The sequence below is a fragment of the Tiliqua scincoides genome, chromosome 6 (assembly GCF_035046505.1).
Source record: "Tiliqua scincoides isolate rTilSci1 chromosome 6, rTilSci1.hap2, whole genome shotgun sequence".
In the NCBI taxonomy this organism is placed as follows: domain Eukaryota; kingdom Metazoa; phylum Chordata; class Lepidosauria; order Squamata; family Scincidae; genus Tiliqua; species Tiliqua scincoides.
This window is the reverse complement of record NC_089826.1, coordinates 41133336-41263608: the sequence shown is the minus strand read 5'-3', so window position 1 is coordinate 41263608 and position 130273 is coordinate 41133336. Positions and strand designations below refer to the sequence as shown.

The following is a 130273-nucleotide window of genomic DNA, read 5'->3' as shown; positions in this document are numbered from 1 at the left end:
GGCTGGGGGGGGGGGATGCAGCAGAGCAAGTGGGTAGTGAGCTTCAGGGGGGAGGAGGCAGGTTTTTCCCCAGTTTGCACTTTTTAAAAAGCCTGGGTATGACAACACTTCTGGTTGCGACATCACTTCTGGGGCATCATTTTGAGCCTGCACTGGGCTACACGATCATTAGCTATGCCACTGATTACACATATAAGACAGCTGCTCTGTCTACTAGGTCTTCATTTCAGTGGCAGCACTAGATCCATATGGAGCATTCCCTTGGACATGTAGATTGGCTTCCTCCACTGAAATTATTCATTTTAATGCATTTATAACTTACCTTAATTCTCATAAGGCAGGTACTAATATTATGCTAAAAATAACAATTTTATTAAAGAACAGAAAACATTTATTAAAGGGTAAACGGTGGGTAATAAAATTCAATGTGATAGTGAGGGAGATTAGAGGTCTTCATCAAATGCTCACCAAAAGAATAGTGTCTTCGGTAGTCAACTAAAGGCCCAATCCTATCCAGTTTTCCAGTGCTGGTGTAGCCGTGCCAATGGGGCATGTGCTGCATCCTGTGGTGGGGAGGCAGAGTCAGAGGCCTCCTCAAGGTATGGAAACATGTGTTCCCTTACCTCAAGGCTTCATTGCAGCTGCGCCAGTGCTGGAAAGTTGGATAGGATTGTGCCTAAAGGTACCGAAGATAAGGAAAAGGTCTGCTGGGCATCTTCAGGGAGAGAGCTCTACAACAGTGGTACCATCAGTAAGGACATTAGCAGAAGACCCTTCTCTGCCCATCAGAACTCACATGAATCTCTAGATCAAGGTGAAAAGATTTTATTTTACTATCTCTAGAAACCTGTTGACAGTGTTAGAGTTTTTCTACCTAAACAACTTACATGACTCCTTGGGAGACACTTTCACACAAACTAATTAGAACATTTTATAGGAATCTGTTACACTGAATCTTTTTAATGAGTCAGAAACAAGCTCTGAGAAATTAAACAAGCGCCCCCTCCATTACTGGCACAGTCTTGACTGCACAGCCACTTATGGTTCAGATGTTTCACTGTCCCACATTTGCTGTTTCTGCAACAGAAGAGAAGGAAAATTCTTGCTTGGTGTATGACTTCATTTGTGTATATCTACAGATGCACAACAGAACAAAAAATGGAACCCAACAAATTCAGATAGACTTCTTACAGCAATCTGAAACACACTTCAGGAACCAACTCAAATCCTGATTCGTCTTATTAGTGTATTTTTCCTGCCAATTATGCCTTGAAAGTAAGAAATTAGAATGACCAGGCCAGAAAAGTATTAACAGGCCACCTTCTCTTCAAAGTACTTGCCTCCATAAAAGGAATGGAGCTGGTGTTGACTGAACTTTTGGACAATGTAAATTTCCAGAAGGCTATACAAAATTGTCTCTAACTGCTGTTCTCTAAGAGCTATAGGCATTCCATAGTAAGATAAGTGCATATTGTATGTTCCTTTTTAAAATAATAATAATAATAATAATAATAATAATAATAATAATAATAATAAATCATGTGCTTGTGGGTTGAGTCTTGATATTTAAAACAAATCCCATGGCAGAGTCCTAGTTCATACTGATGATGCTCCAAGACCCTTCTTACATTCTGGAGCCTTTAATCCCCAACTTAAAGTGAGACTGAACCAGACTACTCTGCCTCCTCATGGACAAGGGCCTGTATCCTCTCCTTCCTCTAATTTAGGATTTTGAGACGTGTGACATGAGGAGGGCAGGAGAAGGGGAGAAGGGCTTGGAGCACATGACACCCACATTCATTTGTTGAGAGGCAGTATAGACCAAACTGATTTGTTGGATCATGAGAACTCAGTCACAGACTAGACAATAAGTGGTTCATATGCAGCTTGCTTTGCAGATGTGGGAATGGCAGGTGGTCTGAATGTAACCAAGAAGAGATTTGTTAGATGGCATCATAGAGGTTGTTTTACTGCAACAGCTGGGCTTTGCTAAGAACCATAACCCAGAAAGACTTCTACTTACGTCAGAATCACTACTTATGATCCCTGTGGGGATGACGACAATATCCCTAGATAGTGATGAAGTTGATGGAACTTCTATTTCCTGTCCAAATCGGTTCCCTATAATGACGGCTTCAACAACAACAAAAAGAAATATTGAAATTTTTGTCCCAGGAGAGTTAAAAAAGAAACCTTGGTGAAAAACTTAGATGTAAGCCTACCATTTAAATTGTCTTGTTTTGCCCATTCCTGAATTGCATCCAGTGGTGTTACTGGTGATGGAACAATAACTGCAGTGTGATTGATCTATTTTTAAAAAGAAAAAAAAGATGATGAGATTGTAAAATTAAATGTGGCACAGTGCATCATACTTCCAAGTCACATATCAGGATATGGCATTAATTGGATGTGTCATTTCCCCCCCCCCCTTTTAGCCATGACTAGTATTACAAGCATTACGAAGCTAGATAAACAGCCACAAATTCAATAATGGCTTAACCACCTGTTTTTTAAGTTTCTAGCAAGATAAGCAGGGAGTTCAAGCCTGGTTGGAAGCCACAGCTACCAACTTAAAAATTCTACCACTGAATTCCTAAGGTAAGGTGAAAGGCTGTGTTCATGATGGACATGTCCTCTGTACATGCTTTGTTACTCTTGGTTACTCCCCACTCTCCAGGGCTGAGACTGCAATCCTATGCACACTTACCAGGGAGTAAGGCCCATTGAACTGAATGGGACGTAACTGTTGAACAGCCACGCATAGGATTGTGCTGTGAGCCCTGGCTCAATAAAAGCCCTGAAAACCTCCCTTTCTAAAATGAACCACAAACTCAAAGGGCTGAGTTTGAGATGCTGCAAATACTGATAACATGCCATTGTATCCGTGCTTGGCTTCCTCCTCACGTGTGGAAAACAGTAATTATTCTCCTGGCAGAAACACCCTCTCTGTTATCAGAGCTTAATTTGAGACATGGCTCACTGGAACTCAGTCCCAGAGTCTGATTGTTACATCAGGAGTCCCACACCTTCAAATACATCAAGGAGACTATTATTGCATTTGCACTGATCTGTCCTGCTAAAGCACCATGTTTCAGAGTCAGGTACTGCTTCATATTAGGATATTAGAATCTGTCTTTTTGTTCCCCTTTGGCACAGTGGGGCATACTTTCCCTTCACACTGCTGAGGTGCTAGCCCCAATCTTGCAACGGCAGCAGCATCACTACATAACGTCACTGGGGCACTAAGGATAGCCTTAAAGCAGTGATTCCCAAACTTTTTTGACAGGCAGTTCCCTTGATCTACTGGGCCATTGGCTGCGGCTCCTTGTTAGAGCTACAATCCTATACACATCGTATAGGATGGTGGGTTTTTCACAGGAATTCCACAGCTCCCCTGGCTGGTTTCCACAGCTCTGCAGGGAGCCATGGCTCACTGTTTGGGAACCACTGCCTTAAAGCATTAGCAAGAATCAATTTACTTCTTTGAGCTGGGTGGTGGGGGCAAGGAGAGATGTATGTTCAAAGTGCTGGAAATGGGGAGCGTACAGGTCTACAAGAATTCTTTTTTTAAGTAAGAGATGCTTGAAATTGCAGATCACTGATGTAGGGGTAAACCTTGCATATTTTTTTTTAAGTTATGCATGATTTTTATTTTAACAACAGCTTAATGAAAATATAATAAAACATAAACAACAAAATCAAAAGAACTGCAAAAGAATTCATGGGATAAGGTAGTTAAGCATCACTGTTATCAAACTAATAGAGAAGGAGGAGACAGAATGGCACACTGTCACCCATGCAGACACAGGTACTATCCAAACAGTCCTGTGACAGAACCTACTCCAACACATGCGCAGAATAGTGCACATCTGTCAAAATAGTGCTGGTGGCATTTCTGGCAGGGAGGTTTCAGAAATTCTTGAGGCACTACAAAAACTTAGAAACTGAGCCAGTAATGGAGAAATGGGGGGTGGGGAATATCATCAAGCCCTTAAATAACACATTGCAATCCAAGTTCTTTAAGGTTGAAACCACCCCAGATAAACTTAATATATAAGCTTTCAATATGCTGTGGTGACATGGCCAGGTCACTTTCAGGGCTATAACTATAGAAGCATGTGTGTGCCATCAACAATTAGACTTGCACAGACATCCCATGTTATTCTGGTACTCACAAGATCCATAACTATAACTGCACATGCAGACATACAGTCCAATCCTATCCACCCTTTCCTGGGAGTAAGCCCCATTGACTCAAATGGGACTTTCTTCTGAGTAGACATGCATAGGATTGGGCTCATAGTCACTGCCACAAAATCAATGTCAAAATCACTTTATTCAATGGAATGTTTTACTGTATGTGTTTCATTGGGGACAAACTATCCCCAATCTTTGAAGACAGTGTATTGACCTTACCTGTGCTACAGCCCGCTTTAATGCTCTTATCTAAAATGACCACGTTTGCAGAAGTAAGAAAAAAAACACACCTGGTCCTTTCCTCCTTTGCTAAATACACCAAGTTCTTCTACCTCTTTACTTTGATTTTTACTGTCTAGAGGCCACAATCATCCAAACACTTATCTTTAGGTAATCCTGCTGGAGTCAATAGGATTATTCTAGAATACGTGGCTGGAAGCTTGCACGCTAAATCTTTGTCTTGTTGCTCTTCTCCTCAATGTAGTTTTAACTAGTTTACCTGCTTCAGAATTACTGGCCCTCAAGTGAGAACATTTTCCTATTTGAAGCCAACCGGTGTTGAATGACTGGTTTTTTCTTTGTGTATTACGTCTTCCATTGTTAAAAGTCTTCAATCAACAAGGGATTAAAATGCTTTTCTTTCAGTCTAATTTAGAAAGAATCTATATATAGAACTATAGCATACAGAACTACAAAATAACGTACAAAAGTGTGTAACTAGAGGTGGGTGAAAACAGCGATACTGAAATAAAGAAACGTAACACCGCTTTCTGCACTTCTCATTTTTGTAATAAAACAAAAAACCCTGAAATATGTGAAAAATGTGACCATTTTATTTGGTTTTTATTATTATGTAATGGGGGATTACATGGGTAATGACTGGCTGTATCAGCTGACACTATACCACCCATATAGCTTGTCTTGTACACATTTAAAGTGATTATAAGTGAGTGCCTCTTAGCGGGACAGAAAGGCGGGATATAAATTCTATAAATAAATAAGGGCGCAATCCAAACCTGCGCTGAACCAGGCAAGCCAGGAAGCTTACTCTGCATCCAACGCAGGTGCGTCAGCTGCAGCGGTTCAGCCATTGGCAAGGGGCAGCTCTTCCCCTTACCCCTGGGTAAGGGCTGCTCGCCCCAATGGGTCTCCTCGGACCTGCGCCACCTCTGGAGTCTGGTGGCACAAGTCTGAGGAGAGCAGAGCGGCTTGAAGCCACTCCATTCTCCACAGGGACGGGGGTTGAGATCTGGCCTAGCTGCTGGGTTCCAGCCCTGCCCCAGGCTCTCTGTGAGCCCGTCCCCGGGGCTACCCATCACCTGCCCTCCCCTGTCCAGAAACACCCCCCTCCCGCCTCCTCCCCACCCCCCACGCCTACTGTTACCACTTGTGTCAGCGCAGGTGTGCCGATACAAGTGGTGGGGAGGAAGCTGCCATGGAGACTTCTCCCAGCCGACGCAGCTTCCTCCCACGGAGCTGCAAACGTGCAAAAGGGGACTTGGGCCAGCATAAGGCATGTTTAGGATTGTGCCCTTAATTAATTAATTGTGAATAAAAACACATAACACTGCTTTCTGGACTTCTAACTTTGGAAAACATCAAAATCCATGAAAAAATACAACCGTTTTCACTCACCTCTATGTATTCAAAAACCTGGCCATTTTCCTCTGATAAGGAAAACAGCTTCAAGAGGATGCTATTTGGCATGGTAAAGCAGTGGGGAGAGACGGTACTTAATCCATCCTATTCACTGCAACCCTTTCCTTACTCCAAAATCCCCATCACATTCATCTGCACAAATGTGCCTTGGCAAATGGGAGTTTTCAAGGGAAAAAGTGGCCAGTGGAAGGATTAAGTACCCCTCACCTCTTTTTTGTTTCAAATCATTCCCTATTCTGCCTGCTTTTTCTGAGAACTGTCACTTGGTGGGTGGGGGGGAGGTTAACTACATGTTTGCATGGAATGTGTAGGTCTGCCTTCGGTTACACACATAAAAACTCAAGACACTATACTTGCTTTGGGTGGATGAGCTTGACAGTCCCTCAAATCACCTGCAGTCTTTGTTTTATTTGGAAATGTAGAATGAAAGCCTAAAGGGAAAAACAAGATCAGGAAGCTTTTCCCTAAAAAGTCATTTAATCCAAATCTTTGCAAATGAGCACAAGACATGACAAAACTGATTATGTTTCATAAATGAAATGTGCATTCAATTTGATGAGAAGCAAACATGCCTGAGAACAAAACTCATCTCAATTAACTGTCTTAATGCTTTTAACATATTCTCAGTGGTTAAGAGTATGGTGTTCAGAAAAGGTATCATACCCTGATCCAGCAAGGCAGAGGCAATCCTGGAGAAGTGATGGTGGAAGGAGGGCTCCATGTTGAACTATCTCTATTCAATCAAAAGATATAGCCCCCAAACCAGCAGGGGTAGGGCAATGGTGCATCACCACACCCCTGCCCAGGGCATTGCCCCACCTACTACATGGGAGGAGTTCCGTTATGGGGGTGATGCACTGGCCTCCCTTCCCAGGTGACACAAACCCTAACAACACTATTGCCACTGACAGCAATTTCCCCAAGCTTCATGGCTTCATAGGGTTTTGAGAGCCAGGGTGGTGTAGTGGTTTGGGAGGTGGACTTAGACCTGGAAGAACCAGGTTCAAATCCCCCTCAGCCATGATGCTTCCTGGGTGACCTTGGGCCAGTCACTTTCTTTCAGCCTCACCTACCTCACAGGGTTGTTGTGAGGACAAAAGGAGGGGAGTAGCTGTGTACACCACCCTGAGCTCTTTGGAGGAAAGGTGGTGAATAATAATAATAATAATAATAATAATAATAATAATAATAATAATAATAATCAATTGCCCATACATTGGGACCAGTTAATGAGCTTTACAAAGTAACAAAACATTAATGATTAATCAGTGACACTTTCAGTTCTAAAAGTTGCTTCAGCAGCACTTGGAAAACACTATTAAATATAGTTGTGTGCTAGTGTGATGTAGTGGGAAGAGAATTTGGTGTGGATCATAGAAGAATGGGTACAAATCTCTGTTCAGAGATGACTCTTATTGGATGACCATTGCAGGGAGGATGTAACAGAACCACATCCTGAATGCCATCCAGAACTCCGTGGAGGAAGGGTAGGCTACAAATATGATAGGCACAGTTCACTATACAGCTCTCAAAGCTTTCCGTGCAATCAGATTCTGCTTGTTTGGGAATAAGTGTTACTCCATGGCACCATCTAGAGTTTGCTGATGTGCATTGCACATCAGACCAAAGCAGTCTGACAGCCAATACCAGCCGTGTATATTGTTACCCGCTGTCAATTTGCCTTCCTTTGTGCTTCTGTTACATTTCCAGCTGTTTACAAGGCCTGCTCACCCTAAACTTCTTCTTGCCTTTCATTGTTTCATCATCATCAATGGATGCTTTAAAGTCATCACTGGGACAAAAAACACACTGTTTGTTATGCAACGTGAGTTGTGTGTGCTTCTTTTTACCTTTATCTGTTGCCGCTCTTTGCTTAGCGTTGCCATAATGTCCAGGCAGATGGTGAAGCTGGTTTACCAAAAACACTCTAGGAAAAAAAAACACGAAGGAGAGAAATATATCATTTAGCTGTAACTAGAAAGAAGCGGGGGAAGTTAATTCTGTACGCAAATGATACATTATAGTAAATTAGAGCTGGTTTATAAATTGAAGACAAATTACTGGAAGCAGAGATTTTTTTTAAAAGGAAGAAAGTACAGTAAGTGATGTATATACTATACTGCTGAACTAGCGTAGAGGAGTTGAGGAACTATTCCAGTGAAAAGTACAATATCTGCATCCATGTAACAAAATCATGTCAAGAGAGTAAACAAGAAATAAGAATCCATAACTATTATCTGGTGTCTGAAGGGCTATATAATATAGCAAAGTGTTATAGCAAAAAACTGAACATGTTTTGAACACAATGTGCGCTAGAAGGATGGCAGATCAACATTTCAAAAGTAAGGAATGTCCAGCTCAAATTACAGCTCTGGAAAAAAGCAGGACCCACAGAGGAGGCATCACCTCTGATTTCACAAGTTATCCTCGCCTCACACATTACACCCACTGAACAAAGTTCTTGCTGCTTGGAGAGCTACAGACCAGTAAGAGATCACTTTGTCAGTAACATTAATGCAGGATAATAATGTTCCCAAACAAGCCAAATCTGATTCCAATGGAAGCTTTGAGAGCCGTGGTCATATAGCTAACTGTATCTATCACATAAATAGCAGGATGAAAAAGAGGAGAGCCCAAAGAGAGTAGAATATACTGTACAGTTCAATGCTTCTGGTCATTCTGTTAATAAGCTTTAATTAATGCAACAAGCTACAAGATGATGAGAGACACTACAGCTGCAAAGCTGTAATAGCTCCTTCTATTTCTTTTAATCCTGAAAGCCTGGGGAGCCAGTTTCTAGAGAGGCAATAATTTCTGTGCACTCTCCTCCTTCCCCTCTAGCAGGGAATTCCCAAGTTAGCATATGCAGGAGATCAGTCAGATTGTTGTCAGTGTCATTTTCCCTGGAAAGGCCTAAGGAGCTATAAATTGCAGAAAGAAGAAAACAAGCATATTCTAATCTAGAGGAATATTATGTACTGAGTTAAGGGACATTTGGCAATCCTGTGGCCCAGTCCATGTCTTTCTAGCCCAGCATGGGGGCAGCTTCTATTTGGTTACATCCCATGCTTCTGGAATAGCAGCTGATCAATGAAATTGTGAGATGGATGAATAGCCAGGAGAATTGTAATGTCAACGTGACCAGTCCACAAGGAGGACAGTGCCACTATAAAAACTTTCCATGTGATCTGCCTATCCTGCATGATTCAATGATTCCAGAGTAGCATGGGATCAAGGCACAGGGAAAGACTTCCAATGTCCCACATAACTAAGGCCTCAGTGTGTTGGCATCGGTGGCGTGTGTCGTCCCGTCCCCCCCGCAGAACAATTTTAGGACCTGCTTTAAGACCTGTAAAGTTACAATTCTTGAGGAAGACCCAAAGTTGTCACAAATCACCAAGTGTGATTTGGCACCAGTGGCGTAGCAAGCAGGGGATGGAAGGGCAGTCTTCCCTGGGTACCAGTCTGAAAGGGGTGCCATTTAAGGCCCAGCCAAGATGGCAGTGGGAAAAGCAGCAGCAACAGTGATCTCAGGTATGTAGAGGTTGCCATCTCCTCCTCATGCTTCTCTGGCTTGGCGATCTGGTTGCTGCTCCCTTTCTTCCTCCTTTGAAGGCTCAATGAGTGCCTCCAAAGGAGGGCATGGGGGCTGCAGACAGATCGCACTGCTGCTACCACCGCCTCCTCTGGGAGAACCTGGAAATGAAATCACGGCATCATGTGATACCACAATGTCACTGCCCTGGGCGCTGCAGCCTCTAGCGATGCCTCTTATGGACACCGGTCTGTTTTCCGAAGCGTTACATACCAAAGAGTGACAGATGTTTTTCATCATAGGCGCAATTTGGGATAAACAATGAGATCATTTTCTCCCCACTGACAGCATACAAAAAAAAACACATGGGGAAACTAACTACATTCTTTCTAACACAAAGGAATATCAAGGCACAGGAGGCCTAAGCTCTGACCACCCAGAATCTTCCAAAATTTTGGGAGGATTGCATAAGAGCCTGTTAGAATTTAATAGCAATTTCATCATTGCCAGATTTTTGTTATTGTTAAACCTAATAAGATGCAGTGCAGGGTGTTTCTACCATCTAACAACAGCTAGAAACATTTGCACTATTTTCTCAAGGCCTTCTGCTGTGCAGTCAATGCCATTCCACTAGTATATCTTCCCATATTACTACTTGCACACAATCACATCACACACACACAAAACTGGAAGCACCATGTACTTACTGGTTTTTGCAACCTAAATGTACACATACTTTCAGGTTTGCACTAAAAGCAGGTGGACCACAGTTCTTTCTTCACGGGAGTAGGTGGACTGCATAGGGCGGACTGCTAGTTTATTATATTTTCACCTCCACGGGAAGGCACCATTTGAATTGTCTGAGACCCAGCTCATGGCCCCGCTTATCCAAGGTGCCCAGCACAGGCAAACTCCTCATAGTGACGGTAACAGCAACATGGGGCCTTCCTGCCTTTCCAACAGGGCTGGCCTCAAGAAGGGTACACCGGGCCCATAGGCGGCTTGCCACCACAGTCCACTGGCCAGAGGAACGCAGGTGGCTGTGGCGACAGCAAGTCAGGTGGCAGGACAACCAGCTCCGCCGCTAGGGCATGGGTGGCTCACCCCACTGTCCTCAATCACCGGTAGGCTGGTCCCCCTGCAATTGAAGGAAGAGCCCAATTGGGCAACTGACATCCAGGGCAAGGGGAGTAGAGCCAACAGCACCAGGGAGGCAGAAGTGGCAGGTGTTCGCAGGACCAGGGAGCTGAGAGGCTGTCAGTCTGGCTGTTGCAGCCCAGCTGGGAGGAAAGAGCGGAGCAAAGGCAGGGATGCTCCATACAACCCCAGGCTAGCTGGCGAAGAGGGCAGCTTGCAGGAAGTTGGCTAGCAGGCAGGAAGATGGCCAGCCAGTGAACCTGAACAAGGCTGCTGGCAGGGAGGTAGACCAGTGGGTGATGGAACCGCCTCCTCCTACAAATCTTTGAGGCTACTGGACCCCTGACAGGTGGGGAGACCAGCTACAAAATTTCCAGATTTAGAAATGGGCTATGTCAGAAGGCCAGATGCAAGGGAGGGCACCAGGATGAGGTCTCTTGTTATCTGGTGTGCTCCCTGGGGCATTTGGTGGGCCGCTGTGAGATACAGGAAGCTGGACTAGATGGGCCTATGGCCTGATCCAGTGGGGATGTTCTTATGTTCTTATGTAACCTTCTTTGGCTCCAGCAGCAACCTCTTGCAATATTGGTTGCCTTGGGGGTAGCTCTCCCTCCCCCAGCGGCGCCAACATGAATGTTCAGCATGATGCACCCAAACATCTGGGACTGTTTTTGTCAGAGCAGCATAGTCCAGCAGCAAGCATTAAACTCAGACCTGAACATAAAGGAGGACTAGCTGGCTGAACTTGGCAGATAGCAAGTCATTCTCAAGCAACCTCAGTGCACACCCATAAAACAGAAACAGTAGATTGTGCACCTACTGCACAGACCTGATTGAAACATGAGGCTGGGCAGCAGTACACACACAAAAATGTCTTTGTGCACTTGGTCTTTCTCACTTGCCTACACAGTGTTAAAATAGCATTGCCTAGGTGAGCAACCCACGCATGCCAACATGGCTCATGCACAGTGGCTGACGGTCTCATTTGACTGTAAAGGCAGATGCACAGAATGTCGCAGGGTTTTGTACATACCTGACGTCACGTTAAAATTAGGTCACATATTTTGCACAAGGATGAAGAAGATAAGGAAATGTCATTACCAGCCTTGGACAAGGTAGGCAACAAACCAACATTTTAAAAATGAACAAACCAAAGACATCTATGCCCATGTGCAGAAGCTTCATTCCAGCCCCATCAGAATTTACCAACCCTCTGTCAGTCACAGTATGAGACAAAAGACACAAATTTACTCATCAGCAAGGCTGCTGGAGACACTCTTCCTTGTCCAAATGGGACGAAAATCCTGGCCAGCAAATGGGGAATAATCCTATGCTTAGTAGTGGAAACAGGAAGGGAAGGCACTGCTCTAGGTTTTCCTGCTTAGTTTAGCATATAACATGGGAAGAACAAAAGCATCCTAAGTAGAGGTGACTCTCCTTCATCAGAAAAGTTAAACTGGGCCCATCTAGTCCAATATTCTGTTTTCCACAGTGGCCCACAGCTGCCTCCGTGAAGCCCAAGAGCAGGAGAGAAAGCATAGTTAACTCCTGCCATTGCTAACCTTCTAATGGTATTATACTGCTGCTGAACCTGAAGATAGGCTATAGCCATCATGACTAGCACCCACTGATAGATCTGTTTTCCCTATATTTGTCCAATCCTCCTCTAAAGTCATTCAAGCCGGTGACCCCTTTAAGCTATTCAAGACAGGGCTTCTATCCCTTTAAGAGCTTTAGTGCAGCTATCCTTCAGCCAAATTAGACTTGATGTTACAGGCGCGTGGACAACATGGCTCAAGGCTGCAGTGTTGGGAGCGGGATTAATTCTTTCCTTTCACATCAACTCCCCAATACAAATAGCTCCCCATCTGGAGCTCCTAAAAACTCCTACAAAAGGCAATATACCACCCATTCAGTCCTGTTCACCTCCACTGTGGCTCCAATTCCACACGGCTGCTTTTTAAACAGGTCTGGAAATGCCTTGATACATCTCCTATGTCACATGAAGTGAGGGGATATAACTCAGCACAAGAGGGACTGCTTTGCATTGCAGAAAGTCTCAGGTTCAGTCCCCAACATCTCCAGAGGGAGATGGAAAGTTCCCCAGGGGGCAAGTTAGCTGGACCAGGGGTCTGACTTGGTAAACGGTAGCTACACATGCTCATCCATCCGGTTCAGCCCTTAAGGTGTCTTTGTGCTTCCTGTGTTGTGTGATGACCAGGGAAACATACAATTATGTGATTATTATGCCCAGCAATTGGCACAAGAAGGGATCATTCCCATGTAGTGGCCAGAATTCTCTTCCCATTTAGGCAAGGACTTCCCGTACAAAATTGGCAACTGAGAAGTAATAGAAAGAACAGTACCTGCTAAATTTTACCCTACTTCAACAGTTCTTAAAGGAAGAGCTTTAAGAATATAATTACCTCCTATCTGATCTTTCTGGACTTCAGGGTATAGAAACAAAAAAATAAAGTGGCAAGGAAAAATACCACTCCAGCTTGATATACAAAACTGATGCTTTAACTGAGATCTACTTTAAACAGTCAGATATCATTTTCTTATTGGTTTTCAGATACCAGGAGGATAAATCACGAAACAAAGGCTAAAAGATTCTAAAGACATCACAAAGCAAAAGGACTTTAGGAGATCTAGCATTCTTACTGAAGTCTTGCCTCACTATTGCAAACAAGCCCTCATTTGTTCTATAACTTTAATCTATAGTTGAGTAATACCAAATAATTTTGAGGAACATAGAACCTTGAAAAACCAAGCATTTTCAGCTGGTTGTATCTAAAGGTTTCCTTCTCCAAAAGGAAGGGAACCTTTACTACCCTGAGTAGTCAACCATTAAGTATGAACCAAAATTCTTGTTCGCTTTCACAGCCCAAACTGGATGCAGACCAGCACCATAAAGAGCCTAAATTTAGGAGAAATGAGCAAAAAAAAAAGTCAAAGGGAACAAAGGGGAGGGACTGGGTATCCCCATAGTGGCATCAGGGGTTTCCAGTGGGACACTAACCAAGGGCCCATACCCATTGGGGGCAACCAATTGATCTCCAAAGCCCCAGAACCCAGTGGTAGTGGTGGCCATGAGAATCAAGGACTGGCATTTGTCCCAGGACCCACCTCAACCTGACATTAGGATATCTAACCTCATTGCTTCATTGGATTTTGCTATCTGCCTGATGCCTTTTGCTGTGTCAACACAAAAGGGTGTTTCAGTACCAGTTGCATGACACTGACTCAACCATGAGGGTCTTTAGTAAAACTTCTTGACTTCCAGAAGATCTAGTCTCTCGATGACAATGCTTACTCTGGTGGATGAGGTCTGTGAATCCTGGTTGGAGAGGAGGGGTGGGCTCTGACATGACACTGCACAGCTGTGTCCACTTCCATATTTCCATATGCACCTGAGTAGGTTGTGGAACCATCCTCATTTTGGAGAGCCTGCTGTTTCCAAGCTTTGCCAGACACACGTTTGATCTCTTCAAAATCTTCTGGAGGAAGTGGGCTGAAGGGCAAAGGAGATGCAGGAGCCAAGAACATATACTTGGCCATGAGGGCTGCCAATTCCAATCCCAACAGTCACTTCACATCACTTTTGGAACTTCTTTCCTTTTCCTTGTTCTCCACAACTCACCTGGCTGTAACCCAACCTCACTTCTGCAAGGAGGAAGGAAAGGGGAAAGGCCTTGCTCTTGTTCACAAAGGTTGCTAAGCAACTACTCATGAGCTCAGCAGCATTACAAACAGCAGAAAAAGTAAGTGGGCAACACAGAAAGAGATTTAAAGAGATCACCTGTTTTGCATGGCCAAAGTAAAACTAACAAGGGAGCATCAACTCTAGTCTATGCACCTGCATAAAGCACTCTTAAGATTGCTTCCATAGGTATACTTAACGATGTAGTATGCATTAGACTAGCTCGTACTCTCAAGCAAATTAATTTGGGAGCACCACCAATTCCCACTGGCATACTCCGAATCACTAATGTGGGTTGGGAGCCTCATTTCGAACTCCATGTATTGGCCTGTTGCAGGAAGGGGGGAGAAAGGAGCTACTAGCCTGAAGGTTACTAGACACATTGAGCCTGCCAGTGCCAGTCTTAATTCCAAACCTCAGCCTGTATCAACTGCTGGATTTCAAAGGCTGCTCCAATTCATTCTCTCCAATTGACTTTAATCCCTAGGAGCTCTTTTGGTCTTGGGCATGGCTGGTCCCAGGAAAAAAACACCAAAGCCCTGTTCACCAACAGAGCGTTGCAACAGTGGGTGGGTGGGGAAAAAGCCTTGCCCCTGTTTGCTTGATCCACATTGGTGGCCCTCTGCCCTGCTGCCATGTATTTTTTTAAAAACCCAAACACACAGGGTCAAATGAAGCTTAAAATCATGTATAGTTTGAAATCGAGAACTGAGCATCCAAAATCTCTTAAGGGCACAATCCTAACCAGGTCTACTCAGAAGTAAGTCATATTTTTTCAGTGGGAGTTACTCTCAGGAAAGTGTGGTTAGGATTGCAGCCTTAGACTCACACACAGCAGAGTCATGACAACTTTGATTTTACTGCTTCCTCCCCAAGTATTTTTTTACACTGTTTTCTAGTGGCCAACCATATCATCTTGTACAAAATATTCTGCAACAGTAAGAATTTTCCATTATTTTTGAAAATAAGGACAAAAAACTAAAAACCAGACCTTTTTCAGAGTGGCCTTGTTTGCTTTAGCATAGTGCTGAAAAACAGCAGTACAAATGAAGATAAGTGTGCAAAAGACTAACCAGAGAGGAGACATTTATTACATGAGCAAAGAGAAAGGAAAGGGAGTGCACATGGTAACTCTGCAGAAATAAGGAAGCAATACACAGGAGGGCTAGGCATATTAAAGGCTCCCTGAGCTTGTATTACAGGAAGTAATGGTCTTACAAAGGACCAGTGTAGATTAGATATACAGGGGGGAAAACTTTCTAGTAAAAGAAACACTGACAATATAACAGCCAGACAATAGCTGATCACTGAGGACTGCCTCATGTGCTGGATGTGGTGTTCCTTTGGAAGTCCACAGCTACTCTGCATCATGTAATGTTTTCCCATGTTTGCACCCCAGGTTCTCATTTTCTATTAAAAAGTACTGAGTTTTTAAGATTGTCCCCTGAAGTTTCTCAACTGATACTGGGCATTAAAAGATGCAGCAGCATGCATAATTTTAGAATCACATCGCAAAAAATTAAGCATGCATAGGACTTTTCGGTCTACTCATACATGTTTACTCAAAAGTAAAATTCACTGTGTTGAGCAGCTTATTCCCCAAGCATGCATGCATAAGATTGTAGCCTTTATGTGAACCAAGGGTCTACACACTCACTTTCAGGTGCATACAGCCTCTTGACACTCATTTTCTGGCAGGAAGTACTAAAAAAGACCCATTCACATACAAGTGTGAACTAAACACATGGGTGCAAGAGTACCAACACATCATCCTAAATACCACATCTTGAGATTCAGCTCTAATGGTTTGAGTCAGTCGTACAATATTGTGGTAACAATAAAACAAGTTTTCCCCTATTGCTGTAGACAAAGAATTGAACCATCATCTTTTCATCCAAATGGCTGTAGCAGAGCTGTGTAAGCAAAACTGAAGTCTTCTAAATTAAGTTAAAAGACAAACAAATGTCTAAGGGTTCGATACCATCCAATTTTCCAGTGCTGCTGCAACCATGCCACTGATGCATACACTACATCCTGTGGTGGGGAGGCAGTCACAGAGGCCTCCTCAAGGTAAGGGAACATTTGTTCCTTTACCTCAGGGCTGCATTGTGGCTGCTCCAGTGCTGGAAATTTGGATAGGACTGGGCCCTAATTCAGTCTACCTTTTTAACAGCAACCTGTCATCCAGAAGGGTATAGGATGCAGGAGGGTTAATGAAAATGACCAAGTGAGCACTAAGCTACACAACTTAATATTCTCTTCCCATGAGTGAATCAAGCATCTTCCTTCCATTTTCAAAAGATAGTTGAAGACCTATTTTTTCTATACGGCTTTTCAAAAATAATATTTTAAGAACAGTATGGTAACTTGTTATGCCAATTGCTTTTGTACTGATTTCTCATGTTTATTTTGTTGGATCCTAAGGTTTTCTTCCACCAGAACCAAGAAATTTTAGGATCCAACCCATTGTGACTTAGGGCACAAGCCTAGCCAGGTCTACTCAGAAGGAAGTCCTATTTTGTTCAATGGGGCTTACTCTCAGGAAAGTGTGGTTAGGATTGCAGCCTTACTGTTTTATATAAGGCAGTGTAAACCACCTTGTGCCTGTTTTTAAATACAAAAAGGGAAATCAAATAAATTTTAAAAATCATGCCAATTGCTAAATGAAGGGAAAAGACTACGGGCATTGTAATTACTGCTATTATTCCCTGCAATTAACTATGAGCTGCAACCAACTGTGCTATACCTGTACAAGACCCTATACAGCATGAGATATCAGAGTTTCATTTCTGTACCTATGGGACAGATAGCTCCAGATAACTTACAGAGCATGGTTTCTATCAGGTACAGTATACAAGTTAACTGAAGAAAAATAAATGGACAGGTTTGGAAATTGTTTTTAATGTTCATATATTTGATAAAAACACATTCACAAATACAGAAGCACATTAGGATCTCTCTTTAAAAGCTTTGAGCAATAGGTCTGCAGCCAGTCCTGGAGACAAGATTCCACTTACAACCTTTTCTTCCAGAAGTGGAATTTGATCTCTCACTGCCAAGTGACTCCGGAAATGGTCCAGCATGCTTTCTTGGATTACATTCCACATCCACACTTTTTGCTGTCTCCGGCGTTTGGTGATCAACTCACTACTTGTAAGCATGAGATCTCGAAATTCCGTCATCTTATCCCACATGTCAGAGATACCTTCTCCAGTTTTGGCAGAGATCCGCATTACCTATTGGATTGAAACACATCTTTTTAAAGATACAGGACAAAATATGTGTTGGAATACACATGGGGCACACACTGTACATCCACTGTTTAACTACTGCAGTCATTTTTTTTTAAAAAACTACACGGGGTCCACTTTTGTTATTTAGAATATTTATATACCACTTTCAATAGAAAAGTTCTTGAAATGGTTGCAAAAAAAGTGAAAGAAAGGTTATCTGTCTTGAAAGGACTCACAACTTTTTTTTTTAAATAAAAAAGATGCATAGGGAGATACCATACAATACAGCCATAGGAGAGGATGCTGTGTTGGAATGAATACAGGTTGAGCCTCATTGGAGTGGGTTCTGTTCCAAGCATTCACTTCTGCTTCCAAGTGGAAGCAAATCAATTTAAAAAACAAAGTTTCTTTGCTCTGGTGATTTAAAAACAGCCTTGCTGACCTTTGTGATGTAAGATAAGAGTCATTAAGAAGACAATCGATCAATCAGTCCTCTTCCAAGCCTTTACAAAGGGGCTTCACTCAGCCCCTCCCTTCACCAATGCAAAGTGATCACCTTTCTTTCAGTGCTCAGGGGGAAGGGAGGGGTCTGCCGGGGAGAGAAGGATTGATGGATTGTCAGCCAGCTGCCCTCTCTCCTCTCTCTCTCATTAAGGAGGCTATTGTTAAAGGACTGTTCAGTTTTTTAAACTGATTTTAAAGGGGTGCATTTTTCCCCTTCTTCAGGGATCAGCACATTCCTTCTCATTTGCAGTGGCCATTCCTATTGAGTCAAATCACGTGTATAAAATCCAAAAAAAATTCGTGTATAAATAGGCTGGACCTGTAGTGACAAGTGCCATCTCCCTGATAAATAAAACAGGGCAGAGAGTGATATGTAAGTGATAAAATATGATCACCAAGAGAAAGTCTCTTTGCTCAGTTAGCAAGAAACATCAACCAATCCAGAATATGGCTGCCCGTATCTTAGTGGCTATATAGACCATTATGTACACACGACATCTGCTACAAGATAGCTGCCACTGGCTTTCCATTTACTTGGGGGTACAATTTTAAGGCACCAATTATACTCTAAAAAGTCCTACCTGACCCAGGGCCCACAAAGGACCACCTCTCCACATATAATCTGCCTTCCCTTGATTTTCAAGTGAGGCCCTCTTGCATGTTTTGTTATCATCATAGTGCCCTGTCTGGCACCAACATGCAAGACAGGGCCTTGTCGTCGCAGCAGGAACTCTGTGGCACTCTCTGCTATGCAGAAGCCCATCGGTTCCCTATCCACCAGGGTTCCCTCCCCAAAAGTGTAAAATTGTTTCTGGTTCCAGTGAGATGCATGCATGGGTGTGTGCACGTTGTTGCTGTTTTTGCTTTGCTTTATGTTATTTTTATTAATGTTTTAAAAACCAATTGCAAGTCACTTTTGGGCAGCTCTGCAAGAAAAGATGGGAGGTGAATTTTCATATGAATAAATAGTCTGGGCTTATTCCAGAGTATCTCTCAGGGAGTAGATTTTCCCCATGAGCCCTTGTCAGGCTTTAGAATTAGTCAATGTGGACCCAATCCAGGATCCATAATTTTCAGATCATCCTTGACTATGAACAGGGCCTTTCCTATAGTGGCCTCTAGTTACAGAACTTCCACAAGAGCAGTGAGTGGCATCACCTCATCTCTTTTTGAAGTATCATTTCCATTGACTTTGTTTTGGAATATCTGCTGCTGTTCTTTTTAATTGTCAGTTTTTACTCTTTTATTATTTTAGATAAATAAACTTAGGGTTTTAAGTTTTACATTGTATACCGTGGTATACAAATAATTTAATCAAAATACAGCAACTCTGACTGATGAGCTGCAAGACAGAAGCAAAATCTAAATCAATGCACTTTCGAGGGTGGGTGACCAGTGTTCAACTTTTAACATTAAGAGCAACCATTTTCAACCACTGTGCCATGGATGGTGTGCTGCAGGAGTCTGGGGGAGGATCATTTGCTGGTACAGCTTCTGGGGGATGTGAGCACCTGCTGTCAGTGTCTTGTCAATTGTCAAAAAACTGATGGTGTGCCTTGCCAATTTTAGTGCCTTGTCGGTGTGTCAAGAGATGAAAAAGGTTGAAAATCACTGATTTAGAGATTGAGGGTACATGTTTAAGACTCTTGTAAGTACAATTTCCCACATAGGCCCACTATGGAATTATGCTTGCTATATCACCATCACTGGAAAACTTGGCAAAAGATTCAAAGATACCAAGCGAACCAGATAGTTAAAAGCTAACTATGACTGTGTGATTTCTATAGTGTAAACACTCATTCTCTCTTGTGCAAATTTCATATTTTCCCATATCAAAAAGTTATTTTGTAGCACCAACCTTTGGCCTCCAAACCTTTGAGCGCTTCCGAAGTAGTTTCAAAGCACTGATGTATTCTGCTTGAATTCTCCGTGCTGGCACAACTAAGTCACCATCAGCTTTGGTTACAGCAACAAGATCGGCCATCTCAATTATACCTCGTTTGATACCCTAAACAACACAAGAGAAAAGAATACTGAAGTCTTCAGAGACACTTTTATAATCAATAAATGTGTACCTAGACCACTGCATACCATAAAGCAATAAGCCCTAGCTGCCCTTCTTCTTCACCCTTAAAGCTCCCAGTACCAAACAATTGCAGAGGTGTAGTACATAGCAGAAGCCTTCAGTAGTCTTTAAAAGATTATCCTGGTTCTAACTGCATTCAGTGAATATGAAAGTACATATAAGAAGAGTTAACATTTATTTAGCATATTTATTTAGGCATCTCTTGTTTTACACATGGGTTACATCAGTGGTTCCCAAACTGTGAGCCGCTGTAGCAGCGCAAGATGCTGCTTTGGGGAGCACCCAAGGCTTTTGGGGGCCTTGGTGCTTGGTGGGAGACACACAAGACTGTATCTAGCCGGCTCTCTAGCTTAACCGCAAACATATTCCATAGATATGATTTTCTATAACATCTTCTTGTTGACAGGCTACAGAGCTTCAGACTCAGCATGTCACCAAGGCTGCGCAAGTTTGCTCTGCGCAAGTGCAAAGTGTGCTTTGCTTTATTGCCAACATACTAAGGCTAAGGCTAGTGCCTCTACATAAACACTACAAGCTGTGACTCCCCAGGGGTACATGGAAACAAGCCAGGGGAGCCACAGAATCCTCACAAAAAACCTGCCACCCAATACATGAGATTGTAGCCCTAATGGGGAGCTGCGGACAATGGCCCAGTAGGTCTAGGGAGCAGCCAGCTGAAAAAGTTTGGGAACCACTCAGTTACATATTTGAAAAGCAGCATGTATCTCAAAAAACACATAAAGTATTTTTACCATAAGAATGTTTGTAAATGGTACAGGTTAGGGGAATTTGCTCCATGCATTCCATTATAGAACTCCACGCATAAGAGGCTTTCTTTGCATTAGCAGAAGAGATGTGTGCTCTTTTCTTTATCTTCTCAGCACTGTACCTTGAACATTATGTACAGTGCTCCCACTTAAACCCACTTAAACACATGGCCAACATCTGGTACACACTCTCCCCTCTGAATGAGGTCATCACATCTACTTTCACATCAATTGTGATTGTTTTGTGCGCTTTTAGCTTTAGGCTCCCCAGATAAGGTAGATGGACACTTTCCAGACATGGCTGATGGGGGAAACAGAAATTCACAGCTGAGCATACAGGAGTGAGTATGCTATGTGGTGAGACTTACCACATTATTTTTAAAATTTGTGAGCAAAAATTAGGTTTAGGTATTAATTATGCAAGTGCGTTCTTCCAAAAACGTCTAAATCAAACACATGTAAAACTAAAGGTCCAGGCATGTCACTTTTCAACAAGTTCACAAAATCATTTTACAGAACCAAAGATTTCCTGTCCTAAAGAAGCTCACAATCTAAAAAGACACACCAGTCACAAGACACTGGGAGAGAGGCTGCGCTGACAGTTGCTGCTCTCCCCCTGCTAAATATAAGACAGTCACCACTTTACAAGTTCTCTCTTTACCCAGTTAGCAGGGATCATCTTATGTGAAGGAAAAACAGTGAATGCTAATGCACCTTAGTAAAGGGTTTAAAAAGAGAAAGCTAATACCATCTTTTTAAAGTTGGACTTGTTTTCTACCTGACCAAAGCTAGACTCAGTTGTAGACAAAAATAACTACACTAACTCAGCCTCATTTTACTCTCTATGAAGCAAGAATAAGAGCTGACCATCTTCCTAGGACTGTCCTGTGGACAAAGGTAAATAATGGAAGAGTCTCTGCACACTAAGATATACACAAAGTCATGAATAAAACTGGAACTGGGCAACTCTTTTTATTGTTTATTTCAAGGTGGCTTTTGAGGGACATAAGACAGCTAGCAATGTAACCTACTCATTTAAAACTAACAAATATTGCTAACATTCATCACTGTATTTTATTGATCAGTCCTAAAAGGATCACAATTACACACAATTGTGCATATTACATTTGTATGTACATTGCATACAAATGTACATTGCAAATGTACATTTGTATGCAATGTACATAGTATGCAATTGTGCATATTACAATTATGGTACATCAAATTCTGACTTTAGCAAATAAAGGCATCAGGTAGAAATCAATTCATACCTGCAACTCATCACCTCCTGCTGGTGGCAACAGCAATACAAACATGTCGACCATATCAGCAACAGCAAATTCTGACTGCCCCACACCTGGAATCAAGAGCAGAAGCCAATTATTCACTCTAGGTTCACAACAAAGCATAAAACACACTCACACCACACGTGTGTCAGTCATATTTATCAGAATGGCAACTAATGCTTTAGCAAAGCAGATCAAAAGAAACAAGCAAAATAAATCTTCAGAATTCAAGCAGAATAAGGAATGAGGATCAGTGCATACTTGAGCTTCATAAATTGTCACAGGCGTGAGCCAAGTAATTATTGTCTCCAGTAAAACACCCAAGTGGCAAACTGCATCTGTCAAACACAAGATGCTCTCTCCTCACCATGTCTCTGGAGACATGAGCATGAAAACTCAATTGAATTGCAGGGTGTAAATGAAGTATGATGGTGGTCCATGTGGGTTGCACACTTTTTCCTCTGGCAGGGTTTTAACTATACAGATTCAGTTGTACATGATGCTCTTGCCTTCTTCTAACTTTAACAGGCTAGAGAGCAAAGGAGAGCAAGCCACTGAGCTTTGTCATCATGGAGGCCATGATCTGGACCCACACAGAACTGATGAAAAGTTTTACTGACCTACTGTTTCTACAAGAACAATGTCATATCCTCCTCCTTCACACAACAGAATGACTTCATTTGTGGTCCGTGTCACTCCACCTAGTGTTCCTCTGGTTGGAGATGGCCTGATGTAAGCATTCATATCTCTTGACAACTCGGTCATTCGTGTTTTATCACCCAGAAGTGAGCCTTAGACAATGAATAAAACAGTTCAGCCATTTAAATACAGACAGACTTTGCCCAAGATACAAGCCAATGCAGGCATATTTTTCTAAAAAGGAGAACTAGGTTGCTTCAACAAAAATTATGGCATTCACCTCCAGGGCACATTTCCAGCTTTTCTTAGCAACAAGCCTCACTGCAAAAAACAAATATGAGGGCTTCCTCTTTGCCACAACATACTAAAGTAGTTCACACAGCAAAAGAACATAAATAACTAGAGTCAAGAGAACCCTCTAGAACAGCAGGTGCCAAACCCCGGCCCATGGGCAGGATCCAGTCCCTGGAAAAAGCCTTCCCCTTCATGCAGTGCTTTCCATTCCACACCGCTGCCTCTTATCATTCCAGTTGATCTTGTCTGAAAGTCACACTGGGCATCTGCTTCCGCTGCCCATTGCCTCAGGAGGCTCTGTACCCCAATTTCGGGGCAGAAACAGCTGTCCAGAACAAGAAGATAACCTGGGAAGAGGCAGCAACATGGAGTGATAAGCACCATGCATAACAGGGAAGGCTTTTTCACAACACAGCTGTCCTGCAGTTTGGAGACCACTGCTTTAGAAAAAAATGAGCGATGTAACTATCACATATTTACTGAGATTTATTCAGACACACAAAAGGCATGCATAAAAACACAATTATGGAAATACACTAAATCCCAAGGTCAAGTGCCATTCAGGAATCTTTTTCACACAGGTTAATTTGGGGCGTGCATACAGGTCTGAAGCTGCTTGGTAGATGTATTATCTATGGATGTATTTTACACCTATTGTACAATTTTGTCACCACTAAACATAAGGCCTGCTTTTACCTGGAGTAACTAAATCTGTGTTCCTAGAACTGGCAAGGGAAGGAGGATGAGAGATGTTTTCACACAGAGACATACTCACCACCGCTAGTACTAGAGGAAGGATCCACTGCTAGGACAGACACTTTGTGCCCTCTTTCCGTGAGCATTTTCCCAAAGCATTCAATAAACGTAGATTTTCCAGCACCAGGAGGGCCTGACAACCCTAAATATAAAAAGCTTTGAGTCTAGGAAAATATGCAGCCACATCAATAATTGCAGTATAATGCTGTCTGCATATTATGCAAAATCAGCACAGGAGGCACTTCTCATATTTACAGTCCCAGCTGAGGAGAAAACAGAATCTGTTCTAAACCCACTTTATTTATTTGCTACCAATATTCAAACTGTGTTCTTAATTATTGACCACTATTCTTTCTCCCAGGTTAGATACCACCATAATCTGGTATCCTTTTTTTAATTAAAAAAAAACAACCCAAAAGTATACCTCTCTCTCCCTCCATATATGCAGCTACTGAAAGCACATGCATTAAATTATATAGCCCAATAAAAATTTGCACTCCAAATGGCATTTCTCTCTTAAGGGAGCACTTAGCCTATGGTAGCTCAGGTATGACTTGTTCAACTCTTTTCCTCCTCCACTAGTAAGTAATGTTTTATATGAGCAAATGTTATACAAATGATATTTAATAATACTTAACATTTATATAGCACTGACCGAGTGTGCAGAGCACTTCAAATGTATGTTCTGGAAGTTGTCCTTAAAATAAAACCTGTAAGGCGAGTAACTATTATTATTTCCACATAATGGGGGGCTGAGGCTGAGTGGAAATGGCTTGCTTAAGACCACTGACTGAGTTCAGGGCAGAGGTGAGATTTCATTTGAAGAAGTTCCAACAAGTCTCTTAGCCACAACATTACACCAGCTCTAGTTGGGGGGGGGGGGAGAGAAGGGACCACTACCATCACAGGCAACATAGTAAAGCATACCACCAGAACACATGAAAAAAATCCATAGGAAGTTCACTGGAAGTAATTTGGATGGCACTAGGAATTAACAGGCATTAGGGAAGGTGTTCTCTTAATTGAAGATATCCCACTTTACGGGATAGAAGTTTCATCACAGGAGAAATGGAAATGGAAAAGGTGCAAAAGAGAGCGACTAAGATGATTACGGGGCTGGGGCACCTTCCTTATGAGGAAAGGCTACGGCGTTTGGGCCTCTTCAGCCTAGAAAAGAGACGCTTGAGGGGGGACATGATTGAGACATACAAAATTATGCAGGGGATGGACAGAGTGGATAGGGAGATGCTCTTTACACTCTCACATAATACCAGAACCAGGGGACATCCACTAAAATTGAGTGTTGGGCGGGTTAGGACAGACAAAAGAAAATATTTCTTTACTCAGCGCGTGGTCGGTCTGTGGAACTCCTTGCCACAGGATGTGGTGCTGGCGTCTAGCCTAGACGCCTTTAAAAGGGGATTGGACGAGTTTCTGGAGGGAAAATCCATTATGGGGTACAAGCCATGATGTGTATGCGCAACCTCCTGATTTTAGGAATGGGTTAAGTCAGAATGCCAGATGTAGGGGAGAGCACCAGGATGAGGTCTCTTGTTATCTGGTGTGCTCCCTGGGGCATTTGGTGGGCCGCTGTGAGATACAGGAAGCTGGACTAGATGGGCCTATGGCCTGATCCAATGGGGCTGTTCTTATGTTCTTATGTTCTTATGAGAAATATCAAAACCCATTATAATCGAATGGGTTACAACTTCTTTGTAACTTGCAAGTAAAAAAAAAACCTGGAAGTCAAGACAAGTTAAATCATAATTACTACACAACAGATTACTGCACAAATGAAAGAAGACTGACCCACTCTAAAGGCTAGTGGTTTTCCTTTATTTAACTGTTCTTGTTCTCTGTGGTAGGATAGTACCTTCTGAAGGAGTGCCTGTGCAACCTCCTTTTTCCTGCTGTGTGTGGATTCCATGAGAGTAATGGCTTCTGCCAAGCAGGCCCTGTGTCCTTGGATTAGTCCATTGTACAGTCGGTCTAGAAGCCTTCGCTCCTTATCCGACAGCTCCTGGCTACGCTGCTTGACTGTGGCCGGACAACACAAACTCATCTTCAAGTTCACTGAAGATAATCTCCTTCTTGAATTACATACTTGTAGCAGATTAACCGGATGGCCATGTGAAAAAGTAGATTCAGGCTTGGACCTTAAACAGAAGCTCTGCAAAGTGGTTTTCTGAATACTCCTAAGAAAACAATAGCGAGGAAATTGTAGCAGCAGCAATGATGCATTCATTGTGTCTTGAATCAGAGAGATCTGTTTTTATTTTGCCTGACAAGAAGAAAAAAAATGACCAGGACTTAATTTTCTTCATATGGCTTTTTCATTTATAAACAGTAGTACAAGAATACACTTTCCTGTCAGCCTGCTGGATGTTCACTTTGCCATATTCTCAACTTCTCATTCTTGCTGACTCAACATGTGATGGAGAAAATCAGGCTTACACTGCAGGCTTGCAGGGCCCAACCTCAATTCCCCTGTGTGAAAGGCGCAAACAGGGTTCTATGAACATAAATAGCTGTATAATCACAGTCTTTATACAGTTGTACACTCAGAGCCCTGTTCACACTTTCCACTGATTAGAGGACCAAGGCAATGGGGGTGTAATCCTGTTCCCCCTTTACATGTTCAGTCAACAGAGGAACAAAGGTGAGAATTAGGCACAGCCTATTTATACACAGATTTTTTTATACACGGATTTGACTCAACACGAATGGCCACTGCAAATGAGAAGGAATAGGCTGATCCCTGGAGACGGGGAAAAATACACCCCTTTAAAATCAGTTTAAAAAACTGAACAGCCCTTTAACAATAGCCTCCTTAATGAGAGAGAGAGGGGGGGGGCAGCTGGCTGACAATCCATCAATCCTTCTCTCTCCAGGCAACCCCTCCCTTCCCCCTGAGCACTGAAAGAAAGGTGATCACTTTGCATTGGTGAAGGGAGGGGCCGAGTGAAGCGCCTTTCTTTCTAAGCCCTTGGAGGTGGACTGATTGATGGATTGTCTTCTTAATGACTCTTAACTTACATCACAAAGATCAGCAAGGCTGTTTTTAAATCACTGGAGCAAAGAAACTTTGTATTTTAAATTGATTTGCTATAGTGCGTTTTTTGCCATCCATGTTAGTGCTTGGAACGGAACCCATGTGAATAATGAGGCTCAACCTGTACAGTTTTTGAGTGGACCCACACATAGCAGGAGTATGCATGCAAGACAAACACAATTGTGCTGCTTACCATTGTTGCTAACCTAACTTCCAATTTGTGCTAATTGGCACCCCATGTCCAGAACTTATATTCTACCTGCAGCTGTTTCAAAACATATAGATCAGTTCTCTCTCAATTATTGAGCAGCCAGTAACTCTAACAAAACTAGATGAGAGTCAATTTGATCGCTAATTGAACATAAGCAAAAGCCAGCATGGCAGAAAACGGTAAACATTTTTCCACAGGGATGTGGATCACACATCCCAATATAGGAAACATATGCTATTACCATCAGGCACATGAACTTTAAAACTGAACTGTTACTGTACTTCCCATGGGCACAGTCCTAGCACTCAGAATGAACAGTTCCCCAAAATGAATGAACACAATGAACAGTTTCCCACTAGATTCCCATATTTGGGGGTTTCTCACATTGCAACATGATATTTTATATTTCTTTCTGCAACAAATGAGTAGCTCCATTCGGTACACAAGGGGCTCTTCCTCATATTTATATATAGGACTCTTCTGCAGATATTCATATTCCCATATTTCAGTTCGGCTAGAATTCCAAAACAGTATTGTACAAGGAGAGAAATGCTTCTCCCAAGTCCTGTTTCTGGGTATTTTAAGGACCTGTTTAGCAAATGCTTATTTGGAAACTCCATTAAAATCAGTGGAACTTATTTCTGATTACTCAGGAACAGAGTGGAAAGATTCTACAATAATTTTGTAGAACATTCCAAAGGTGATTTTTATAAACATATGCAGAGATCTATCTGCTCATAGCATAACAAGGCCATTGATGGTGCTAAATAACAGAAAACTGTAAATCAAAGCAGATCACATCAGGTAGTCATAGATCTAGTGGGGGACCTAGAAAACAGATTTTATGCACAGCATAGTTTGAGATACAGTTCTAGGCATGGGCTAAAACTTACATTTAGGTATGTTAGTGAAATTGACTTTTTTATTCCCAGAATATTAAAAGAGTAAACAAAACCACTACAGTTTAAGCCATTTCTGCCCAATGTTGCACATATGCAACAGGGATCAAATGTGTACAACTGTGGGCTGGGCAGAAATGAGTTAAACATTTTATTCCTACTCCTAACAGGGACTTTTGAGCAAGTAGATATTTATACCAGAATCTTAACAGATGCTGTTGAAAGTTCTAAATACAAGAGTTAGAAAATAGTATCTTGGTCATGGTTCACTGTTTATTGTTTAATTCTATTTATAATTACCACACAGGTCTATATTAAGAATGGTGATGCAAAAGAAACTCAACAAGCATATACTTAGTATATATATCTGCCCCATCCTGCCAGAATACAGAAATCTGAGTTAGATCTGATTGCTGTAGTTGCCTGTGCTGAGTGGGGGTTGGACTAGATTAGGGTTTCTCAACCTTTGTCTCATGGCGTACCACTTCTTATGTTCAAATTACCTTAAGTACAGCCAGTTCTCTTTATAAACAAATTTGCTTATCTGCAAGGACAGAGAATTGCTACCTTTTCTCATTATCCACACCTCTGTTCTCCTTATCCGCTATGCAGAGTCCTTCCGAAGGCTGCAGGGACCTTCATAATGGTACCTGTGACTAGTGCAGACACCTTTAAAATGTCAGGTGGAAGCTTCCATCAGTCATTTTAAAGAGGTCTGCACTGGTTGTGTCCCTGCAGCCTCCGGAAGTTCTCTGCAGCATTCAGAGATATTTTGGCCCTTCTGCTGCACTCTGCTGACTTCAGGATGGTCTCTGCTGGATTCCTCCCTTTCCACCCCCCCCCCCCAAACAGGGAACCCCCTTTACCTATCCCCATAGGATCAGTTGTTCATTATCTGTGACTTCTCTATCCACTAGGGCAGGGATGTCAAACTCTTCTCATACAGCGGTCCTAATAGCATTCATGATGCCTGCCGAAAGTCAGAAGTTATGTCATTAAGCAGGTCATGGTCAGAAATAAACACTTTTTTCTCACTCAGGAACTCAGCTGCAAATGACAGAAGAGGAAATATGCAAATCATGACTATATTTTCAAGAAGAGGAAATATGCAAATCTTGATATTTTCAAGAAAAGGAAATATGCAAATCTTGACTATACTTTGCCTATATCTAGGACAGCCCAATTATCATGAGAGCTGCCCTTTCAGCAGTGACACCAGAACAGCTAGGCAACTGAAAGCAGCTGATTGTGGTGATGGGAGACGCCGAGGGCCAGATAAAGAGCTTCCACAGACAGCATCTGTCCCCCTGGGCCTTATGTTTGACACCCCTGCACTAGGGTTTTCAGGAACCTAACCCTAGTGGGTAAAGAGAACTGACTACACAACCAATAGCCTTTGGAATTTGAGGTATCAGGGGTAAATAATTTTTAAAAAAAAACAACTGAATTGTATTGTAAAAAATTGCATAATCATGCATATTGTGTTTTTAAATTGAGAATAAGAGCAGAGATAACATAAGAAGGGCCCCACTGGATCAGGCCACAGGCCCATCTAGTCCAGCTTCCTGTATCTCACAGTGGCCCACCACATGTCTCAGGGAGCACACAAGACAAGACACCTGCATCCTGGTGCCCTCCCTCACATCTGGCATTCTGAGGTAACCCACTTCTAAAATCAAGAGGTTGCACATAACCCATCACGGCTTGTAACACATGATGAACTTTTCCTCCAGAAATTTGTCCAATCCCCTTTTAAAGGCATCCAGGCCAGATGCCATCACTACATCCTGTGGCAAGGAGTTCCACAGACTAACTACAAGTTGAGTAAAGAAATATTTTCTTTTGTCTGTCCTAACTCTCCCAACACTCAATTTTAGCCAACAGCCCCTATTGTCCATATAACAATATAACTAATGAGATACTTGAGCTTGCATCATTGAAACCAGTCTCTTGGTCCAGTGTCGTAGCTAGAGGGGGTGCAACGCACTAAGTTTTGCAGGCACCTGAGTGCACCATGCAAGAGGCGCCACCCTCTCCCCTTCTGAGCCATTCCTGGTAGTGAGAGCAAAACAGAGACAGGGCTCCTTGCACGACGCACTCAGGCACCTGCAAAACGTAATGCTTTGCACCCCCTCCAGCTATGCCACTGCCTTGAGTTTGGCTCAGTGTCAGCCCCAGGTCAGAGTCCACATGCAGCCTGTGCCAGTGTTTGTCCCGGATAAAATCAAGTGCAGAAAGGCCTTGCTCACACAGGAGGACTGCTTACTTCAGCCAAGCAGCAAAGACACTCACAGCCCAATCCTAGCTACACTTTCCTGGCAGTAAGCCCCATTGACTCTAATGGTACTTACTTCTGAGTAGACATGCATAGGCTTGGGCTCTCAGACTGCACTCCGATCCACACTTTCCCAGGAATAAGCCCCATTGACTCCAATGGTACTTACTTCTGAGTAGACATGCATGGGATTGGGTTGCCAGGGTGCCATGACAAGTGCCACTAAAGCAGAGTGGAAAGACCTGCATGCAGTGCGGTAGTCACTGGGGTGGGAAACCAAGCCAGACTCAGTGGCCTGGCCAGAAAACAGCTGCCCCAATGCAACCTGCCTCCCCTAAACAGAACTGAGCCTCTGGAATGAACATGCCCTCCCCACCAGCGAAGCAGAGGAAGCACTCAGGGGCCACCTCACAGAAAGATGACACAAGAACCCACCTGCTTCTCAGTCTTGCCCCTTGCCAGTGCTGGCTTCTAGCAAGGATTCGGCATGAACCAATCCAAATGCTCGTTTGGTGGAGAAAACTCAGTCAATCTCTAACAGACAAGGATTTCTATTGGCTAGACGCTGCAACTGCATAAGCCAATCCAAATGTGTGTTTAATGGAGAAAACTCCGCCAAATGCCTAACGAACTACGATGACTATTGGCTGGACGCTGTTACTACATGAGCCAATCTAAATGCCTGTTTGATGCAGAAAACTCAGTTAAATTCGTAACGAACGAGGGTTGCTAATGGCTAGATGTTGTTACTGCATCAGCCAATCCAAATGTCCGTTTGATGCAGAAAACTCGGCTAAAATTCCTAACGAACGAGAATTGCTATTGTCTGAACGTGATCCTGGAATTCCATCCGTGGTGGGCTGTAGGGGAAAGCAAAGTCAGGTGCTCTGTTCTTGTCAGCAAGTGTGCAAACGTCAGAGCAGTGCCACCAGTCCAAGTCAGGGACCTGCGGTGGGTGGGGAGGCAGGTGAGGCAGAGCCTCCCCACTGGAGTCCTTTGAAAAGCGCTGCTGTGGTGCGAGGCGGCCAAGCACCCACAACCCACTCGCAGAGCATGTTCACTCCATGGAGGAGGGGTGTGTGTGTGTGCGAGCGCGTCAGGGACACACTGCACATAGGTTGTGGGTGCTTGGGCTCCTCACACAGCGGTGGTGCTTTTTGAAGGACTCCAGAGGGGAGGCTGTGCCTCACCTGCCTCACCTCACATAGTGGTGGTGCTTTTTGAAGGACTCCAGAGGGGAGGCTCTGCCTCACCTGCCTCACCTCACATAGTGGTGGTGCTTTTTGAAGGACTCCAGTGGGGAGGCTCTGCCTCACCTGCTTCCCCACCCTCTGCGTGTCCCTGGTCCAATGGTAGTACACATACCACCAGTTGAGAAACTATGGACAAGATCAGCCATTTTCAACCACTGTGCCATGACACACTGGTGTGCCGTGCATGGCCTGCAGGTATACCCCGAGGGAAGGTCATTTATTAGTAGGACCTCTGGTGGATGTGAGCCCCCCACCAACAGCATGGTGTGCATTGTCAACTGTCAAAAAACCAATGGTGTACCTTGACCATTTTAGGGCCTTGTCAGTGCGCCATGAGATGAAAAAGTTTGTAGACTACTAGACTAGATGGCCAAGCTTCTATCCAACTCTGGCATTCTATGATTCTGTAAGGAAAGTTCTACAATAAGGTTTCCAACAAGAAAAATCTGATCGTGTTTCCCCAGAATTAAATACCACTGAGTTCTATGTGGTTACTAATAGGTGTGCACAAGGCTGCAGCCCTAGTCACGGTAAACTAGATATATTTCAGCATAAGAACATAAGAGGAGCCTCATTGGATCAGGCCACAGGCCCATCTAGCCCAGCTTCCTACATCTCACTGTGGTCCACCAGATGCCTCAGGGATCACACAAGACAACAAGAGACCTGCATCCTGTGCTCTCTCTTGCATCTGGCATTCTGAGGTGGCCTACTTCTAAAACCAGGAGGTTGCACATACCCATCACAGCTTGTAACCTGTGATGGACTTTTCCTCCAGAAATCTGTCCAATCCCCTTGTAAAGGCATCTAGGCCAGACACCATCACATCCTGTGGCAAAGAGTTCCACAGACTAATTACATGCTGGATAAAGAAATATTTTCTTTTTCTGTCCTAACTCTCCCGACACTCAATTTTAGTGGATGTCTGCTGGATCTGGTGTTGTGTGAGAGGGCAAAGAGCATCTCTCTATCCACTCAACCCATCCCCTGCATAATTTTGTACGTCTCAATCATGTCCCCTCTAAGGCGCCTTTTTTCTAAAGAGCACCAAACACTGCCTTTCCCCACAAAGGAAACGCTATAGCTTTCCTCATAAGAGAGGTGCCCCAGCCCAGTAATCATTTTGGTCACTCTCTTCGGCACCTTTCCTACTTCCACTATGTCCTTTTTGAGATGTGATGACCAGAACTGGACGCAATACTCTAGGTGTGGCCTCACCATCGATTTGTACAATGGCATTATAATATTGGCTGTTTTATTCTCAATCCCTTTTATAATGATCCCTAGTATATAATTGGCCTTCTTTGCCACCGTTGCACACTGATTCTGCATTATGCATGGTTGGCAACCTTCAGTCTCGAAAGACTATTAAGAAATATGCAATAAGAAATATGCTTCTCACACCTATAGTGCCGTTTTACCCATGCTAAAGATCGCTTTATACTACAAACACAGTGAAATGGGTGAGCAAGAGTATCTCCTCATTAGGAGCAGTGAAAAAGGTAAATGAGTGATCTCACCTTTCCTCCAGACAACCTTTCGGCCCACCCCTACCCTGCTGTGATCGAGTTAGGTGCTGCACTGACAGACAATCCAGGGTGACAGCAGTATGCAGGAACCCCAACAAGGAAATTACATACCTGGCTCCAAATCTTCCACATCCGGGACACTTCAGAGCACCACCAGCATGATTCTTGAACTACAGCTTACCCTGACCCCCACCCCACCTATTCCATGACCAGATCTTTGACTGCTCCTGCATAGTAGCCTGATGCAGAAGATGGGGAGAGGCGAAGAATGAGGGGTCATGGCTTCCATGCAGGTGCAGTCAAAGGCAACACCAGACATAGTCTTTGTAGATTGCTCACAGACATAAGAGTGTGCTAGAGGGGAGTTATTTTGTCTGCCAACCAGATTTCTTGTGTGCTGCTTATCTGGCTGTTTCTTAGTCCGACTGAGCTCAATGAGATTGCCTTTGAAACATGCATATAGGATTGGGCTGCCTGTACTGCATTCACTGGTAAATGCAGTGGTAAATGCATTCACTCTTGGAAGAGAAGTCAGTTCTCTATTGTAGGCCATGCTAGCTTTTTGATCTGAAAGTATTGTTCACTCTTACCACTTGATGGTGCTTGAAAGCAGCTGGCATTTCCACCTGCTGGAAGGCATAACCTGTTTGAGTTTCACAACATCAAATTCTACCCACTTTCTTGAGGCTTGTCTTTTGAATAAACTCCTGAACATCAAGACTAAAAATCAATGCATTACAAATCTTTTTCTAGGTTTTGTTGCAGATGGTACCTCTGGATTGCATGTAGGCTCACCTGTTGTTTTCATATCAGATATTTCTGCCTTGTGAGAAGTTATTGTTACCACTTTTGAGGGAAGGGGAGAGTCTCCTATATCTTTAACAAATGCACAACAAGTGAAGTGCTCTCCCTTTATTGCATTTTCCATGCTGGGTTCACTTGTTAAGCTTACATCTGTCATACACCTGTTAAACTTTTGATGTTATTGATATTTTAAATGGTTATAACCCACTTTGAATTCTTGTTTCACAAATGAAAAGTGGTGAATATAAAGAATAAATGAAAAGAAGAAATAAAGGCACACAAGCCCTTCAGACTACTTCAGAAGGGAAAACTATTACTGTATAGTTTACATGTCAGAAAAGTGTGCTTGGAATTTACTGGGATTTGTGTTTATATCATCACAACAGTAAATCTGCCCTCTCTGCAGAGTAATGTCCAAATCACTTCAGATTTGAAGGGACTGCATATTCCACATGCAACAAGGTCACTGAATTTCAGCAGCATCCTAAAGTTAATGCATTTTGTGGACTCTCCCAGCCAATGCTTACAGGTTGAATATAAAAGACTCCCTGAAGCACAAGGATTCCAAGTGATCATAAACCTGGTTTGCAGCCATGTGCTGGTCCAGATATTGGTGTTAGGGATATAAGAACATAAGAAGAGCCCTGCTGAAGCTCAGACCAAAGGTCCATCAATTCCAGCATCCTGCCAGTTGCGTAGCTGAGGGGGGATCACCAGGATGCTGTGACCCACGGTGGTACTTCCTTGTGCCGCCCCCATTGTGGCAATCCAGTCACCGTGGTCCTGCCCTCCCTCGCTCACAGCTGAGCCACTTGGAGCAAGGAAGAAGCAACTAGCTTCACTCTGAGTGGCACATGACTGCACCGACAAAAACTAAAGGAGCGGGCAGGAGAACCTGCCCACCTCACAGCTATTCTCAGCTCTTTGGAAGAAGTGGCTTGCCTTGCTTTGAACAGTGTGCAACTGCTCCAGAAATGGCTACAGCTACAGCCATTCTCAGTGCAGTGGCACACTGCTTGAAGCAAAGCTGGCCACTTCTTCCAAAGCAGGCAGCCTCACCCCACCCCATTACTTGTGGAAGTAATTATGGTAATTACATGATGATGTCACCGCAATGACGTCCAGGTTGGAGGGGGCAGCAGGTTGGCTAGCATGTCACAGGGAGGCACACTGGTCAGCAATGTTGCTGTATTTGCTTCCTGCAGTAGCCAACCAGATGCCTCCAAGAAGTCCAGAAACAGAGTTTTGAAGATGATTCCCAACCTCTGTTCCCCATACTTGCTCTCCAGCACATGGCACGTAGTTGCATACTGCCTCTGAACCAGGATATTCCATTTAGCCCTCATGGCTAATAGCCACTGATCGACCCATCTCCTCCATGAATCTGTCTAATCCCCTTTGGCCATCACCACATCCTGTAGCAGTGAATTCTGACGTGCACAGTGAGAATGACAGAAGGAGTATTTTACTACGAGGGTCGCCCAGAAAGTATATTGCAGTGTGTGTGTGTGTGTGTGTGTGCGCGCGCACGCACTGAATCTAGTTCCATCAATTTCATTGGCTAACCAAGTTTTATGAACTATCCACTTTCTCCAAAACATGCATGTTGCTAAAAATGTCTATAATATTTTTACCAATAATCTTGCTAAGCAATCAATCAATGTCAAACACTTTAGCCTCCATCATAGGGAAAGAACTTCAGAATGTTCTGATCATTTGGCTGCCCTTTTCAGAACTTCAAGCCTACAATTTGTTTTTAGAGGTAGGACTACCAGAACTACACCCAGTTTTCCACAAGGAACACAGTGACTCCAGACCACTGCTGGTGAAGCATGGTGCACCTCTAAGTTATCTACACATCTGAACCCCTTATATTTAGCTTATTTTGCTGTGCCTTTACAAAGCATAATCAAAAGTGCCAGCATGACACACATCCTCAGGCAAATGCTATCCTGTGTTGTCAACAACAACTTCCTGAGCCAAAGCACCCTCTTATAGGAGCAGATACCAAGCAGCAGTGGCGTCACTAGGGTTCACGTCAACCGGTGCGGGATGCCAGCGCATCACCCCCCCATGCAGTGGGCGGGGCAACACCCCAGGTGGTGGGCGTGGTGATGTATCATCACTCCGCCCCCAGATTTTTTGGTTGTACCTTTTGATAGAACAAAGCTGGTTCTACCCAGTGCCCAGTTCAATTTAAGAAATTCTGTTTAAACCAGATCACTGTCAGGATCCACCTGGCTTTGCAAGTCTCAAAAAAGTTCACCTTATCAGCTGAAGCCTCTGTTTTGATACTTTTTAGGGGAGGGGAGACGGCCTTCTGGAGCACTTGTTCAGCACCAGGTGCATAGGATCAGGACCATTCTGGTACCCTTGTACTCTCCTTCACCTGATCTTCCACACCAACCAAGGCACGTTTGCTTACTCATGAGTAAACATGACTATGATACTTAGTTTCGCTTTCCATAGAGCTCAATACTGCTTGGAGGGAGGGACTTCCTTCTCAGGTGTTTTTGGGGGCTGCATTCATTGGATCAGGACCATTGTGGTGGATTCCTCTCAGCCTGTCCTTTCCGACGGACTAAGGCACGTTTTCTTACTCGCGAGTAAATGTGCAATACGGCTCACTTTCACTTTCCATAGGAATCCATGCATTTTTTGTTCTCCAGTTTTTTGGCCATAACTTTTGATAGAAAAGAGATATTTCACTCTGATTTTTTGCATTGCATTCTGCTGGAAATTCCACATCCAACAGTATACAATATGATGGGGTTACTCCTAACCACTGCAATTTTAGCCTGTCACCCCCCAGTGCGCGTCACCCCCCTAGTGTGCGTCACCCGGTGTGGCCTGCACCCCCTAGTGACGCCACTGCCAAGTAGTCTTGGGAAGGGCAGCCATCCAGTTATGTGAATCTTGGCCAAAATTAACTTTAATAAGAAATTCAGATGTGCTTACATTAGTTTTCTGGTTAGTAAGCTGCACAGCCCTGCCATTTCAAAGTTTCTTTTTCACTGAGGAGGGCTTACAATTTTTTGCTTGACAAAATGAAAGCTGAGATTCCAAGCACTTAAAAATCCAACCAAATTCCTTTGTGGACTGCACTTTCCAGTACATGTGGGAAACCTCATCCTATTACTCATGTAAACAGAACAAAAATGCAAAGCATCATTTTAGCAATCAATTGTATTTGTGTGGAATGTTACCTCTGAAGCATGTTGAGAAGAGGCCAGAGTAGAAAAAAACAAATCTGTTAGCCTGCAGCATAATTCATTTCTCTGAATATTTATCAATTTCTTTATGATTTATTATGGAGTTGAAAAAAATTACAGCTTTTGCCTCCAATGATTCATTCAGCTGTGCATGATTAAAAAGCTATCACCCCTTGAAAGACACATTCAGCTCCACTTATTTTGATGCAGCTCAATTTTGTACCAGCAGAGACAAGCTGAGCTGTGGAGTTGTTCTTCTTGATCAAATATCCTATTTCAGCTTGTCAGCATTAAGCAGAAATGCCTGTATTTGATTAAAAATAAATCTGCTCGCTTGTTTTTTCTGCTGATACAGTGAGTTGAGTAACACTTAGGCTGCCAGATATGAAAAACAGAGTTCTGCCTTAAGTTCTTATGTTATCTCTGCATGTGTGTGAGACTTGGCAAGTTCTTGGGAAATCTGACGATTTCTCCTACATCAGCTAAGAAAAGCATCCCAAAGATTTTCACCAAGGGAGAGGTTGCTTCAACTCATTAGATCTCAGGGCCATCCAAAGAGACTGATGGGATTTGATCCAGAATGAACAGAAGCCATTTTCCTTGGTATATATAAATAACAAATGGACTTTGTCACAGGATGTTGCAAGAGCTGCTGACATAGATGACATTAATAATAATAAAAGCTACATTTTTTTAAAAAGGAAGACACATTTTTCTAGTGGATGGTTAATGAGCAAGAAGCAGAAAGGAGAAGTAAGCTAGTAGTTACTATAATGGAGAGAAGTGAGCAGTGGGATCTCCTAAAAATGTACTAGATCCAGTGCCGTTCATTATAATGAATAAGTATTTGCAAAATGCTCAAAGAGCTTCGTGTGTATTAATTTGACATAATCAAACCCTATTAAGTCTCCACATTGAAATGGGGGATAGTGAAGTCAGAGTATGCTTAAGACCACCTAGTGCAGTGTTTCTCAGCATTTGTCCCCCACTGTACCACTTCAACATGGTTTACCTATTGGAAGTTTTGGATTGGGAGGCCAGACGAAATGCAACAAACACTGGAAAGAGGCTCAGGATGGATAGAACAGCTTTCTCGAGCATGTAAAAAGCACATTCTGGAGCTCTGCCTGCCAGGCTGAACCTCCCACTGCTGCTTCTCGCGTTGCATTGCTGGTCTTGCTGCCAGGCAGTAGGGGTCTGGGGGGTCCTACCTGTACCACCAGACACCACCTCAAGTACCACTGAGGAACACTGACCTAGTGAGTTCCGCAGTTCAATTCATGCCTCTGCCAGGAAGTTCTGATTCACAGCTCAGTCTCTTACTGTGCTACACCAAGTTATCTGGGGTGAATAGCAAAATATCCAAGTTTATAACAGCAAGATTATTTAGGACAATAAAAACTGAAGTGAACTGCAAAGAGCTCCAATAGAATTTCTTCAAACCAAGTAGAATGGGCCCAGTTGCGTGTCTGCCAGTGGCCGCCCTGGGGCAAAAGCCCCAGGCGCCAGCCACTGGGACCTCTGTGGCTCCTGACAGGGGCGGAAACTGTGCTTCCGGTTTGCCGGAAGCACAGTTTATAGTGCCGGGGAACCTCACAGAGGTTTCTCCGGTGTGGGCTGCGGTCACACAAGACTTCGTGAGCCTCTGGTGAGTAGGGGGCGCGGATTTCTGCCCACGGGGGGGGCGGCAATAGCCTGCGGGGGGTGCCATTGCGGAGCTTTGCCCCAGGCAAATGGGCTACAAGATGGCAAATTTACTTCAGTGCAACTCCATTGTAAAGTGATGCATGCTTAAAAAAGGTCTTGGCTAACCAGGAAATTCAACAGGTGGCTTAGGGACATTAGTGTACAGTGCTGGCAAAAGAGGCTATAAAAGCATTTGGGACATTTCAGTTTAGAAACATACATGTGCACACAGACACACTACAGAGGATTAGTATGTATTGTTTGGAGAAAGTGGATACAGAAAAATATTCCCCCTCTCTCAAATTTTCTTTGAGGCTCATACACAAAAATCTCATGGGTCAAACCCTGAAATTGACAGTAGATGCTTCACACAATGCACAGCTTATGCAATTCACTTCCACAAGATGTGCTGATGGACTTAAAAGGACTAGGATAGCCAAGGACTTAAAATGGCATTAGACAAAGTCATGGTGGACAGATCAATTGCTGTTGACCATGACAGCTGGTTATTAACCACAGAACCAAGAAGTAAAACTTAATGTCTGGAGATGATACCTATCCCAGTTCCAGCACCAGGTTTGCTGGAGGCCATAGGACAAAGTCCTGCACTGGGCACTATCTCCATGGCATTTTGGGCTCCTGTGCACTCCAAGCTTACCAGTGGGGGTTCCAGCTGCCAGTAGCTCCTCAAGGGAAGGGGACTTTTGTCCCCCACAGTGGGGCTACTTGATTCTGCAGCAGCCTTGGGCTGCTATAGAATCAAGAGCCTCTGTGTTGGTCTATGCAGCCCAACACAGATCTCAGGATCTGGTGAAGCTGAGCTTCACAGATCCTGCCTCCCTCCCATCCTGCTCTCTTCCCCAGCATGCCTCCTCCCCGCCTCCCCCTGGAACGACTCCTCTCTGCCTTCCCCCACGCCTCCCCATCTACCTCTCCACCGCCCGGTGGTTCAGGAGACGGTGGAGGGGTGGAGCAGCTATGTTAGCTCCAGCACTCAGCTGGCGCTAAGGGCGCACTGTTTAGGATTGGGCCCTCAGTCAGTCTCTGGTGGAGAAGTCCTTAGCAGGTGCGTGAGCCCGTTAATGCCCAATGTCACTCCAGCAACTAAATGAAGAGGACAAACTGGGTAAAGCTATGCTGTATTGCCCTGTACATTACTACTGTGTTATCTTGCTGATTGGTCACTTTGAGAGATTGAATTCTGAGCTTGATGGTACCAAGGCGTGAGCCACTCTTCTTCCATCATAAAGATGAGAAGCAAAAGGATTTTCTTAGATAGGTGGTCATATATTCAAACCGGTAGACCCAGGAGAACATCCACTTATTCTATTCTCATAACACTTCACCACTAGGAGGGTTCTCTGAACACTGCACTTCAAAGCTTCATTTTATTCAGATGTGAATCTATGCAAACAGAATATACTCTTGCAGTCACACAGTATTCTTGCAGAATGCTGTCTTTAAACAGATTAGTCCTGACCAAAATAGAATAGATCCCAAAACAGAATATTGCCATTTACACTAGCTCTCATATCATGTACTCAAATGTGTCTACTTTTCCCATAATTCATGCAGGGGCAGAGGGGAGGAGAGGAATAAAACCTGGACTTTATTCTGAAGTGGCGATTCTGGGAATTGTAGAATGTTTAAGAGACAGGGAAGTCTCTTCTAAGAAACTGATCTCAGCAACTGGGAAGTATTCATTGATTGTTATCATTAACAGTATATACTACTTTTCAACAAAAAATTCATAAAGTGGTTTACAGAGAAAATCAAATAATGGCTATCTAAGCTAAGAAGCTTTTTGTCGCTTGTTACCAACCCAACCAGCAAGAAATGCACAAGAAATCATTTTAATCAAAGTAAGCAGTAAGTTTATTGGAACTCCCAGTAGAGGTGAACCACTAAGTTTTGGAATAAAAAAATACTGAAAAAGTACTACAGCTTGAATGAATATAAAACATTAGCAGAAAGAAAACATTTAAATGGTAAAAAAATTAACCTTTAAGTTTGAAAACACTTGAATAGGTTCTTTAAGTCCTCCCAACATGTGCTAACATCTGCTAAATTGGCAAAGCACAGAGCTCTTACAAAATGAAAACCGCTACTTGTTATGTGAACTGCATTCAACTGCCCAACCCGAAAAAAGGTGGTACAGTTTGTCTTGAAATATACAGACCTTGCAGTACATGACAAAAGCTTTTATTACCAATCTCTGCCCTGTGAAGCTGTAGGTGAGCAGAAATACATCCGTTAGTAAGATGACGCCACTATAAAAATGAAATGCACACAGCAAGACTTGGACTTGTTTAACAAGCTAGGTTTACAGTATTATTCTACCTGTCCTTGTCAGCTTCCCTTCCCACCCACCTCCCTCAACTATCTAATTTCTGTAAGCTAATCCATTTCTAACTTCCAAATACACTGTACATACATTTAGCAAAGAGCATACCTAAAATTTCTTGCAGCAGTATGGTCAGTACACAGTTTCAGAAGATTATACAGAAGCCTTAATTTTTCAGAGGACAGCAACCATTACCAAGGACAATACTGTGGAAAGCTGAATTTACCTTCAGCCGCCTTTGGTGCTCACTCCAGAATAAACAAAACAATGCATGTTCAACATATGGGAATCTTGGTGTGCTATGTAAGATTGCTTGAGGAATAGGGGTCCTGATTACGCTAACTTGGTCATCCCTAACTATTACACACTGCCCTGTATAAAGATTTGCAAGAGAATATTACTATGTAAACTTAAAAAAAAAATCTTGATACCAACAACTTAGCATCTTTATTTTTTTTCCTGATCTAACAGTTGGTCACAGAAGTCAAGTATAATAAAGGCTGCTGCCAGTTTTGTACATGTGTCTGACTCATACATCCTTCAAGTACATGCAAGGCTCAATAAGTTTCAAAGAGCAGCTGCTCAGAATCCTTTAAGACACAGAAGAGATTGGGTTATGGGGTGAGCCCATCTGGGTAAGAACTTTATCCAGCCACTGAAGGGGACCATGCAAGTGTATCTCAATCCAGCACGGTGTGCTCGTGACGTCTTGCCGGTGATATTCTGCTCCCCAACCCTACAAGCAGAGAAGCACAATACATTATTGATATTGGTCTTGCCACAGGCATACCTGCATCCTGAACATGCAACATGTATTAGTAACTAGGTCCAGTTCAGTGTACATTTTCTTAAGTTTAACCTCTACAAACTGAGCAAAATGGCATTTTTTTAAAAGCAGTACTCGTATTTAGAAGGGAAAGAGTACCTGTCTCTATTCATCCCAGCACAGCATCTTTGCTAGGGACTGTTTGCTGGCATATCTTCCACATCTTAGATCCTGAGCCCTCTTAGGACAGGGAATCATTTATTTACAATGCAACCTGCTTTACACATTTTGATGTGAGTGCAGTAAATTCAGTGGTGCAGTCTCAACTTGTACCAAGTGTTTCCACTCAATACACATGAACATCCACTTAGTATTCCATGTCTCTCCATCCCCAACTATGAAGGAGTGTAGAGGTGGCGCCAGAAAGTCAGCCAAACTCAAAACTGTTCTCTTTTTGAAAGAGACCTTCATTCACATGCAGTTCCCCAGTCTGGTCCTAGAGCTAGAGTTTTCACTTTATGGGATTGTGAAGTATAATCTCCCTTCACCCTTTCAAAATTTGCACTATGCCTTTCATATTGGTATTTTTAAGATCAAGCATTCCTCAGCTTCATATCTAATAGAACATATCTAAACTGTTCAAGAGCACTTGCTGATGGGCCAAACACACACAAATGACAGACATACAGGCCAAAATTCACTAACAGTTGTCTTGTTGCCAAAACTGCTGAAACAGAGATAATCCTTGAAGAGGTTCATATTCTTAATTGTAATATTGATGTTACATAATTCAAATGTATCTTGAAATAATTATACTGCATCAGCTAGAAACATTAAATTATTATACACAAGAATGGAGCTGGATAAAGAGCAATCTCACACCCTCAGCAATTCCTTGAACAGACTTTTACAGGTGGTATCTTCTCTGAAAATATGCAGTCTATCAATGGGAGGGGACCCCAACAAAATACAAAGATACAAAATCTTTGGGACAACAGGGAGCAAGTACTCCATCTATAGGTCAGCTAGTTCCTAAAACTGAAGCTCCTGACTAACGACAACCCCGGCACAGTTTCTTTATCAGAAGCTCTGGAAAGTCAGATATATCCCTAATAATGCTGGACCATAGAAAGGAAAACAAGTAGAAGTTTCTATTGTGAAATCAAAGTCTAAACCAGCATTTCTGAAAGTGTGTGCCTGGGAGCCCTGGGGTTCCCCAAGACCCCTTCAAGGGCTCTACAGGCATACCATAAGTGGCTACCGTCTGCTCAGTGCTGCACCACTCCACATACGTGCTGGTGCTCTGGGGCTCCCACAGATGACATACATGTACTGGCAGGGTTCTATGAAAATTTGTTGAGGGTGTAAAAGTCTCCAGAGACCAACATTTTGGCAGGTTTGAGAACTGCTGGTCTAAACCATGGAATTCAACATATACATTGCCTTCATCCACTGCCTGGTGCATAAGCAGACTCATCACCAGCCCTGCCCTAAAGCACTTTCTTTTCCATACTGTATTACATTCCTTCAGATCACCAAAGAACCATTATGCCACCTGCGTGCCAAGTTCAAATGGCAAGAGCAGTCTGCCATTCTTGGTGCCAGGCCCATAACTTCCATCTGGTGTAACCCACCAAACACTAAAAGACATATTTGGATAGGTTCTTAGTGGTCATGATTCAACTTCAGGAAATTAATTTGGTTTTTCTGTCAAGCAGTTCCTTCTTAGCCAGAGTTGGGCAATTTTTTAAAAAAACAGTTAACTGCTTTGAGCCCTACTGACAAAGACTAGAAATGAAATACTATCCACTTAAACCACCAATTTATTGTTTCATATAGCTCATAAGAGCTGTCTCTTGCACACTCACCAAGCCTTGCTTACCTTTACAAAGCTCATGCGAATAGTGCACATTTTAGTGAGTTCGTACACCGTTTCAAAGCCATGGTTCACTGACTGAGCCAGAAGTTGAGCAAACTCTTGATTGTTGAAGATTTTCAAACTGCAGCCACTTGGAATTTTGCAGACCGTGGTTGGGTGGAAGCCGTGATGATAATTGCAGTTCCGACTTTGCACAAAAATACTACTGTCACTAAGGCACTCAGCATACACTTCCCCACCAACATAATACAGGTGAACTCCTAAAAAAAAACCACACACACACACACACATAAAAAAATTGACTTTCTAAAGAAACAGAGCATTTAGGGCAAGTGAAAATGTGCAAAGCAGCAACATAGTATGACTTAAGAGAATTGTGCTTCTGATGTAACAAGCATGAGGAGCTGCATTTTTCTTTGCCATGATGCACAAACTCTATTCACCTGAACCATCCAAGTTACAGCAAGGAGGATTAGCAAAATTCTCCTTTTAGACACGTTGCATTGGCAATGCAAGTCAATCATACATATTCTGTTGCTTCAGACATCTGCACAAGCTCTTCGATTTGCAGGCGTTCCCTAGTTAACTCAGCAGTCACTTCTTGGGATGCAGGTGTTTCTGTACAGATATAAGCACCCAAGGGAACAGAACCACATCTTCTCAACTTTCATTAACCCAAGTATCTTTTACAGTTGGGAAAGATCAAAGAGAGCATGTACAGAGCACGCGCATTCCTTGTTTTACCTATGCTATTTTCTAGGATCTTAAAATCTTCTGAGATTTATTGTAAGTTCAGTTGAGCTTATTTGCAAAACTAACGCACCACATTCCTTCTCAGACCCAAACACAATGAAGCCATGTGCAAATGTCTTCCAGTAGCCTTACTTGAAGTATATTGTGCAAGGAAAACCATTTCTATGGGCCCTATGACATAGCAATCCGGGGCATTAGCTCCTAATTGATCTAGACTGGAAATCAGGGATTCATTTCTTTAGTAACTGCCTATTTTCTCTGTTTTGTACCACAAAGTGAAATTTAGTTTAGAGAACGTGGTTGTGACCCAGGAATCAGCACCACTAGCTCCATATGCTTGGTAAGGCTCATCCTCATTACCATAACCAGCAAGAGAAAGGAAGTGGACTGTTTGGAAAGAGAAGTCCTGCTAGGCACATCCACAAGCCTGTCTGTAAAGCAACATGCATGTGCAGGACGGTTTGGAGAACACCATCACTTTCCATATTTTAATTTAATATTTAGGAGAGGCTATAACTTGCACTATTTCCATAAGAGACCCAGCCCCTGTTAACTGAACAGAGAGGCAATTTTTAAAAATGGCATTCTTCCTGTATTTCATGGGGGAGAGCAACTGTCCCTATTCACCCCGACCTGATGACTTTCCCAGTGGCTGCTGGCAGTTCTTCTGCCTTGCTTTTAGATTGCAAATCCTCTTTCTGAGCATGCAAAGCACTTTATGAAACTTATGAGGGGATTGTCAGGACAGCGCAAGACACATATATATCATCATCCCCATATTGCATCTACGAGGGTCGCCCAGAAAGTAATGCACCACATTTTTTTTCTTCAACAATTATTTATTGAACACAATGAAACTTACACACAAGAAAGAATGATGTTTCTTCTACACTCCCTATTTTTCCACGTAATCTCCATCCAGTTCTATGGCCTTCCTCCAGCGAGACACAAGGGCATGTATGCCCTGTCGGTACTACTCCTTGTTCTGGTCACAAAGCCATTTCTGCACTGTGCGAATCACCTCTTCGTCATCCTCAAAATGTCTTCCGCGAATGGCATCCTTTAATGGCCCAAACAAGTGGAAGTCTGAGGGAGCTAGGTCAGGGCTGTAGGGTGGATGGGGTAACACAGTCCAACCCTGTTTAGTGATGTGTTCCGAAGTCCTCTAACTTGTGTGAGGCCAAGCGTTATCATGTTGAATCAAACATTCACCTGGGTTGTTATGGCGCCGAAGTCGCTGGAAGCGCTTCTTGAGTTTGGTTAATGTCTTCACAGAAGCTTCAGAATTAATGGTGCTGCCTCTTGGCATCACATCAATGAGTATGACGCCCTCACAGTCCCAAAACACAGTGATCATGACTTTACCGGCGGAAGCAGTTGCTTTGAATTTTTTCTTCTGTGGAGATTGAGGATGACGCCATTCCATCGACTGTCGTTTTGTTTTGGGCTCAAAATGGTGAACCCAGGTTTCATCATCTGTCACAATCCTGGACAAGAACGCTTCCCCCTCATCTTCAAAACATTTCAGCAACTCAGAAGAAATGTTTTTTCTGAGAGATTTGTGGTCCACCGTAAGACAGCGCGGAACCCATTGTGCACACACTTTTGAGTAATCAAGAGCATGGATGATTGCATCCACACTTTCTTTCCTGATTGACAGCTTCAGTGCCAACTGCCTAGTCGTTATGCATCGGTCCTCGCGAATGAGCACATCAGCAAGCTGCGTCTTGTCAGGTGTGACAGCCGTGGATGGCCGCCCCAAACGCTGCAAATCTTGGAGCTCTGCCAAACCGCCTTCTAATGGCCTCACCCTCTGTGCCCAGCGACGAACCGTACTTCTGCCGACTGCAGATTCTCCATAAACTGTACACAAACGTTTGTGAATGTTCCCAACAGTTTCTTTCTCCGCAGTGAGAAATTCAATGACGACACACTGCTTGTAACGTACATCACTTACAGGCGCCATTTTGAAACACTGCTGCAGCTATGCTATCTGTCTGAAGAAACCAAAAATTTGTGTGCGCACTCCTGAAAATTCAAATAATGTATATCTAAAGTTTCGCATTCGTACCATTACTGTAGGCTGAGAAAAAAAATGTGGTGCATTACTTTCTGAGCAACCCTCGTAGTAAACCTCGTAGTAAACCTGATGGGGAGTGAGTTAATAGCAGAGGTGAGATTCAAAGTTCTGGTTCATAGGTCAATTCGTGGCTGCTACACTATACCAGCTCCAAATTCAAATCATATCGAAAGCCAGATCGTAACCCTTAAGATGAAGAGGAGCTGGTACAGCATCATGTTTACATTTTTGGCAATTCAGGAGAAGCCTCCTTGTCTTTCAAGATTTAAGTACTTTTAATCTCAAAATAAATTGAACAGTATTTTCCAGTTCTGGATTGGGAAGACATAAAATCCCAAATTTTCCTCCCCAATGAAGATTTCCTTGCTATTTTGCAAGCTATATTCATACTCATGTAGTTACAACAGATATTTCAGTTGTGCAGTGACAAGTCCAGTTTCATAGCCCAACGGATTCTTTTCATGAAAACGACATTGAGCCCACGTTCAGCCCTTTTCTCATAGCTGTATATGCTTTGCTTTCAAAAGGGAAAAGTGGTATATGCACCAGCTGCTTCTCAATGAAGTCCATGCGGCAATCAACCCAGCTTGCACTCCCCCTCGCTCCCTGCCCTTCGAATCTGAAGCAAGCTAGCAGTACCTTTGCCAATATGCCGCCTGGTGTTCTCAATGGTGGAATTCCGGTTAACATTAGAGAGCAGCCCAAGGCAAAACCTGTTTTTGTTGTTTGAAGGATCAGTGAAACCATCCACCAACACACTTGTGGAAGAGGCATGAAATGCCTCTCCAACACGATTGTTGAGCTCATAGTAGACAATAGAGCACCAATGTTTTGGCTCTTCATAAGCAACTGCCTGAACATCTGCAAAGGAGGAAAAACAGAAATCAGTGACACTGGAATTAATGAGTTCCTGAGCTTTAAAGTTTTTTCAGCATGATTTTTTTTCCCTCAGCATGTAGGTTTTGGCTTAAGATCACTGAAGAAGAAAAAAAAAAAACTAGCTATGCAGCTGCTAATTAGAAGTCTTTCTCCCACAATGCCCTTTCATACAGTATGTTTGACCCACCCTGGCTCCTTGCACAAATTAAGCCTCCAAACAGATAGAGAACAGAAAAGACAAGCAATGCGCAGATCCTTCAATGGATCTGTTTCAGTGCCTTGCAAGAAGGTTCACAAAAAGGAGGGCTGCAATGTTCAGCCATCAGTTGGGTGAATCCATTTTTCCAACACCACCACACACAGAATTTAAGCAGAATCACCTCCAAGAGCAAGCGAGTTGTAACAGGCATCATCTAGAACACAGAAGTATGCAATTCCCCCTTTAGAACTACTGTTTCACTCCTATGAGGACTATAACTCAAATTCATGAGTAAACACCACACGTATGCCTGCTTATCCAACATTGTGTTCAATGGGTTTTACTCTCCAATTCATGAGAAAAAACTGTTGCCTACATTTTTTTTTAATTGGGTGACAGCCCTAGTAAAAATGTTTATGATTGCTAACTTTCAAAACTATGTTTGGGCAGATCAACCAAGTCCCTTAAAGCATATTAACCTGAAAGAAGAGGACCAAGTCTCACCTCATGTACAAAGATGACTTCCTTACCTCATCACAATTCTGCTTGTCAACAGACAAGAAGTGGCAATGCAGAGACGACCTAGGTGTGCTATCATAAACTTATTATGTGATTATTGGACAGCATAATGCATGCAATGCACTAGAATGGTTTCTTCCAAGAGTTAGGATTAAAGTGACAACAGTCCCTAGTTGTCATGGGAAATGGGATTAAACCACAGTTCCACACAAAGTCCCAGAGCCCCAGGCTTGCAAGCTCTCCCTTGTGCCAGTTCCATATGCTGGCTCATTTTCAAACTCTGGTTACAGCAGGCCAGGATTTGTTGGGTTCAGATGTTATGGTGAATCTTGGCTCATTTCAATTGGAAACAGAAACTTTTCTTCCTGTGTGAAGCAGAAGTGGGGGAATGTCAAACACCAAAAGAGGCTCTTCCCTCTGTTTTTTTCCCCCCAGAAGTCCTTAGTTTTAAAGCCTACCTTAGTTTTTGGAAATTGTGCCTAAACAGATCAAAGAAAAGTTTTGGATTTATCTGATTTCTAGCCCACTTTATCCCATGAGCTCAGAGCAGCTTAGAGTGAGAGAGTTTTCCTTTTATAAACATTAATTTTAATTAAATGAAGTCATTTAAAGCATAAAAGGCATGCAAGACCCAATTGATCTAGGATAGAGCAGTCCTAGCCACTGGTGACCAAGCCACAAATAAGAGTTTTGGCCACAGAAATCCAATTACAGAAGGTTCGATAGCAGACCATATCAAGTCAAGATAAAATGCTTCTCTAGGTCTCGTTCGCAAATTATCAGAGATGTGCCAAGAAGTGCTGATGCAAAAACAAGCGGGCGGCATTTTTTAATCCTTTCAAGTCATTGTAAGGCAGCCTTTAAATGATTAGTGAATGCTCTCTTCACACCAAGATGCCAGGAACTATTAAAGCCACACAGCTTTGCCCTAGTTCTCAAACTCAGGAAGAAACCTTGCCAGCTGGCCATTCCTGCCGAATGAAATCATATCTCTCTCACACAGATTTCATACTAACTTCCTCACATTTGCCTTAAGAGCAGGTGCGCTGTGTCTCTCCATTCCCAGCGTGAGCCAACAATAGGAGTTACCCAACTTCACTGACAGGATGCAGCTTGTTAAGTCAAATCTCTTAAGACTAACAAATCTTCACAAAGAACAGGCCTCTCCACGGCTACTGCTACAGCACAGAGCCTACAGTTACTGCAAGTGCCCTTTCTCAACAAGAACCACAGCAGACCTTTCAGAAGGGCCATTAAACAAAGGATGTGGCTGGATGCAACAGGTAGAGGTGCAGGGCAGAGAAATGAGCTCACAGAATTAAGGGAAGCAGGTGTGGGTAAACAATGTGAATGCAAGGAAATAAAGGCAGCTTTGCTCTCCATAAAAAAGGGGTGGGAGGGAAGGGAGCATTATGGCCAGAAAAAAATTAGCTACTCAAAAGAGTTACCCAATCCAGATGAAGCTTCTTTAAAAGGTCACCTTAAAAGCTGCAGCACCACCAGTATTCAGGCTGTGACAGTTTTACCCAACTGAAACTTCCTTTACCAGCTCGGCGCATTCTATTCTCTACCTCCTGTCAAAATACCTAAACCCAGGTCATATGACCATAGAAAGCTGCCGCATACAGAGTCAGACCACTTCAGCATTGTCTGCATTGACTGGCAGCATCTCTCTAGGGTGTTGTGCAAGAGTCTCTCCTTAGCCCTTCATGAAGATGTAGCCAGGGATTGATCTCAGGACCTCCGTACATGCAAATCATGTGCCCTACCACCAAACTGCAGTCCCATTCCTAGATCCAGGGAGGGGGTGGGGGCTACCATTACAGGCACAGGAATGGGTAAAGCTGCAGGTGCTGCCATTTCTGCTAGCAACACAGCTTGTAAAAATTGGCAAGCTTACATTAGGGTGCTTCCAGGAGAAACTGTTCTGATCATGATTCAGCTAACATGGGAGACCACACAGCATTGTGCTGGGTGGGGACGGAATAGGGACAATCGGAATAGGAGCCAATTCCAATCTAACCCAATGGAAAGCACCCTGTTTATAGGTAGACATTTCTTCCTCCCCACCCCACACAGTCTGTTGCTATTACAAGAAGAATCCTAAGAGAGTTATCTCCTTTTGGTCACTGGGGAACTCCTATGTAATGCAAGAATTCCAGGACAAAGAGAGACTATTTACAGAAATACTATTCGCAAAAGTCTGCAGAGAACAGCAAAAACACTGATAAATGTGCTTTCTGCTTTCGTCAACTGCAAGGACTGCATACAGTGGTCAGCAAAACCACCAGAAGATTGTGTTTATCAACTGCAAACTTGCTTTAAGGGAGAATAACAGGTTAGCATCCCTAAGAGTTGGTTCTTATTTTTCAAATACTTTAGGTTGTACATTAGGTTCAGCGGTGGCCAAGTTATCCAGGTGGCTTCATATCTCATCTTACTGGCATGACAAGCACTTTGCAGTTGTTAGAGCCATCTTCCTGGCTCTGAAACTGTGAGGAAGGAGAGGCAGGGCATTCTCTAAATCGGGGGGGGGGGTGTCTCCAAACCCCAGCCTGGGGACCAGATGCAGCCCACAGAGTGCCTCTATCCGGCCCGCGGCCTGCCTCTGATCCCCTGAGAGCCTCTGGCCTAGCTGACCAACACATCCAGAGTTGTGCTTGTAGGGTGGGGGAATGGAGGTCCATTTAAGTGTGTGTGCTTTATTTCTTGGGCTGTGTTGGTGCTTGGAGAAATCCTGGACATTTGAGCCCATTCATTCCAGTCATTCATCTAAGTTCCATCTCTAATGTATTTATTTAAATTTTATATTTAATTTCTTTTCCGGCCCTCAACACCATGCCAGATATTTGATGCAGCCCTTCAGCCAAAAAGTTTAGAGACCCCTGCATAACAGCATCTAACAGGGTGCGACTTTGGCCAGCATGCTTTCCCCCCCAGAACTCATGGCTTAATAGGTCAAAAGAACACATGCATATTATCTACTTCCCATTGCTCCAGAACAAAAGTGTAGTAGTACTAAGCCTTTCACACAACACTATTCATAATTTGGTCATTACTGTGCTTAAAAAAAAAAACCAATGAAGTGATACCATATACATATGAAAAGAGTTGCATAATCCTGAAACAAATATGAAAAATTCACCTCCTCTGTTTACTTCTGGGGGAATTGGAGGTGCCATCATGCTGGTGTCCATTGGCTGTGAGCCATCCTGTGTCATCTGATCTTCCGGAGGCAGGTAAGCAGGAGGGGGAGTATCAGCTAAAGTGTAAGACACAAAGATAATTTCATCAATTGCTTTGTCAGCTGACATCAAGTGCTAACAAGTGTGGTTACAATGTCTACCCATTCATGATACCCAAGGAAGCCATCAATTCCCCTGCTTTCAATTCTTCAGCTTGGTCATTAATGAGCCTCCCTCAGTTTTCAAACAAGGTCACAAAGAAATCGCTACTGTTTGATGGAGAGAAAAATTTTTGTGCAATTTCCTAAACTAAGCTTGCAAGATTTTGGTGCAAGTGAAAAAGTACACTCATGAAAACATCTGCTTGGGGGGGGGGGAGGAGACTTTGCCTGTATAATACATTTTTACAGCATCAAGTAAGTGCCTACATCACAGTCCTATAAGGCAAGTTTTAATATTCTTGTACTTTTAGAAATTACTCGTTCTATTCTTCATTCTATTTCTGCCTCCTCCAAAAACCACATTTCAACAGTCATGGTTCTAGGTAATGATGCAGATAGGGCACTAACATTAGCTTACAGGAATGGGAAAATCCAGCGTGGCTTAACTACAGTCACTGCGCCCCTCCCGTTCATAGTAAAAATTATGAACATCCTCATTACTCTGATGTTTCAGCTGGTTCAGGACTTGGTGGTCCATTCCCTAAAGTGGGGTTGGCCAAGGAAACACTACCCCAATATTCCAGCACATACCTTGGTTTTCTATCAGTCTTATTGTACACTGCTGATTTCAATTGAGCACTTGGCATCTTGGTCACAATTGACAAGACACCTTGGAGCAAGCTTACCTGGTATCTGAAAAGGACTTCCTGGATCAGAGCTGGCAGGCGAGTGAGGATAGGTGCCACTGCTACTTCCAGGGGAGTTTGGATAGCTGCTGTTGGGAGAATGAGGGAATGGGTGACTGTTGGATTGCTGGAAAGAGTCTGGGAAAGTCGCATTGTGTGGCATGTGGGGCTCATTTTGTCCCAAGTTGCGAAACTGAGCCAGAAGACTGTGTTGAGGGTTGTATTCACTGTGTCTTGGAACAAGCACTGGAGGAAGAACTAGAAAAAAAAACAGGAAGATTTAATTTTCAAGGCTGCATTTGAAGAACAAAAGACAAGCTGCCCTGTATTCAGAAGCAAACATTATATATGCACTGTGAGAGGAGGTATGCATTCTAGGACCAAGCAGGTCTAAGCAAGAACTCCTCCTTGTATCCAATTACTGCATAAATGCATGGTGGACACATTTGACTGCCAGGGTTCGAAACTCATGAGCTCAGTTTTCACAGCAGCTGGAGGAAAGGTGGTCAAGGAGGGAGAGAGGAGCTTTGATCTTTTTTTTCCACAAACACGGGGTCATATTTTCTAGATTCAATGCCACCATTTGCACATTTAGTGTCTTAATGGTTTGTAATTCTAAACCTTGCTAATGAGCAAAATTTTTCTGAAGACAATGATAATAGTACATTGACTGTGAACAGGGTCAGGAGACAACAGCTGAAAGTCTATTTTTAGCTTAAGCAATGTGCTAAAGGTTAATATTAAAATGTTACTCATTTAACTCTACGCCACTTTTGCTTTATTTGTGAAAGGGGTTCAAGCATTATACTTTGTAGCTGTAGTGAGAAAATGGGGGGGGGGGGAGAAACCACTACGCTTCAAGACTCTGCAGAGCACAGTTCAGAACTTGGTTTTATTCATTCGCCTGGGTCAACACACCCATGGGATGAATAGATCATCTTTAAAAACTACGTACTGAAGAACTAAGGGGTACATGAACCATGCAGCCCAGTCCTACCCGTCTCTTTGAAAGTTGTCCCACTGATTTCAATGAGATTTGCTTCCAGGCATATATAGGAACGCAGCCTTCATCTTATTTCACCATCTTGGCACAATTAAAGATCTCAGCACAATTTAAACACTCAAGTATATATTTTTTCCATTATCAAAAATACCATTTCTAGAGGAAAAAAATGAATGGATGCAGCTCAAGTTGCCTGGTTTTTGCAATACAGATGCCAGCAGCTAAGCTCTTTCTCACCCTTGAAAGGCAGCGGCAGAAGCTCCTCTGACAAAGCTGGCACAGGACAGACCATACCACAGCCTTCCTTCAATATGGCCTGGGGTTTCTGATGTTAAATTCTTGATGTGGGAACTATGTAGACCAGGCCTTTCCTGTACCAGAAACTCAAGGGAGTCAAAAGAGACTGATCTTCAGAAATATAGTTTTAAGTTTGTGAATGGTTTGAATATTTAGAGTTTTACTAGACTGACAGTATTCTACTGCCATTCTGTACCCCCAAACAGTCCTGGCCAGTACACATGGGGTTCTATTTTAAACTCCTCTCACCAACCCCATGCCACCACCTAGGGAGGTTTGATCAAGCTAAGTGGTTTGCCAAAAACACACAGTGAGCTTCATAACTGAGCAGGGATTTGAATCTAAATTCACATACACAAGTATACAAATCCAACATTTTGGCTATTTTTGCTCCCCCCTCCCTTCTAAACAAAAAAGGGGGGGTCTTCCGAGTCATTATTTGGAAATGATACTTGCCAATTGTTTAAAAACTCTTCATTGTCCTGCCTGTATACCTCTCTGCCCCCCAGGACATAAAGCATTGCACCTTCTCCTTACTTTCCAAGACAAGATCAAGTCTAGAATAGCTCAATTCTAACCCTCAACTTCTGAAACACATCAGATCTTTCCCACCTTCCCTCATGCTTAAACAATGGCACATGAAACACTGTTGCAAAACATGTAGTCTATTGCTTTTGCTATAATAGCTGGGAGAGAATCCTCAGTGTGCCATTAGCAATCTGAAAGTGGATACACTAATCAGATTTTCCAAAGACACATAGACACTGGATTTTCCACACAGAGTGAGGAGGAAAAGGAAGTGTCAGTTTCAGAACTTTTCCTTAGCTCACAGAAGTCATGTCACTAAATTTAAAATTCTCCCATACTGCCCAAGTATGAAAAAAATTCTGTACACTGTGTTCTTCCTCTGTAAAGCCACTGCAAAACAATGAGCAGACTCTCTTAATACTTCACATGTGTTTAGCATTTTCTAATGCGCAAAGCACTTAACATGCAACAAATTACAACAGCCTGCAAACAAAGTTTTATCATCTCCATTTTATGGCTGGGAAGGTGACTTACATAAGGCCATCTAAGTGTTCAAGACAGAGATGAACTCTAAACTAGCAAGGTCTGGATTCACAGTACAGTTTCTTAGCCACTATACCAGTGGCTCCTAACTTTTAGGAGACAGCGGATCACTGAATAAAAATTGGTATTGTTGTGAACCAAATGCATCCCTCCACCCCACCCATACACACAAAATACACATTTAAATTTGTAATAGAGAATAGTTATTAGAGATTTATTAGATTTATTATTTATAAAGAAGATTTGTGCATTGCTTGAGCGTTTCCTGAGTGAGAAATCCTCCACAAACTACCAGAGATGATGGAGAATAAACCACTGAAAGCTGCAGCCAACACTTCAGTGGCAGCTCTGTCCATGGGCATTCACTGCCCTCTCTAGTGGTCCACTTGGGAGAGCTCACTTGGTGAGAAGCTGGAAGTGCCAGCTGCCAGGCCTGAGGAGAGGGGGGCAGAGGGCAAAATCCCTGTGGGGTGGGCTTCCAAGGAGCTTGCGCCATGACAAAACAAACTATACACTACAAAACAAATCACAAAATAAATTTGGGCGCCTCAGTCTAAGCCTATCCAGTCATGCTGAGTTAAAACTGTTTTTTTGTTTTTTGTAATCTGGTTTGTAGGAAAATTTAGGAAGGGGGCCCCAATCAGATATCTTGCCCTGGGTCTAATGTCAGTTCTCAGTGGCCCTGCTGGCTGCGCCTGTGGGCAGTCTGTTCTCTGTCATCTCTGGTGGTCCACAGGGGAGTACTTACTGGGAGATTCGCTGGAATTGATCGAAAGCAACCCCCCCCCCCAAAAAAAATAAAAACTTCATAGGCCACTTCTCAGGGTCTCATAGGACACAGGTTTCGAACCAGTGCACTATACTATACAAGGTCTTTTATTGGCACCATGAAGTACATGTTCAAGAACAGAAGCGCAAGGTCAGGCTTCCACAAGAGGCATCTTGCTAGTTCTGGGACCACGAGGGATCAGTCCCGCAGTTGCCAACTAACAAGAAGTCCTGAGTTTTTCTTGTGTTCTTACAAACGACTAGTGACTTGCTTAAGAACTCCTCAAAGTGGTCCAGCACTGTGAAGAACTGCTTAGAAGGAACAATTCCATTGTGCGTGGTTTCTCCAATAACTGTACAGGGAATTTTTATACTGAGGCAACTATTGAGAGATAGAGGAGTCCTTTAACAACCATCCTTGAAAGAGGGAGAACACTCCTGGAGACTACAATTTTTAAAAGGCTGCCTACAATTAGATGCAGTAAAGCAAACTTCACTTGTATTTTTATTTTTTTTAAAAAACTTTTTTTTTTAGCCTGATCAAGTTAGACACCTCTACTATACAAAAATAAATTGCTAAGATTCAACACAGCAGGGGAAGAGCCTGATCTCAGATGTAGCTGCCAGCCCAGGGGAAAAGACATAATTGAAGAGACAGCACGATTCTCGTGCTTGGCTCCACACACCATACCTGTTGCTATAGAATAATCAAGAGGCACTGATCTCTCCTTTGGAGGCCACAAAACACTGGAGAATACAGCTGTAAAGATGTACAACTCTTTCCTTTCTGAAACTCAAGGGACAGCTTTGTTTGGATTACAGTTTTATCCCTGAACTGTCTCTAAAGCATCTCTCTCGGCTGCCAGTTCTGCCTGCTTTGTTCCTCTACTGGTGGTTACAAATTAACCGTGTTTTGCAGCAAGCTGTGTACTGCATGACTAAACTTACAACATATAGGTAGATTCATAAACATGGTTCTGTGGTGGTGCATGGCCACATCGCCATTCAAGTCTATGACCCCTGTCCCCAACACTTGTGAGGTCCCTCTGGCACTACAGATTTATTAGAGTTCCCTGGAATGAAGGAAAGGTTAAGAACATAGCACCAGCTACAGCAGCTGAATCAGAATGTCTAAATAGAATTTCTCTTTACAGATCAGGAATTAATTTATGCCAGGCACTTCAGGAGCCCCACAGTTACTTCAGTCGCCTGTAGAAGGCTTCAGTCAAAGAGCCACAGGTTCGGGGAATATCTGCTACTTAAAAATATATAGCAGCAAAGGTTTTAAAACCAGATTCCAGGCAAGTATTTCAGAAAAACAGTTTAAGAGAAGATCCAGACTGCAGTTGTAGCTGGTGCACCTACCAGGACACATACAGTATTGCTGGAACATATTACAATGCTCAAAGGAGCACTAAATCCGCCATGTTTATTCACTTGCAAAACAGACAACCTTTTATTCACATTCCCTCTTCAAAGCAAGTTTTAAGCTGCTGTAAAGTTTTGGCTATGACTGAGTCAACATTTCTTATCACCCATCGACACAGCCCCAGGCACACCACAGGTGTTAAAGAGGATATGGCACCAACACATATGGAGCACTTTTATAGAAAGTCATACACAATTTAAAAAAATTTTTTTCCTTCCAGGCAAGCCTTGTATTAGTTTTTTCCCCTTAAGAAAACAAAGATCTTTATGGATTATCTAGGTCCATTTCAAACAAGTTGAGGACTGAAACCACTTCCTTGTCAACCTTCACTAGGCAATAGGATCTGAACCTATTTATTTTCAGGACATTATGGGAACTTTTCATAGCCTTGATCATGGAATCCTTTTGAAGCCCCTTGTGTTCCTAGTGTCCCCAGCACCACAAGAGCAACCTTGCTAGACCCAGTCAAAGACCCATCTACTCCAGAACCCAGTTTCTCCACAGTGGCAAACTAAAACCTCTTGGAACCCCATAAATAAGATATGAGGGAATGCTCCTCCCCTGCAGATGATATTCAGAGGCCAATTGTCTCTGAACCTGGGAGGTAGCACACAAACTTGTCCTCCATGAATTTGTTCATTTCTCTTAAAGTCACTGAAACTGAACACACCATCTGCAGCAGTTCTTACTTTACTTAGGGCGCAATCCTAATCCCTTATGTCAGTGCTTTCCAGCACTGGCATAGTGCTGCCAATGGGACATGTACTGCATCCTGCAGTTGGGTGTCACTCACGGAAGCCTCCTCAAAGTAAGGGAATGTTTGTTCCCTTACCTCAGAGCTTCATTGCCCTTATGTCAGTGCTGGAAAGCACTGACATAAGGGGTTAGGATTGCGCCCTAAGTGGTTTCAAAAGGTGGTATCTCGGAACTGATCTTCCTCCCAGTGGGTGCTACTTTTGGAATACTGCAAGACTATCTATCCCTCATGCTTTCCAACATCTACATACTGGTGAAGGACAGTTGCCCAGAATTTTGGGATGGAGCATTATCAGATAATATCTTGCTCTTTTTTCTCTTTCCCATCTGACCAAGTGTAGTAGTTTCATCCTAAATGACTGTTGGAGGTCAGACATCGGCTAGATGAGAATAAACCTACTGAGGTTCAATTCAGACAAGATGGTGCTGCTCAAGGTCGACAATGTCTATTTTGGTGCTGTGGTAAAAAAAAACAACCTAATTTTAAGGTTACATTTGCCTAGAAAAAGCAGGCCTCCTCCTGGGTCGCTTGGCTGAAGCAGGTCGGAAGCACATCCTGCCAGTTTTGGTTGACATGCCCAGAGGAACTGGCTGCCCACTTGTTTTCAAGTCAAATTTAAGGTGCTATGCCTCATCTTTAAAGCCTTTTGGGGTTTTAAATACTTGGAGGAACACCTTCTCCTTTATCTTTCCACAGTGAGATGTAGTTTAGAGGGCCTTCTAGAGAAAGATTACAAGAGAGTGATAAAGCTTCTTCCATTATTGATTTTCATCCATCTAAGCAAGTCTTGAAAGTCTTTTTGATTCAGATTAACTTTCAAGTGCTGGATATGGCTGTTAGAGTTACAATTACTGCTCTCCACTAGTGCTATTCAGTTTCTTTCTTCCCTTTGCTATATTTGGTGTAATATTCTAACATACCCTTCACTCTCAAAACAGTCACCAAATCTTAAAATGCAACCAAGTTCCAGTGTTGTCAAGCAACATAGTTGGTCCCCCCCCCAACCCATGCTGGTTATGCAGGCAGTTTTTTTTCTGCTTCCATCACTGCATCTAACTCTTTACATGAACTGTAACCTTTGTAACTAGGTCCAGGCAGCCATACTCCTTTGCTGGAGGACCAAAGCAACATCTTCAGCCTCAGAAATGCTCAGAGCAGAAACAGGCAATTACAGCATTTTGTCATGGTACACCCAATAGTGAGTCAACACTGGGAGTTGGAGCACTAGCCCAAGGCTCACTGTTAAGAGCTTACAGCAGGCATTTCACTCACGCTCACATAACCCTACCTTAATGTCTGAAGCCCATCCCAAAGCAAGAGCTGCCTAGGAGTAAACATAGTGCTCAGGATTACAATCAACTCACAAACAAGGAAGTTCAGTAATTACAAGTCATTTCCTGTTTAAAATTCCACCTATAACTCAGGAGTGCCCAAACCCCGGCCCTGGGGCCACTTATGGCCCTTGAGGACTCCCAATTCAGCCCTCAGGGAGCCCCCAGTCTCCAATGAGCCTCTGGTCCACTGGATGCTTGCTGTAGCCCATGCTGGCCCCATGCAACTCTCAGCATGAGGGTGACTGTTCGACTTCTTGCGTGAGCTGTGAGACAAGGGCTCCTTCCACTACTTGCTGTTTCACATCTGATGCAACAGCAGCAGCAAAGAAAAGGCTGGCCTTGCTTTGTGCAAGGCCTTTTATAGGCCTTGAGCTATTGCAAGACCTTCATTCATTCATATAAGTTCCATCTCTAATATATTCATTTATGTAAATTTATTCAAATTTGAAATGTAAATTTATTCTTTTTTTTTCCTGGCCCCCAACACAGTGTCAGAGAGATGATGTGACCCTCCTGCCAAAAAGTTTGGACACCACTGCTATAACTGCATGCACCTGGTGCAGCTTGCTATTTTTTTTTTTAATCAATCAACTCAACCACACCATGAAGCAGTACAAGTGAGGGCCATCTCCTTGGGGAAAATGTATATCTGCTTTGAGATATGCATTTGATTTATCTCCACCTCAAACCAATTTTGTTTCAAATACAGCCACTTCCAATATGTCAAGTCACAAGATGGCTAACCTGTTCAGGCAAGTTCCATACAAGTCACTGTAAGACAGAACCAAGGGGAAAAGGATTTTACTTCTGAGACTTAAATGACAGAAGTAATAATGCACACTGGGTCCCTAAGTTATGATCAGCCGCATCAGCTCTTTCACACAGGTACAGTCCATCCATTGTTGTGCTTTTGCAGATGCAAATTTTTACATGGGCCAGCAAAAATTGTTTCAATTTACATATGTTCTGATTTCCAGACAAACCTCCAGAACAGAACTGGTATGTATCTTGAAAACTGTCTGTATTATATTTATTTGCTGGGGGTGAGGGTTCCTACTGGATGAAGTGAGCAGCAAATCATCACAGGTAGTACTCGCAGAATCCAGAAGATGGACCTGCACTAGGATTATCCACCAAACCCATACAGATAATCTTCTGCTCCTATTTTATAACCACAACCAGAGCTCTGCAACTTTTTCAGTTCCCAAATTATGAATATATTTATTACTTCCACGAAGGGGCATTATTTTCATCCAGCAACCTATCCCTTCCTTCTGGAAAGTTCTGCACACAAGCCGCTGCACATTTTATTTGGAAGACAGTTCCATTACATGAAGCGAGATTTGCTTCCAAGTAAATACAGTACATATGTAAGGTTTAATCTTCAGGCAAGGAGTCTTGCATAGTATCTTTGCACGCATACAGAGCACACCAAACAGAAATTCATCTCTTGCAAAGAAGGACTATACCTGCATAGAGACCAATGGGACTGCACAGCTCAAGATTTGGGATGATTTTACTAAACTGTATTGCAAATGTGTTTGATCACCAGCTATAGCAACTACTTAGCAGGATTGTTTGCTCAAGAAATAGGCATTTCAAAGCAAGAAACCTGAATAAATTTTCTTGATTATAGATTTCAGGGTGTAATCCTACCCTGAGCTAGAACAGGCAAGCCAAGAGGCTTGCGCTGTATCCAGCGCAGGATAGGGGCCCAAAGTGGCTCAGCCAGAGATAAGGGGAAAAGTTTCCCCTTACCTCTGGGTAAGACACGTTGGCCCCATGGGCCTTCTTGGACGTGCACCACCTCGAGGAGAGCGGAACGACTTGAAGCTGCTCCAAACTTCCCGGGAACGTGTCTTCCCCAACCCTCGAAGACCTTTTGACAACTGAAAAAGCATGTTGCGTGGGGCTCGCATCCCCCAAGGGCCCTACTTATAAATGTTCTCCCAAATTCCTGCTGCACACCAATGTCATAGCACAATAGTTGAAAATGGCTGTGTGCATGTAGGATGGTTGGTGTAATGGGTTACTGGTGCAGGCACATGTTTTCAGACAAGCCTTTCACCAAGCTGTGTAGGATGATCTGCATTGGAATGTTTTCTGAATTAACTTTCTGGTTGTATGATGTATAAGTATACAAGAGTTATATTGGAAGTGATGTTGTTATGCCCTTAGAAGACATTTTATGCCTTCCAAGGGCATCGAAACATCACTTCTGTGAAACCGGAAATGATGTTTTTCAGCCATCTGAGGGCTTTACAAGGACTTTGAGGGGGAAGGAAGGCAGGGGGTGAGAGAGGTGGAGGGGTCAGCAGCTTGCAGTCACGTCCTCGGGTTGGCACTGGGGCCAGGATCGCCACTGTGTCAGTTTTGCTGTATCATGTCTAGTTTCAGAGGTATGGCATAGACTCGTGAGGAAGCCTATGCCATGAAATCAGCCCCTCAAAAATACCCAGGAACAGGTCTAACCAAGATAGCAATATGTGTTGGCCTATGTAATTAAAGCACACCTCAGCAAAGCATTCTGGTCTTTACCATTCACAGAATACAGAGACTCATTTCAAGAAGATTCCCATTGTTTCCGGCTTGCTTATGTCAACACTCACACTATGTGCAAAATCCCCATAATTGCATGTCTGTGTTAAGAGCTACACCAGCTAGAACAACATGGGGTGGAAGAGATTAGTTGGAACCCTAATTCTAGGACAAACAATAAAAGGGAGCTACAACATTTAAAGTTAAGCTGCGTTAATTTGTTCAAGTAATGTGCTTAACTGCTGCTTGCTTCTTCCTTTTGCCATTTAATCCTAAAATGCAAAAAGTGTGCTTTAAGTAAACTGAGACTTAAGAACGTGACAACATTCCTATGTCTAGTAATTTAATTACCAACTTTAAACTTGGGAAACTTCACCTGAAAGAAGCAGGCTGTATTCTTAAGCATAATTACTTGCAAGTGTGCTGCATCAAGATGGTATATATGCAACATGTTCAGGACGAATCTGTAAAGGTGAAAAATTAGTTCTGTATCTTATCAGGCAAAAGACAGTCAAAGGAGGGTGGCTTGCTGGCACAGCAATCCCCAAACAGGTTTCCAAAGCCAAAATCTCAAAGCACCAGAAGAGGACTATGAACCTCATACTACATCACCGCATTTTGAAAGCCTGTCCACTCCTTTCATCACTAGGACTGGTTGAACAGAACATTCTTACATCAGATTCAAAGACATGTTTAATATTTGCCCGGAGTAAGCCAGCTAGCTAGATTGGCAGAATCATCAACAACTACAGCGATGTTATGTACAGAACACACAGACAAATAGTTCTGTGTAGTTAGCTAGCCATTGCAGACATGCCTGCACAAGGCACTTCTTTCTGACAACTGTACTGGACAGGCTGTCAAATGACGGCATCCTATCACCACATACATGCAAGCAGTCTAGTATAGTGTTTCTCAACCAGTGGAACGGGTACCACCAGTGGTACGTGCGGTGGTGTCTGGTGGTAGTCATAGGGCCCCTGGACACCTGCCGCCCAGCAGTGAGACCAGAAAAGTGATGCAACAAAAAGCTGTAGGAGGCTCCAAAGCATGCTTTTGTGCGCTCGAGAAAGCCCTCCTGTCCACCCTGAGCCTCTTACTGGTGTTTGCTGAGCTGCATTTGGCCTCCCAACCCAGACATAACTGGCAACGATGTCATCACCAGTTACTTCTTGCAGTACTTCAAACAGGTGGCCCAAGTGAAATGGTACAGCAGGGGACACTTTTTTGAGAAACACTGGCCTAGCAGGAAGCCTGCTGACAGAGCTTGGACTCTCAGAACTTGAAACAGCCAGTTCAAATGGCTTCTGTCCTTCACACCCTTTCCACTGGCATATCACTTTTAATAAAGAGATACTCTGACCATGCCAGAAGGTCTCTAGTGAGGACTTTGCTAGAGCACAAGTATCCAGTTTGTGATAGGAAAGGACAATCTTTGCCCAAGGCAGTTTTCCTCCTCAGTTTTAGGGTGGAGTTGAGACCCAGTTGTTCAAACAAATTTTACCAAAATTCCAGGTAATCCCCCTAAAAAACTGAACAGTTGGTTCTCTCTTATGAAGGACAGATTTACTTTGAAACCGTTTTCCATTTTTCTTGAAAGGCACACAGTTTCCTACTTTATACTACAGATCCTCAAGCAATACCAGGTTTTTGAGATGTACTTATTCTATATGTAGTGCAATCCTATCTTGTGCTGAAATAGGCAGGCCAGGAGGCCTGTGCTATATCCAGCACGAGATAGGGGCCCAAAGTGGCTCAGCCAGAGGTAAGGGGAAATTCTTGCCCTTACCCCTGGGTAAGCCACCACAGCCCCAATGGGTCTCCTTGGACCTGCACCACCTCAGGAGGTAGCATAAGTCTGAGAAGAGCGGAGCAGCTTGCAGTCACTCCATGCCACTCCAGAACAGGGGCTAGGATCTGGCATATCTGCCAGGTCCCAGCCCCGCCTCCCACTTCCTGCCCCTGGGACCACCACCACCCGCCCCAGAATGTCTCTGTCCTGCCTCTTCCCCAGAACCTTGCAGAGGCTGGATTCAGCCTCTGTGTGGAACAGCGCACATCCCTGCGCCAGCCCAGTTGACTCTCAAGGAGGTGCATATGTGCCTTAAAGCATGTTTGCGACCCTCCTGAGCTGGCGCCGGGACTTGCACAGGCCCAAGGCACAGTTTGGACTGCACCCTTAATAGTCAACCATTCAGATTAATCAGTCCTCTCAGGGCAGTTTTTTTGGAGAAAACAGAACACACACTAGCAGCAGTTAAAAAAAATTGAGACCTAGGGATATAAAAAGGTCTTTGCCTGGCAAAAGAAAGACAGAAAATTTGATGCCAAGTGCATCCCTCTGGGAAGAGTTGCAAATACAGGGTGCTACCTCCAAGACAGCCTTTTCCTAGTCTCCACCTACTTCACTTGTACACACTGTACAGAGTGCACAGGCAACATCATATAACTATTATAGCAAAGCACATACTAACATCTAGAACTAAGTGTGCATAAGAATTATCCAGTCCCACCGAAGTCAATGGCTGATTCTCTATGTAGGTTTAGAATAGCTAAAATTTAGCTTTCATAAAATGAGACTACAGGCTTTAACAAGCTTTCTGCTAAAGCAACTGAAGCACCCAGCTCCAGTTTGGAAAGTTGAAATTCCAGAAACCAGTATAAATTCAGGCAACTTAAATCACCCAAGAGGCAAATTTATTTCATTGCTCAGCAGAATGAAGGTCATATGCCAATGTCTGCTTACTTTAGTTTCCTCTCTCACAGTAAAAATCATCATTACTAATAGACTGAATTGTTTAAATCACACAGTAACACCACACGCAGACTACAAGTAAAATCCATAATCCTGAGTACCTTTAAGAAGTCCTGAGGCCAGCACAAGTTAGATTTTACCCTTCAGGTACATGAAGTCCATCTGAATAGGGCTATATAGGTATGGTAAGCCATCATTCCTCTGACAAAACTAGAATAGGCAAAAGTGAAGCCCTATCCATTACTAGTCAGTTGCACAGTCCATTTCATTCTAAACTTGCTTCAGCCAAGTCACCTGAATCTTAAAACATTTAATTACTGGCTTATCTGACAAGATACATAGGTGCAAAAAATAAAACAAACTTCAAGATAGCAGAAAATAGCAAAGGTACTTACCAGGACTCTCCACCCGTTTATAATGATAGGGGTTGATACAAACTTCCTTCTGCTTTGAACCAAAGGGAAACTCACAGCATTCCAGTGGTTTGAGTTCATGATGGCTCTGCAGATCTGGCCAGCGCCACACACGGCAATAAATTACATGGGGTAGCCCCTTCCGATGAGAAACTTGAAGTCTACCATCTAAGGAACGTGGAATTGTGACACAGTTGCTGGGCTGACCTGGGCAACTTAGTGCTTTTTCCAACTCTTCCATGGCTCCTTTTTTCTTCTTCAATTTTTTAACAAGGGCATCAACAGCCTTCTCTGCCCATTTTTCCTCTTCATCCCCCTGCTTCCATCCCAATAGTCTTTTTACAGCTGGGCTGGTAAATGAGAACAAGCTCGTCACATTCATGGTGACACTGGAAGAAATACCCTGCCCCCCACGCACAGACTCTAGATCAGCAAATCCTATGAGTACTCGCAACAACAATCTTGATCAAGTTTGTATGATTCCTTTAGGTCTTCTTATCCTGTAATCCTGAGATGCTGGAACTAACATTCCAGTCTGACAGATGCTCTCTCTGGCCCTTCAAGTTTCCAGCTCCAAGCCAGGTGCCTACAGAAGGATAAGGGAGGAAAGAGATAGAGACAAGTTCCCTTTATTAAATGCAATTTTAACAAGCCCAGATACTGTGCTAACAAAGTTCAAAATCTGGCAGGCCAGTTTTGGTGATGAGAAAAGTGTTGGGGGAAGATTATTTTAGGTACTTACATAGGAAGAACCATGTCAGTTGACTCATGACCCAGATCACTTCCCTTCAACAGATGAATCCAGCTTTCCCATCACTGTGAAGTCACCAACAGTAAAATACTTGCTAGCAATCTTAAAAATTAGCAATTGAACAAAAAGGGGTGCTTTTGGGAGCTTATTGACACTAATTCAAGAACTACTGACTATGCTTTTGGATGGCTATATAAGAACTTAACATACAACTGAAACTTCTCATATGAAAGAAGCGACAGATTTGTTCTCAGTTGCCTCTGAGAACAGAACTAGTTCCCATGGGTATAAACTGCAAGAGAAGAGATTTTGGTTGGACAGCAGGAAGAAATTTCTGATAGTAAGAGTAGTTCAACAGTGGAACAGATCACCAAGGGAGGTAGTGGATTCTTCCTCGCTGGAGAACTTGAAGCAGAGGTTTAACAGGCACCTACTAGAGATACTCTAGGATTTCCTGCTACAGGTAGGGGATTGGACTACAGGACCTCGTAGGTCCCTTCCAACTATTAAATTGATCAGAACTGTCTGAACTCCTTATGAACTGTAGTGGTTAGAGTCTTTCAATAACCACTTTTGCTTAGAAAGTCACTAGCAACAGTTGGAACAAATTCATTTGGTCAAAGATCCTCCACATCTAAATACATCAAAAGAGATAACAAAACCCCAAGTTAAGCATTCTTTAAATCAGAAATATTTTTCTGCTAAAAAAGATACCTGCCATTAACTTTCTAAATCTAGCAACACATGAGTGCTCCAAAACAGGTTAGTATTCATTAAGCAATTATTTTGTTAAGTAAACATTTGGAACCAGCGCACATTTCCAAGTGTCTGAATTAAACACAAGACATTGACTATGCCTAAGTCTGGATTTATCCTAAAAGGATGAACTGTATTTTTCATCATCCACAACAGATAGCCTAAGAAGTGAGCAGGTCAAAAGAGGGAGATTCATGGACTTTTGCTCTCAGAAGGAATTCATGTTAGTAGAGAGCAGCACCGTCCCTTTTCTGACAAGAGCAATGCAGGTTTGGATTATCTCAGATAGGAACTGCCATAGACAACCTGCTAGAAGTGTACTGAGAGACAATGGCATTGAGGTAATGAAGGAAAAAGAATGAGTGGAGAAGCCTTTGGGGAAAGACATTTCTCTGTCTAGATCAGGGGTGCCCAAACCCCGGTCCTGGGGCCACTTGCGGCCCTTGAGGCCTCTCAATGTGGCCCTCAGGGAGCCCCCAATCTCCAATGAGCCTCTGGAGATTTGTTGGAGCTCACACTGGCCCGACGCAACTGCTCTCAGCGTGAGGGTGACTGTTTGACCTCTCGCGTTAGCTGTGGGATGAGGGCTCCCTCCACTGCTTGTTGTTTCACGTCTGTGATGCAGTAGCGGCAGCAAAGGAAAGGCCAGCCTTGCTTTGTGCAAGGCCTTTTATAGGTCTTGAGCTATTGCAAGACCTTCATTCATTTATATAAGTTCATCTTTACTATATTCATTTATGTAAACTTATGTAAATTTATTCAAATTTTCAATGTAAATTAATTTTTTTTTCCCAGCCCCTGACACAGTGTCAGAGAGATGATGTGGCCCTCCTGCCAAACACCGCTGGTCTAGATCATAATATAATGTTAAACCAAGCTAAGGGCGCAATCCTAACATTGTGCTGGACAGGCAGAAGTCCCTGGCCCTGGCCCGGGAGGTTCACAAACATGGCATAAATCACATTTGTGCCTCCTTGAGTGTCAGCTGGGCTTGTGCAATGACACGGCCAGTCTCAAATGCTGTATCCAGCCTCCACGCCGACAGAGAAAGGTAGGTCCACAGCGGCTGAACTCCAAGGCAGGGGGAGGTGTTCCAGGGTGGGGGAGGGTGGGCAGGCCTGTGGGCATGTTGCGGGAGAAGGGCCAGGACTCAGCAGTTATGCCAGATCCTGACCCCGTTCCCAGACAGGCTGGGGAAGCTCCGGGTTGCTTGGACCCACGCCACATCTTTAGGTGGTGCAGATCCACTGGGGCTGCAGCGGCTCTCCCCAGGGTAAGGGAAAGTGATTCCCTTTGCCCCAGGTTGAGCCGCTTTCAGCCCCAAACTCGTGCTGGATATAGGGCTGGTCTTCCGGCCTCCTCATTCCAGCACAAATTAGAATTGCGCTGTGAGTTAGACAGAGACATGTTCTTCAACACATGGGTCGTTATCCCAATGGGATCACAAGGTCTCATGGGGAGGTTGCAGCAACCTTTCAAAGCCTGTGCAAGAGCAGGCATGGATCCCATCTAATAATAGTACTGCCTTATCAAAACTGAGTTCTTGATTTAATCCTGCACAGTCTCCTCTCACTGTCTTGCCCTGCAGCTCATAAGGCCAGCCCTGCCCAGGTTACTACTTCACAGGGTTGTTGTGAAGACACAAGATATAGGGGGAAATAGGGCAGGGGATGGGTGGATTGGTTCCAGGAGGGGGTGTGATCGGCAGGGGGTTCTCAGTCCCATAGTTTGGGTCATGGCATAAAAAAGGTTGAAGACCATTTAAAAAAAACAACTTCCCTTCAGTCTCTTCTTCTCTCATATATACAGAATCTTTTTTTCTTATACATACAAGGAGCATTCTATGTTCATTTTAAGAAGCAAATTGCAGCTCCCCAATATATAAAAACTTGGGGAACTGGGGTTTAACTAGAATTAGAAGAAGCCAGGATATCAACCAGATCATTTCACATTTTTTCTCTCATGGGAAGGAGGAGAAAGAAATTAGAAGGGGAAGATAATGCTCAAGCTCATGGTTCTCTTAAGCCCATAGTTTAACACTGTATCCAAGCTGGGCCACTCTCTCCACATTTGGTAGATGTCGTGCTTTGCCCAGTCACTCATAAGAAAAAATACAAAATAATTAAAAGGACACTCCCTTTCTTTGATGTCTGTATTTTTTGGCATATTAGTTCCACAAAATGAAATTGTAAATACAGTAGTTATACAAGTCTGACAAATCTGTTTGAATTTTTTAAATAGGTTTAACTAGTTAATCACATTTAGTTCAGAAAACATTTTATCTGCTTTTGTGAAGCCACTTTTTACAACAAGGGCAATCCACAACAATTTTATAAACAATTTAGTCAACAGCTGTTAGACTAATTTAAAGAACGAGCTATTACATTAAATAAGACTGGCACTGAACAGCTTCTGAAGCATTTTATTCAAAATCCACCATTTTGGAGGCCATGTTTTAGTGTAGACAATTATTCATTGTCACAAATTTTATGATCCTGGATACACTGCTTTAGGAAATAGACAGTTCTCAAGATTATGTAGTCAGAGCTACATCTGGATTTGAAATTAACAACTTTTAGAACAGATATTTGCAGAGGGCATTGATTTATTATTTATGTGGCTGGCCTGCTATCTGTTGCGCTCTGATTCAGCACCTGTTCATGGGCACTGTTAGATGCATTTTCTAGCCGGCGTGACTTTAAATTCAAATACAGAACGTTATAGAAAAAGATGCTTTGAATCTGAAGCCTGCTGTGTAGGCGTTTTGAAGTAAACACTAAGCACGAGTAAACCAAGAGTTTCATTTTCAAGAATCTTAGAGCGCCTCCTTACTTCTGAGGTTTTGCCAGTACATTCCATTTTCTTTTCTGCTACTTTTGGTTTCTGCAACACATTATTTCCTGTATTACTTTGCGCACTGAGTGGCCTTATCAGTCAGAAGGACAAATAATGATTAAACAGGAGTCTGCATAGGACACACACTACTCCCCTCTTCCCCAATCAATGTACGCTTCTGGGAAAGCAATTTCTGTACTTCCAACAATCCAGCAGCTTACCAGCCCATGAAGATAAGCGTATCCACATTGAAGGCATGGCACTAGCCAGCCAAATTTCTTCCTAGAAATTCTGGACCTCAATTTTGTCAACAGCCACTATTCCTATTCCAATGGTGCCTAGGTTTTATTTAACACTTATTCCTCTCAGTGCTTATTTGTCTGTACTTCCTCTGGAAGTACTTATTCATCTGAGTCCTAAATATTCCCATTTGCTAGCTTTGTTTAAATCTGTTGGACATCATACAAATGTTACGCTAAAGCCCAATGACAGCTATTATACTTGATTATTAAGTAGTACAAGGTAAAACCAAGTTCTTAAGAGACTTCCAGAGAAAATGATGCTATGAAAAGTCACTTACAAGCACTGTGGAAAGACATAACCTCTGGCCTGTTCTAATCTGCTCACTAACAGAAGTACAAGATCTTTAGGAGGATCCAGATCACCATGCAAGGAGAATCAGGCTGTAAATCTACACACACTAACCCGAGAGCAGGTCCCACTGAACACAAACTGTTATTTACCACTCGGACAAAAAACAATCCCTAAGGAACTAATTATATGCTGACTCCAAAATTTAAAACTAGAAGTGGATGAAACTCGTGAAAATATACATACATAGCAAAGTAATTTCTTGAAACTATGAGAAAGAGAACTACAGGGATTAAATATGCTCACATGATCTTCCTGTTACAGATAACCTGTGCTGTTCAGCATTGGAAAGACTTCACAGACTCTATCCTGCAAGCACAGTCAACTGGCAAGTCCCAAGTTGGCACCAAGTTGTACTGGTATACACAAGGAAGATCAGCCAAACAAACGTTTCCACAGACACACACTTCCCTCCTGCAACTGCCCAGCACAGAGTGGGAGTTTCATTCTGTTATATATTAATAAGAGCTGAACTTGTTTGTCACTTATTGAACTTGCCCTAATGCAATGCTCCAAATACAATTACAAATTAACAAAAACTTCCAGATATGAAGAATGGAGGAACACAACTATAAAAGAACCAGGAACAAAAGACAGTGCTTTGAATGATTGGTGCAAATCCATTTTAGTGAAAGTAACCCAGGAGTCAAACACAAACTGCAATAATTCTTTTAGCATGGTATAAAGACTGCACCTTTCTTGCTCCAGCACTGGCAACCATTTGCATGAAGAGTTCATGCTTGAGTTAGATCACATGCCACCTTAAATGCATCGGCAAAGAGAAATAAAAGCAGTTTATACCAATGTTTCAAGAATAGAATACTATAAGATTCTTGCACTTTCACCTTTCCACAGAGATCCATCACCATCCCAACTGTAATACAGTTATAAACACCTGCTTTCCAGTGGCAGTTTTTACAAGCTCCGTGGGTGTGTTCGCATACACAAAGGCAGGACAGCAGGCGTTTGTCTATATTTAGATCTGCCTGGTCAGCTGTAATTACATAATTTCATCAGAACCTTCTGCAACGGAAATACATCCATATTCATCACAGGCAAAGGAAACATCTTTACAAGCCATATCCTTTTACAAACCAACACATGGTCTCATGCCACTCTCCCCAATTGTTGGATTCCTCTTTTAGGAAGGGCAGGGAATTTTATTTCCTTAAGGCCTGCAAAGTCATTTCCCTTTATGGTATGCAGCACAAGGAAGGTGGGGCTTCCTTAACAGGTGAGCAGTGAAAAGGGGGGAGGGGGAAGAAGAGCAAATGAGGGAAGGCATTTGTCACCAGTGACCTGTCAAAACATCAGAAGTCTGCTTTTGAAGTTAAGGCAAGCAGCAAGACTTCTGAATACTGAAGTCAAGTTCAAAATTTTTAGTCTTAGTCATAAAAAGAGCCAGGGTGGTATAGTGGTTTGGGTGTTGGACTTAGCCTTGGAAGATCCAGGTTCAAATCCCCACTTTCCTGCCACCTGCCTGCCTGCCACTGCGTGAGCCTCTCTACAGAAGCGTGCGTGGCCTCTGGGAAACCAAGTGCCTCGGGAACAAAGTGCCAGGTAAGGCACTGCAAGTTTAGCACCTGTGCAAGTTCAGCAGCAGGGCGAAGACGCCAAGGCCCCAGATACCACCCTTTCTCTTCCCTTGAGAAGAGGGCTGCTAACCAGTGTAGGGTTTTTAAGTACTCCTAAACAAAAACAAACAAAATAAAAAAGCTATGCAGTCAGACAGCCAGCAGCAGGGTGGGTGCTATCCAGTGTTTTGCATCGAGTGTAACATGTATGACTATATGCCTCTGGGGCATAAGCCATGGGTGTGTCCTTGGTGCAAGGAGCTCCAGGGACTCAGGGAACCCCTCCGCTCCCTTGAAGCCTTGGTGGCCGACCTGGAGAAGCAGAGGCAGGCAGAGAAGGACCATGGGGAGACTTCCGGGGGCAATCAGGCTTTGTCCCAGCCTCAGGCGTGCAGCTCCTCAGCTGCCCGGGTGGGAAGTCTTGGGGCTGGAGGATGTCATAATGGAGAGGAGGGAAACAATCCCCTAGGGGGGACCCCTTCTTCAGGGGACGGGCCATATCCGAACGCACTCAGGATACTCCTCGGCGGGGGGGGGGGGGTCAAGGGCTTCTTGTAGTGGTGGATTTGATTATTAGAAACATAGAGAGGGGGATTTCCGACAGATGTGAGGACCGCATGGGGATTTGCCTGCCTGGTGCGAAGGTTGCGGACATCACTTCTCGTCTAGACAGGCTGGTAGATAGTGCTGGGGAGGAGGTAGTGGTTGTGGTGCATGTCAGCACAAACGACGTGGGCAAGTGTAGCCGGGAGGTCCTGGAGGCCAAATTTAGGCTATTAGGGAGGAAGCTGAAAGCCAGGGCCTCAAAGGTAGCATTCTCTACCTAAATTGCATTCTCTAAAATGCAAAGGTAGCATTTTATCCAGTAGATAAAAGGAGACTTAGAGATGGCAGAGAAATTGAATGAGTTCTTTGCATCTGTCTTCACAACAGAAGACCTCAGGCAAATACCGCTGCCTGAACGGCCCCTCCTGACCAAGGAATTAAGTCAGATAGAAGTTAAAAGAGATGTTTCAGACCTAATAGACAAATTAAAGATCAATAACTCACTGGGCCCTGATGGCATCCACCCAAGAGTTATTAAGGAATTGAAGAATAAAGTTGCTGATTTCTTGACTAAAATATGCAACTTGTCCCTCAAAACAGCCATGGTGCCAGAGGATTGGAGGATAGCAAATGTCACGCCTATCTTTAAAAAGGGAAAGAAGGGGGACCCAGGAAACTATAGGCTGGTCGGCCTAACATCTATACCGGGTAAGATGGTGGAATGCCTCATCAAAGATAGGATCTCAAAACACATAGACGAACAAGCCTTGCTGAGGAAGAATCAGCATGGCTTTTGTAAGGGTAAGTCTTGCCTCACAAACCTTTTAGAATTCTTTGAAAAGGTCAACAGGCATGTGGATGTGGGAGTACCTGTGGACATTATATATCTGGACTTTCAGAAGGCGTTTGACATGGTCCCTCACCAAAGGCTACTAAAAAAACTCCACAGTCAGGGAATTAGAGGACAGGTCCTCTCCTGGATTGAGACCGGTTGAAGACCAGGAAACAGAGAGTGGGTGTTAATGGGCAATTTTCACAATGGAGAGAGGTGAAAAGCTGTGTGCCCCAAGGATCTGTTCTGGGACTGGTGCTCTTCAACCTCTTCATAAATGACCTGGAGACAGGATTGAGTGGTGAGGTGGCTAAGTTTGCAGACGACACCAAACTTTTCCGAGTGGTAAAGACCAGAAGTGATTGTGAGGAGCTCCAGAAGGATCTCTCCAAACTGGCAGAATGGGCAGCAAAATGGCAGAAGCCATGTAAGTGTAAGTGCCATGTAAGTAAGTGTAAAGTCATGCAAATTGGGGCAAAACAATCAAAACTTCACATATAGGCTAACGGGTTCTGAGCTGTCTGACAGATCAGGAGATCTTGGGGTGGTGGTGGACAAGTTCATGAAAGTCAATGTGCAGCTGCAGTGAAGAAAGCCAATTCTATGCTGGGGATCATTAGAAAGGGTATTGAGAACAAAACGGCTAATATTATAATGCCGTTGTTCAAATCTATGGTAAGGCCACACCTGGAGTATTGTGTCCAGTTCTGGTCGCTGCATCTCAAAAAGGATATACGTAGTAGAAACAGAAAAGGTGCAAAAGAGAGCTACTAAGATGATTACTGGGCTGGGGCACCTTCCTTATGAAGAAAGGCTATGGCGTTTGGGCCTCTTCAGCCTAGAAAAGAGACACCTGAGGGGGGACATGACTGAGACATACAAAATTATGCAGGGGGAGGAAAAGTGGATAGAGAGATGCTCTTTACACTCTCATATAACACCAGAACCACGGGACATCCACTAAAATTGTGTTGAGAGAGTTAGGACAGACAAAAGAAAATATTTCTTTACTCAGCATGTGGTTGGTCTGTGGAACTCCTTGCCACAGGATGTGGTGACGGCATCTGGCCTGGACGCCTTTAAAAGGGGATTGGACAAGTTTCTGGAGGAAAAATCCATTACGGGTTACAAGCCATGATGTGCACGTGCAACCTCCTGATTTTAGAAATGGGCTATGTCAGATATAGTCGGCCTTTTCAGCCTTTTCAGCCACACTAGACGCTGTTCCAGAACCACCTTTCAGAGCGCGATACCATAGTCTTTCGAGACTGAAGGTTGCCAACTACTATGTCAGATGCAAGGGAGGGCACCAGGATGCAGGTCTCTTGTTATCAGGTGTGCTCCCTGGGGCATTTGGTGGACCACTGTGAGATACAGGAAGCTGGACTAGATAGGCCTATGGCCTGATCCAGTGGGGCTGTTCTTATGTTCACTTAGCCACGAACTTTTCTGTGTGACTTTAGACTCTGTCTCTCAGCCTCACCTACCTTACAGGTTGATGTGAGGACACATGGAGGGGAGGAACTACAGACACTATCCATGAGCACCTTGGAGGAAAGGTGGTATAAATAAATGAGTAAGAGGCATGGGAAACTGATATGGAAAATTAGATGCATTCAGGCATGTTTTGTAGTTGCTTGTGTGTCCTTTCTTTTGTAATCTACCTATCCACATGAAGCCACATTCCTAAATGGATAAGCAGACAGAGTCACAGCACACCTCAACCATCTTCCTCACAGGGGTTATATGCAGACACGGAAGGAGATTTTTATTATGCTTTCCTCGCACCCAGCATCCACACACCCCATAATGACATCTCATATGGCGCACAGCTGCTGTGGGGTAGCTCAGAAGTGCCCCATGAGGAAGCCAGCTGGAGTCAAGTTAACCCTTCCCAGCAGCAGCAACAGATGAACCATCAAAGCTTTAGTGTTTTCCCTCACAGCACGTAGCAAGAGAGGAAAACAAGCTCGGGACATTCCTGGCCAAGAAACCTTCCTTAAAGGATGTGTGATGGCAGTCCTGTCCCTTACCTCCCACAACAGCTTTGCATCATGGAGGATTTCTTCCTCATGGGCACAAGATTGTCAGGGGAGGACTGACCACCTTAGAAAATAGTTGGGTTTGAATCAGTTCTAAGTGGAATAGGCTGAAGAGAGGTGAAAAAGATTGAGAGAAAGGGAGCTTAGCACGGGGCACAGACAGAGGAGGGAAGATGGGCAGTTATAGGGTTCTTTCATGGCCTGCAACAGGCATGTGTATACCCCAGTTTAAGGAAGAAAAATAACATTGACCAGGGCTGGACAATCTCCATAATTCCAGGAACCAAGTTTAGGAGCCGACTCACACATATGCACCATTTCTGCACTGGAATATTAAGCAGCTTTTAAAGTTCTTAGGGCTGGACAGAAACAACACCTAGAAATTTTCAGTTCCAACATTGCATGTAGTTCAAAGAGGTGGCAAAGGTTTTCACATACAATTGTTAATCATGCAAAGAACCCCCATGAGCAAATTCCTGGGAAGGTAGTGCCAAAAGGAAAGATAAGAAAAAATGAATCAGAAGCAGACAGTAATGTATGCTACACCAAAGTGCAGAGGGGGTGTTTCAGGCACCATATATTAATATTGCATTTTTGCTATTATAATGTAATGATTTATTGTTGGGATGGATGTGTGTACTGCTGATCTTGTTAGCCAACATCCTGTATTATTTTATTGAATTTCATACATTAAGTTGTTTTACCTATACTTTTCATTTATGATTTCTTTTGATGGAACTTAATTGTTCTAAGATACAATTTCATTATGGAGTATTACATTGTCATCACTGTGAGTTAAAACACCGACTTGAGGATTACAACATACACATTGAAAATGAACTGAACATCTCCAGCAACACCAAATGTCTGCAGGTAAACAGCTCTAACTACATGTTCCTTAGGCAACAACAGAAACAAACCTCTTCAAATTGGAGATTGTGAGTGGGAATCAAACATAATGCCCCTAAGAGCATTATGCAGTATTTGCCAGCCAGCATAGTACTACAGGACTCAATTTCCCCCCCCCCCTTGCATTTTGCAGAAGTACTTTAGTTTATGTTTCAGACAAGTATGCATCCATTTTGAACATATTAGTCAAGAATTTTATAACTTGTTGCCATAATATCATAAAATTTTGCTTTGCAGTTTGTAAAAGTGGAATGGGGAACAGAGAGGAAAAAGATGAGGCAAAGATGGTTGAAATTACTTGACTTAAGAGAGCCTCTAAGTGACCATCCTTTCCTTACCCACAGTTTTTTTTGGGGGGTATTAATCACTTGTCCATTTGAATGGGTAAGTTGGGCTTCCCTACACCTAACTAGGTTAGCTTCCTCACTTGAGTCAAGCTCCAAGCAACAATGAGGCATACCCAGTGAAGTTTGAATTTTTCTGCTTCAGCTTTTCCTAGAGTTTCTTTTTCCTGAACACAGAAAGCAAGGCAAGTCACAACTTGTGCATTCTACCTCCTTTGCAATACACGTCCTCCAACTTTGATTTAAAACACGTGCGGAACTTAGAATACACAAAGCTTCCTTATAGATCACAAGTGTGAGAAAAGTTATAAACAGAAGTGAAAACACTGAACTCAGTTATCTGATCACAGCAAATTCCTCTTCCTTCTTTCTCATGCACACTCAGCTGCTGCATTTTGGAAAGAGAATAGTCAAGTATGCACTCAATTTAAGGCATGCATTACGGTATTTCGGCATTAGAAAGGCTATACAAGTCTGGGTGTGTACACTTTCAGCAGACCTAATCATGTTATGAAAGTCTTCAGATATGTAGAATGTTATCTCTGGGCCCAAGTAGTAGCTGCATACCCCTTACAGAAGGACAAAACTTTGGCACATATATATATACACAGCACAGTTTGGAAGTGTCCAAATATCAGAAGTTTACTTACTATACAGAAATTTTACCAAAAAAATTATCAGCAAATAGATGTTTTCCCCAAGTTGTACACAAATTGATTTCCACCTAAAAAGTGCCATACACCCAAAACAGCACTAAGTTACTGCAGCTTGTACCAATAGTAAACACTGTCATGGTCCTTGACAGTTCATTTTAAAAATAAATAATGTACTCAAACTCTTGAGTGCTCATTTGAAAAATGGCCACACCAGAAGAATTCAGAGTCCTGAAGTATCCCCCAGGTTCAAGCCAGAAAAGATACTTAAGTTATGGAAAAGTCTATAGCATTCAAAGTAGAAGTGAAGAGCTGAACAGATTAAAAGCTTATGTTGATTAATCTAACAAAATGACTGCTGGAGTTACCCCTAGTTAATTGGCCAACACAGTCTTACAAATAACTTATTGCTACACATAGCAAAAGCCATTTCCCATTACTCTCACCTACAAGAGAATCCTCTAAGTCAGTGGTTCTCACACCTTTAGCACCAGGACCCACTTTCTAGAATGAGAATCTGTCAGGACCCACCGGAAGTGATGTCATTACCTGGGAAGTGACATCATGGGCAGAAGTGACAACATCAAGCAGGAAAAGTTTTAACAATCCTACCCACACTTACCCAGGAGTAAGGCCCATTGACTGTCATTGTTAAAAGCATATACATAGTAGCCTGTTAAAAGTACAGGTCTGTAACATTTCCCCAAATGCAGTCACATACCAGAGCAACATCAAGTCTAACATAGTAAAAATAAATTATTGAAATGAATTAGGACCCACCTGAAATTGGCTTGCGACCCACCTGATGGGTCCCAACCCACAGTTCGAGAAACACTGCTCTAAGTCTAAGAGTATGGCTGCTGTGACACACACACCTCATCTAAAAACAACCCTCCTTTCTTCAGAACTCTCATGTTTATACATATGCAAGTTTATGTCTAGGCACACTGCAAGATGCCGTTTTTGAACTTAACAGGGGACAGCATTTAAATACTGCAACACAGGTACATATGCTTTTATCAACCCATCCCAAACATGAGGCAAACTTCTGTGCTTGGTACCAAGCAGAGCTGCTTACAATCTCCAGCAGCAACTCCAGACAGAATACACAACAAAGTCTAGCCTCTACTCATAGAGGATGATGATAACAAGGAGTATTTGGGGGGGGGGGGGTTTTTTGCAGGATTCTCACTATTTGCACTTCTCCCCAGGCTTCCAAGCAACAATGAATTCCAGCGCACTCTAAGGATTCAGAGTGGACATGACCAATCACATCACCTGTAAACAATCATTTCCTCCCACCTTGACTGGAATGAGCTTAAGGGCACAATCCTAACCCACTTTCCAGCACCGACATAAGGGCAATGCAGCTCTAAGGTAAGGAAACAAACATTCCCTTGCTCCGAGGAGGGCTCAATGAGTGCCACCCAACTGCAGGATGCACCACATAACCTATTGGCACAGCTATGCCAGTGCTGAAAAGTGGATTAGGATTTGGGCCTTCCAGGCTTAGGAAGCTATACTATCTAACTTAGGGATGTCAAACATAAGGCCCATGGGCCAAATGTGAACCCAGGAAGCAATTTTTCCAGTCCCTGTTATAATTGGATCCTCCCAGCTTGATATCTCATATCTAAAAAATACAAACAAGATTTGCACATTTTCTCTTCTGTCATTTGCAGCTAATGAGTGCTATGAGTATGAAAACAAAGTGCTTATTTCTGGCCATCATCTGCTTAATGATGTCACTTTCTGCTTAATGATGTCATTTCCAGTCTTCACCACGCACCATGAATACTAACTTTGGCCCTCTCTTTGAAATGAGTTTGACATCCCTGACTTAAGCTATATTAAAACAGGCATGAAGAATACAAGTAAGAGGTTGTTTAAAGACATAACCCACTGCAGCCCTGAACCTTCAGTGTCTATGGACACCGAAGTAAGGCTGCCATGAAGATTATATTTAACATTTTGGTCAGATGTACAATCTTAATGATCAAGAATAAGGGAAAATACCAGTTTGCAGCAGAATCTGGCTGTTTACAATTACAGAGTGGGCACTATAATTTCACCTCCAGAACAATTTCTCAAATGTAACTGCAACTGATTCTCTCCCCCCCCCCATTCCCACTTACCCCAACACAAAGGTGTACATTTAGAGGTTGAGTTATTTGAAGATCACATTAAAGAAAACCCATTTAAAAAACAATGTCCCTTTGCTAGGCAATTTAAAAAAACAGCCTTGCTGACTTTTGTGATGTAAGACAGAGTCATTAGGCAGACAATCCAACAATCAGTCTCTTTCCAGGTACTTAGAAAGGCTTTACTCCAAGCCAGTGACCCCTCCCTTCACCCCCCCTTCAACCAGAGCACACTGCTGGGAAAGAATGAAAGGTGGCTATCTTTCTTTCATGTGCTCAGGGAGAAGGGAGGGGTCGCTTGCCTTGGAGTGAAGCTGTTCTAAATACCTGGAGAGAGAATGAGGCCACAATCCTAACCAATTTTCCAGCACTGACATAAGGGCAATGCAACTCCGAGGTAAGGGAACAAATATTGTCTTACCTTGAGGAGGCCTCTGTGACTGCCCCCCAACTGCAGGATGCAGCATGTGCCCAACTGGCACAGCTGTGCCAGTGCTGGAAGGTTGGTTAGGATTGTGCCCTGACTGATGGATTGTCAGCTGCCTTCTCTCACATTAACAAGGCTATTGTAAAACAACTTTTTTACCTTTAATTGAAAGAGCCCTTCTCATCGCATTGAGATAAAACCGAGGGTGAAAAATCCAATCTGTGGATAATTAGGTTACACCTGTATCCACTTATAAGTTAATTTTTTTAAGAGGCAGACAGCCCACCTGAAACACTGGGGGGGGGGGAAACAAAACAGAGGGCTAAACCAAGGTTTTAGTCTTCACTGTCACAAAGGAGAAAACACCATGTCTGTTTTGAGATACAGGTTTAGCTCAAGTGCACTCACATTTGCCAAATACTTTTTCATAGATGAAATGAGAAGTGTTAGGCAGACCTGAGCAAATCACCAAACAGATGATTTAGGTGCAATTGCCAATTTCATCCACTGGTTCATACCAAGTTCTAGCAGCAAAGTAATTGTGCAGTTGATTTAACAATCCAAAGTAAGGCAATGCTTTTATTGAGAACAACAAAAACAATGTAACAAAGTATCAAAAAATGTTGCTGTATTGGGACCATAAATATTACCCCAAGCTGGATTGTGAATTTTTCTTCTATTAAATAAGACAAATACTTATTTTAAAATAGTTTTAAGTTTCAATTATGTGTTGCATGGTTTGCTGTTTGGTTATTTATGGGAATATATTCAGAACATTTGCAAAGATTTGAGTTCTTTCCTAAATTCAGTCAATGCTTACTTTTAAACCATTGCTAGTGCATCCTCCCATTCCAATCTTTATTTATAGAAATTTAAGGGTACCTTTATTGGCTAAAATCCCAAAAACGATTAATATTTCCCAAATTTTGACCAATACCATTCTAGAACATTTTGCCCTGAAAACACTTTCACACTGTTTGTTGCACTGTATGGCTTGGGTTCCATAGCTGGACGAATGAACGTGTATTTTGGAAAGAACACTGAACAACAGCCTTGTTATTTCTTCTAAGCCCACAATTGTTTGAACTGGAAGCATGACTGGGAGTGTACTTACCAGAAATACTGAAAGAAGATCATTTCAAGAACACCAACATCCTTTCACAGTCCACCATTCAGTATGAAGCTCATTTTTTTTTTTGAAAGGCATACCATCCCAATTCCACTGAGTTTATGGGTTGCCAACGTTCCAGTAACTTCTATATTTAGTCTGATTTGTTAGTTTGATAAGTCCTCACTTATCTTGCTTGTTTAGCAGAACGGCTGGTTGGCCTGTAGTATCCAAAGTCTATCACACACACTCCGAGTATCAAAGTACACCACATACAATTTACTTTTGCTTATTGTTATTCAATACTCAGAGCAGGATCTGTGGCTCCTCTAGCACCGTGACTGCAAGGAAGTTTGTTTCATTCACACTCTAAATTAAATAGCAAAATGCTAGCCAGTAGACAAAGCTGCTTTCATTAGATTTGTTACATTTGTGTCCCATCCTTGCTCCAGGCTGCACTGCAACTACAACTACTCCAAGTTGAACAGATAGTGACAAGTCCAAGGCTGTTCCAGGAGCATCACAATGAAGCAGGGATTTGGGGCTGGATCCCCCAACATTCTAGCTCTTGGGGAAAGGGCCTAAAGCAAAGCAGCACTGAGAATTCAAAAGTCAAGTGCTTGAATACAGCAGCCTATATACTGTAGTGCAGCCATTTTCAACCACTGTGCCACAGCACACTGGTGTGCCACGAGTGGTCCACAGGTGTGCCACAGGAATTTGGGGGAAGGACATTTATTAGTAGGGTCTAAGGCAGATGTGAGCCCCTCAATGGCAGCATTGTGTGCCTTGCCAATTGTCAAAAACCTGATGGTGTGCGTGTGCCTTGACAATTTTAGTGTCTTGTCAGTGTGCTGTGAGATTTAAAAGGTTGAAAATAACTGCTTTAGTTTATTTTTTGTTTGTTGGAGGGTATATTTGCTAACACCAACATGTGCACACTTTTCTGCCCTTACTGGTCAACATCCATTGCTCATTTACCAATTCAATGTTGAGAATTACATAAACAAGTCTTTAGTGATAGGACAGACAATACAGTACTCAGTTTAAACATTACTTTTGAACATTCACCTCTGGTCTGTACACAATGGAAGAATATGGTGAAATGGTTCCCATACTTGCTTTCATAATATATTTAATTATGATGACTCAACTAACAAGCTCACAGGCTGACCCCCTCATATCATCCTGATGTATCATTTTGCATTTCAGTGCTGTAAATCAATTTGAGATCTACAGCAGGTTGGAAAGGCTAGTAATGATGCTCTCTGCAGTCTCCTGGGAGTTTGCATTATACACAGCTTACATTATTTATAAAGCCTAGATGATGCCTCCATTAGCCTTGCAGGATTACACACCAAGATACCACTTACACTCTACACTACTGCGTTGCCAGCACTGCTTAATTCAGGTTCACCTATTCCGTAGTCTGATCCTGCCTTCTGTTTACATATATTAAGCTGGAATCCAGTGAGAAATTCATTTAGAAATCATCATTGCCACTTACATCTGATGCCTTCATTCTGAGAACTAGAGTTCACAAGTCACTTAAAGCACTTCTGAGGCTCTCTCCAATGCTACATGCAGGTGTGAAAGACCAGTACAAGCACATTAAAAAAGGCCAGTTATGACCAAGCAGCAAGGTGGATTTACAGTCATGTGGCAACTGTGTTTATATAACCTGTGAACAGATGTGTTGCACCTGAAATGCATTTTCCATGGGACTTGCATACATTTGGAAAGGGATCTTCCCACACATTGTAGTCTTTTCTCAAAGGAGAAAAGAATAGGGAGAAGAGAAGAAACTTCAACAATTTCACATACTGGAAAAACTTTCTTCTCCCCCCCCCTTTCCTTGCAGCATAGTAAATCCTTTTTAGAACACACACACACAAACTGACGAGGGTGCGACCACCAACAGAACACTATTCCTCTTTTTGTGCTCCAGTAGGAGGATACAGTGGTGAGATCAACTAAAATATGTGTCTACTCACAAAGTAATACATTCAATGTAGGCAGTGTCTTCTCCCATTGTAACTTCAGCAGATGTTAAAATACTTAAAGCATAGCTTGTGAAGAGGAGAAATGTAGATTAACTGAAAGGGGGAGAGGGAAGCCAAGAATGAAAGAATTTTTACAGTTCTATTTCACTGAACTAAAAAATTGGATTAATTCAGAAATAAAGATTTCCCCCTATTAACACTGTCATCTAGAATCTACAGTAGTCTTTGCCTATCTAAACACTCCTCAGAACCATTTAAGTCATCACATCTTCAAGGGTATACACAAAAACCACAAGTAGAGGGACAATGCAGACTAGAACTGTATTTGATTACATTAGGGGTGGTGTAGGGGTCAGAATTAAAGCAAGGACAAATCACTACCCTTGTAACCTGATCTGGCCTTGAACTGAAGTGATCTTATCTGGGGAGGTGGCTAGGAAGCATTGTAAGGCTCTTTTAGCTTCTGAGAAAACATATCCTGAAGACCCAGTTATGCCAGGACAACAAAGTCCAAGCACTACTATTAGCAAGAAGGGTGAGCATTTCCGAAGGCTTTTAAAAAATTCTGCACTACAGGAATTATGCCAACAGAATTGCTTCTAAGACTTCAGCTCATAACTTGGGTCTGTTTTTCTAGGTGTCTCTTGCATCTAGAAACCAGTCTCTCCAATACATTTAAATGTAGCATATACGTGAAATAACAGACCATTTCACACAGTACATTACTTCCTCACTCCCCACCCACAAATGCTTAAAAGAGTGCATCTGCAAGTCAGTTTAAATTCAGATATCTCAACATGGATACAAACAAAGAAGCATGTATTTGAAAGAACTGGTGGATAGATTTGGCATCACTGTTGGAAGTCTTGCTTAAGTCAGGTTTTACATTTCTCATAGCTGTAACTGAAGTGTAAACTCTGAACGTACATTCCATTTAACTTAGCAACAGCCATCTGTTAGGATCCAGGAGCACTGGCATCCTAAACTTAAACTTAAGGTATCATCCAGGGTCCCATGCAGAATAACTGAACTGAAAAACTCCATTCTCCTTTCAGAGATAAGCCAAGCAGCTTGCTACTGAAATGGCAAAAAAATAGTGCACAAAATTATGGTCTGTGGAAGAGGACCTAATTTTTTTTAAAAGCTAAAATAAAAGATCAGTTGTTTCCTCACATGTGAAGGCACTCCTCAAATTAAAGCAGCCATTCATATTCATACACTGTGTGAAGAACTGCTAAACCAGCCCACACACAGCTTGATCAGCTACAAAAGGGGCAGAAATTGCAGTCCCTTGGCTTGTCACCATCCTCTGGTTTGTCACTGCTTCTTCCCACCAATTCCCAGAAAGGCTACTGAAATAAAAGCCAAATTATTTTGGGATGGATGAGGGGGAAAGAAAAAGACTTCCATCTCACTGATTCATCAACCAAATGGGTGGCTCAGGACCTCCAGTCAAAACATTTCCAAAGGGAAGCTCCAGCCATTTTCAACCACTGTGCGACGGCACACTGGTGTGCCGCGAATGGTCTGCGGGTGTGCTGCGGGAGCTTGGGGGAGCGTCATTTACTAGTAGGGCCATTGGGGGATGCAAGTACCCCCAGCAACAAGTTGTTGTGGCTTGTCAATTGTCCAAAAACTGATGGTGCACCTTGACTATTTTAGGACCTTGTCAGTGCGCCATGAGATGAAAATGGTTGAAAATCACTGCGCTCGGTGAATACAGGATGCACCAGGATCATCCAGGAAACATCCAAATCAAGAAGGGGCACCCAAGGAAGAGGCAGTCTTGTGCCCTCTGAGAACCCAATTCTATGCTTGTCTACTCAATTCTATGCTTGTCTAACTCCCATTCTAGTCAATGGGGGCTCACTCCCAGGAAAGTGTGGATAGGATTGTAGCCTGTGTGAGTTTCTTTCCCTTAACCACAGAAGTCACAGCCCAAGCCTAGGCATGTCTACTCAGAAGTAAGTCCCATTACAGTCAATGGGGCTTACTCCCAGGTAAATGTGGCTAGGATTGCAGCCTCAAGTCGCAGTGGCCTGGAGAGGGGGGGGGGAGAAAAGGGAGACGTAGCAAGTTTCTCTGCTTGGCTTGGAACACAAAAGAGGCCAGAGCGCCTGGAGGAAGGAGCTCCGCGCCGGGAAGCAGGGCGCTTGGTTTCATTTCATTCCTCGCCTTGAGATGGGGAGGGGGGGAAGGGGAGAGACACTCTCAGCCAGCGGCTCTCTTTCCCCCAGAGCCACAAAGGGCTCCATCCCCCCCAGAACTTTTTCCCAGCAGCAGTGCCACCCCACCCCACCCCAGCGGCTGCTCTGCCTTCACCTCCACTGCAGCCGCCATCATGATGGGAAGGGAAGCCTTTTCTCGGGTGCCATCAGACACGAGCCTCCAGTGCGCGTCTCCCCCTTGGCCAGAAGGCAGCCAGGCCAGGCCAGGCGGGGGGAGAGGAGCAGCAGCCACCAAGGGAAACATCCCGCACAAGAGAGCCGGGAGCGAGAGCGCAGCGCGAAGGGAAAGGGAACGATCTCCGCGCAGGAGGGAGAAGGAGCCGCCAAGCGAAGCGCTTACCGGCTGGAGCTGCCCGGGAGAAGGGGAGCTGCGGGCGCGGAAGGGGCTGCAGTCGCCGGGCTGAGCGGTGAGCTCCCTCCGGCTGCCACCCTCTGCACAGCCGCCACCGCAGCCGTACGCTCGCTCGCTCGCTCTGCCGCTGCGCCTGGATTGATCTGGTCTCGCTGGCGTCAGAGAGTCGGAGCCACCCAGCCTCCACTTACCCCACCGCTGCCAATACACAACATCCCCACACACGCGCGCGCTCTCCCTCTCTCGGCCCAAGTCCGGGCTCCTCTCCAAGCGCCGCCCCCTCCGCACAAGGAAGGCATTGCGGCTCTCGCTTCTCCTCGCGTCCTCCCCGAGGAGGACTCGCAGCCGCCGCTGCGGGGTTTGGAACGCGCTCAGAGAGCGGGGCGGGCTCTCCTGCCCGTTCCCAGCGGCTCTGACACGGGGCTGGGGAGCCAGCCACCGATCTGAAGACTGAGACCAGGAGTGTAAGCAGGGAGGTGTGATGGGTGGGGAGGCAGGTGAGGCAGAGCCTCCCCACCGGAGTCCTTCAAAAAGCATCACCGCCATGTGAGGCACCCAAGCACCCACAACCAGGTGAGGCCGAGCATCCCCACTAGAGTCCTTCAAGAAGTGCTGCTGCCCGTGTGAGGCACCCAGGTACTCCAGCCCATAGGCAGGTGAGGCAGAGCCTCCTCACTAGAGTCCTTCAAAAAGCTCTGCTGTGTGGGGCACCCACACACAGAGCATGTTCACCCCATGGAGAAGAGATGTGTGTGTGTCAGGGATGCACTCCGCGCATGGGTAGTGGGTGCTTGGGCGCCTCACATGTCAGTGGCACTTTTCAAAGGACCCCGGTGGGGAGGCTCTGCCTCACCTGCCTCTCCACTGCTGCATGTCCCTGGTTCTGAGGAGGCTTTCTAAGACTTTGATGGCTGGTGCATGTGGTCCACAGGTCTCAATCCTGAGCACACTTACGCAGGTACTGTATGAGAGAGAGATTTGATAAGAAAAAACAAACATTTAAAGGGCAGTGAATTACACAGTTACAAATGCAAATTTGCGTAACAAGTTCTGTTAGGGGTAGCCCAGTTTATATAGTATACACACAGACATAAATGGAGAGTTGTGGCACCAAAAAGACTTAACAGATTTACTGTGGCAGAAGTTTCATGGACTTTGGTTGCATGAGGTAATGCATCTGATGGGCTCCGATCCATGAAAGCTTATGCTACAGTAATTTTTTAGTTGTCTTGGTGCCACAAGACTCCCTTGTTCCTGTCTATGCATCTCTCACACACTGATGCATGTGCCTGTATTATTAAGGCTCTTTTTTCATATGCTGTTCCTAACTCTAGCAAGCTGTTGCGTTAAGAGTGTGTGTTATTTCAAAGGGTCTCATGCGTTACAGGTTTGGGACACCACTGTATGCGTGCTTGGTGTAGAACACGTGGACATCACAAAATGTGCACGCCTCTTTAAACAGCAAGGTGCTCAGTGTGTATTTGGACAACTTTCACACGCATGTGTGATAGCCACATATTACATTTTTGTCATGGTACAATAAAACACTGGCACAACTGCCACCACAGCATTGTAATGTGTGAACTTAATACAAGAAAAAGAGGACAACTATGAAACAGAGGATTCTGGATTATGTTTAAGCTTGTATATATGAAATAAGACTGTGACAGAATGAGTAACAGCAGGATTATTTTGTCATCACTGCCTTTAACAACCACATGGCGGTAAAAAATTAAACAAGTACTGCTTCTCCCAGCATCAAGATGCAGCATCAAGATACACTTGTTGGGTTTGTTGCCCCAAAGCTGCTAAAGGCATAGGGTCTTTGATAAAGAAGAAGATCCAATTGGAAGATTTATACTGTCCATAGGAAATGAACATGAAAATTAGCAGCATAAAGGCCTCAAAACGGAAAGTTGCACAACCATTGCAGGAATCTAAAATGAAACAATAGGCTGAAAACCCTGCACATTACATCAACCTCATAACCTTCGCTGCCCTAAATGTGATGTGCAGCAGGTGAAGCAAAGTTTAACACTCTTTCGGTATTTGCAGGAATCATTTGTTTGGTGAGAATATAATACCAAACAAATCTGTCATGTGCTTTAGAAGCCATATATAAGAACAATCCAACCGATGAAAGTTTTCAGATTGCCCAGATTCACAGATACAGTACATAAATCGTAACAATGATGAAGACTATTTAACCCCTGCTAATTGGGTAAGAGGCACTTTTTGAAGTGGGTGCTCCTTTTTTTAGCAGGGGGAGAGTAACTGGCCCACTTCACCCCAGCACTGTCTGTTCTAGTGGCTGTCTGCTGGTATTCATTTGCATCTTTTTAGATTGTGAGCCCTTTTGGGACAGGGAGCCATTTAGTTATTTGATTTTTCTCTGTAAACCGCTTTGTGAACTTTTAGTTGAAAAGCGGTATATAAATACTGTTGTTAATAATAATAATATTTATAAACCACTTTTCCGCAAGAGTAGTTCAAAGTGGTTTACATAGCAATCATCATCATCATAGGTATGTGCAAGTTCTTGGTTTTAAAGGCAGGCTGCCTCTGATTGCCAGATGCAGGGGAGGCCATCGGGACACAGATTGTGTCTGTTGTCTTGTGTGCTCCCTGGGGCATTTGGTGGGCCACTGTGAGATACAGGAAGCTGGATTAGATGGGCCTTTGGCCTGATCCAGTGGGGCTCTTATGTTCTTATCATGATCAGTTCCCTGTTCAATGTTTCCCAAAGGGCTCCCAGGCTAAAAAGAGATGCAGAAGAGACACTGATTAACAGCTATTGGAAAAGACAAAATGCAGGGATGAAGAGGGATAGTTGTTCTCTTCCCTGCTAAATATAAGAGGGCACCACTTTAAATGGTGCCTCTTTGCCTAGTTAGCAGGGAGACCAATGCCAAATGCTTGTCTCCTGACAATGACCTTCTAGGTCAGGGGTGCCCAAACCCCGGCCCTGGGGCCACTTGTGGCCCTCGAGGACTCCCAATCTGGCCCACTGGGAGCCCCTAGTTCCAATGCGCTCTGGCCCTCTGGAGACTTGCTGGAGCCCATGCTGGCCCAACGCAACTGCTCTCAGCATGAGACCAACTGTTCGACCTCTCATGTGAGCTGTGGGATGAGGGCTCCCTCCACTGCTTGTTGTTTCATGTCTGTGATTCAGCAGTGGCAGCAAAGGAAAGGCCGGCCTTGCTTTGTGCAAGGTCTTTTATAGGTCATGAGCTATTGCAAGATCTTCATTCGTTCAGATAAGTTCCATCTCAAATGTATTCATTTATGTATATTTATTCAAATTTGAAATGTAAATTAACTCTTTTTTTCCTCAGCCCTGACACAGTGTCAGAGAGATGATGTGGCCCTCCTGCCAAAAAGTTTAGACACCCCTGTTCTAGGGCATGTGTTAAAATTGTGTGAAATCTTGGACCTCCGAAGGCCCAATTCACCATGAGAACTTTTTACAAAACGTGTTGCAAGGCCAAAGGCAGGCATTTGAAAGCAGAGATCTATCTGCACTAGCAGCCGACTGACTTATTTGTTTACGATATTGATCTGAATCCTCTGCTCTACATGGGTGATCTGGCACTTTATAGTAAGTTGTGATGAAAGTTGTCCTCAGCTGAGAAGTGCTTTACAGATCTTATCTCTTTTATTATTGGTACAGCCCTCCCTGGTTCAGGACAACTAAGCCAAGATTCATTGTCCAAGGACAAACAACTGAAAGAGCCAGCAAACCACAGCATCAGACCCAAACTAGGGAAACCTGGATTCAAATTGCATTCAGCAATTTAAAGGTTTAATTTAATTTAATTTGAAGGTTAACTAACAATACAATCCTAGTATATGCAGTTTTATGGGAGCAAGCCCCCTTGAATTCAGTTGGACTTACTTCTGAGTAAACATGCATTGGATTGCCCTTTAGTGCTGCAGTCCTATATGCACTTATCCACTGAATACAATGAAACCAACTTCCAATGGGATAAGGGCATAGGATTACACTGCAGGTAACCCTGGGCCAGTCACTTTCAAAATTAATCGACCCCATAGAGCTGTTAGGAGGATAACATAGGAGGAGAGGAAAGAGCCACATATGCTGATCTGAGCTTCATGTGAATTTAAACAAAGAGGGATTGGAACCTAAGGCTTCCCTGGTTAAACCCAGCATGCTATCTACTACTGTTTCCAAACATTCAGTTGCACAATCCCCACCAACATAAGTCTGAAAGCAAAGACAGAGGAGAAAGAGGACAGAAACACAACTGTACTTACACATCCCAAGGGTCAGTCTGTTGTTTGGAAATAGCCCAACACATGTGAGATCTAGATGTGCTTCTGAAATAGTAGCGCTGGAAGGGACCACTGGAGGTAAATACACTGGAAATGGGATAACTGTCTGAAAACCACATTACCAAGGTCCACTTTAAGTGGTGGAGTATCCTCGAGAGGAAGCAATAGCCCACCAGCACTCTTGTCTTTTGCAGTGACCAGTCAAATATCTGTGGCAGGAGATAGTAAAGACAGCAAGTCCTACTTACTTACAATTTGAAAATCATGCTGCTTCTGAACACAGAAGTTCAACTTGGATAAGTAATATGACACAGGCCTAACCCTGCTTTGAGATAACAAGACCTCATCTGAGTTAAGGCTGTAGGTAGGGCTGATATGATGGAATGCTCCTCCATATTATCTATCCCACTACTACTTAGAAAACTAGCATATCAGGGAAGAATCTTGGTTAGATCCTGCTAGCTAGCTTTGTAGTATATAGAATTCTTGTTTTGCTGGCAAAACATGCCATCATGCCACCCTCATCTGCATCCTGAAGTGATACAGCTCTGACACAGGTGTACCATCTCAGTGAAAATGAGGCCATAATCTGGACCATTCCATATAGATTATATACCTTTTGGTTACCTTTAGCCACCCTGTCATACTGACAAGGGTGGTTAAGGAGTGGGAAATGAGATTTTCCTCTACCATCCTCTTGGCATATCAAGTATATAAATAGGTTAGAGGGCCAAATCTCTCACCCAAGAAATTCTCAGAGATCACATCTATATTTTTCTTTCCAGGAAAAATGTCAGTGTTACCAAAATTCAACACCATAGCATGCATTGTACCTCAGCTAGGCATTTGTCGAAGAAGGAAAAGAAAATGAAATTGTTGCTGTAGCTCTGGCCATTTAAACCTTCCGAACAGAATGTGATGCAAAATACATAGACGTTTATCCCTTTGTTCTATGAATGATGCAAATTTCCTCATCCTGAAGATGGATCAATTTGGATGAGAAATATGTCCGGTTTGTAGTGGGCCATGTTAGCCCTTATAATGGCTTTGGGCCTTATGTGGGATGCCCCTCTCAGTGCATTCTTATGATGAAAGCAGGATTTGTGATTATGAAAGTGCAAAAATATGATCTTGTGCATGTGGCATCAGACTGTGATGGGGCTTTTGAAAGGACAGCAAAAGAGAAGGCTGAACCAAGCCACTTGTTGCTTTTTTTTCTTCCTCTTGGTAAGGGGAGATACTGGGACTTATCCTGAAAGCCATTTTCTCTACCAGGAGAGTTATGTAGCAATGAGGGAACTCTGCACATGCTCAGACACTCCATTATTATTTCATATGTTCCAAGCCGAAAGCCTCATATTGCTCAGTAAACTGGTTTGGGAGTTAAATTCTGGTGAAGCCTAATTAAGCTTAAGATTAAACTCAGATCAAGCTCAGATTAAGCTAAAGGGAACATGGAGAAGGAAAATGAAGGGGTGGGCAGTGGAGAAACAGAAGCAACAACAACGCACTGCCCAGCTCCTGGGCACCTGAAGGGTTAATCAACCCCAGCAACTATTGACCACTTGGAATTTTAATACTGCAATTCTAGCTCTGTCTCTCTTTTGCTTTTTGCATTTGATATTTGTTGCTGCTGATGGTTTTAACCATATTTTTACTGTATGCTGCTCTGAGAGTTTTGGCTGAAGAGCAGCTAACAAAGAAACAAATGTACCAATGTCCTAGTTGGCAGATCTGTCTATCTTGACATGAGGCTCCAGTCTGCAGGAGAAATCCAAGAACTTGTGATTATGAACACTCTGTGCTATTAGTTGTTCTAATGACCTTTCTCCCCCCAAAAACCCCACAATTGGGGAATAATATTTGGTAAAATGAAGAATTCTGTCCCAGCAGACACACCATTCTTCACTGTGTGTTTGTGGATGGAGAGCAGATCATAATTTACTTACATGATTGTGCATATATGGAAACAGGAGATGGTAGCCGCAGGGTTTTCTAGATGGATCAATCTAGAATTACGAGTGATCTATAAGTGCCTCAAAAATTTGAGAAAAGGCTTTTCTGATACATCACAGCAGAACTGAGGCTACCACAGATGCAAAAAAGAGAAACAATTTCATGTTGTCAACACCAAGAAGTTTCAGATCAGATGAAGAAAAAGAAACAAATTGCTTCTACTTGAGGCCTCTTTCTTGTGCTTTGCACTCACAATGGCCTTCCTCCCCCTCTTCATCATTTCTTCTTTACAAAAAGGAACACATTAATGCTTTCTAGTGATGCCAAGTTCATCATAAACTTCTCATATTGTGATGATATTGTCTTAATTCAGCATGCTATTCTTCCAGTTGGCAGTGGAAGACTACCAGATAAGTCCAAAAGATACTGAACAGTGAAGATATCTGGGCTGCTTTATAAACAGGGCTGATGATGGATTCATCTTCCAGAGTATGCCCCAAAAGGCACAAACACAGCGCTGGAATTACTGGCGTTATTTCCCATGCACTTACCACAATGATGGTTCTTATTATTTTAACTGAGTTTTGTTCTCCATTTTCTAAGCTGTATGTGGGCTTCCTCGCTCTTGTAATAACACATGTCATTTACTGAGTGGTTCGTGGTGGTAGTGCTAAAAAAAGTCATTATCTGAGCAACATTTTGTTGAAAAGACTATTTTGGTAACCCCTGCCTGAAATCCTAAAGAGTCACTGCAGACAATACTGAGCTGGGTGGACATAAGAGCCCCCCTGGATCACGCCAAAGGCCCATCTAGTCCAGCTTCCTGTATTTCACAGTGGCCCACCAGATGCTTCAGGGAGCACACAAGACAACAAGAGACCTGCATGCTGGTGCACTCCATTACATCTGGCATTCCAAGGCAGCCTACTACTAAAACTAAGAGGTTGCACATAATTAATCACAGCTTATGATGACAGGGAGAGTAATAGTCCAACAGAACTTGTGGTGTGGGCTATGCCACCCCACGGGTTTACCTCAGCTGGCTCCTATTTCCTCCTAGTCCTGGGTTCCTTTATGCAGATGATCACAATTTGGACTCTAGGAAGAGATAACCAGGATATCTTAGGGCCCAGCACACCTGATGCTGCAGAAGAAGACTGGGGACTTGAGCACTGGGATCCTCCCAGCCCTGGGAAGGCACCACCCCTGTGTTTTAGCCAGTGCTAGATTTAGACTTGGTGATGCCCTAAGCTAGTGGTTCCCATACTGTGAGCTGTGGCAACCTGGGGAGGTGTGGAAACCAGCCAGGGATGTCATGGAATCCTTGCAAAAACCCACCACTCTATACAGCATTTAGCAGTGATTTTCAACCTTTTTCATCTCATGGCACACTTGAGAAGGCACTAAAAGTGTCAAGGCACACCATCAATTTTTTGACAATTGACAAGGCAATTGCAGTTGCATTGACACTGCAGGTTTTGCAATCACTAAACCAGAAGTGGGTAGCAATTTTTTTAAAACATTCTTCAAGCCAAGGGGAGCCCTGTAGAGTGTTCTGCAGGTCTCCCCACATCCCCGGACCTTGGCAGCAAATAAGTAAAGTGAAAAAAATCCCCCCTTCCTCCACAGTGGCGTGATCCAGTTACTGCTTTCTCCCTGCTCCCACCCCTTAAAGGGAAAAGGGCAGGGGTTCTCAGGTTGGTCACACTGAGAACCCCTGTCCTAAAGCAAAGGGGATCTGCACCCTATTTCATCCTTTAACATAGATGTTTTCCCTTACAAGGAATGGAGCACACAGAATCATCAGAGAAATGAAAACATTCAAATATTATTAAATTCATTTCACTATTCTAAGTTAGATAATACTTCTGCAGTAATGGTATAGCTAAATGCCAAAAAAAGTATTTGCTTGGCTTGAACACTCATTTATCTCTGCTACTGAGAGTCTGATGGGAGTCAGACCAAAATTCATTACAGTACTTGGGTAAGATTAATGTACCCATCCATAGCAGCCAAGCCCCTGATTAAAGGTTATAAATTAAAAGTTTGGGGAGTGAGACAATATAAGGTCAGGCTTGCTTGTTATCTTCCTGATTGCCTGTCATCACAATTTCAATTGAACTTAAAGAATTCAGTCCAGCAATCATGCGACTAGAGATCTATGACAGTACAAATGCGCTTTCTTTTACCATATCCCTCCAATATACTAAAGCTGCCCTTTCCCAATGTGGATGTAATTGCAGCACAACAAAAAGTGTTGCTACCAGATCCCCTGGTGTCCCTTCATACTTTTGCCCATCCTGAGCCTTGATGAGATTGCAGAATGCTCAAGCTAGGAGTCCTTGAACCTGATGAAAATACATGATTTCCTTCTAACCATTCCACTCAAGATATTTACATAACTGGATTGACATGATTTTGTTTGTATCTTGGAAGACACCCTTAGCATGAGTCTGCTTTGACATAGTAATTACACTTTCCAATTTCTTACTAGCTTTGCCCCAGTTACATCTCGTTAAAAACTGCAGAGTGGTATATTAAAATGTATTTCAACATAGCGGCAGCGCAAAATTAAAGTTCTTCTCCTTTACTAGTCACTTGGCAGTTTCAAACTCCTTTGTCTGGCTGGAAACTTTAAAAGACCAGTTCACACATGCACACGGCAGCTTTTATTTCTCTTCCTCTCAGAACAATCCCTTCCAAGCATCTCTGTGCGCGTGATCTCATCTAGAAGTGGCATTATGAACCAGACTGCACACAGAGATCACTTGCAACTGCCAACGGCAATTCCCGGGATTGCAGCAGCTGAAAAGAGTGCAGCTGTGATACCAGAAATTGTGGCTGGTGCCAGTTCCCATGGGCAACCTAGTTCAAATTAACACCTTCCACACAATCCTGTATCTGGGATTACGGGAAGGATCATGTGAAGAAGAGAAAATGTTCACTTATGTGATGCAGCATGATTTGAACGGGCCATAGATCAATGACAGCATGTGCTCTGCATGCAGAAGGCTCCAGGTTCAATCCCTAGTAATGGTGAGAAGGACCTCTGGATGAAACTCTAGAGCAGGGGTGTCAAACATAAGGCCCGGGGCTAGATGCGGCCCGCGGAAGCTTTTTATCTGGCCCTCAGGCTCTCAGCTGCTGAGTAGTGCTGAGGTGTTACTGCTGAAAGGGCAGCCCACATGAAAATTGGGCTCTCCAATAACTTGAAGTATGATCAAGGTTTGCATATTTTCTCTTCTGTCATTTGCAGCTAATGAGTTCCTAAGTGAGATTGTGTTTATTTTTGGTTATGACATCACTTCCTGCCTAATGACATCACACCCAGCCCTTACCCATCATGAATGCTATTTGGCCCTTGGTATGAAATGAGTTTGACACCCCTGCTCTAGAGAGAGATTGCCAGTCAGTGCAGACAATATTGAGCTATGGCCTGACTCAGGGCCCAATCCTATCCAATTTTCCAGCACCGATGCAGCTGCAATGAAGCCCAGAGGTAAAGAAACAAATGGTCACTTACCTTGTGGAGGTCTCCACCTCCACCACCACCACCAGAATGCAGCACACACCCTGTTGGCCTGGCTGCATCTGTGCTGGAAAGAAAGGATTGGGTGCTCAGTATAGGACAGCTTCATGTGGGTTCAAAGGACATGGTGCAGAAAAGCCTACCAACAGCATTGACAACCTCTGGAATCCTTCATATATCCAGCATATAACTCTCATGAATATATATTCCCATTGCCTTACTATCTTGAAGAGAAATACTTAATTCATGTAGAAAACAGGGCTAGCTTAAGACTACCTTGCACCTTAGACTGCATGCCAACTGCTGCTCCCCTTACACCTGCTCCTTCTACTTCCTGGACTGGAAAAGGAAGAGGGGTGAAGTAGAAAAGGAAGTGTGGAGGAGAGGAATGTGATGGACTAGAGCATCACAGTATCCCAACCAGGGAACAGAAGGAGGAGAAGGAGCAGTGGAGGCAAGAGGGTGGATGAGGGTGTGTGCCCTGCCAATGTGCTGCCTGAGGCAACTGCCTCAGTGAATTCATGAGTGGGCTGGCCCTAGTGGAAAAGCTCCAGTGGAATGCTTCACTTGGGAACTAAGTACCCAATCCTATCCAACTTTCCAGTGCTGATACAACTCTGCCAACAGGACATGCACTGCATCCTGCAGTGGGGATGCAGTCACAGAGGTCTCCTTAAGGTAAGAGCACATTTGTTCCCTTATCTCAGGGCTGCATTGCAGCTGCATCAGTGCTGGAAAGTTGGCTAGGATAGGGCCTTAAAGCTACAGTCCTATGCATGCTTATTTGAGAGTAACTTCTCTGGAACCAAGAGGAACTTTCTTCTGAGTAAACATAGACAGGATCACACTGTACATGGTTATTCACCACAGAAACACTTTACAAAGTTCACAGTGGAAAAAACAAGGAAATGAGCAGACCTCTGAGTGGGATTCTAGAAATAAGCTGGTAATAAGACTGTTGCTACATCTGTCATCCAGGTATAATGTAATTACTTCCTAAAACTTTGTAATTGCCTTCTAGGAAACACAGTAAAACTTGGATTATATTGTGGCCACAATCCAAAATTCTACCAAACCCTGGGTATGCACCTGAAGTTCAGTGGACAGATGGGATGTTCTGTTCTCTTCAGTGTCAGGAAGTGTTTGGTGCCCATTGCATACACTCAGAACGTTCCCTGACTCATGATAAAACTGGTAGCATCCTTGTGTGAGTGGTGTTCCCAGTGTGCATCAAAGTCATTGGATAATTATCTAGATCAGGGGTGTCAAACATAAGGGGGGGGGCAGATGCTGAAAAAAGTGGAAGCTTTTTATTCAGCCCTCAGGCTCTCAGCTGCTGAGGTGCCACTGCTGCAAGGCCAGCCCACATAAAAATTGGGCAGTCCCGTATCTTGAAATCTGATAAAGATTTCTGTATTTTCTCTTCTGTCATTTGCTGCTAATGAGTTCCTAAGTGAGAAAAAGTGCTTATTTTTGGTCATGACCTGTTTAATGACATCATTTCCTGCATAATATCACTTCTGGCCCGCAGCTGGCATCATGAATGCTTTTCAGCCCTCTTATGAAATGAGTTTGACACCCCTGATCTAGATAATGGCATCTCTCAATACAGGGATAGCATATACTTAAAAAAAAATCCATTCTTCGATTCCATCCATCCATCACATCCTAGCATGACTGTAAAATATTATGCAATGCAGTGTGTGTAGGCTTGGTTCCTTTTAAGTAGTTTTGCATTAGTTTGTTGATTTAATATATTTATATCCTATTTCTAAATATGAATTCACAAAGTGTCTTCCTGTGAAAACAAATGCAAATCATAAGGAATAAAACATAATAAAATCAATTCAGCAGCAAAAGGTTCTTTGGACAAAGGCCAAAAAATGGAGAAGGAAAGGCCAGTCTGATACCCATAAGGAAAGAGTACCACCACTAGTCTCTAGTGTCTCTAGTGCCTGCCAGTTGAACATCTATTAATATCTGAGCCAGAAATTCTTTTATTTTCAGCATTTTGAGCTCACTTTTTAGTTCAGTGAATTTGGAAAGTGTGTACAACCAAACAGCACTAATAAACAATAAGAATGCAACAAAATACACATAAAAGCAAGCAGCATGTAAACCAATAAAAACAGCTACATGAAACAGGAAATAAAAAAACAGGAAGCACATAACATCCAAGCATTCAAGAAAAGCCTCAGCAAACAAAATTAATTTGCAGAATTTTTCAAAATTAATTCTAGCACTGAAAATACAAGCGAGAGAGTCACAATGGATAGAGTGTTCTACAAGCCAAGCACCACCACAGAAAAGGCCCTGTCTTTGTCGCTTGCCTAATCTCTAAATGCAGGGGCACCTGGAAGCACCTAGAGAAAGACCTCCAGTGACATAGTCAGGGGGCTACAATCTGGGACACTGCTAAGTGGGCACCAACTCTTTCTTGCCTCAGGTCCTGAAATTGCTAGTGCCTGAAATAAGGTGCTCTCCCTGCCTTTTGTTTATAATCATATATTATATAGCAATACCTTAACTTTCATAGCTCTTTCAGCCATTTTCCATTATCACCACATTTCAAATTTCATCCGTGTGCTTTCCTCTTTCATCTGATTTCATCCAACCTTCCTTAATGACATTCTTATGTTTATTTTTTAAATTTCTCTTTATGTAGCTTTCACACCCATTTGCAAATGTTACATAGTTAGTTAAAGATGTTTTTAGCAAGACCTAATAAATATGCAAGCGAGATAAGGTGATGCTTTGACATTCATCCATGTTTTACTTTCATCCATGCTCTGGTCGCTAACCAGACAGAAGTGCAAGGTATTGCTGTAATCCATCTTCCAAAATCACTCCAGAAGCATGCACAGTTAAAATAGACATTTTTGAAGTTATGTTGAAAATCCGCCGCATTAATGAAATAGACCCACTTTGAAAGAGTCAGGAGTTCCTCAAAAAGCTTTTAAATCAGAGATAGGTTAAAAGAGGACAAGAATTCTACAGATAGGATGCTTTACTGCTGAAGAGTTTCACTGAAATAAATGAGAAACAATTCTAAATAAATCTGTTTTGAATCACAATGCCTGATAGTAGTGGAAGTCAGGTTTGCACAGTTTAAATGCAGATATAAAGTAGATCCCCTGGGGGGCTGGGGATAAGAATAGGCCCTCAGTTTGGCTGTACTTGTCCTAAGAGGTGACTAAACAGCCAGGGGTAGATGGGACTCAGCCTGGGAAGGCAGCTCATCTGAGAGAAGGAAAACTCTGATCCCAAACCTCCACTGCCTTGTGGCTACATCCAGTTATGGAAAAGGCTTCAGGAGTCAACCTCGAGGCAAAATCCGGAGCTGGAGTCCCTGAGACAGTTCATGGCTGAACACAGTCACATTCTGGCAACTCCTGCGATGCCGCTGGAACCAACTGTATTGGCCTCTGCCTTTCCATTGGACCATTTCAGTGATGTGGAGAGGGGGGATTTGCTGCTTGGGAAACAGTCTATCCTCCATATCTACTTTACCCAGGCTTCGTGCACTGGAGAGGACACTCTGTTCCAGAACCACCATTCAGAGCGCGATACCATAGTCTTCTGAGACTGAAGGATGCCAATAGCTCATAAAGTAGATGGGACTATTTGAAGCACAGGATAAAGTGATGCTGATTTAGATAAAAAGGCTAGGTGTAGAACATAAAGTAAGGAACCTGATTTTTATCTCACCTTTCCCAAGAAACTGAAATAAAAGATTGATGTATCCCTAAGAGCACAATCCTATGCACACTTATTCAGTAGCAAGTAGCTTTTGTATTCAGGGGATATTGCTTCCAGGAAAGTGTGCATAGGACTGCAGATTAACAGTGCAAGTCTATACATTTCTACTCTGAAGTAAGCTCCATGGAGTTTAATGGAACTTCCTCCTAGGTAAGTGTGTTTTATTTATTTATTTATAGAATTTATATCCCTCCTTTCCACTCCAGAAAGGAGCATTCAAGGCTCCTAAGTGTATAGGATTGTAGCCCAATGTTTACTGCTTAACTGCCTGATTCTTGGCTTGGCACCCATAACAAGACTTTTTAAAGGCTATAATTGTATGTAGCAGGCATACAGCAGCCACTTGATCACCAACAGGAATGGCCTGCCCACCCACACTCATGCACCTTCTTCTTTGACTAGGTGAATACATTTTACAGGGCTCCCTGGCTCTCTGACAAATCTTGATAGAACTGAATCTTATGTACAGTATAGGAGTTAAAATGTGGGCTGTCTAGCTATCTGTCCTGGGGCAGTGGGTTCTTGGCAGGTACTTGAGGACAGATGGTCTTGAGACAAATTTGGGTTTCATTTGCACCTCCTCAAGTTGCTTTGTAGGTATCAAGAATCCTGATAGTGACATGCTTTCACAAGCTAGAAATCTAGAAAGAGTAGAAACAAAATCTGAAGCAAATGAGAATTTGGTCAACAACTGCAATTCCCCATCTAAGCTTAAGGATTATTCCCCTCTCATTGGTGAAATGTTCTATCTGTTAAAAAGTGTTTGGTTTAACTCCTTACAGCTGTTATTGAATCTTCTGTAAGCCTAACTGCACAATCCTATACAAGTTTACTCAGAAGTAATTCCCACTATGTTGAAAGGACCTTACTGCCTGGTGTGGTAGGATGTCTTTTGCAGCCTGAGAACATGAGAGATTCAGGGGACACCCCTACTTTGCCAGAGGCCCAAGATTGGTTTTTGCCCCAAGTTACCAAAGGTCCATGGGCAAAGTCCTGAACTTCCCGCTCCTCACGGTTCTCCCTACTCATCCCCTGATGGTACATTGGGTTCTCCCACTGCTGAGGGTTAGGGGGTCAGAATGGCCAGGTGGGCCTTCTGATGGGTATGGGTCAGTGCCCAACCTGGCTGAACTCTGTCAAAACCTCTGCTCTAGATATGGGACTAGAGCCCATGACAGGAATGGCAAAAAAGATGGAAAGCTGAACAGAGATAGGAGCCCAGGGGAAGTGGCAGCCCCAGGACATGAGCAATACTCTGAGGCAAGGGCCTACTCAAGAGCAAGACAAGGGAGGCAAGAAGTGAGTGTGGCTGGAAAGTCTCATATAAAACACAAGGATGAGGGTGAGGAAGGAATTTTAGGGCTTATTCTGGTTAAACTTGGATGCGACAGAAAAAAAGGAACAGAATGTGCATGCACCCTTTCCTCTATCTGGGCCCCAAAAAAGGTTCAAGGCTTACACCCCACCCTCACAATGTGTCACTGTATTCATTATATGTCTTATTTTTTTTCTTGTCTGTCTCGAACTTCCCCTCTCAGCCCTTTTGAAGGCTGGTAGTCTGAATGTTCATTAGAGGCCCTCTTCTATCTCACCACTTCCATGCCATGTCATTCTTGCCAACTTGGTGGTTTTTCTCACCGAATCAAGTGGTTTTTTCAGTATATTCAGTGGGTTAAATTCCTATCTGGTGGTCAGGCAGGAATGTGTTGGTTTTTGTAACAGTGGTCAGTAAGTTTGTTTATTTTTGGTAGTATTTTTTAACAGGGTTAGAAGATGGAAAGCCCTGCCTGCTCACAGTTTAAATGTCAAGACAGCAGCTAGCTGATGGAAGCTGTTCAGGATCTCAGTCAGTCAGAAGCATCTGAGGCCCTGGTGGAATAATTTCTCAAACTCCCTTGACTTGATTACTTCTAGCAAAGGCAGAAAAAGACAACCAAATATTATTTTGTCATTTGGAAGGCACCTCTCTTACTGGGAATCTTCTCCTCTTGGTAGCAGAGCAGGATGATGTGTCAATGAACAGCAAGGGGAGAGGCTCCCCTTCACCCTCCTAACCAGTGCTACCTCACTAGCAAGAAATGTGGTCTTCACTTGGCTCCTCAATAGCATTTTCTGCTCTCCATTTCATCCCCTGTCTTAGGTAGGGCGGTTGGGAAGGGAGTGTTAGTGGCTGCATCCTGATGAAATAACTTTTGGGTACCTCTTTAGCAGCTCCATTGCCCTTCTCTTGGAAGTACCAGGGAAGGGATGAAGAGGGAAGTTCATTGTTTGGGCTTAGTCGGCTCTGATTTGCCTTTCTCCACCACATGAGGGTGGACCAGGACATGTGAAAGAACAGATTCTACCTTTCCACAAAAAGACAATCCAAAATTGATTTCCAAGCTCCTGAAGGACTGCCAGGCCAACCTCCTCACTCTTGTCCAGCTTTTAAGGCATGCTGACATTTTGACAGAAGGTGGTCCCTTGGACCACTTCCATGTTTGACTCCTACAGCAACTACCCCTTCCTTTTCAAGATCTCATTTTTCACAGGCAATGCAGGAAGGAGCATCTTCTTTCACCAGTCCTGAACTATCTGCAGTGGGGTTGCTGCATAGTCAGCTGAACTCCAGATCCTGATCACAAGGGATGTTGCAGGTGGGGAGAGCACAACTTCAAGTCTCCATAGCTAGGGGATGCGGTCAGAGTCAGAAAAGAGCACAAACTTCCTGGAGGCTGTAGTCCATGGACCTGACTGAGCTATCTTAGCCAGGTGCCTACTACCCCTGAAGAAGAATCTCCTATTATGCATCCTGGTTCATCACCAACAACCAAATAGCTTAAATCTCACAGTGTGGAGTCCAAGAGGAAGCAATTCTATGACCTAGGCTACTTAGAGGTGAATTTTACTGTCATCCCAAAGGAACTTGTACACCACCGACTGTGTATACAACACCACCTGGCAGACCTTCATCTCCTGGTGCCAGAACAAGCTGGTGAAATGAGATCTTTCAGACAGTCATAATCTTGTAGAGTACATGCAGGATGGTCTCAACAAAAATCTGAGCACTAACACCTGGAAGAGGCAGGTCACAGCCATTGCCAGCATCCCCAGCCACAAGGAGGGCAGATCCTGATTCTAATTCTGCTAAACCCCCTCCCCCCACACACACAGCTGGAGGTTCTTAAAGGGGGCAGACTTCCTGAATCTGCTGCAGATACACAAAGTCCTGAGATCATAACTTGGTCCTCCAGATTTTGACTAGATCTCCCTTTAGGCCAATGGCCACATGCTCCATCTATGAGTTGACCCTCAAATTCACTGGGGAGATCTTTCTGTCCCACTCTCTCATGTTTTCTCTTTATTATTGAGGTTGCTACTTTATTTGTTCCTCCAGGTACAGCAGGGGCTTTCCAGGTTGTTCTCAGTTTTGCCTGGGGGACAGTAAGAAACTCTTCCCCTTTGTATTTATCTGCATGCCATCCTGTCTGACCACCAAGAAAAGGGGCTTGCTGGCCTTAAAGACTGCCCCACCCCAGAACCACAAGAAAACAAATCACAGGAAAGCTCAGATTTCCTCATTTTTCTGTGTTTCAGATTTCTTTCTCGCCCATGTCTAATTGGTGATGCACCAGCCACCAATCTATAGCTTCTGTTGTAAGATGTGTTTAAATTAGTTAATTAATGGCAAAAGAAGAAAGATCCTTGTCTGCAACTTTGGGGAAACCACTACTAGTCAATGTTGACAATGCTGAGTTAGATGGATCAGTGGAGTGACTCAATGTAAGGTAGCTTCTTCTATATGTTCCCATTGTTGGGTAGCTTTTGGAAATTTATTTGGTGTGATTGGAGAGGGAAAGAAAGCTAGCCTGTGCTTCTGTCTGAGCTGAGTCAGCGATCCTTGCAACTATTATCAGGGGTGATGACTCCATCACCCACCCTCAATCAAGTTATCAGCCAAGTTATTGTCTGCCTGGGAATGTGGGGGAGAGGAGGAGTTAATGGGCTATATGTTGATTAGATTAAGTTTTGCACTTCAAACAACAGGACAACAGTCAATGGCCCAGTAAATGGAGCTCAGGGCAAATTCAAAGTACAAATTCAAAGATCTCCTTTCCCTGGGGTTACAGTTTCTTCATTGGCCTTTTTATTGTTCTGAAATTTCAGCTTATTTCAAGTATTGAAACAGTATACTGTTTGTTAGTGTGGATATGGACCCCTCTGTGTGAGGTCCAGGGCAATGTACCCCAATTAAAAAGGGTGAGAATCCCCTCTCTGTGTCTGTAACCCTTCCCTTTCTGTCCACTTCCCCCCCCCCCACACACACACACTGATGACATTTCAGTTGGTGATACAGAGTTGTCTGTTTTTGTTATACTGTAAAGCACTATTGATAGTGCAGCATAGTAAGTGTAGAGGGCAAAGAGCTCTCTCTTAATTACGTGACATATCAAATCTTGGGCCAAGCATATTAATTAGACTTTCTGTAAAGGAAAAACACAATGCATAATGACATACAAAGTCCTCTTTCTTGTAAGTCATCCAGGGCAAAAGAGATACAAAACGTAAAAGAATTGTGATGTTTGAGCAATGTGTACATTAAATATATACCTGTTTAGGATATGAAAGCCATTGTAGCATCTCTAATATCAACTGAATAAGTATAAGATTGTGTCTCAGCAGACATTAAATACAACAGAAATATACACCAGTTAGAGTAACCAGCAGGAAGGACATAACTCAGATTTATAGCTGCATTTACACAGCCAAAAGAGTATGAGCTCATCATATTTCAAACTATAGTATGCAGGTCAGGTCCGATTGGCGGTTGGATGGGAGACGTTAAAGGAAAGACATGAGTACTGCAGGAAATGAAGTTGATGATTCAGCTGTTGATACTCCTTGTGCTGTGTCACTTTTAGACACTGTTTCCAAGTCTGGGGCCAACAGAGCTATACCACAAACAAAGGATTTAGGCCATTGTGTTAGGCATCTATTGACTGGAATCAAATAACAGTCTTTGCAATAACATATAACATTGGTTCAGGGCTCCTTTCTACCAAATGGGCAATTCCAATGTTGTTGCAGATGATTCTAGGAAGACCTGTCTAGCTCCTGCTGTTCAAAAACACATGAAGAATATATGTTAAAGATTTATTTCCTCAGTACCCTAGCACAAATAGACTCTGAAAGGCAGAAAGGAGCCTTGTGAGGAAAAGGTGGTGGTTGGGTAGATGTGATTCAGGTCTCCAGCATCATTTTTTTTAAACTTTATTTTATTTTGTGCAACAGAATAAAATACGTACATAAATGTGATCATTATAAATTTACCAGTTACCAATAATAATAATAATAATAATAATGGAAATATAAACAGTCTAAAATGTTAAATATATCTATATGTTACACACATTTTTAAGTGCTGTCAAGAAATGGCCTCCAGATAGTTTAAATATGTTCATACGCAACTGACATCTATAAACCATTTGCTAAACCAGAGGTGCCCAAACCCAGGTCCTGGGGCCAGTTGTGGACCTTGAGGACTCCCAATCTGGCCCGCGGGGAGCCCCCAGTCTCCAATGAGCCTCTAGCCCTCCTTGCTGAAGACTTGCTGAAGTCTGTGCTGCCCCAACGCAACTACTCTAAGCGTGAGGGCAACTGTTCGACCTCTCATGTGAGCTGTGGGATGAGGGCTCCCTCCACTGCTTGGTGTTTCACATCTGTGATGTAGCAGTAGCAGCAAAGGCTGGCCTTTCTTTGTGCAAGGCCTTTTATAGGCCTTGAGCTATTGCAAGACCTTCATTCATTCATACAAGTTCCATCTCTAATATATTCATTTATGTAAATTTATTCAAATTTGAAATGTAAATTAATTCTTTTTTTTCCTGGCCCCCAACACAGTGTCAGAGAAATGATGTGGCCCTCCTGCCAAAAAGTTTGGACACCACTGAGCTAAACTGATAGGCGCAGAAGATCATCCACCCATTAAACACAAGTTGGTGGGCTAGGTTCCTTCCAGTTAAGTACTAAAAGTCTTTTTGCCATTGTGAGGGCACAGCCCACTTTCGTTGACCTGTTATTAATCTCCAAATCTTAGGTAAATAGTTCGGAATTACGTACCTATCTATAAATATCACTGGTTGCTGTAACACTATTTGAATAATATTAAGAACTTCTCCCCAAAGGTTTACGATAATTGGACATGACCATAACATATGCAAAGAGAAGCATCCATACTCCTACATTGCCAACATCTGAATTCATTGCCAAGTCCTTTTATATATAGACTCTATGGTGTCCAGTATACCCTAAAAATAATTTTTTGCTGTATTAAATGTAATCAAAGATCCATAGATGTTGCAGGTACACTCCTGAGTACCACATCCCATTGATTAATCAAGATAAGGCAATCCAATTCCAAATTTCATTTATCTTGAAGCCCATGTATATCATACTTATTACATGACAATAAATGTGCTTATAAATAAACAAAAATTGTCGGATTTATCCTTTCAGAGGACCGGATATGTACGAGGACTGGATATGGACTCGTATATCTAAAAGCACTGGGCCTGCAAGGTCAATAATGTTAAACGACCGAATCTAGAAACCAATAGGCACTGCAATTGTAAGTATTGTTTCTCAACGCTGTTCCCACATCGTACTACTTGCCACGCTCTCCTCAGAGGTACCACCAGAAGTAATTGGTGATGATGTCATTGCCAGTTACTTCCAGGTTCAGAGACTCCGACGGGGGCTTCCAAGGTCAGTAATATGCTCAGGGCATGTGTGTGGGCTTTACTGACACTCAAAAACTGCACACTAGAGCTCTGCCCACCAGGCCGAGTTTTCTGTCACCATTGGAAACTCCCATCACAGTCTCACTGCCGGGCGGTAAGAGCTGTGCATGCCAGCCAACACCGGCCAGAGTACCACCAGCGGTACATGTATTACCAGCTGAGAACCACTGATCTAGAGTATGAGTAAGGATTGAAATCAAATTTTCGTGCCATCATATTCTAAACATACCTAACCAAGTTTAGTGCTACAGGCAACTGCAGAATATTGGCATGTGTAGAACCCAGATGATCCACTGAAACATTAGAGCTAAATATGCGGACATTTCCAACCTAACTCCAAATGGCTTTTCTGTTTGTTGATTGTCCCATTTGTTACTAGAGGTTAGCAAATACATATAATGCTAAAGATTGAAATCAGGGAGTCCAAACCACCACGCCCACCTTATATGCCAGTTGCATCCTCTTCAAATTTATCCTAAATAAGGTATAAAAGTTTGTTGATATAACTTTGTGGTAAATACGAGAAAATAGCATGCAGTGCACATATTATGCAGGATATAACATTCATTTTTAGTGAATTAACTTTATCCCATAGAAACATATTTAGAGAAGCCCATTGATCAAGACCAACTAAGATTTCATGTGTCAACTTTTCATGTATCAGTTTTGCAAAATACTGTGCCTCAGGGGCATAACTTCAGATTTAGTCCAATTGAATTATAATCAGAGATATTTCCAAAAACAGTAATAAGTTTAACAGCCCAATCTTAACTTGCACTCAAATAGGTGGGCCAGTTGGCCTGCTCTGAATCTAGCAGGATTGGGGCTGGCTGTGGCTCAGCCCAGGGTAAGGGAAATTAATTCCCCTTACCCCAGATAACACAACAGCAATCCGGATGGGGTTACTTGAATCTGTGCCACCTAAATGCGCTGTGCCAGGTCGCCTGGGAGTGAGGTCAGGATCTAACCAAGGTGCGTAATGCTGCAATCCTATCAACACTTACCTGGGAGTAAGCTCCACTGACTATAATGGGACATACTTCTGAGTAGACATGCATAGGATTGGGTGCTAAGTTATATTTAAAACCGTATATTCCATCTTTTTAAAAACACCACTACAACTTCCTTCTGAGGAGGTGAGTGAATAGACTAGGTTATTCCGCTCACCTTTCTGCTGCCTGAGGCAAACACCCCTATCAGCCTAGTGGATGAGCCATCCCTGGGTTCATCCTTACAAAATTGTTACATACTTCCTCTTCCTCAAGTAATGAGAAGCCTGGGACATCTTTAACAGTGTAACTGTGCAGTCTTACATAAGTCTACTTAGACATAAGTTTAATTTATTTCAATGGGACTTATTCTTAGGTAAGTCTGTATAAGATTGCAGCCTAGGTTTCTTTTGGCGCAGAAATGACAGTGTTTTGGTAATAAGCATCAACATTGAACCAGCATTACAGGGGCACAGAAGCAAGTTAATAGGCAGATACCATTCTATTTTCATGCCTTATGTTGTATATTCCTTGGTAACCAAGTCAGGTCATTACTGCTTGGTATGTCCTAGCAGAGAAATGACTGATTTGTGGGCTGTAATCAAATTAAAGGGAGGTCAATTGGTCTCTCACAGCTACCACTATGCTACTTATAACAGAAAATTAGGTTTTGCTTGCACGGCTCTCATGGCTTGTTGGTGATGGTAAATGCCCGTTATCAAAGGAAGGCCCTGCACATTTCTTTTTCATGTTTGCTTTTCTGGTGCTGACTGATGTCCTCACATTTCTCCCTGCTATATATGAATGAGCTCAGTGCAGGTCTTCTTATGTGATTCATTTGGGGCAACTTGAATGTCTGCACTCCCCTTTACAGCAAAGGAACCCAATTAAAGAAACAATTACAATACTGTAATTGTACCTCATTGTTACAAGCAAAAGGTGACTAAGGTGGGACACTTAACATCTAACAATAAACACATGAATCTATCAACTATATAATATTCTAAAAACCAAGATAAATGCAGCAGGGAAAACACATAAACCGAGCTCCAAAGCAACAGTAATAAAACAAAATCTACTGATAATACTGCAGATTTTGACCTGGCAACCCTAATGGACTCAAGGGGGGCATTTGAAATGAGAAATGCCTGTAGTGCCAGAGTATGTTTTGTTTATGGTAAAAATGCTTATCTTTGCTTTTACTCTGTCACCTCTGTCCCTCTAAGAAGAAGAAGCCAGGAGCCATGTGTCCTCAGGCACTTACTAATTCTACAAGGATTGCAACTGAAGGTCCCTAAAGGTACACAGGCATTGTTTTAAATAAATGGAAGGGCACCAACTGCAGCAAGGCTCTGAAAAGCTTTTTAAAGGGAAAAGACAATTTCATGCTGCTTGTCATGACCCCTACTCTGAGCTAAGAGCCCAAACCTGAGGATGGGGGATTGGTTGGATCAGAAGGGCCAAACCTGAATGCAGTACCAGGCAATCTCAGGTTGGAGCCTAGGGCTGACTTCTCCTGCCAGGAGCCTACTGAGCTAGGGATTCTGATGCTTGAAGCCCAGAATTGGAGAGAGTGGAGTCTACACCCACAGAGGCAGAGACCCTTTGAAGATCACCCTTTCCCACCCTCTGTACTATTCCTTACAAAAGGGTAGGATGCAAATACAAGGAATTTGCATTTGGCTTAGAAGTTGCAACTTCTAATTGGTCAAAGGGGCACCATTTCAGTAGTGTTCGTCTAATATTTAATGAGGAGGGGGACACAACTATTCCTATTCACCTTAGATGAATCTCTTCCCTGTGGTTTTCCCCCATTATGTCCCTTGTGTCATTTTGTGTTTTTTGGTGAGTCCTTTTTGAGACATGGAAGGGATTCATTTTTAAAAAAATTATTTTCCTCTGTAAACTACTTTATGAACTTTTTCTTTGCTGAAAAGTGCTATAGAAATACCCTTAATAAAAGTTGTAGTAGTAGCAGTGATAATCCACATACCTACCTGCTGTTTGTGATATCCTGCAAATGAGTTTGGGATCCCAAACTCATTTGTAGGATACTGAGAATGGTATGTGGAAGCAATCATGAGTGAGGATAGTATGTGCTCATAAGAATCTGAGACAATATTATGGCTATCGAGACCTGATGCCCATGTTAAAAGCAGGGCTTGGACAAGGCATTAGGAATGAATTTAGGAGGCCAGGTAAGGTGGAACTAACGATTTTATTCAGCCAAGTTAAACAGGTTTGTTGTTCCTATTACCTATCTAAACAGCAGCTCTAGATGGAGTCACTCTCAGCTTGTCTCTCCCCAGCAGCAGATCTGGCAGCCTGCCTCTCTGGTGGTCTCTGCAAATGCAACTCTGCCTGAGCTGAGGTGAGCTGGCCTTTTTTAGCCATGCAGGTTCTGTACAGGTCACTAAACTTTTGCAGACGGGCCAGCAAATCTCAGCACACAGCCTTCTAAAGTAGGAGTCTCCACTCCAGTCCTCTGGGCCAAGCCCTGCCCTTTCTGCACTCAGCCGGGCTGGAGGTTATACAATGTTCAGTTTAAGGCTGTTACTAGGCTGAGGGAGAGACATACAGCCCAATCCTATGTAGATCCACTCAGAAGTCCCATTGTTTTCAATGGGGCCTACTCCCAGGAAATTGGTTCTCAACCTTTTAGCAAAGGGACTCACTTTTTAGAATGAGAATCTGTCAGGACCCACCGGAAGTGATGTCATGACTGGAAGTGACATCATCAAGCAGGAAAATTTTTAACAATCCTAGGCTGCAATCCTACCCACACTTACCCAGGAGTAAGTCTCATTTACTATCATTGTTTAAAGCATATATATAGTAGCCTGTTAAAAGTACAGATGTGTAACATTTCCCCAAATGCAGTCATATACCATAGTAGCATCAAGTCCAATATATTAAAAATAAAACATTGAAATGAATGGGGACCCACCTGAAATTGACTTGCAACCCACCTGTGTCCCAACCCACAGTTTGCGAAACACTGGCTTAGGCTCACACAAGGGAAATGTGCTAGTCTAGTGGACTTCTTCCTACAGTGCTTTGAATGCCTGACCTCCAAGCCTCATCCTGAACTGCTTTTGAAACTCCCCTCAATTTCAATAAATTTGCCATGTGAATGGAGGGCTGCTGATGAAGAAAAACAAATCTAGACCTCTTTTGGTTAATGGAATTATGGTTCTTGGATTCTGATCCATATACCAGCTAGAGAGTGATTCTCTTGAGCTGCAATCTTATGCACACAATCTTATGTTTCTAGGAGTAAGCTCCACTGAATACAGCAGGGCTTACTTATTAGTAAATACACATAGGATTGTGCTTTTGGTGACCTGGGTACCCTGTGGTCCTCAGAGAGGCAGCAGGGGAAGACTGACAACCCAATCCTGTGCAGGTCTATTCAGAAGGAAATTCCATTGTGATCAATGGGGCCTTCTCCCAAGAAAGCATAGAATTGTAGCCTGAGTTCCCAGCAGGCCAGAAACATGAAAGCGCATTAACAGGTAGAGTTCTGGAAATTTCCAGCCCTGTTAATGCACTTTCATGTTCCTGGCCTGCTGGGAACTCAGGCTACAAGTTAAATAACCAGGAGCAAGAGTCAATTGAATGAACTGAAAGGTACAGAGTTGTATTGCAGCTTCTCAGAAACTCAAGAACATGATTGAATGCAAGATAAAAAGTGACTCAACAAGGCACATGTCTGCTGAGTCCTATGCACCATGAGGCTTTTCTCCTAAAGTTGGAATGTGTGAGTATTATTGATGTAGTAAGAAATGTTTGGGCTTATTGGCCGTGGTCTATGAAGATTTTTATTTCCTAACATTTCGCCCACAACAATTGGTGGGCATTTTCGAAGGACTAGAGGTGAGAACCACAGGCTGTTCCTCTCATCCCAGAGTAACTGCCCAAAGTTGATCCCAAAGCCTATATGGTAAACATGACTGGCCATCCCCTCTTTGGAGTATGTTAATGAGGTATTTTCAGATGCTCTTCAATTCTTACAGAAAAGACAGAATGGAAATTTATAGAACTGCCTTCGGCTGTATTGTGTTAAGTGACTATAAGACAAAAGTAAATAGGCTCAGTTCTTGACACCATCCCAAATCATGTGTCAGGAAGCCCTCTGGTTTAGTATGATGTCTGAATTGACACACCAAAGATAGAGCCAGAAACCATGGTTTGAAATATGTCTGCAAGCCATTGTGCTAACCATGGTTTAGCATAATATCTGAACTGACAAATCATAATCTTGGCACTTACACTGCCTCCAGAATTCAATGCAATGTAGAGATTGAAGTGCTGAGCAAAATGAAAACAGACCCAAAAACTTGTGTACTAGTTGTGTATGATCTTAAACAAGAAACATATCAAAGTTAAGATCCCAGATCAGCTCTCTTGTTATTGGATTTCAGTTTTGTTCTTTTTCTCAGAACAAATCTTAGCATATTTCCTGAATATAAACACTTCTTTTCCTCTCAGATTTATGAGATCTACTTTTGTTTTTCTATAATAAATGCTGGGTGTGCAGAATTGCATCCATACATATAAATTTGATGTACATTTCTGTAAAATCTTTGCTGAGCAGTCTTGCTGTGTAATGTAGAGTATGTGCCCCTTCTCACAAACCTCAGTAAACAAAATTATCGATAACAATAATTTCTACTAACACTGATGTCTACGATATTATTACCATTTGACATAAGTCACTGGGAACATCTCCTGCACGAGGTCCATTGAAATGAATTAGCATTGTACAAGAGCATTCCCTTCTCTGGTAATCATTTCAGTGATGCATGCAAAAAAGGATTTCCTGTTGGATTGTGCCCTTTCATTTAATTTCCTTAAAAAAGAAAAAAAAGGCATGTCAGGAAGGAAACATCTGAACATACATTTATGCTGACTGCAGCCATTTCACGTCAGTATCTGCAGCTGTGAAGTTACTTGGAAGTTCTCTGACTCCATACGTCTTTCCACATCTGTCTGCTAAATCAGAGACACGATAAAATGGAGTGCCTTGAGGCATTTTGTGGGGTTGAGACACTCCCTGAAGCCTTGCAGCCTGTAAGGTACTGAACAGATGCACAAGGACACCATTAAGTATAGTCTCATCTTTGACAGTTACAAAATTACTTTTTAGTTTTGTATATCGCCATGCAAGATGGAAAACAATATACTTAACTATCAGTTTTCCTCTGAGATTTCCAGTCATAGATAAATAGGGCTATAGTATATAAGACAATATATTTGGCATATGGTTTTGAAACTTAATACATCAGGGATGAGCAGAAAGGAGTCGTAAATGCTTGTGTTAATTGCATTACAATACTATGTTCACATACACTCCCAGTGGAATGGAAGTCAAGATTTGAGGAGATCTGTAGGAGACACTCACATTTGTCTAACAGTGGTATCGTCATTGTTTTCTCTTAAGCAGTTCAGCATTAGATGAAATATTGTCAACCGTTCAACATTAGTAGCACTGGCGTACCTAGAGGGGGCAAATGGGGCCAAAGCCCCAGGTGCCAATCCTCCAGGGGCGCCTCCAAGAGCCTCGCCCCCCCGCCGGAGGAGGAGTGCCCAGGAGTGCTGTGGAGGGGCAGCGAGAAGCTGCCTCTCTGTCACTGCCTCAGTGCGGGCTGAGCAGCACCCCTCCCCTCCTCCTTTATAGGAGAGGCAGCACGTCAGGAGAAGTGACTCCCGTCGCACTGACACTCTAGGGCACCCGTCTCATATCTTCCGGAAGAAGGGGGAGGGCACCCTCAAGAAAACGCTTCTCTAGGGCACCCTCCCCCTTCCTCTGGAGGATACAAGACGGGCACCCTAGAGTGTCAGCGCGATGGAAGTTGCATCTCCCACCCATCTCCTATCCTCCTATAAAGGAGGAGGGGAAGGGGCAGCACAGTGCGGCGCTGAGGCGCTGCATGAGGGACAGCTTCTCACTGCCTCCCAGGAGCACTCCTGGGCGCACCTCCTCTGCCTCTGAGGGCGTCCCTCAGAGGCAGAGGGGAAGCGGTGCACATCCTCTCCAATTTTGAAGGAGATGCATGCTGCTTCCCAGGCCCCCACGCAACCTTCTGTGCCACTTGTAAGCGTCGCGGAGGTCTCCATTGCAGTGGTCTGGGGCTGCATCCAGCTGCCCCAAACCACTCCAAGGCTCAGTGGAGGCCTTGGCTACCTCCTCCATTCCCCCTTGTTTTCAAAGGGGGAACGGAGGAGGTAGCTGCATGGAAGTAATTGCAGTGATGTCATTGTGCACCAGGTCAGGTGCAGGGGGGGCAAAAAAGGGGTGTAGGGGCAGAAAACGGGGGGCTGCCCTGGACACGGGGACCCCCAGGAATGCCACTGATTAGTAGCACAAAAAGATAAGTTGTAATCCTATTGAACTTAGTGGAACTTACTTGTGATTAAACATATTCAGGATCAGGCTGTAAGACAACATCTTGAAATACAGAATTACATTTAGTCCAATCCCATGCATAGAGGCAAGACTTTCCATATTGCAGTGTATTCATTCAACTAACTGAAAAATTCAGAAATGTGTTTCTAGATCAGTGGATCCCAAACTTTTCAGCACCAGACCTACTTTTTAAAATACTCTATATCGGGACCTGCCTAGGTTTACCAGACTTTTTAAAAAAGTAGATCTAGAAAGAAATAATGTTTATTTATTATAATAACCAGAAAAAGACCCCCAAACGCTTCTCTCCCTATATTTACTCATGCTTGCAAACTGGAGGAGCTCAGCACTTTGCAGGGTAATTAGCAGCTACAGCATCTGATTTTTGAATAGCCTCAGGGCTTGAGCTGCACATGCCCAGTCTTGTCTGATCTTGAAAGCTAAGCAGGATCAGGCCTGGTTAGTACTTGGATGGGAGACTGCCTGGGAATACTGGGTGCTGTAGGTTTATACCAGGGGTGACCAAACCCCGGCCCGGGGGCCACTTGCAGCCCTCAAGGCCTCTCAATGCAGCCCTCAGGGAGCCCCCAGTCTCCAATGAGCCTCTGGCCCTCCGGAGATTTGCGTGAGCTGTGGGACAAGGGCTCCCTCCACTGCTTGCTGTTTCATATCTGTGATGCAGCAGCGGCAGCTAAGGAAAGGTCAGCCTTGCTTTTTGCAAGGTCTCTTATAGGCATTGAGCTATTGCAAGACCTTGATTCATTTATATAAGTTCATCTTCAATATATTCATTTATGTAAACTTATGTAAATTTATTCAAATTTTAAATGTAGATTAATTATTTATTTCCCTGGCCCCCGACACAGTGTCAGAAAGATGATGTGGCCCTCCTGCCAAAAACTTTGGACACCCCTGGCTTATACCATAGTCTTTTGAGACTGAAGGTTGCCAACCAACCAGGGCTTGAGGCAATTAGTTATCTGCTCTTTCCATCACTTTTGACGACCCTCCAAAAATCAGGTTATGACCCACCAGTGGGTCCTGACCCACAGTTTGGGAATCACTGTTCTAGATCAGGGGTGTCCAAACATTTTGGCAAGAGGGCCACATCATCTCTCTGACACTGTGTCAGGGGCCAGGGAAAAAAATTAATTTACATTTAAAATTTGAATAAATTTACATAAATGAATTTATTAGAGATGGAACTTATATTAATGAATGCTGGTCTTGCAGTAGCTCAAGGTCTATGAAAGGCCTTGCACAAAGAAAGGCTGACCTTTCCTTCGCTGCCGCTGCTACATCACAGATATGAAACAGCAAGCAGTGGAGGGAGCCCTTGTCCCACAGCTCACGCAAATCTCCGGAGGGCCAGAGGCTCATTGGAGACTGGGGGCTGCCCATGGGCAGGATTCAGAATCCCGGAGGCTGCAAGTGGCCCCAGGGCCAGGATTTGGGCACCCCTGTTGTAGATTATGGTGAGAAGTGTGAGTACAGTACTCTGTGTAGAGTCTGATCTTTTGTTTTGTAAAGCATTGTTCTACATACCTCACGGCTGTAAAGGGAGCCTAGAAGCATGAAAGTGCTGGAGTGTTGGGGCCAAGCATGCTGGAAAAATCAACCTGTTCAAAGGATCATCAGCCAAGCAAACCTGTGGCAAGTTTCTCTCCCAGCTCCAAATAAAGTGATCAGTTGGCACCTGAGCGTGAATGTGAGGCCTGCCCATCAAGCTCTCTTAAGGCAGTAGTTCCCCCGATGACTTTTCTCACAAGCCATCTAAGGCTGCAATCCTAACCACACATTCCTGAGAGTAAGCCCCATTGAACAAAGTCTTCTTCTTACTTACTTACTTCTGAGTAGACCTGGTTAGGATTGTGCCCTAAAAGAGTTTCCATGTTGCTTTTCCTAAGTCAGTACCATACAGTACAGCTGTCACTGAGTGCAAGTCTGTGTTGTCCTATAGGGTGTTATTTTGAACTTCCTTGTTCACACTTCTGCAATCAAACATTAGCAGTGGGTGGTTCATGTTTCTGTAAGAGCAATGTCTGGTGCCTGCTGGCAATTATGAAGTAATCAGAGTGCGTTTGTCAGTAATGCTAACTTCTATCAAATAGCTTTGCCTTTGCCCTCTGCTCACTCACATATTTGTGTTACAGAGGTGCTTTTCTTTTCTTTTTTTAAGATCTAGGTGGTGTGTGCTGGGGCAGATCAGTGCCTGTGTGCCATTTCTTCTCGTAGCACATCACAGCTGCAAGAATGTTGTCAGTCATAGTATAAGGACTGCGAGACTGTTCTCCAGAGATATTTTTGTCTCTGGTTAAGATGCTTCACATATTTCATTCCTATTTGTCCTTACCTCCTTGAGCACCACCTCACAAAGTGGTGGTACTAATTAGACTGCGAGCCCTTTGAGGACAGGGAGCCATTTATTGATTTATTTTGCCTTGTAAACCGCTTTGTGAATGACTTTTGGTTGAAAAGCAGTGTGCAAATATTCTTAATAAAAGCAATAATAATATTGGTGCACTACGCTCAGTCCCCAAGACCCTTAGGAAGTATTTGGCCAATATAGGCATTGACAAGATAACAGTTGAACTACAATGATCTACTAGGATCATCAAATATTATACGGCAATATTTCACCAATTCTTAAAACTCTGGAGTAGAATTCAAACTAGTGAGCACCCCAAAATTACAGTCCCAGCATCTGGTGGGCTGTGACACCACCACCACCACCACCACCACTACTACTACTACTACTACTACTACTACTACTACTACTACTAATATTAACAACAAACACAATACATTGAAGTAGATTTCCGTCATTCTTCTGCAATTGATCTAGAGGAGCTTGGTAGCCTCATACCATAACCACACGGCAGATACCATGGGGCCACAGCATTTGAACAAGAGCACAGCACCTGCACTTACCAGTTCATGTGTGTGCAATCGGATCCTCATGCACTGCTGAGCCATTCAGAAGAGTCAATGGAACAAAACAAATATTTGAACAGGTGCAAGGAAGTTTGACATGCCATAGATACTTTGCAGTGCAAACCTCACATAGCAATCTTAAAAATTACAGTATACTGTATAGCAGGGGTGTCCAAACTTTTTGCAGGAGGGCCATATCATCTCTCTGACACTGTGTTGGGGGCTGGGGAAAAAAGAATTAATTTACATTTAAAAACTGAATAAATTTACATGAATGAATATATTAGAGATGGAACTTATATGAATGAATGGAGGTTTCAAGATAGCTCAAGGCCTATAAAAGGCCTTGCACAAAGAAAGGCCAGCCTTTCCTTTGCTGCCACTGCTGCTTCACAGACGTGAAACAACAAGCAGCGGAGGGAGCCCTCAGCCCACAGATCGCACAAGAGGTTGAACAGTTGGCTCTTGTGCTGAGAGCAGTCACATTGGACCAACACAGGCTCCAGCAAATCTTTGGCAGACCAGAGGTTCATTCAAGACTGGGGGCTGCCCAGGGGCCAGATTGGGGGTCCCTGAGGGCCACAAATGGCCCCCAGGCTGGGGTTTGGGCGCCCTGGTGTAGAGCACTGGTACCTTTTCTACACATTTTTGTGATGTCATTGTCGAGACATTCCAGTTATGTTTTGTGCAGTAGAGATATTCTGGAACAAGAGCTATCTGTTTGCCTCCCTGCCCACTGCACACAGTTGCCTCTTTTACCAGATCTCAAACAGTATACTTTACATCTCATCCCCTTGGGTGCTGCCTACCTTCTAATTTTACTTGCTCTGGGCTGTCTACTCCGTTGATCAGGCAAAGCACTCCTGTGTACCAAGTTTTAGAACTACTTTGCATTCAACAGGAGCAACAGGGGATTATGAGATGTACCGCCTCATACTATCAGGTTATTGGTTTATCACCATTGACTGGCAGCAGCTCTCCAGGGTTTCAGAGAGAAACCTTTCTGTGCCTTAGAAGAAGATTGAACCTAGGACCTTCTGCATGCAAAGTATATGCTCTTTCACCAAGCTGTGGTCCGTTCTAGATTGCTGTAGACACTTGAGTCTTATTCCCATAGCATATCTGGGTATGTAAGTGCATGAGCAGGGGTAGAAAGGACTCCTGGCTTCTGGCCCTTCTCCCCTCCTCTGACCTCCATATGTTGAACTGAATCTGTGAACAGAAACAACAAATATGGGATCTGTGTGTACAGCTGGTCCCCTAAAAATGCAGGATGCTGGTAGCATGGAGCGTGTTCCTGCATATGTATCTGTACACAAGTTCTGTACATAGCTTCAGTTCAACATGTAGTGGTTAAGCCCAGAAATGGATGCACAATTCCATTTCCCCCCATTCCTATATTAATATATCTAATATGTGGGGGGGGGGGGGTTTCAATATGGCTTGGGGCGCAAACCTAACTCCTTATGTCAGTGCTTTCCAGCACTGGCATAGTGGTGCCAATGGGACATGTGCTGCATCCTGCAGTTGGGTGTCACTCACGGAGGCCTCCTCAAAGTAAGGGAATGTTTGTTCCCTTACCTCAGAGCTGCATTGCCCTTATGTCAGTGCTGGAAAGCACTGACATAAGGGGTTAGGATTGCACCCTTGGGCAAGTAATCTCTTCAGCCTTTATTCTCCACTTGTAAAACAGGAATAATAATGATAAAATGCACAAGATCATTCTGAGGACGAACAAACTAGAGACTTTAAAGCACTTTGTAAACTGAGTTGTGACACACAAACGATAACTCTTAGACATTGCACATTTCTTCCTAAAGATGTGTGTGCGAAGGTTCAAGCATGGTAGTTACATTTCAGGAATCTTTGCCTGTAGGTATGTTTGACACTGTATACTCATTTGGATATTTATAGTAGGAAAAATAGAAACAGTAGAAATTATAATTATAAATCTCATACAAAATAATACTTAAGAATCCGGAGACTTGAGTTTATTCATCTCAACCGAAACTGTCTAATAGAGTGGTTAGGATAAAATAGGATAACCCAATGAATGCTGTCCTGAGCTCCTTGACAAAGAAGCAGAATAAGCAGAATACTCTCTACCTCCTGGGTTTTGGTTTATGGAGTTCCTCAGGGTTCCATGTTATTCCCCTATAATCAAAATGAAACCAATAAATTAGGTCATCCAGAGATTTGGGGTATTGTGTCATTTATCAGGGGTGGTGCATCTGAGTCAACTGAGTTTTCTGTCACTGTGCTGCAGCATGCTGAAAAATAAAAACATAATGTTTTTATTCTCTCACATAATACTAGAACTCTCACATAATACCAGAACCAGGGGACATCCACTAAAATTGAGTGTTGGGCGGGTTAGGACAGACAAAAGAAAATATTTCTTTACTCAGCGTGTGGTCGGTCTGTGGAACTCCTTGCCACAGGATGTGGTGATGGCGTCTAGCCTAGACGCCTTTAAAAGGGGATTGGACAAGTTTCTGGAGGAAAAATCCATTATGGGATACAAGCCATGATGTGTATGCGCAACCTCCTGATTTTAGAAATGGGTTATGTCAGAATGCCAGATGCAAGGGAGGGAACCAGGATGAGGTCTCTTGTTATCTGGTGTGCCCCCTGGGGCATATGGTGGGCTGCTGTGAGATACAGGAAGCTGGACTAGATGGGCCTATGGCCTGATCCAGTGGGGCTGTTCTTATGTTCTTATGTAAAAAGCCCCTTGCAGTGCTCCGTTTTCTCAGTTTTCACATTGTAGAGCTACTCACTTTACCTGTGGGAAGGGATCGAACATCCTATTCTCCCAAGGAGCTGCCGGTGGCTGCCCGGAGTGCGCAGGATGCGACGGCAGCCATTTTCGGTGCTGCTGCAGTCCTACATATCAGGCAGCTCAGGTTTGGGCTGTGTGTCTTCTATGAGTGAAATAATATCATCAATTACTACCTCAGTTAGTGTCCTGCATTGTCTCTCTTCCTCTCTCTAATGTCATAGTTACGGAAACACCAGTGTAGGCAAGCAGCCAGGAAGGCAAAGATATGGAGGCAGCAAGTGGAAATCAGGTGGACTCCAAGGACCAAAGGACCAGCCAGCCAGCCAACATGCATTTAGCAGCTGCAGCTGTATATCAGCTGCTCCCAGCTGAGTTATGGTGTATCAGCCAACAGGGAATTAACAGGAGAGAAATGCCTGGCCAGGAGAGCTCTTGTGGACAGACATCTGTGTGAATTAAAAGGTTTGTGTCCCTGTAGAAATAATGAATCCTGCAGAGATTTATGAGCTGCTTTTGACATGACACTTTGAAGCAGTATAGAAAAATGCCTGAGAGTTTCCCAGAGACAAAGGTACTATTTATTAATTAGTATTTATTAGATCCACTTCTGTTGGCTGCTCCAGCTTCAGAAGACACTGCTTTACAAACCATCTTTGTGCCATTTAGATCATGAAGAGAAGCTTCCCCAGTGAAAGGGGTTTGTCTTCTCAGCTCTTTTTCTATGGAAATAAAGTGTCTGTAGTATGCCAAAATAGATAAGTAAACCAAACCAGTGTTTTCCAGATCTCTAGCTTAGTAGCTGCAGTGACAGGACCAAGCAGCCTGACCTCTTGAATAGCTGAACTTGCTATTTTTAGGAAAGCACCACTTAAAATTTATTTATATTGTTTAAAAACTGTAAGGGGCCTCCTAAATGGTTTGGGCAATAATACATTTTAACACCTCCAAGTGCTATTGATTCTTCCTTTTTTTAAACAGACCGGCAGCAAGTCCACTATTCATAATCAATATGTTCCGATAACCTTGCATGGAAAGCACATATTGAATGCATTCACCCATGATTTTTTCGGAATCAGTGAACCCGCAGCCTGCCAACACGTCAACTCAGCTAACCATCATCTCATGTTTATTATAGAGTTAGAAGAGAGGGGCATATTTCTCACTTCAGTTCAGTATTACATATCCCAGATACGAGAAACTGATGTGTAGCCATATACTTGGCAAGATTGGTATCCAACTCTAAACACATGTGCTTGGAAGTCTCAGGGATTTTTCTAGTACTTTTAGTATGGGTAGTTAGGGTTAAAAATCCAGGAATCAACCTCTCTTTGGGCATTGTCACCAGTGATGCAAGTAGTGCCTTTAGTCCCTGCTGTATAACATCTAAATATTGACACTTGTGTCTTTTTTATTAAAAAAAAAATAAAAGTGGAAAATTCAAATGAATTACTTAGGTTGTGAAAACATTATCCCCCCTTTTTCCTTTGAGAGATAGAAGAATAAAATGCTGCTGAAACGTACACAATTGCTATAATCTCAAATCAGTTCATTTTGTGGGCACTGCATGAAATTGTGAGATTGGGCTGCTTTGTTCTGTTCAGTGTCCTTCCTCCATTACCCAAAGCCTAGAAGAATTTCCCTTCTGCTCCTACAAGCAGATCCCTCCTTTATAATTATTAGTTTATTATTATAATATAATAATATGGTATATATTATTATTACTTCATGGGAGATCTTAACATAGTAAAAATAACTATTTAGTAGTAGTTGTGTTGGTGATGGTGGTTGTTGTTAATGGATGACCTCATTGGAGCTTAATCCACCAGGTGGATTCCACTTCCAATCCACCTGAGGGGAGAAACTGAAAGGACTACTCCCTAGCCACCTGACTTTGTGAGGTCAGTATAATGAAGAACAAAAGAAACCGGTAGAGCTTCTAATTTGATCTAGAACAGAGATCCTAAAACAAAAACTAAGAGAAGGAGCTTGAAGTTAGCATCACCTTTAGAGTACAAAAATGCCTTCTCCAGAGAACTGCCCTAGCCTGTAAATGCTCGTAAGGAGCATTCTGTTACCTGCTTCCATCAGCCTGTATATTTGTAAATCAACCAAATATTACAAAGATGCCAGAAGTCTCCAGCTTTCTTTGCATCTCAGGAACAGACACTATATGGATGTCTCTTGTGTTTGGCTTCACATATTACCCAGAAATGCATGCAGAACATGCATAAGCAAATAGTACAACCTCTGTACGTGCTTCTGAGTTTTGTACAAAGGGGCTATCATGCACCTGCCTGCAAAGAGAAAGGTGAGTACCTGATGAAGAGAGAGCTTGAGCGTCTCTCCTTGAGTTCCCCTGCCACATGTGAACCAGGAGTATGCACTGAGGATGCACCAGTCATTTGGGCTTTGTCTTTTGCAGCTTTGGAGTAACACACAAATATTACAGGTTCTAAGCAAAAGTTGGTCAAAGGGCTAACTGAGGGGAAAATGTATTTTGAATGACACAGAAGTGGGAGAGAGAAAGAGAGTAGGCCACAACATTACAAACCCATTCTTTGAATCACCAGGTACCGGGATATGTGAATGTGCTTTGGCTCCAGAAACGAAACAGGTAATGTGAAGTGTTACTTCCTTTGCACTGCTGTCTGTGTCTGTTCACAAGAGTTTCAGCCTGCTTCTGCCTTGGCTGACATTATTATTATTATTATTATTATTAACAGTATTTATATACCGCTTTTCAACTAAAAGTTCACAAAGCGGTTTACAGAGAAAAATCAAACAACCAAATGGCTCCCTGTCCCAAAAGGGCTCACAATCTAAAAAGATGCAAAAAGAACACCAGCAGACAGCCACTAGAACAGACAGTGCTGGGGTGAGGTGGGCCAGTTACTCTCCCCCTGCTAAAAAAAAGGAGCACCCACTTGAAAAAGTGCCTCTTACCCAATTAGCAGGGGTTATATTATAATGTATATATTATAATGTTTCCTCTTTCCATTGGCATATCACCCTTCCAAATTTGGCCTGGGAAAGCTTGCCATTCCTTCCCTGACTTCTAGCCTTCAATAGTGAGGATTATCTCCCTGTGTTCATCTCTACCCTGGCAAATCACTCCACCGTGCAGAATTTCCAAAATCAATATGTGATTATTCTGTTTGTGCTGGCACATCTGATGCTGATTTACAAGTGGAGCAACCCAGCTGGAATATGTGGGACTCTGTAACACTGAATTGTAGAGGCAGGGTCACCCGAGGTTCCAGGTTGTTTTGCATTGGATCACAAAGCAGTTGAGGGCCAGCTACAGTAGAGTGAAGGAGTTAGAAGCATCTTCAGAAGTTGGTGCTGCATGTTGAATCTGTTGCTTCCTGTGGAATTTTTTAAATGTCCGAATGGCCTTCATAAGTACCTCTCATTGTGACATAAAACACATGCTTTATATGGTGAGGCTCACTAAATATGACAAGATTTTGAAAAAAGACCAAAAGTAATCCATACATGGATTACCGCTTACTCCCATGAGTTTTTGTTTGAATAGAATCCTGTCTCAAGTTTGTAGAATAAGCTCTTTGTTTCAATCATGTGCATTCAGCTGTATTAAACTACATGCAACATTAGGTATAAGTCTTCAATGCAGACAATTTTCAGGCTATCCAATCCATCTTGAGTGATATTTTTATTCAAAAAATGATCATCCAACGTAGAGTGCATTCATGCTTCCTTTTAGTGGAATTTTGGGCCTGGTTTTAAATTTTGTTTTCCTGTAAGTAATACAGCAATGGAGTAATTCCACCCATGCATGTGTTTAGTATTCCTTCTGTTTAGGAAAGTAAATTTTATGCTTCAGTGTTCTGATTAATTGAATTTAACTTGGAAAGATTAAAAACATGTGTAAGCAATGGCCTCTTCTTCCTGGATCTCCTGGGCACTGCCATCTTGGATCAGGAAGAAGAGGCCACTGTGAAAGAAGGGCACTTTGACCATAGTAAGTTTGGAAACCACTGGTTGAGATAATGACTTGAAAGCAAATGATGTGCCATCCCTAGTTTTACTGTGAAAGTAGGTGCTAAAGCTGACCAGGTCTGGCTTCCTAAGCTGTCTTGGAGAATGCTTGGAAACCATTGATGTATTGCTTTGAGCTTCTTAAAGGAAGACTGAACTGTACATGTTATAAACTTTTATTAAATACTAGCACAATAGCAGGTTTGAAGTTGGGATGAGGCATACATTCATAATTCACACATAATTTACCCCTGCTAAGAGGCACTTTTTCAAGTGGGTGCTCCTCTTTTATTCAGCAGGGGGACAGTAACTGGCCCATCTCCCCCCAGCAGTGTCTTTTCTAGTGGCTGCCTGCTGGTGTTCTTTTGCATCTTTTTAGATGGTGAGCCCTTTTGGGACAGGGAGCCATTAGTTATTTGATTTTTTTTCCTGTAAACCGCTTTGGGAACTTTTTGTTGAAAAGCGGTATATAAATACTGTTGTTGTTGTTGTTGTTCACACATAACCTGCAAATGTGCACATAAAGTGCAACATGATTTTAAAAGAAATGTTTCTCTTTAAACAAACATTTGGAAGCCTATCCAGCAGATACATTTGGACGTCTTTTGGGAATATTGATTTTTAAATTCTGTACTTATTTTTAACTGTAATTAAGGACAAGTTATTTATTTTTAATGTTGCTCATCTGGCATCATTTCAGAGTTACCTACTGAGTACAAATAAATAGTCTCAGGAATAATTTAAGTGATTTGTCCATTTTGAGGGAGAAGAAAGTATGTTAATCTGCAAAAATGTTATTTCATATGGGACTGACATTTAATGTGCTTTCCTGCTTGATTCCACACTCTGTGTCATAGTGGCAGTGGAGTGTGGGACTTGGTCCAAGGCTCCCCAGTGCTTTGTCCCAAACCCATAAATTGACATTCACCTTAGCTGCAGTGGCACACAGAACTCAACTGCCTTTTGGTATCATAATGCAACTGCTTCTAAAAATTTTCCCAACAAGAGTATTTCAGCATCATACACACATGTAGAGCTATTTGCTCTCATAGATACTTGTGGTCTACAACCATTATTTTGGATCAATGGTATATATTTTAGGGCTGATTCTCACAGATTTGGGGGTGTGTGTGATGGCTTCTCTGTATTTCACCAACCACAAGCTCTTAGGCCTGATTGCTCTGGGATCATAATCAGTGCACAGATGGATGAGCACACCAGGCAGTTAAAATAATAACTCTTAAGGTTTAATAAATCTAAAAATAATATGCACTATTTTTCACAAATTTCTATAGTGTTGATTACCAATTTGTTTTCCTGGATTTTTTTACATTGTATTTTATGCTACCATGCTTCCTGCTCTTTCAGTACAGGATGCAAAACCTTACAGAATAATGAATAGGAAGAGACCCATGGGTTATCCTCTCCAGTCCATCTGCAGTAAGGTAACATTCTCCACCCTTAACACCTCTACAGATTAGCTACAGTTATCAGTAGCAAATAGGATGCACCAGGCCAGAAAGAATTCCATCCAGTAAAGAATGTTTTTAGTTTCAGTAAGACTATTAATCACTGGCTACTGGCCTATTACAGTGCAAAGTGTAGGTTTTTTTTTTCTTTTTAAACTTTAAAAGGTCTCCGTGGCTTAGAACCTATAACCATAGATCTTAGAATCTATAATCATAGATCACCTACCCACATACAGTAGTGTAGCTGGGGTGTGTGTGTGCTGTGGTAAGTATAGCAGGTGCTGCAACGTGCCCTAAGCAGCCTCTCCCACTTGCCATTAGAGCCATTCGGGGCTGCGATAGCAATATGCACACATTACTGTCACCGCCCCAAATAACTCCAATGGTAAGTGGGAGATGACACTTACACACAGTGCGTTGCATAGCCTGCTTTACTTACTGAGCCACCCCCTTCCAGTTATGCTACTGCCCACACAAATTATCATCAGGTGAGGCAGATGGTGACCAGGGAAAGGACCTCTGCAAGGTGGCACTCTACTCATGGAGGTCTCTCCCCAGACATACCCCTGGCACTGAATCTTGCGTCCTTTCAATGCAAAGCCTTCTTCTTCTTCTTAATTTGACCAAGAATTCTAATTTCCTGCATTCATTTGCTGCAGTTTCATCCTAGTCTGTTGCTATTTTTGTTTTCTATTATGGATTTTGATGCTGAGCTTTCTGATCTAATTGAAGAGTGGAATATCAACTTTTATAAATCAATAAAAGAAATTAAGGGCACAATCCTAACCCCTGATGTCAGTACTTTCCAGCGCTGGCATAGCGGTGCCAATGGGATGTGTGCTGCATCCTGCAGTTGGTGTCACTCACAGAGGCCTCCTCAAAGTAAGGGAATGTTTGTTGCCTTACCTCAGAGTTGCATTGCCCTTATGTCGGTGCTGGAAAGGATTGCGCCCTAAGAGAATCAAGATGTATGCTATAAGGAAAGGCAAACCAAGAAATGCACATGTTCCTCCCAAAGTCATGTATCAAACTGACAAGGGTGAAATTCCATTCCTGATCTCCAGCTACAATACTGCTGGGGGCAGGACTGGCCCAGGACCTCCTGGTACCTGCAGTGGTGTACCAGATGATGATTTGCAAGCTTCTATTCCTCCCTAGATTAACAAAGAAAGAAGGGAATGGAGCAGAAGTGTAGAGATGAGGGATGGACTAGAAACACTTCCTCTTCCATTTGATCCCACGTTCCATATCAGAGAGGAGGAGGAGGAAAAGTGGAGGCAAGTAGACAGATGGAAGTAGGTGTCACCTGCCATCCTACCTGAGGGGACTATCACCTGATCATGGTGGATGGAACTTGCTGACAGATCCTATTACAGTATTTAGATCCAATTTACACATTGTGCAGAGAAAGGTGGTAGAATTATGGACAGTTCCACTTCCAACTGTATGTAGGGAGTCATATTCTTCAATCTTCCTGCATGCAAATAAACATGCTGCAAGTAGTAAGCTAGCAAATCAGAGGGAGGTCTGCACTAAACCTTTTCTTTAATGCAATGGTTCTCACACTTTTAGTACTGGGACCCACTTTTTAGAATTAGAATCTGTCAGGACCCACTGGAAGTGATGTCATGACTGGAAGTGACATAATCAGTCAGGAAAATTTTTTAACAATCCTAGGCTGTAATCCTACCCACACTTACTCAGGAGTAAGTCCCATTGACTATTATTGTTAAAAGCATATAAATAGTAGCCTGTTCAAAGTACAGATCTGTAACATTTCCCCAAATGCAGTCACATACCATGGCAGCATCAAGTCTAATATATTAAAAATAAAATATTGAAATGAATGGGGACCCACCTGAAATTGGCTCATGACCCACCTAGTAGGTCCTAACCCACAGTTTGAGAAACACTGTTCTAATATATTCATTTACCAAATGCAGCAAAGTTAAAAAAAAAAAAAAAAGGGTAAGCATTCTAAAATATGACCCCAGCCATAGTCTGAAGAGGAACAGTTCAGAATTCTTTCATCTCTTTCTGCACAAGGTATAGATTGGGTCTTATATAGTAGCTGCGTTAATTTGGCTGAGGTGGAGCATACGAAGGGTTAACTGGCTTGGCTGTTTCTGCGGCTGAAGGAAACAGGCTGAGCTCAATGTTTCACAGATTTCTGGGAAGCTAATAAGATGTGTGGTGATGCTGCATGCCAAGAAATGGGCAAATGGCATCAGAAAAGCATTTTAAGTCATTTCAGAACCTTTGCTGAATCATATTAGCTTCAACGCCTGTGTGACTGCCTCCACATCAGACCAGAACTTGCTGGTTGTTTTTGCTCATCTTCAAGATTTCTGCAGCTAATTTGTAACATCTGTCTCAAAACAAAACAAACTGAAAAGTGGAGACACTAAGGCATGCGTCTGGAAACCGAACACAGCCATTCAATTAACAGAAATAAATACAAGTGCCACAGATGTGGCAGCGGCTGAACAGCAGCATTTTTCTTGTAAATGGAGTCCAACATGGTGGAGCCATTAGCTGTACAAAAATGTTAGTTTTAATGCTGTTTAAAATGTATGTCCCATGTTGGCATGTAAGAGAACAAATATTATGATCAGCCATGTCCTATTCCTAACCAATGCAAGGATTTCCAAAAGAGACTGAGGTGGACCTCCCACCATGAAGAGCTGACAAAATGACAATCACCATTTTAAACTTTGCTGTGGGGGAGATATGAGCAGGGAACATATTTGACTTAATGCCAGGGATATGTGACTTGATTCGAAAACTTGAACTCAGACATGCCTTTTTTGCAATTCATGGGGACTCGAGTCATGTGTGTCACTGACTTGAGTCTTGGGGCTGTGACTCAGAACAGATTAATGGCTCAAATTTGACTCTCAAGTCCTGACACTCTTTAGCATGTGTGAGCCTGCTTACTTTTTTTGCTTCCATATTGCCCCAAAATGCCTCATGAGCAATCAAGACGCCGCATAGCAAAATTGCGGGGCCTGCACCCTTATTCGGAGGAGACATCCTTCCCCTGAGGAGACATCATTGGATGCAGCCATAGCCCTTTTGATACCACTGCACCTGGTGGCCCTGGGATTAGGATTGGGCTGCCCATGTTATTGTCCTCACATAACAGACAAATTGCTCTCAGGCTAAGGGCACAATCCTAACCCACTTTCCAGCACCGACATAAGGGCAATGCTGCTTCTAGGTAAGGAAACAAATATTCCTGTAATGGAAGATCAGAAGATCATCAGGTGGATGATGTGGTGTTGACAGTGATTCCATGTTTTGACAACTGTTTGACAGCTCTGGGAAGGGCAGGGCTGGCTCCACAGCTGTACTCAATCAAGGCCAATGGAGACCTGGATGGACACCTGAGCTTCATTTGACCTTGATGGGACTTTGAATGGATATGGACTGAAGGGATGGCTCAGCTGAGCCTAATTTGGACTTAATGGGACATACAAAGATAAAAGGCAGCTTCAGAAGGAGCAAAGCTACCTGACCCAGAGGGAACCAGACCAAGAGGGCCACCTGACCCAGACCTATAATAGATGGGGACTACCAGGACTCTGCTGGACAACACAGAAGAGAGCACTGTCAGGACTCTGCTGGAGGAGACACTCTTCTGGAGAGGACATTGCTGGAGAGGAGGGACTCTGCTGCAGAAGACTGGACTGGGAAGACTGGACTGTGCTTCGGAGACTGGATTGGACTTGGACTGGAGGCTTCAGACCTTTACCCACTGAAGTAAGTGGAGTTTTGGGAGGGAAAGCCTCTGCACAAGAGGACTTGCAGGGAGTGTGTGTGTTTGTAGTAATAAATTCTTGTTAATTGCTCAACTGATAAGGAGTTCTGTTCATTTCTTTGCACACTGCAGCTGTTGTTCTTGGAAAAGGAGGGTGTTAATTAGCCAAAAGTGGGCATTAGAAGGGAGTTGGAATATTTGGATGGGACAAATTGGCATAGTCGGCAGGATAGGGAAAATTGGGATAGGACAAATCCCTCACTTTGAGGAGGTCTCCATGAGTGCCCTCCAACTGCAGGATGCAGCACACATCCCATTGGCACAGCTATGCCAGTACTGGAAAGTAACTCACTTAGGATTTGGGCCTAAGTCTTTCATACAGACTCAACTGAGGCAGACTGATAAAGCATGAAGCTCAGCATGCCAGGCTAGTGAGAAACAGTGCTGGTGGCACCGGAGGTGAAATACCAGATCATGAGTAGTGGGAGCTCCAGTTCAAGACACACATACACATCTGGCACCTTACAACCAGTGCTTAGACCTCCTACCTAGTGCTCATTCTGCTCTGAGTTTGTGCTTCTCTCCATCCTGACCTACATCTAGCTTATATTTCCCACAAGCCTAAATCTCAGGCCACCCACAGCCCTAGTCTGGCCTAGCTGACAACTTATTAGAAGGAGAGGCAATAGCAGCCAGTTGGCTGTTCTCAGAAGGGGGTTGTCATTCTTGTCCTGTTTAATGGACCCAGGGACTATAAGGCGGGGTCCTATGAGGTGGCCATATCAGCAGCACTTGGTCTGTGAGTAGACTTAACCAAGACGGCTCTGGAAAATGAGATGTATACTGTGTAAACTAACTTCACCAGAGACACATTCCCAATTAAAAGCTCATTATTTGTGAAATACTGCTAATGTCAATGGAGTGTCATATCTGTCCAACAAATATTTTAAAGAAGAGCAGAGTTTACATAATCCAAATGATTTCCATATGAGGTTTTGTCCTTTGGGAGATCCCAGATGGAAAGTTACAAACAGTGCACACAGGCTCTTGCAGCAGGAATGTCCATATGAATGGAATCACTGTGTCATCTCTTCATGGGATGTGGAATCCAGCTGATCACATCTGGCAAAAATCTTGGATGACTGAAAAATAAATCAATAGGTGACCCAAGAAAATATGGAAAGTGACTAGCATTTTCTGTGTTCTCCAGTAGCTCCCTAATGATGCAACTCTTGAGATGATTTATTCATGTGCTGGGATTAGGAAGGAAGATTGTCAAGAGATTGATGTTTTTATTAGCCTCATGGCTTTTAGTGCTCCCCTACAAATTCACACAGAAGGTTAAGATATTCAGCTCTGTCCTCGGATAATTATCAGAACATATAGGAGGGAAGAAGAATGTACAAAGTTATAGGGGAGCCCTAAATGGAAGGAGGTCACAAAGAGGGTTCTGGATAGACTGCTACATGAGTCAACAAGTAGGTTTGTTACCATTTATATTTATAAGAACCAAATAGACAAGAATATTGCTTGTAACCCACATAAGTGTTTATTACTCATTTTAGCAAACTGAAAACATTACTAGGGGAGGGTTTTGTATTGCTTCGGACAAAAAAAGATTGACTTTAGGCACACAGTTAACACTTCCCACTGATGTTTCTGTATTGTTCTTTTTCTGCATGGAGACAGTGGAAAGAATTTCCACATGGATTTATATAAATATCAGAATGATACATAAGTGTTTTACTGATGCAGGCTATCTCAGCCTTGATTGATCACTGGGGAAGTTCATTCTGTTCAGGGTTTTAGTGACTGAGAAAAACACAACCCTTTGTGTGCTCCCCAACAGTGCAAAGAGCTCAGGGCCTAACCCTATCCAATTTTCCAAAGGAAGACCATATTCCTATGGGAACAAATATTCCCATACCTTAAGGAGGCCTCAGTTACTGGCTCCTCACCACAGGATGCAGTGCATGTCCCATTGGCACAGATGCACTGACACTGGAAAATTGGATAGGATTGAGCCCTCAGCTGCTGCTCATGTTGCTAGAGAGAACTATTGCATTCTTTATTTGCCTTTACTTAAAAACTTTTGCATGAATGTAACATGCTGAATGAAGGGGCTGCCCTTGAATACAGTCCAAAATCTTCAATGGGTTCCAAATGCAGCAGCCAGAGTTTTGTCTGGGGTCAGCAGACTGCATCAAATCACCCCAGTCCTCTTCCATTTTACCACTCACCAATTTGTTTCTGGGTCCAGTTCTAGGTACGTATTTTTGACCTTTAAAGCCTGAAAGCCTCAGGCTAGGGCTCCTCTCATAGAAGTCTGTCCTAGAACAGACAGGATGCTAGAATGCTGCTTCTGAGGACCTTTGATCTGTTCTCACCTCCAGCAAAAGCAGGGCCTTTTCAGTTGTGGCAACTAGAATATGGAATAAGAGGAGTCCTATTCTTGTTGACCATGAAAACAGCTGTATTTCAGTGGCCTTTTAAAGGCCTGTTGTCTATCTAATTACAACATGTGCATACCACTTTCCGACATAATAGGATCTCAAAGCAGTTCAAAATAACAGAATCAAATTGATAAGTAGATCTTGTTGCCCTTATAAAGGCTCACACTTGTTATTACTATTTAAAAAATATAAAAGTTCACAATGCAGTTTACAGAGCAAAATGAAGGAAAAGTTTGTTCTGTGTCCCAGAAGAGGTCACAGTCTAAAAAAGATTCAAGAGAGACACCAGGAGACACTTTCAAGAAAAGATATTATGCTGGGTTGGAGTGATTAGGGACTGTTGCTATTCCTTGCTAAATATCAAGTAGAATCAGTGGTGGTATGTCATTCCTGCCTCTATTCCTCTGCATGGCAATGGCAGCAAAGGGGAGTACCTAGGGGCAGGTGATTTTGCAGAGTCCTCTCTTCCCCCATCCA

General features: G+C 43.1%; 2 protein-coding genes across 8 annotated transcripts; both read right to left on the bottom strand.

Moving 5' to 3' along the window:
- Window positions 1–17112: 17112 nt before the first annotated feature.
- Window positions 17113–30727, bottom strand: MMAA (metabolism of cobalamin associated A). Of its 5 annotated transcripts, none has more exons than XM_066632375.1 (7): window positions 30669–30727; window positions 25606–26077; window positions 23816–23938; window positions 22728–22898; window positions 22093–22178; window positions 19827–19976; window positions 17113–17467 (listed from the first exon to the last, which is right to left on the bottom strand). In XM_066632375.1, the coding sequence occupies exons 2-7, from the start codon at window positions 26039–26041 to the stop codon at window positions 17180–17182; spliced, it is 1254 nt and encodes a 417-aa protein (XP_066488472.1). In that variant the 5' UTR covers window positions 26042–26077; window positions 30669–30727; the 3' UTR covers window positions 17113–17179. The 5 variants fall into 5 exon arrangements, with proteins under 5 accessions (XP_066488472.1, XP_066488473.1, XP_066488474.1 ...); XM_066632376.1 differs by having other exon boundaries at window positions 23816–23960; window positions 25670–26077; XM_066632377.1 differs by having other exon boundaries at window positions 25606–25991; window positions 30669–30694.
- Window positions 30728–40620: 9893 nt separating this feature from the next.
- Window positions 40621–84918, bottom strand: SMAD1 (SMAD family member 1). Of its 3 annotated transcripts, none has more exons than XM_066631677.1 (7): window positions 84674–84918; window positions 64516–65119; window positions 52169–52426; window positions 51282–51398; window positions 47179–47400; window positions 43710–43966; window positions 40621–41797 (listed from the first exon to the last, which is right to left on the bottom strand). In XM_066631677.1, exons 2-7 carry the CDS (start codon window positions 64913–64915, stop codon window positions 41654–41656), a joined length of 1398 nt encoding a protein of 465 aa, XP_066487774.1. In that variant the 5' UTR covers window positions 64916–65119; window positions 84674–84918; the 3' UTR covers window positions 40621–41653. The 3 variants fall into 3 exon arrangements, with proteins under 3 accessions (XP_066487774.1, XP_066487775.1, XP_066487777.1); XM_066631678.1 differs by lacking the exon at window positions 84674–84918 and adding an exon at window positions 84428–84512; XM_066631680.1 differs by lacking the exon at window positions 84674–84918 and adding an exon at window positions 70372–70459.
- Window positions 84919–130273: the final 45355 nt, after the last annotated feature.

Coding starts and splice junctions, on each gene's coding strand:
- MMAA (XM_066632375.1), bottom strand. CDS start 26,041: ATGAATGCATCATTGCTGCTGCTACAATTTCCTCGCTATTGTTTTCTT. Junction 23,939..25,605: donor ACCACTAGCCTTTAGAGTGG/GTCAGTCTTCTT, acceptor TTTTATATTTAG/GGTTGTCAGGCCCTCCTGGT. Junction 22,179..22,727: donor TGTTCTTGTAGAAACAGTAG/GTCAGTAAAACT, acceptor TCTTGATTCCAG/GTGTGGGGCAGTCAGAATTT.
- SMAD1 (XM_066631677.1), bottom strand. CDS start 64,915: ATGAATGTGACGAGCTTGTTCTCATTTACCAGCCCAGCTGTAAAAAGA. Junction 52,427..64,515: donor TAAACGGGTGGAGAGTCCTG/GTAAGTACCTTT, acceptor TTTTTTTTCTAG/TTCTTCCTCCAGTGCTTGTT. Junction 43,967..47,178: donor CAGGCGGCATATTGGCAAAG/GTACTGCTAGCT, acceptor GTTTTTTTTTAG/GAGTTCACCTGTATTATGTT.